This window comes from Carettochelys insculpta, chromosome 2 (assembly GCF_033958435.1).
Source record: "Carettochelys insculpta isolate YL-2023 chromosome 2, ASM3395843v1, whole genome shotgun sequence".
Classification (NCBI taxonomy): Eukaryota; Metazoa; Chordata; order Testudines; family Carettochelyidae; genus Carettochelys; species Carettochelys insculpta.
In genome coordinates this window covers 202,778,395-202,922,573 of record NC_134138.1, presented here as the reverse complement: position 1 = coordinate 202,922,573, position 144,179 = coordinate 202,778,395, and the positions used below count along the sequence as shown (strand labels likewise).

Sequence of the window (144,179 nt, the reverse complement as noted above, 5' to 3'; positions counted from 1 at the left end):
TTCTTCATCTGCAGGTTCTGCACCCAGCAGTTTTGTCCCACTCCCCCATGACGACCCTGTCCCACCAGTCCATCCTGGTGGTGTGGGTCCAGATGCTCTGGACGGTCCGGAAGAGGGGACCGGCAGGGGCGGTGGGGGTTCAGAACCCATGGTCCTGGGCCTCTGTCTACTGACTTGCAGCTGCTGGGGGTCCCTGCTTGCTGGTCAGCAGGCGCTGGACAGGGACCTGGATCTGGCTTGCTGTGCACAGACATGGCAGGTTTCAGCAGCATGTGCTGGGAGGGGCTGCTTGGGTGGCGACCTTTAAGGGGCCATGTGGCCAGCAGCCCCAGAAGGGCTCCCTGGTTGTGCGACCCCATCCTGCCATTTCCTGCCCTGTTCTTCTGGAAGAGCACCAGCGTGTGTGTGGACACGCTCTTCCAGAAGATGATCCTCTGGAAGACATCTTCCGGAGAATCATCTTCCGGAAAAACTGGCATGTGTAAAAAAGGCCATAGTGAGTAAGTGATCAGATTAAAATACACTTCCGACCTTAATTAATTTTATTATTGAATCACCTACATAAAAATGCAGAAAACAAGTTCTAGGCAGTGAACAACAGAACTCATAGTCTCTAAACAAGATTTCAGCCCATGAAATCAGGGATCTGAACTATACAGAATATCACAGCACTGCATGTGTATTCTGTGCAGTAAACTCCCTATTTTGAGAAGGCTTCTTAAAAAATCTCGTCAAAGCCACAATGCTTCTAAAACTATTTTTGTGCCACACAGTTATGTGATTGGTTTTGTGTTGTTGAAAAGGAGAAGGAAACTCACATGAAGCAGAAGCCAACCCTCCAGAAAACAGAGAGCAAATTTCTGTAGATGTGATGAGAAGAAAAAGAAAGCACAGAGCAGGACATTACTAAACTAGTGCAGGGCTTTCATAACAAACACAGGGAATCATGTATATAATTTGCAAACACAAGACCAATTAAATTTTCGATCACTTCCCACTCAAAAGCACACAGTTTTTTCAGGCATAAGGGACTGGCAACAGAGGGGGCTTAGCCAGCAGAAGCATGTCCACACCACCTCTGTACTGTCAGCACACCCCCTGCCAACAGTGCCGCTGTGCTAATTAGCCATGTGAGTTTGCAAATGGTCCTGCATTTGCAACTTTGTGACCTGCATTAGCATAGCACTGCCAGCAGCAGCACTGTGCTGTACAGCAGTCTAGATGCAGCCACAGAGGGTACACATGGAGGCTGAGCTGCTTTGGAAGCACCACCTCTCTAACCTACAGAGAGCACTCTGCCTTTGCACAATGAGAATGAGCGTAAGGTGCATAAATTTTTGCAGTATAGCATTCCAATTCCTTGCACAAACACTTTTCCCTGACCTCCCTCCTCAATACATGGTATTGGATATGCGGTAGTCAAGGGGAGCCTCTATAGGTGAAGGCCCCCCACCCGCTTCTCCCCCCAAAATGTACAATGGATGAAAGATTTATGTTATTTAATGGCCACAATTAAGCAAATGATAATAGACTGTCCTCGTGGCATCCACAGTACTCCACAGAATTCATACCATTGTCACATGCACACTGTGTGTGTATAATAGCAGGGCTGGTCTAACCTTTTGTTGGCCCCCAGTGCCTGGATCATGGTCCCAACCAGTGCTGTGCCCTGAGGTTGCACCCCAGTTTAGCGTCTCTCCCTCCCCCGACCCTGCCCACTCTTCACATTGCGGGAGGGTGTGGCAAGGAGCACGTGGTGGGTGTAGCCTCACGGGGGAAGAGGCCCAGCAGGGGTTGGACGTGCAATGGAACAAGGGCCAGGCAACCGTCTGGGCACCTGGGCATGTTCTGTGTGGGGCCCAGCACCACAGCACCATTGTAAAGCCAGTAGCATATAATGTATATAAGCACGTGTACATTTATGTCGGGTATTAAGCACATACCCTTTGGACAATCTTTTTACAAGCATCCCTAAATACTGTCTCTCACTATTTGAAAAGAGGAATAAAATATTAAAGAAACTACCCTGTTATTAGGTGTTTATAGCAGGAGAAGGTATGAGATGGATTGTGTAGAAATATTGTTATATTAGTGCTTAGAAATGAAATGGCTGGGACATTTTGCCTCATGATTAATGATTTGGGACTGTTCCAACTCCCACTGAATTCCATAAAAGTCTTTCCACCAACTTCAATAGAAGTTGGATGAAGACTTAAGAGCCCACACTTCCTCCCATCGCAGTTAATGGGCAAAACTCCACTGACTTTCTGTGGCCAGAAGAAGGCCGGTAGTGTTGTCAAAATTTCAAGATAAAATTATGTTCTTACGATAACCCACAGCATTTCTTTTTAGCTGCTCACAGAGCAGAGTTGAGCCTAATCCTGGGCTCTAGGTGATGGTAATGCATTTTTTTAAAGCTCATGAAATACCAAATTACAGGTGGTAGATGAATTCAGAACTGATGTAAAACAATGAGAAACTTTCTTTGGGTCTTTGCCAATGAAAATAATGCTCCAAAAATTCTGTTAGTCTATAAGGTGCGACAGAACTTCTCATTCATTGAAAAAGTAACACCCCTCGAATTGTGCCCTGTTGTGAGCTTGGTGGATGCTTCATGAAAACATGACATTGGGCATCAATATTTTGGCTCCATCATTGTGTTAGAAAAAAAAATCAGTCCAGCTTTTCCTGGTGCATTTACAGTCTTGAAGCTGGATATGTTGAGCTTCTGAGCATGATAGAAATATTAGCATTTCTTCTGGAGCTGATTTACTGAGCCAACTCCCTAAGCTTAAGTATGGCTTGTATTAAGCCTCCATTTTTTTTCTATTTTTTTTTAAACCTCGGGCTCATGGGAAAGAATCAAAAGACTCCAGAGGAGTTATGAATTTGCCATGAATATAGCGATGAGGATAGAGGACAATAACTCCCCCCCAAAATCAGTCTTGTCCAAAAATCAATCCCTGATGAGCCTTTGGAGTAAAGATCTGTCTCAAGCCAGTTGTGAAGCTAGTCCTGCATTTCTTGGTGAAACAATATCAGAGTGAGAACACTGACATCCACAAAACACAGTCCTCATCTGAGGAGCCCCGATTCTTATATTCTTTGTCCCCATGTCTTCTACGTTCACAGACTGCTTTCTACTCACTCCTGTTCCCTGCTTCTTACCACCTATATATCTTTGCCAAAAATGGTTTGTGCATGTTTATCCCCCAGGCTGACCTGCCCTGAAAACAGATGGGATGGGAACCCTTCAGTTAGGAACCCAAGCAATGATGGGTATATTTGCTAGTATGTATATATGCCTGTGTAATGTCCAACCACTTTGTACTACTACATACTGCAGTTTCTGTGTGTTACGCTGACATGGTTTGAGCAGCTTTGAAAATTAGGAACAGGAGTTAGAGCACATTCTGTGCCTCATCCCTATGGCCTGATTCCTGTCATCCATCAAGTATGTTTTAAAATAGTACATGCGTTTGGTACTGCAAAGTCAACAGTGGTGGAAAGTTGGCAGGTATGCTTGTTTAAAATAACGTTCCCAAGTAGTCTGTTGGCAGGTGTTTCCAGAGATCTTTGAGCACAATTCTTTGGATAGGATATGTGCCAATATACATAGCAACAGGAAAAAAGTGTTTTCCTTTACCACTGTTGGGACAGTGCAGTGTTTTAGATGCTAAACTATATATTCATTTCAGGGGCTCATTTCGACTTAGATCACGGTTTCCCAAACTGATCGATGTGAAGAAATTCCAGGGGGAGTGCGAGGTGACCCAGTGCGCCTATCATTCCTCCACCCCACGAAAGAGCTGGTCTTTGCTTCCGTCTCTCAGCCCCTGCCATTTTATGTGGGTGACCTGGTGCAGTCACTATAAAAAGCAGGCAGCTAGTGAAGACCCAAATGGAGCTGGCTGCCTCCTGCAAAGCTGAGTGTGTGAGAGTTGGGGGCTAGTGGGGAGAGGGAGTAGGATGAGGTTAGATGGGGGCTGGGGTGCCTGGCTCAGGGGAGAGGGGAGGGCTGGGGCTGAGGCAAGAGTGGAGGGCTGGTGGTGCCTGGCTTTGGGGGAGGGGAGGGGCTCAGGCGGGCAGCTTGCAGGGCTTGGGCAGCTGGCCCTGGCAGCACGGGGCTTGGGCGCTTGGTGGGTGGTCAGGAAGCTGGCCCCAGCGGCTGGTGGGCAGCCAGGTGGCTGCCCCTGGCAGCGCAGGGCTTGGGTAGATGGTGGGCTGGCCAGCAGCTGGCCCTGGTGGCTGGTGGGCAGGCAAGTGACTGGCCCTGTCAGCATGGGACTCGGGCAGCTCGGGCTGGTGGGCAGGTGGCTGGCCCCAGCAGGATGGGGCTTGGGAGGGTGGCTCTGGAAGCACAGGGCTCGGGCAGGTGGGCAGCTGGCACAGGCATCTCTGGAGGCTGGCACGAGGCTCGGGCAGCTTGCCAGCTGGAGCTGCACCCGGCACCCACAAGGGGCCAAGAAAAATTATTTGTGCTTATTTTAATTTTAAATAACGTTTTATATCAAGTTTTTGCGCTTATTTAAATTATGAATTGAATTTTTTGTTGACAGGGGGTTGGATGATGGTAAAGAAAATATGGGGGGGGGGTGAGGGTTTCTCAGAAATCTAAAGGGTGGGCGTGATGCTGAAAAGTTTGGGAAACACTGACTTAGAGTCTGTCACCCTACAGTGGTAAAAGACGGCATCTTTCTGTTACCGCTGGTGAGTTTCAGAATGTTATCTCCTTGACAAGGAGCCAGCAGCGTGTTCAAATTCATATGCTGTCATTTGTGAGTTTTAATTCTTTCAAGGTTCGTTCTCCCTTACCTGGGCTGTAAAGTTTTCTGAACTTCATTATTAAATACTGTTTTCATATCTGGCCAAAGCATAAAACAGACCGGGGGAGGTTGGCTGGGAGGCCCTGACTTCCTGGCTTTGATTTCTGTTATTGTTGAACCCAGCTTGCCTTAATTGAAACCTGTCCTGCAGATCTTTTTTCTTTTTTTTTTTTTAAATCACATGGCTGGTTTTATAACCCTCCTGGCATTTGGTCCGCTGCTTTTCGTTGCTGGATATGTGCTCTAGCTCCATGAGTCTTTCTGCGTTATGAGGAACTGGTAGATGCATTAAGGCTCACTCTCTGACCTCAAAATAGAAACAATACCTGGAACAATAAACAAAGATCAAAGGTGGAGGGCAGCCGTAAGGGAAGGATATGCTATTTTAGTATTCAAAAGTTAAATGTTTCACTCTGATGTAAGCTATTCTGAGACCAGAGCAGCAGCACATTGAGCTGGTAAAAAAGCAGGGAATGGTTTAATACCAGGGCCTCCAGAAACAGCAATTCTACAGGCATGGAATTTGCCACAGTCTATGCTCCTTGCCACAGAACTCTGCTCCAGAATCTAAGCTTTCACTTAAAAACAATGTTTCTAAGCCCTGGTTATGAAGAAAAGGAGCGGACCCAGGAGGCCACCGGCCATGTGCCCCTCCCCAGCCTGGGAAAGGGCCAGAACAACCTCCTGCTTCACCCCCCACCACTTCCTGACCCTGCTGTGCCCTCGTCCCAACTGAGGCAGCCTGGGGGACAAAACGGGGCCAGGGAGCTCTGCGCCTGCCTCCCAGACCAGCCTCCGACACACTCAGTGGCAGTAGTGGGGGAAGCACAGCTAAGTGGCCCCAGTTGGCTTTGCTCCCCCGGCTGTGTTGTTCCACTCCCCACTGGAAAGTGCGGGGGCAATTCTACCCCTCCCCCTGAAGCAGCATGGCCAGAGAGCAGCGTGCACGGGGGCCACCTGGCTGCACTTTCCTCACTGCTATTGGTGAGCAAGGGGATGGGGAGACCTGACCAGAACCCTGCTGCCAACACTGGCCTGCCAGCCCCGCTAGTTCCCACACTGGCTGCTGGCCAGCCCCATCTGCCCCTGGCATTTGGGGGGGCATGTGACCTCCCCTGCCCCCACCCCCAGGCATCCTCCCTGCTTAAATCTGGTATAAACCAATGCCGTTTTATTATCCGAGTTTGCGGGTGAGCTGAAGCAATAGAATCCTAGGGCTGGGAGGGACCTCAGGAGGTCATCGAGTCCAGCCCCCTGCCCAAAGCAGAACCAACCCTACCTAAATCATCTCAGCCAGGACTTTGTCAAGCCAGGACTTGAAAACCACTGCAGATGGAGATTCTACCAGCTCCCTAAGCAACCCATTCCAGGCTTCACCACCTTCCTAGTGCAACTTCAGACCATTGTTCCTAGTTCTGTCATCTCTCTCCATCCTCTTTGGAACCTCTCTTCAGGCAGTTAAAGGCTGCTATTAGATCCCCCTTCACTCTTCTCTTCTGAAGACTAAACAAGCCCAAATCCCTGATCTTCTCCTCGTAGGTCATGTGGTCCAGTGTTCTAATCATTTTCATTGCCTTCTTCTGGACCCTCTCCAATGTGTCCACTCTCAGCTGAAGGATCTCATTAAGTCACAGACTCCAATGCCAGACTCCTGTGACAGTAAAACTACATCTACATTTATCTGGAAAGTTGATGGCTGCTATGCCAATTGTGTACCTAAAACTGATTTTGTAGCCATCAACGTTGGTCCCTGTTTTCACTGCATAATGTTACTGGGTGCGCTCCTCCTGCTGATGTTCCTTAATCCTTGCAGCTCACAAGGAGTTCTGGTTTCAACATTGATCCCAGAATGCACTGCTTCACACCTGCGTGAAACAGCACCCTGGAAGGCTGGACCGAAGCGTTCAATCTTGCACGGCTAGTGTAGACCTATTTGATATGGCCCCTTTTCGTCTAAAGAGCTGTGGTTAGCAGCAGCAGTGAGGATCTATGGGCAGTGTTTTAGTCTGCAGCTTCTCTCATGACTTACCTGTCCAATATTGGATTTGCATGGTTGATTGCAATACCTACATGACAGTCTATTTCCGAATTCTTGAGTCTGAGAGATTTTCCTTCTAAGATGACGTTCTTTTGTGTAGTTTGCACATACACTGTCAAAGGATGATGTGCCCTGTCATAGCAATTGTCACCAGGTATTTCAATCTGAGGATGTAGATTCCCAGGATTTTGGATCAATGTTGAATTTTTTCATGGAGTTTTTGCATGTATCCTCGAATCTTAGCTTTGGTCTTCCTTTTGTTCTCAACCCACATGACAGTTCACCAAAGTGGATTTCTTTGTCACCCATTCTTCTCACATAAACTAGACATCATAGTCTTCTGCTGTTGAGGATCACTATGAGGCTGGGTATGCCAGCTCTTGACAGGACATCTGCATTTGAACCTTTATCTTGCCAGTTGATATTCATAATTCTGTGGGGGCAGTGAACATGGAAGCTGTTCCATTTTTTCTCCTGGCTTGAGTAGGTGATCCATGCCTCAGAAACATATAGCAGGATACTCAATACACATGCCTGGTAGAACAGTATCTTTGTATTCACTGTCATCTTAGGATTGTTCCATGTACGTTCTGTAAGTCTGCCAAAAATAGTAGCTGCTTTCCTGATTCTGATGTTCAGTTTTTCATTCATGGATAGGTTTGTGGTGACAGTAGATCCAAGGTAACAGAATTGTTGAACCACATCTAATGGGCTGTTAGCCAGAAAAACACTGGGCCACGGAGGTATATCTTGAGTGAATACAACGGTTTTCTTCATGCTTATGTCAAGGGAAAACAACTTGCAGGCTCTGGACAGAGAATCCATCAGTGACTGTAGTGTGTCTTCATTATGAGTGATAAAAGCTGCATTATCTGCAAACAGGAGTTCCCTAATGAGGATTTTCTTGACCTTAGTTTTGGCCTTAAGTCTTGCCAGGCTTTAAAAAGAGACATCTAATCTTGTGTGGAGAAATATATCTCTGTGTGAGTTTTGAAATGCGCAATTTAGTAGAACTGAGAAGAATATGCTGAAGAGGGTAGGGGCAAGAACACACCCTTGTTTGTCTCCACTGTTCATTGCAAATGGTTCCATTGTAGATCCATCACATTGCACTGTTGCTTTCATGTTATTGTGAAAGGATGTTACGAGCTTGAGTAGGGTCGGTGGGCAGCCAATCTTGGTCAATGCTCTGTATAGTCCTGATCTACTAAATGTGTCAAAAGCCTTTGTTAAGTCCACAAATGCTATGAATAAAGGCTTTCCTTGTTCTCTGCATTTTTCCTGTAGTTGTCAAACAGAGAAAATCATGTCCTTCGTTGACCTGCCAGCTCTGAAGCCACATTGTGTTTCTGGATAGACTCAATCTGCGAGTCTTTGGAGGCATTTGATAATGACATGGGCAAGTGCTTTGCCTGTGATGCTCCGTAACGAAATGCCTCTGTAGTTGCTGCAGTCACCCTTGTTGCCTTCGTTTTTATAGGCAGTGATGATGTTTGCATCCTACGTGGCATGTGGGACATCTCCTGCTCTCCAACATTTTGGGAGTAAATCATAGAGGAAAGGGAAGAACACAGCTTTGTTTGCCTTCAGGACCTCAGCTGGAATTCTGTCATTTCCTGGCACTTTTCCATTAGAGAGAACATCAAGAGCTTGAGAAAGTTCCTCCTCTGTAGGCTCTGCATCTAGCTCAGACATTTCTGGAAGGGTCGGGATGAGGTTGTTAAGTTCAGGTTGTGTTGTACACGCATGGGAATAAAGACCTGATTAGTGTTCCACGCATCTGGAGATCTGCAGCTTTTTGTCTGTGATCACCTGTCCATTTAAATGCTTCAGTGGGGTGACTTTGGTAATGTTTGATCCAAGTGCTTTCTTCAGTCCATCATACATAGTTTTCAGGTCACCCAAATCAGATGCCCTTTGAATATTAGAACATAGATCAGCCCATTGCTTGTTCGCACACTGCCTGGATTCCCTCTGAAGAACAGAGCTTGCATGTTGAAGTTGACCTCTTGTGCTTTGAGGTGGGTTCTGTATGTTATCAGATGTGCCTTGTGTTTTTCTTTGAGAAGAGGCTTAAGAATGTCGGCATTTTCATCTATCCAGTCTTCATTAGAGAATGTATGTGTTCCAAAGGCAGATTTGGCACAATGGTATATTGCATCTCTCAGCATGGACCTTGTTTCAGCAACCATTTGTTGGTCTGGTTTGTGTTCCATTTTGCAAGTGAGATCATCTACGAAGACAGAGCATTTCAGCACTTCTCTGGTGTTAAGGGTATTGATCTTTGGCTTACTGTATTCCTTTGTCATATAGAGTTTCTTTGGGACGATTTTCACTCTGCTGATGATCAAGGAGTGACCAGTGTTGCAATCTGCGCTGTGGTACGTGTGCATAAATTTGACAGTGTTGAGATGTTTCCTGCATACCAGTACAAGGTCAAGTTGATGCCACTGACTGGATCTGGAGTGATGCCATGAAACCTAGTGACGTTCTTTCAAGTTAAAGAAAGTATTAGTGATGCAGAGCTGATTCTGAGAGCTGAATTTGAGAAACCTTTGACCATTTTCATTCATTTTCCCAATACCATGATGACTGAGGCAGACAGGCCAGGACTTATGGTCACATCCACCTCTTGATTGAAGTCGCCGAGGATGTACAGTTGTTCGCCAGTTGGAAAGGAGTCAACAACTTTCTGAAGATTATAATAAAAGTGGTCCTTGTCTTAAGTACACGACACCAACTTGGGTGCATAAGCACTGATGATGTTGACTTATCCTGACTTGTAGCAGAGCTTCAGGGATATAATATGTTCCGATTCAGCTGTGGGCGTATTGATAGATTTCAGCAGATTGTTCTGAACAGCAAATCCAACTCCATAGAGGAGGTGTTCCTCTGAACTCAAGCCCTTCCAGCAGAATGTATAGTTGGTTTCTTTCACTGACCCAGCATCTGCCAGCCTGGTTTCCTGGAGAGCAGCGATGTCAAAATTCAGTTAGTGTAGCTGTTGATCTATGGCTGCTGGTTTGCATATTGAGTTCATGTCCATAAGGTCATGGACAGATTCAAGTCCCGGACACATGATCCACCCGTTCCAGCTACCAAGCTAGTGGCACGTTGATTTATCATTTTGTTTTATGGCAGGTACATCATTTACATCTACTTTTCAATTTTTGGTGTATCCCCATGCACCCAATGAAGAAGGCAGATGTGGCGGGTCGGCACCTTATTGACTAGGGGCTGCCTGGCTTGACGTGGGCAGTAGCTGACTAGGCTAAGATATATATGTGTCCCATCCAGAAGGAGTGGACTCTCCCTAGGGTTCCCCAGTCTGTCTTAACCTGTTCCTCCACACTGTTCAAAGAGAGAGCTAAATAGGCCCCATTAGGAGCTGTTCATTATTTTAAGTGCTCCAAAGAGCTGACAATCAGCTGTGGTGGGATAGCATCTCTGCCCAGCCTAAGAACTGAAAATCACTTCAGAGCTGAATGGAACCTCAAGAGACTGACCTGCAGAGGTCACAGCAGAGAGGCAGGTAGCAGAAGGCTGGTGAGGCGGAGGGTGGAGCAGAATGAGCAACTGGTGAGGTGGCAAGTGGCCAGTAGGGCAGCCAGCAGAGTGGAATGATGGCTGGTGAGGTGGTCATCAGAGAGAATTATGACAAGTGATATCAACAGCCGGAGCACATGCTGAGATAGCACAGCAAGCAGGGCACCATCTCCCCTGGGAAGGAGGTGAACTCACAGATGCACCGCTGAACCCTGGGGTCCTCACTGACCAAGGATAGCCACCGTGAGTGGGTTTGGTGAGGGAGCAAAGAGGAGTGCAGAAGACGTAAAGCAATGCTTATTCTGAAGACTCTAGCAGGTAAAATGGGAATGAATTGCCAAGCCCTCTGTCCTGTGTGAAGACATGCCCTCCGCACAAGTCCTGATGGGATTAACAAGGCGTGAAAACTCAGTCAGGTTATCAGGTGTCACCCAAGAGTTGAAGGGTCAAGGTTTATAGGGAAGATGAGCTGGGGAAGTGTTATAAAGCCAGGAGGCTAAAACCAGCAGGAGGCTGTAGGGGAAGGAGATGAGGGAGGTCAACAGGAATAAGCAGGAAACCCAAAGGGAAAATAATGCCTGAGATCTTGCCCTGAAATAAGGAGTCTAACGAGGCTTGAGGGGGGATGAAATAGTCACAGGGAGTAGAGTGGGCTCCTTGATAAACTGGAAACAGGCCTGGGAAGAGAAAGAGGCTGTGTGGAAGAAGCCCAGGAAAATAACTATGGAAATGGTGCCTGAGCAGATCTGGATTGCTGGTTATAGTGTCTCTGGGCTAGAACCCAGTATTGCCGGCTGGCCCAGGTTCTCCTATCAGCCAGTGGTATAATGACTCAGAATCTAGGCTGGAGCTGAACATTGTCTGTAGAAGGCATTTGGACTGTCAACGAAATGGGGTCTTCACCAGAGGGCTAGTTATCAGAAGAGAGACTATTGCAGAGAGCAAACAGGAAACCTGATACTCTGAGACCTACCGTGACAGGGCAGGACAGAGAGAGGCAGCTCTAAAAAGCAGAAATGGCCCTGGCTAATCAAGAATTATCACAAGCAGAGTGGGAGCAGTGCAGAAAGGGGCTGCTGTAAATTAGTTAGGGCCAGCTGATCCCACCTGAAGCTGCCATGGGCCTTTTATAAAGCCTCCCTCTGGTAGGGAGAGCATGAAAGAGTGGGTTGGAGAGAAGTGAGGACATCAGAACAGATAAGGAGGGTGTACAAAAGGGGAACACTAAAGTTGCCAAAGACAGCAGGGGAGGTGGGGAGCTCACACAAGGCCTGTTTGGGCTCCCTTCCCCTGGTGACTGCAGAGCTCACCTGGTGGTTGGGAAGGACTGTTCGCTCAGCCCAGGCTAGACCAATGCCCTTCTAGCTAAGGGACAGAAGCCTGAACCCAGCAAGGGCAAGTGGAACCCATACCTTGGGACTAAATCTTCTATGGGACTGTGGACTGAACAGAGAGCTGGGACTCAGAAGTGGAACTGACCTGACCACACTACTTTCCCAGACCTACCCACAGGCAGGCACAATAGCAGTGAGTGAGAACTATGTTACATGGCCCTTTTGGTCATCAGTATATAACCAGAGAAATTTGTGGGTATTTGTGAGCAGCAGCAGTATTGCTAAGTCACCAGTGGGAGTGCAGTGTTAACTATTCTTTCAACTGTAAAGGCATAATTATATCTTCTCATCTCTTAGGAGTGAAAAATGCACTACAATGCAATAGCATCTTTTCGGGGGGGGGAACGCTCTTGAGAGAGACGATTGTGTCAGTTCTCGTAGCACTCCAGTATGGATGGTCACCAGACTCCTGTGCTGGGCCCAGCCTTTGGCTCTCATGTGTCTTTGACTACTGGATCTAGCTAGCATCCAGGACTGTTTCCTGGTATGCTGCTGAGGTAGAAATTTTGCCATCCAGTACTCTGTTCCTTGGATATGGGACCATATGGTTCACTTCCCCAAGCTTCCAAAACCAATGCTGACCCTCCAAGTCTCTCAATAATTTAAGCACATCTTCCTCAGAGCTCCACCTCAGTGGGTATTCTGGATTATTGCTTCCCTCTTCAGAAGCCGCCTGAAGCAATGGACACTCAGAACTTGCACAATCCTTGTAAAAACAGGCACACTTTCACACAGCACCCAGGAGACAGGCAGATCTATGGAAACATCATTACTACTTGCATGCAGGACCCTCCTTCAGTATTCTCATCCCACCAGAGGACCCTCTGGATCTTAAAGTCCATGATCCTCTTATACTTCTCCTCCTGTTCCACTCCTCCCCAGTCTTGTCTTCAGGTTCTGATATCTACTTGCTAGTCTCCTTTTAGCAACAATTTCTAACACGTTCTCTCTTCCATTCTTCAATCTGCTCCGAGTTGTGGCTTCCAGCCCTCTGTTTTCCTTACAACAACTAAGCAGCATTAACAAATAAAATAACAAAAATCAAGCCACACATCAATTATGTTCAACTGATAGTCTCCATCACCCTACCTGGACAAGCTTATTGCAACTGCTAATGGCTGTTTCCCATCCTAGGACAAACACCTAGGCTCCAAACAGTTTCCCCTACCTGTAGCTCAAGAAGGATGATGTGATTCAACCTAACTGCTGCATTATAGCCAGGTAAAAGCACCACCAAGTGTATAATCACACACACAGTCATAAGATCACACTGGAATTCATAAACACAGAACAGAGAAATAAACTGTAACAGGCTCAGTGACTAATACAAGTGAAAACAGAAAATGATCCATACAGGTGAATCAGAAGATAAGAGGAGTGTAAGACTGCCACAGTCCAACACATTATTTTCTGGGACTATCTTGTTGTGAGGGAGTGAGAGGAGGGCCTGGCAGTGCAGGGACTAAACAAGGCCTTTTTGCCCAATTAACCCCACCCTGTTTCACCTGCAACCAATGCCAGGCCTGGAGGGAGGATAAAAGGAAGGAGGCAAACTCAGTTCAGGGCTGACTAGTGAGAAGGCAGGAGTTGGTTCTGCCATCTGGAGGACCTGAGCCAGAGCTGTCTCAGGGTCAGCCAAAGGAAGGTGCAAGCCTCTAACTCAGTGGTTCCCAAATGTGTTGGCATCACACCCCCTTTTGATTTTTGAGAGACCCTCACACCCCTCCACCTCTTTTTTACCATCATCCATCCCCCTTTTAACAAAAAAAATCAATTCTTAATGTAAAATTGAACACAAAAACTTGATATAAACATATCTACAATTAAAAATAAGCACAAATATTTTTTCTTGGCCCCTTGCAGGTGCCTGGTGCAGCCCCAGCTGGCCAGCTGCCTGAACCATGTGCCAGCCGCCAGAGCTGCCCGTGCCAGCTGCCCACCCAACCAAGCCCTGTGCTGCTAGAGCAGCCTGCCTGAGCCAGCTGAGCCCTGTGCTGCTGGGGCCAGCTGCCCGAGCCACCCACCTGAACCCTCCACTGCTGGGGCCAGCCACCCACCAGTCAGCCACCCGCCCAAGCTGTGGGCTAGGCACCTAAGCTGCCCGCCTGAGCCCCACACTGCCAGGACCAGCCAGCCGCCCGCCAGCCCAAGCTGCCAGAGCCCCACACTGCTGGCGTCAGCCACCCGCCTGCCAGCCAGCCACCCAAGCCCTGCACTGCCAGGGCCAGCTGCCCACCTGCTAGTGACCACAGCCAGCTGCCCACCTGCCAGCCAGCCGCCCAAGCCCCACGCCCGAGCCATCCACCTGAGTCCCACACTGCCAGGGCCAGCCAGCCACCCACCACCTGAATTGCCTGAGCCCCATGATGCCAACGACAGTTGCCCAAGCCCTGCAAGCCACCTGCCTGAGCTCCACAAGCTGCCCACCTGAGCCTCTCCTCTCTCCCAAAGCCAGGCACAACCAGCCCCCTGATCTTACCCCATCACCCTGCCCCGAGCCAGACACCCCCAGTCCATCATCTAACCCCATCCTACCTCTCTTCCCCCTCCCCACCCAACCCACACTCACACACCTTTGCAGGAGGCAGCTAGGTCCCCCGGAAGTTCTTCATTCCCTCTCAGGAAGGCACACCCCCAGTTTGGGAAACCATGCTCTAAACCCTCCCCTAGGCACCAAGGGAAGAACCAGAAAGGAAACCCAACCGGCAAAAGGGAACATCGACTCTTGGGGCCGTGTCCCAAACTGAAGGGAAAAACGTTGGTAAGCCACTGGAAGTCCTACACTCTGGGATCTTGGTTAACACTAGAACTTAAGTACTAGGCCACCCCACTGCCTGGGGGACTTGTCCCTACTTGTGTTACACATTCATTTGCATGTAGTGGTGGATCCCCATTTACAGACGAATATGAAATCATCCTCCCAAAATGTCCTTGGCAACGTCATTGTGAAGAATTTGCTCCTCCGTGTCCGAATCCTGGAGCTTTGTTCAGTTTTGTACATGTGAGAAAGAATCAGAGTTAAATGCCCCTTCCCATGTATGCTCTGAAATACCAGTGGGAGCCAAGTCATTTTCTCTATTGTTCCCAAAGGGAAACAGAACTCTTTAAAACAAGGGAGATGCAAATCTTGTGAATGACTTCGTAAAACTTGCTGTTAGAGCTGAGCAAATCTCTCCACCCCCTCTCCCAATTTTTGAATGTGTTTCCACAGTGTTTGTGTCCCAGTCAGGTTTCCATTTCAAAAACAATGTGGTAATTGCATTAAATAGTGGCGAGGTTCTGAGAACTTGTGATTTTTTTTTAGGGGGTGAATATCTGCAGAAAACAATTTTATACTCCTAAGCAGTCATTAGTAACACGTCTAAAAACTATACTTTTACAGTTAAAGAACAGGAAAAAAACCCCACATACTCAAAGCCGACCCACACTTCTTGAATTATGAATATTGAATGTTCTCACCAAACTCTCTGCAAATGATCTCTAGACTGAGAGTTATATGCCAAGTTTAATCGTGGGTTTGAATTCAAGACTGAGGCTAACCTGTGACATTCATTGTGCACACAGTGCTTAATAGTTTTTAAAAATGTTTACATTAGAGAGAAATCACAGTCTCTTCATAGAGAATTCATGAACGGAAAGAAAACAAGCACACCTATTTGAGTAAATGATTTGCTATAAAAGATTTATCCAGCTCTACTCTTTACAGGGAGGCAGGAAAAGGACACTTATCCTAAAAGCAAAATGGAAAAGTAACAGGTAACTAATGTCAGTCATGGGCTAAAATGCAAAGGAAATTATATACAAAGAGTAGGATTGAGATGATGTCGCCACGCACAAAATGTAATAGTTTTAGGCATAGAGAAAGTTCCAGCAAAGGCCTCATTATAAGGACAGTAAACATTTTAAATCCTTCCTGCTCCTCATTGCAAAACTTCCCCTGCTAGTGAAAGCAAGAATGTTGTACCATGGCAGTGTTTATCCTCTGTTCATCACAGCTGCCTTGCTCTCGGCAGATTTTGAATATAGCAACAAAATTAAAAATGGTCTTATTGCTGGATGGCATACACAGGAAGAAAAACCATTTATCAGCAACAATGCATGCAGGAGAGCCACTTCCTATTAATTAAAAAAATACAAAACTGTAACATGAAGTTCCCGGAGCTTGTTGATTTGCTAACGTGGCACTAAAGCTGGGAAAGGATGATACTGTGGAACAGGAGGGCATGGCTGCTGATCTAATAGAGAAAATGCAGAAAATACCATGCAAAACACTGACCAAATAACTTCATGCGAATGGCAGAAACCTTCTTCTGAAGCAGGCAGATTGTTCCCTAAAACATTGAGCACATCTGAGATTGTGCCTTTCTAATGGGTGAGGCATATACGTAGGGTATCTTAGACTAAAAATAGGTACAGGTTGAACTTCTCTCATTTGGCACTCTTGGGACCTGATTGGTGCTGAATGAACGAATTTGCAGGACCACAGGAGGACAGTATTTTCTAGCACATTACTAACACATCTACTGCTTGCTGGACTCTTAGAAGACATCTAGGGCTGACTTACAGCTAAATAAAGTGGCTGTAAACAAACATTATGGAACCCTGGGAAACTTGGCCACCCCCATGGTAAGTGGACACCCAGATAATTAAAATGATGCCAGATTACAGATGTTGCCAGATGTGAGTTCCTGATTAGAAGGGTTCAACCTGTAGAGTTGGTTTCTTACACTGTAGCGATCTCAGAGATACGTAAAGCATAAATGCATTCTGGATGCGGGGGGTGGTGGAACATAACTCAAGCCTTGAGCTTGCAGTTGGATCCCTGAAAGCAAACCTGTAATCTATGTGAAGCCCCAGTGAAGGATGCTTGTTGGTTCTGCACAGGCAGTGCTTCACTTGTGTGTTTGACTGCAAGATTGAGGCTTATCTGTGACATTCATTGGTCACAAAGGGCTTGTCTATACTATATGCTTGGTCAGGGTCAATATTCCGGAGTTCAATTTTGCACATCTGGTGAAGATGTGGCAAAATCGATTTCTCCATGGTCGGCAATCAACCCCTGTACTTCATGCTATTGCATGGCATAAGGGGGTTGATGCAAGAGTATAGAGGCGAGCTCATCACAAGGGAAATAAGTCAATTCTGTTACATCGATTCTAGCTAAGCAAATGCTGTAGCTAGAATTGTGCATCTGAAATCAACTTATTTCCCTAGTATAGACTTAGCCTCAGGACTTGCAGGAGCCACTGCTTTACTCTGAGTCCTGTTCCTTCCTGTGCATAACAATGAGCTCCAAAGCACCCCAGCCAGATTCTTGCCCTGCAAATCAAAGACTTTTAAAGGCCTAGGCCCCACAACTCCTCACTCCCCAATACTGAAAAGCCTTTATTTGCTTTATTTTGCCCTCCACCTATGCACCAAGGTCAGGGGCAGAATGCTTACTCTCTGCCTTGATGCTGATACAGAACTCTTTGCAATCTACCATCACTCACTTTCCTTTTCTTTTTTTTCAAGCTACCTATAATTACTTTGAGCCAGAATTGAAGGTGCTATAGAACTGTGAGCAGAAGCTGGCCCTAATTTCACTCTTAAAATGATGCCTGTGTCTTGATATTGAAGAAACTGCTGCCTGGCCACCCACACCCCACACCTTTGTCCCCTTCCAGAGCCCATTAGTCACCTACTTGTTGTGTGTGACTGTCAGAACAAAAGACTGTCAGTGCCATTGAAAAAAATGCCATAACATTTGCAGGAAACGTCCCCTTTTTTTCCCCCCACTGTGACAAAACTGTTTTTAACTGTTGCATCTCGGGTTAAGTGGTATATAACCAATTACTACTGAAATGGAAAGTAAGCATATGTAGGATGATCTTATAGAATGGTGGTATAATACAATATGCCAAATGTTTAATAGTTTGTGGACTATCTAAATGTTAATATGCTTTTCTGAGCTCTGTCTCGCCCCATTTCCACTAACACATTCTTCACCCTTCTGCTGTTATTGGCAGACCTATGCATCTGACACGTCTTTATTTGCCAGAGAAACCAAACAATTCTGTTTCTTGTTCTTTTGCTTCCTGTTGGCTTTCATTACTTGCTAGCACACACACACACACACAAAATCCAAAATGCAGTCAGTTATAACTCTCACATGCCTAGAAGTGAACATTTGAGTAGCTAAGACCCTAGGATTCAATTTATACACAAACATATCTGTATGCACAAATTTAGAGACCATATCAAGGTGATCTTAAATTGTAGCCATTGTCCTGGTCCTGTATAACACAAAGCAGACTTAACATGCTGCTAGGCTTCTGTTTCAGGAGTGTTCTGTGTTTCTGCACCCTTATGTTGCAACTGGTATTGTGGCATGTAAGCTCCTTGCGATCTCTTATGACCCAGAAGCAATAGCTGAGTTAGCCAAATAGATAAACCAATAATATGACTTTCTCACAACAGGCATAAGCCACCTTGCTTTTATGAAAAAGAACATAAAAATAACCATACTGGCTCAGAGCAGTGGTTCATCAAGCCTGGTATACTGTCTGTAGGCAGTGGCCAGTGAGAAACGCTTCTGAAGAAATTAATAGAACAGCATGGTTTTCCAAGTGATCCCTCTGCTGTCATTCAGTTCCAGTTTCTGGCAGCCAGAGCATGGGGTTTTAACCCTGGCTTTATGGGCTAATAGCTATTGATGTACCAATCCTTCATGAACTTGCTTCATTCTTTTTGAATCCAGTTAGTCTTCACAACAGCCTGTGGCAAGGAGTTCCACGGGTTGACTGTGTAATGGGAAAAAAATACTTCCTTGCGTTTGTTTTAAACCGGATACCGATTAATTTCATTGAGTGAACCTCCTTTTTTAAGTGAAGGGGGAAAGAACACTTTCTTTGCAGCATTCATGATTTTATAGATCTCTCATGTGCCCTTTCCTCACCTCTTTTCTAAACCGAGTATTTCCAGTGTTCTTAATCTCTCCACATGCAGAAGCTGTTCCATACCTGTGAAGGTTTTTGCTGCTCCTTTCTGTATTTTTTCCCAGTTGTAAATTGTAATATATCTTTTTTGAGATGGGATGACCAGAACTTCACTCAGTCTTCAAGGTGTGGCCATACCATGGATTTGTATAGTGCGATTATGAAGAAAATCCAGATTGAACCAATTTGGTCAGCTGAAGTATGACAAGCACATACACGCCTGCAGCCTGTGCTAGCTGTGGGCAGCAGTATTATTAAGTTAACCACTGGGCTGACTCAGAAATGTCTTGTGGTTTAAAAATTGTGAGATGTCTAGATGAGAGCAGGCACAATCCAAGTGAAGGGAGAGAGGGCGAGAGCACAGATAGGAAGTCCCACACACTAGTCTGGTGTTAAGAAACAAGACCTTTGTCATTTCTGTGAATTTCACTTCAATATCTGCTGGCATACATTTGATCAGGCATAATTTCTCAGTCAGACCTTTTTTATCCTGTATTTTTAACCAAGACAGCACTTCTGTATAATTTTCAGTCGGGAAGAGGGGTGCAGAAAGATTTGGCTTTAACCAAGATTTTAAATATCTGACCTGCACAGGCAGCTGGTCTTGCCCCTCCAGCTTTCATCTTCAGTGAGCTGCATGTAACCCCAGAGATACTGAGAACTCTGACAAGAGAGAGTGAAGTCTCTGCTCTACAGCCTTGGCTGAGAACCAGCTGGCTTCAGCACATGGTTTTAGCCCCTCAGGTTGCTGGTTCAGGCCCTCCTGCTGGTGACCAGCATCCATCACCACAACAGAAGAGCTAACGAGTAGATTGGATGTCTGGCTCTTTCTATCTTGCACATAAGAAGCACAGAGTACATATTAAAAATGTATTCTGAATAATAGCACCCCCCCAGGAATATTGGAGATACAATTCTACACAGTTCTTGGCAAAATGTCATGTTGGATCCACAGTCCAGATATAATTATCTTACAGTGTAAATTTAATTCTCCCATTAGACTCCTTTATTTTTTCACTCTTGTATGCTGGAAGTATGCCATATACCTTTATGCAGGTTTGAAAACTTAATCCTAGTTTTATTAGGCCCATGAAAACCCATATGTATTGTGCTATATGGGAATTAAACCCAGGTGATGGTTAGTGAACTGTTGTTTGTAGTTATCGAGCATGAGTCTCCTTGAAGTAAATATGCGATTTAGGTGGGGGGTTTATTTGTTAGTCTTTTTGTTTATACTGCACACAGTATTATGTTATAATGAGATACAGACAAATAGAACGTTTGGCATTGTTCAGTTCAAATGCTAGCACTTCCCAATGCACATCACCAAGACAGTCTCACAGCTGCTCAGGCTTGTTCCTGGAAACGTTACAAAAAATAATGGAAAGGTTTATAAATGACAGAGACAAGGTAGGTGAGGTAATAACCTACTGAATCAACTTCTCTTGGTGGCAAGTACAAGCTTTCAATCTTCAGAGTTCTTCTGGTCTGTCAGTGGTGTGAAGCTCTTGGTCCTATAGCAAGATGGTCTACCCACCTTGTCTCGTGATCTGGGATCAACAATGCTGCAAATATGGTTTATAAACAGTAGAAACCAACAAGAGATTAGAGGCGTCGGGCCCCAGCGTGTCCTAAATTAAACCCGTTGTAACTCTAGTTGTTGGGTTTCTCATGTCACAGTTTGGCTTATTGATCAGTTTTGGAGAAAATAATTCTGACATGTGGAGGTGGGAACCCACCTGTCCTTGTGTTTGCTTCTCTCTCTAAAAGGAAATGTCTATGCTGCCCCATGTCATTTTAATTTTGCTTTCCGGGAATGGGTGCGGTATGCAGGTTCACGGCTTCTCAAATCTCTGACAACTTTTAAAAAGGAGGACTATATTACCTGGGTACAGTTAACCCTTGAAATGCACAATTTCGAGTTGCAGTTAACTTCCATTAATGAGAGTTAAACACAACTCAGGCTGCGTCTACACGTGCACGCTACTTCGAAGTAGCGGCTCCAACTTTGAAATAGCGCCCGTCCCGGCTACACGCGTTGGGCGTTATTTCGAAGTTGAAATCGACATTAGGCGGTGAGACATCGAAGTCGCTAACCCCATGAAGGGATGGGAATAGCGCCCTACTTCGAAGTTGAACGTCGAAGTAGGGCACGTGTAGACGATCCGCATCCCGCAACATCGAAAGACCGGGGTCCGCCATGGCAGCCATCAGCTGAGGGGTTGAGAGACGCTCTCTCTCCAGCCCCTGCGGGGCTCTATGGTCACCGTGTGCAGCAGCCCTTAGCCCAGGGCTTCTGGCTGCTGCTGCGGCAGCTGGGGATCCATGCTGCATGCACAGGGTCTGCAACCAGTTGTCAGCTCTGTGTATCTTGTGTTGTTTAGTGCAACTGTGTCTGGGAGGGGCCCTTTAAGGGAGCGGCTTGCTGTTGAGTCCGCCCTGTGACCCTGTCTGCAGCTGTTCCTGGCACCCTTATTTCGATGTGTGCTACTTTGGTGTGTAGACGTTCCCTCGCAGCGCCTATTTCGATGTGGTGCTACCCAACGTCGAAGTTGAACGTCAACGTTGCCAGCCCTGGAGGACGTGTAGATGTTATTCATCGAAATAGACTATTTTGATGTAGCATGTACGTGTAGACGTAGCCTCAAAGTCCTGTTCCCCCTGGCCCTGGCTCAACCCTCCCGGTCCCATGTGGCCCCACTTCAAACCCCCCTGCAGCTCAGGCTCAACCCCCACCCCCACATGGCTCAGGGTCAAATTCCCCTGGCCCCCTCTGCACAGTTCAGGCTCGAAACTCCCATGGCCCTGGCTCAACTCCACACCCCCTACCCATCGCAGCCCTAACCAACCACAAGCTTTACCCCCCACCCCCCTCCCACAGCCCCAACCCACCACCAGGCTTAACCCTTCCCAGATGCCCCCCAACCTCAGGACTTACCTTTCAGAAGGAGCTTCAGGTGCTCCTGCTGCTTCCTCAGCTGCAGAATGTGCATTCTGCTGGGGAAAAAAGCCACCCTCCGACTTACATGAGGGTGCATGGGAGTACGACCCTCGCGTATATTGAGGGACTACTGTACTTTTTTCATTTGCACCAGCAGTGCCCACAAGAGGGAGTTACAGAACAGCAGGCCAATGTGCACTGCAAGTCACACCCTGCAGTCTGCAGCCACTCAATATAGACCTTTACTGTGCGCAAACTCAATTACAGTTAAAATCTGCCCATAGGGGCTGGAGCAAATCCTGCTGCCCTCCCGCTGTATATGCTGAGAAGTCTCCTTCCAGAATGGCATGGAGGCTCACTTCACAGGGATTCCCCACTTGGTTCTGCGAAGGGGAGTGAGGCGTGGAGGGCAAGAGAAGGTCCTTCTGCCTCGTAGGACTGCAGAGGCTGCTCCAAGACATTGCACTGAACTGGCCACCATAGAGTGCAGCAGCTGTTGCTTCATGACTTGTAGGGGAAGATTCCCCCAATGCCATGAGGTTCTCCAGTGCCTGCCTGAGCAGGCTGGCGAGGGCATTACCTCAGGGGAAAGAAGGCAGAGAATTCTATCAGTGGACTTCCATTCTTCCTCTTCAGTGATCTCTCCTGCCCCTTTCTCCCCACCAAGTATGCATCAATAACAAGGACAGAGTGGAGGAAGAGAAGAGACATTGCCTCTGTCCTGAGAGGGCAAGATCAAGGAGCAACTCCTGCATTGTGATTTTTGCTCTAGATGATTCTCACAGAAAAGAGAGAGGTGTCCAGCTAGTCCTTCTACTCCTGTTCACCTTGGAGGTGAAAGTAGGGGCCCCCAGAGGATGTGCTTGGAGCTGCCCACCCCTGAAGCGAGGGATAGAATTCCTTTATGACACAGGCCCTCTACTGTGACTGTGACACTCTGCTTATAGGATAAATTCAGCGCTGTGAAAAGTCCATCACAAGGCGTAGCGTAGGGCTCATTCTGGCTCTCTGCACAGCAGTGCATTTTACCTCCAGTGACCATTTTTGTGAGAGCAGGAGGCAAAAAGGCATAAGAAGATTCCATTGTACATCAGCACCCTTCACCATAATTATTACTCGCTCCTCCCTTTCGCCAGACAGTGGAGGGTTTCAAGTCTGAGAGAGTTCACAGTTCCCTGGGTGGGTTGCTACAATCCCTATTTCATTAGGTCTTGGTGACCGTGCTGTGCTGGGGAGCAGGTGGGCATCGGAAGCCTGCTTTACATCCAGATTCGAGCAGAATTACGCAATGAACAATCTGTAACAGTTTGTGCTAAAGCTGACGGAATGATCTGAAGAGAAGGTTCAGGAGCATTCATTGGGGTTCCTCCACTAGGCAACTCCTAGAATAGCAGCTTTAGCCCTGGCGGTGGGCCAGTGTGAATGGCTTTGTGACCACCATCACCCCCGACCTGGGCCAAGTCACTCAAGTTTGGCATTGCTGTCCATCCATCACAACAGAGGCAAGACTGGGCCAAATTGAAGTGGAGCTGGAGATGGCCTACTGAAGTGTTGCCTACACTAGCAGATTGCCTTGACTGGTCTCTGGCATTAATGAGAATCAATGGGACTTCCATTTGAAAGCTGCAGTCATGCCTGTGTTGGCAACAAAGTATGCCAAGGGGAGCTGTTTGTGAAGGATAATAAGGATCTAGTGTCCCAGTATTATCCTGTCATTTCTATCACAGGATTACTGTACTGTAACTATTCATTCACTGAACCCCACTGTAATTTGAAATATAGTGTAATGTACTGGAATGTGAATTAAATATGTCTAAGGGCCATGCCTTCCAGAAACAGAGTTTTAATGGAGTACTGATATTTTTTGAAATGGAAAGTGAGTCTAGAAATAATTGTTTTCCCTCGAAATAACATGCTCGGTGACCTATCCTTTCGGGAAATAAAAGTATGACCACCAAGAAGAATTTCTGTAAATGTAGTGAGCTATGCTGATTAAGGAAAGACAATTAATATAGAAAGGAATTTATTAAGCAATAGTTTCTCTTGCCAAGTTTTCTGCCCCTTGTCAACATCATTTTACAGGCTGCTGGGAAATTTGTGGGTGTTTACTAGCAGCAGCAGTATTGCCAAATTTCAAATGGGTATTTACTCATTTTAGTCTAGCCTTCTGCCTTGTCCAATATTTGATGTTCCCTCAAATGGAGATAAAATCCTTCAGAATGGATTTAGCCTAATGTGCTTGTGTTGTGTGCGAGAGAGAATTCCTCCCTGATCCCCGCAGTGATCAGCTTACACCCTGAAGCATGTGATTTGATATTTTAGCATGCATACTTAAAGTTATTTTAGGTAATTCAATTATCTCGCTCAATTCAAAATCTAGCCACAATATTTAAGGCAAAGACCTCCTGTAGAAATTAATGAATTTAACAGTCTGACAGCATGTCTCCAGAAAGCAGCATTTCCATGTTCTTTGGTACATTGTATGACCTCTTCTTGAGGTTTTATGAGACATTAAAAAACAAAAGCTCTCCAGTGGGGACATGAAGTCAAGCTTTCTTAGGTGATAGGAAAACAGATTGTCACTCTGCTTCAGACATCTTAAAGGCCAGTAATATTTTGTTCAATCTGGGTGTTATAGCTCTTATTTCTTGGTATATGTGGTCTTCTAGTTAAAGGCAAATATGAGGAGGTTTAAAAAATTTTCTTTGCACTTTCTATAACAAATCATCGTGAATCAGAAAAAGACTGTTGCGGTTTGAAAACAGCATGGCAATGAAATCCAAGAAACAGAGTACAGTGGAGAAAAAATCTCACTGTTTCTTTGATTTTTGTAGAAAGATTTTTAAACTCGCTTCTGAACTCTCAGAATTCCTTTATTGGATAAAATATAAAGCAACCTTCTCTCTTTTTTAGAGTAGGTATCCGACACACCTCATTTCCACTGATAATGGTTAAGAATCAACTCCGTCTCTTCATTTGCACCAGCTAAAGAGCAGGGTAACACCACCCAATCATTTCTGTGCCATTGTTGTTTGTTGACTGAAAATATTTTAAATGTCAGGTCACAGTGTGGTTTGTAGCATTTCACACAGCTGGAGAAAGAGTCGTAAAACAAAAAGGCCAACAGCTGTGCAATTTCAAAGAATTACTGATAGAGAAATTTTGGAAATGTTACACAAGTATTTGCATTTCTTTATCATCTCTATCTCCCGTGCCTGTGCAATTTGAAATATTAATTCAAAGGAACTATCTATCACTGGTGTCTAGTATAAGTATCCTAGCAAATAGACATTTGAGGTTTTTTTCATCTTTATATATTGGATTTCCCATCTCTGGTTCAGGTGCTACATTGATGGAAGTTGTTAAACCCAACTTGTAGGCTCCAGTGGCATTTGCAAATTCCTGCTCAGCTGCCATCTAACCCTGTAGGCACCTAAATTCCCTGGGTGGGCATGTGCAAAGTTTCAAAAGTCCTTTGTGGTGCCAAGTCTGTTGGATATGTTCTGAGCTCAAATACCCTTCATAGAAGGTTGCTGAGGAAAAGGTCCCCTCTTTAAACCTAACATCTCAGTGGTTCGAGCACTTATGTGAGTTCCAGATTAAAATCTCTACTTTACTGACTTGCAACAGGACCTGGAATCCAGGTCTCTCACCTCCCATGTGAGCATCCTAGCCGGTGGAATATAGGGTAATGTAATGGGGTCAACTCACTGCCATGGTGCCTCCTGCTGGTTGATCCCAGAGTTAGCTTGTTCTCAGTAGGGCACCCCCTTCTGGCTGGTGCATTATCCACCATCGCTCCCTTCACACTAGACTCTCTGGACCCACCTAGCCTTCTAGCTTGTGGCATCCTCTTCAGTTCACTGCCCTCTGGCAACGCCTGCTGTACTAGGTCCTTTCCCCTTCCAGGCGAGTCAGTAGTCCTGCTTCAATCCAGGGCACCTAGCACTATGGCCCACTGCAGCCTGGGTCTAGCCCCTCATGTCAGGGGCATACTACAGTTTATTAGGGCCGCCCTGGTGTGTGACTATGTGCAGTCCAAAGGGGGAAGGGGAGAGACTCAGGTCCACACGCTACTCTGAATCCTGGCCCAGGGACCCTCTGGCTCTGCCTCTCCTTTTCCCCTCACTACCTTGAACCCTTGCACTGTCTGGGCCTCTGTTTTGGGGCCAGCAGTCTGGCAGCCAGCAGTCTGGCAGAGCCCCTCTTTCTAACTCCCTTTAGCCTGCACAGCCCTGCTCTACTGTAGTGAAGCTCTAAGTGGGACCTCGTCCTACTCCTTCCCTGGATAAGATCTTACTGACCCAGCTCTGCTGGAGCAGCTCCTTATATGACCCAGCAAACTGTGCTCTGATTGGCTCCCCCCCAGTAGCCTTTTACTCATTGGCTAGAGGAGCTGCACATGCCTTAGGTTCCTTCTATACATACTCTCACTCTCCCATCAGAGGTGGCATGGTAATGAGGCAATTTGAAGCAGGCTAATGAGGTGCTAATGTGCATATTCAGTGCCTCATTAGAATAATGGTGGCCGCATGAATTTTGAAGTGCAGACTTCAAATTGCAGACTGACAGTGAAGATGGGGGCAGCTTTGAACTATGCCCCCCACCTCAACATTCCTTACTGTGACCTAGTTCTGTGGGAGTAAGGGAATGCCAAAGTGGGGCACTTATTTCAAAGCTGTCCCCATCTGCACTTCAAAATTTGCACGGCTGCCCTTATGCTAATGAGGCACTGAATATGCACGTTAGCACCTCATTAGCCTGCTTCAAATTGCCTTATTACCATGCCACCTCCAAGGAGAGGGGACAAATATAAAAGCAGCCTCCAGCTCCTGCCTTCCTTTGATTGGTGTTGGGGGAGAGGGGTGTGGGGAGGGGAATCTAACCCATGCATCTCATCTCAGCAATTCCAATTAGCTAGCCTAAGCAGCTCTCCACTCAGCAAGCCGACTTCTGTGAATCCCTGGTTTAGGTTCTTCCGTGCCTCATGCATTGCATAGGTCGCCTGGGTGCCTAATCAAGTTTGTGAATTTCATGAGCATCAGATGCCTAAATTCCTTTGTGAATCCAGCCCTAGATGCAAGGTGCTCATCCGATAGAACATGTAGTTCAGTCTGGGCTATGTAACCAAAGAGAGGCACAGTCCTGTAAGAATTCCACCTAAAGAAGACCAGTTTACTAGATCTTATTTCTTGACCATTTGCTTGTCTTAAGCATGTACTTCAGTTCATTGAAAGCACTGAGACACAAGCGTGTGCTTAAGTTCAGAGAAGACAAAGGGATTCATGTGTATGTTGAAAGTTATGCACATGCTTCTACGCTTTACTGAATGATGATCTTGAATGGGAGTTCAAGTGACAGATGCTGGTGTGATTGGAGCTACATAAATAAAAATAAGGGATAGTTAAACAGAGCTCAGATATAAAATGTACAAAACCAAATGGAATGACATGCATGTGATGAAGTGGGTCTTTGCCCACAAAAGCTTATGCTCCAAAATATCTGTTAGTCTATAAGGTGCCACAGGACTTCTTGTTGTTCTCAAAGCTACAGACTAACACAGCTATCTCTCTGATACTTGTTAAGGAGTGTGATAGCAACCAGAATAGTGATTTGCTGAAATATAGACCTGTTTGGCTACAATTAGGGGATGGGTCTGATTTTTTGCTCAATGAAATCCATGTACCCTGGCACATTTTTAATAGAAGTGGGCCCATTTTCAACTTCATAATAGAATGCAAAGACAAAAACCAAAAAAATCAAGTTTATTTAGTACATTTGAATTTTGTAACATATAAGCCGTGTCTACACGTGCACGCTACTTCGAAGTAGCAGCACTAACGTCGAAATAACACCCATCACGGCTACACATGTTGGGCGCTATTTCGAAGTTAACTTCGACGTTAGGCGGCGAGACGTCGAAGCCGCTAACCCCATGAGGGGATAGGAATAGCGCCCTACTTCGACGTTCAACGTCGAAGTAGGGACCGTGTAGTCGTTGCGCGTCCCGCAACGTCAAAATTGCGGGGTTCTCCATGGCGGCCATCAGCTGAGGGGTTGAGAGACGCTCTCTCCAGCCCCTCAGCTCAATGGTGGCCGCATGGAGCGGCCCCTTAAAGGTCCCCTCCCCCTCCCTTCCTGTGCAGGAAGCTGAGGGAACGTGCAGGCGGCAGCCCAGACACGCAGCCAGCCTGCACATCCCTCAGCCATCCAAAACAGCCACCCCACCTGCAATGGCTGCCCAGCAGCACCCCCAGCGCCCCCAGGGGACCCCCCCAAGGGGAGCCAGGGCAGCCAGCCCAGCCAGGCGGGCAGCCAGGCTGGCAAGCGGCAGCAGGGCCCCTCCTGGACGGAGGCCGAGCTGCAGGACCTGCTGGGGCTCTGGAGCGAGGAGGAGGTGCTCCAGGTAATGGGGAGCAAGAGGCGGAATGCAGATGCGTTCTCTTGGCTGGCTGACGGCCTGGCTGCCCAGGGTCACCCTGCCCGCACTCCTGACCATGTCCGGAGTAAGGTGAAGGAGCTGTGGCAGGGCTACTCCCGGGCCCGGGATGCGGCCGGCCGATCTGGGGCCGCCCCCGTCACTTGCCCCTTTTACAGGGAGCTCAGAGACATCCTGGGCCCCCGGCACACCTCCTCCCCTCCGGCCACCCTTGATACTTCGGCCGACGAGCCCCAGCAGGCCCTGCAGCCGGAGTCCGCCCTGGAGGTAAGCCCCGCACCCCGGGGGTCCCCCCCCGGAGCCCACCCCCAGGACATTGCGGCAGGAGGAGGAGGAGGAGGAGGAGGGGGGCTCATCCTCCGCAGAATCCGGGCTGCAGATCCTCCTCCTGCCATCCCGGAGCACCAGCCGGGCCTCCACCCCCCGGGGATCTCGGACCGTGGGAGTGGACCGACAGGTATGTACCCGCCTCTGGTGTACACCCCTGGGCTTCAGGGGCAGGGGGTAATAGATATGTGTCCAGGGCCCCCCACATGCTCACATGGCCATGGCCCCAAGGACAGCAGGGCCATGTCCCTCACAGCACTGCATCAGCCCCTGCCCCCCTCACCCCGCACGACAGTGTCATGCCCCATCCCCGGGGCAGGGGGGAGCGGAACCTCGAGGGGCCCCCGGGAGGAGGGGGTGGGACACCCCCCAGCAGCAGCAGCAGCAGCAGCAGCAGCAGCAGCATGTGATGGAGTGGGGGGAGTGCAAAAGGGAGACTCAGGCTAGATATGAGCAACAAGAGCCAAATAGCTCCCAGGGGCAAAGGATGATCCTGGGGCTACAGCTGGCAGGTAACACCTCTGCCCTGAACAAAGAGGAGGGAGGAGCCGAGCTGGCTTGGAATTTGGGATGGAGGGCAGGGGCCACAGGTAGAGGCTAGGGGAAGGGAGAGCTGGAAGGCAGCCAGCCTGAGGAGGGGGAAAGCTGCATCCCAGAGGGGCACCCCTTGGGGTCTTCTCCCCAGGACGGGTTGGAAGGACTGTCTCTTCCGACAGCTGGTGCTGTCACTCCTGGGAGAAACTGGGCATCTGTGGCCTAAGAAACCTCTCCTGTCAGACCCTGCGGAGTGAAGTGAGAGTCGCTCCCACCAGGGGATGGGGTGCAATGCAGGGGGACCCCTGAACCCCATCCATCACAGCAGCATCTCCCGGGGACGGGGATGGGGAACCTGCAGCACAGGGCTGGGGGGACAAAGGCCACGGCTCGGGGCCCACACTAACGCCTGTCTCCATTCTTCTTCCCCCCCTCCTCTCCTGTGTCCCACACCTGCACCATCAGAAGGACTGAAAGAGAGCGTCGGCGAGGCATCAGTGGTCCCAGAGAGCCCTCCGGGGCCATCGCTCCAAGCAAGCCCCTCGGCCGAGGACCAACGGGCCCCACGGCGGGCTAGACGGCGGATCCCACGCCACCACCAGCCGACGGCGACGGACCCCCAGCTGCTGGCCATCCACCGTCGGCAGCTGGAGGTCGCGGAGCAGCACCTGCACCTGCAGGAGTGGGCGCTGGCCTGGCGCCAAGAGGCATGGGGGGCCTACATGGAGACTTTCAACCGCCTGGTGGACTACCTGGCCCCCCATGCCGCCGCAGCGCCCGACGTGCCTGCTCCACCCGCCGCACCACCAGCTGCTCCGCCAGTCGCCGTCCCATCCGCCGTCTCCCCGCCACCCACCGCCGAGGGCCGGAGCACCGAGGGACCCCTGGAGCCAGCTGAGACTCGCCGGGCATATCTTCCGGTCCGGCCCGCCCCCAGCCAGCCCAGGACAGGGCTGTGGCCGCGGCGGGGCTCCCGGCCGCCCACGCCCAGTGCTGGACTATAGGGGCGAGGGGCCCGGGACGTGGCCCCCCACCTTGTATATAGTTGGGACTTTATCCTCCCTGGTTTTCTTTTTATTACTGAGCACACTTTTTTCTCACTATTGTTTTATTTGTACATATTACTTTGGTTCCACACGTTGTATATAGTTTGTTCTTGTTTTATATATTTATACTTAAAAAAAAAAGTTCTCAAAGAAAAAGCAGTTTAAGTTCAGCCACAAGTGCGTGCTGTCATTTGTCCAGGAAAAGTGGGAGGGGGGTGCGGTTGGGTGCTCCATGGTGTGGGCGTTGGGGCAGGAGTGTGGTGGAGGAAGGGGCGGGCAGTGGGGGGCCTGGCAGAGTTCACCCCGCGGCCTCATCATCGAAGTGGGCCCGCAGGGCCTCCCGGACCCAGGTCCCTTCGGGGTCCACCTGCCGACTGGGGGCAGTGGGTGGCTGCACGTCGGCCCTGCCGGCCTCCACAGCCCAGCCCTGGAAAAAGGCCTCCCCCTTGCTCTCCACCAAATTGTGCAGGGCGCAGCAGGCACCCACAATCAGGGGGATGTTGTTGGGGCCCGCATCCAGGCGGGTCAGGAGACATCTCCAGCGTCCTTTCAGGAGGCCAAATGAGCGCTGCACCACCTGGCGCGCGTGGTTCAGGCGCTGGTTGAAGCGCTCCTGGCTAGCGGCGAGATGGCCCGTGTATGGGTGCATGAACCAGGGCCGGAGGGGGTATGCCGCATCTGCGATGACGCAGAGGGGCATGGTGGTGTCCCCCAGAGGGATCTCCCACTGGGGGATGTAGGTCCCCACCTCCAGCCGGTGGCACAGGCCCGAGTTCCGGAAAACCCGGGCGTCGTGGGTGCTGCCAGGCCAGCCCACATAAATGTCCTGGAAACGGCCCCGGCTGTCCACCAAGGCCTGGAGGACCACAGAATGGTAGCCCTTGCGATTCAGGTATCGTCCTCCACTGTGATGCGGGGCGCGGATGGGGATGTGAGTCCCATCCAGAGCCCTGAAGCAGTTGGGGAAGCCCAGGGTGGCAAAGGCCACGATGGTGGCATCTGGGTCCCCCAGCCTCACGAGCCTCTGCAGGAGCATGGCATTGATGGCACGCACAACCTGCAGGGAAAGCACATGGGACAGCACCAATGAGGGGTGAGCAGGGTGTGCGTGGCCCTGCCCTGCCCTCCCCTGCCCTGCCCTCCCCTCCCCTCCTCTGCCCTGCCCTGCCCTCCCCTGCCCTGTCCTGCCCTCCCGCGCCCTCCTCTGCCCTGCCCTCCCCCGCCCTCCCCTGCCCTGTCCTGCCCTCCCCCCGTGGGTTCTCTTACCTCCATGAGGACAGCCCCGACGGTGGCCTTGCCGACACCAAACTGCTGTCCCACGGATCGGTAGCTGTCTGGAGTGGCCAGCTTCCAGACAGCGATGCCGACCCATTTCTCCACTGTGAGGGCACGCCGCATGGCCGTGTCCTGGTGCCTGAGTGCGGGGGTGAGCCACTGGCACAGCTCCATAAATGTCTGCCGGCTCATCCTGAAGTTCCTGAGCCAGCGGTCGTCGTCCCACTCCTCAAGCACCAGCCGCTCCCACCAGTCGGTGCTGGTGGGGTAGCTCCACAGCCGCCAGCGTGTGAGGCGGGGGTGGGGGCGGGGTGCTGCAGGGTTGGGGGTTGAGCCCTGCTGCCCTGGGGGCAGCTCCTCCTCCGGTGTAGCAAGGAGGTGCTCAGCTGCCTCCCGCATGGCATGGAGCAGGGCAAGCCCTGCTCCTGCCGGGAGGGCTGGGTGGACCTCTGGCTGCTGCTGCTGCTGGGGGTCCATGACTGCGTCGCCCGGGGTCTGTGTGCCTATGGCTCCTCAGACCGCGTGCTGTGCAGGCTGAGTGTGTCTGGGAGGGGCCCTTTAAGGGAGTGGCTAGCTGTTGCCCCGAAAGCGCTAGTCCGCCCTGTGACCCTGTGTGCAGCTGTGCCTGGCATCCCTATTTCGATGTGTGCTACTTTGGCGTGTAGACGGTCCCTCGCTGCGCCTATTTCGATGTTGGGCTGCGCAACGTCGAAGTTGAACATCGACGTTGCCGGCCCTGGAGGACGTGTAGACGTTATTCATTGAAATAGCCTATTTCGATGTCGCTACATAAGCTATTTCGATGTAGGCTTCACGTGTAGACGTAGCCATAGATTCCTAATATCTACCTATTAGAATAGAATATATGGAGATACACATCTCATAGAGCTGGAAGGGGCCTTGGGAGGTCATTGAGTTCAGTCCCCTGCCCTCTTGGAAGGACCAAGCACAATACTTCCCCCCACCCCCTTTCAGGCTGGGCTCACAACCCTGGGTTTAGCAGGTCAATGCTCAAACCACTCAACTCAGCCCCCTAAATGGCCTCCTCAAGGATTGAGCTCATAAGGCTGGATTAACAGGCTAATGTTCAAACCACTGAGCTACCCCTCCCCCATCACTCTGCCATCACTGCGCAGAGCAGAAACAGCAAATGTGTTATTTTTAAACTCTGCTTTTGTTCCTTATTCTGTTTGGCAGTTTAGCTAGCACTGCCAAGTGCTTAACTTCCGAGTGTATTCAGGTACGTCTTTTGAAGGCTGTAGCAAACCTCTGATTGATTTCTGTGGCAGCAGCAATGTATGCCAATTGGAATCAATCTAAAGAATATCAAACAACTATATAAACAGCTGTTTTAGGTTCACTATTAATTTAAATTAGTTAGGCCAGATTGCTGGGTAAGAATACACTGTAATCAATGCTATATATATTGTATAAAGTTTTGCTACTCCAGAAGTTCCAGGAATCTGGACTATGACTTAATCTACTTCTTAGTTTCCCCCTGGTTTGGGCTGGGGGAGTATCTTGCACTGGGTCTGTAGCTGGTACATACAGCACACTTCCCTTGGCCTGCTGACGCCCTTACACTGGCCCATTAGTTAAGGAAACTGAACCATGGTTTTGCCCTTTCCTGCTTCCTCCCTCCCACTGTGAATGAAAGGGATCTATATAACTGGTTCAAGTGATAACTGGATACCTTATGTTCTCTTTCTCCTTTGCATAAATACATTATAAAGAAAGATAGCATAAAGAAACTTAGGGTCAAATTTTCAGATTTTTTAAAGTGTTCTATATCCAGTGCCTCCTGTTGTTTTCAATGGCAGCCATTAGATGCTGAGGTTTTTTGTGATTTTTTTTTAAGTCCAGTCTAGATTCCTAAATTGGAACTAAGCTCAGCTGGAATATCTGGTCACCAACTGCAGGTGAAAATCTGGCACTTAGGGGTTGATCTTGCAAGGTCCTGAATACCTCCTGTAAAATGCTAAGTGCCTGGGGTGAACTGCCAAGCCCAGGGTCTGAGCATCCTTTCTATAGAGTCGTATTAGGTAGCTTGTAAAACATATAGGCTATGTCTACACGTGCACCCAACTTCGAAATAGCTTATTTCGATGTTGCGACATCGAAATAGGCTATTTCGATGAATAACGTCTACACGTCCTCCAGGGCTGGCAACGTCGATGTTCAACTTCGACGTTGCTCAGCCCAACATCGAAATAGGCACAGCGAGGGAACGTCTACACGGCAAAGTAGCACACATCGAAATAAGGGAGCCAGGCACAGCTGCAGACAGGGTCACGGGGCGGACTCAACAGCAAGTCGCTCCCTTAAAGGGCCCCTCCCAGACACACTTTCATTAAACAGTGCAAGATACACAGAGCCAACAACTAGTTGCAGACCCTGTATATGCAGCACGGACCCCCAGCTGCCGCAGAAGCAGCCAGAAGCCCTGGGCTAAGGGCTGCTGCCCACGGTGACCACAGAGCCCCGCAAGGGCTGGAGAGAGAGTATCTCTCAACCCCCCAGCTGATGGCCGCCATGGAGGACCCCGCTATTTCGATGTTGCGGGACGCGGATCGTCTACACGTCCCTACTTCGATGTTGAACGTCGAAGTAGAGCGCTATTCCCATCCGCTCATGGGGTTAGCGACTTCGATGTCTCGCCGCCTAACGTCGATTTCAACTTCGAAATAGCGCCCAACACGTGTAGACGTGACGGGCGCTATTTCGAAGTTACTGCCGCTACTTCGAAGTAGCGTGCACGTGTAGACGCAGCCATAAAGGGAAATCTCTGCTCTACTGAAGTCAATGGGAGTTTTGCCATTGTTTATCAAATTTGGTAGAGTTCTGGCTAGTGCCTAGAGAATCCAATCAATTTTCTACAATTTTCACCACTATTAAATTCTATAGTCCTTTTCTGGAAGGGCATAAAGGACCAAGATACATATAAATATATTTATTTATTTATTCCAAGAAAAATGAACGTATCAGACTTTCAGGTCTTTGATTTCTAAGCCTTGTCTTTTGTTGTCTCTCTTTACAAACACTTCCGTCAGAGAGAAACTTCTTTTAATCCCAAAACTAATTTGTATTGTGACTAAACAAATCTTGGCAACATGCCCAAGGCTTTCTTTCCACTAACTTGCAAACTTTACATGACCAACATTTACAAAAACACTCTGAAAAGGGAAGAAAAATAGTTATCCAAACAGCTGAAGCAAAACAGGGAAAATAATCAATGCCTCCTTCAGAGAAGTACCCCTAACAAGCTCTTTGAAAACTTCAGTAGTTCACCCTGTCTTCAATAAGCCCATACTTGACCCTGTAGATCTCTCATATGAATATGCAGTGCCTCATTAGCATAATGGCAGCCACAGCGTTTGAAAGTGAGGCTTTTTGAATCGCACGCCGCCTGCGGAGACGGGACCTTCCGAAAGGACCGCCCCAGTTTTCGAAAGCCCTTCTTCCAATCACCAGCTAGGAAAAAGGGCTTTTGAAAACTCGGGGGGGTCCTTTCAGAAGGTCCCGTCTCCACAGGCAGAGCACGATTCTGAAAGCCTCACTTTCGAATCGCCGCAGCAGCCATTATGCTAATGAGGTGCAGTATATTCATTGCAGCGCCTCATTAGCATCTTTCGAACCCACTCATTAACATGCTCCTTTTGAAAGGAAGGGGCACGTGTAGACCCAGCCATGGAGTGGATAAACTTCAGTAGGGCAGTGGAGAAACTTAACATGGGTGACCTAGACTCTGTTGCAGACACCCAAGATATAAAGAAAGCAACCAGATGAGACTCTTACTAGAGCAGGGGTCAGCAACCAAAACAGCAAGAAAAGCCATTTTTTTCAAAGTCAATGAAAAATTCAATACTTCAAGAGTCTCAATGCATGCAAATTCAAGAAGGTTTATAATAAATAACGTCAAATCATATTTTCTGTAATCCCTATTTTAAGAACAGCACATGCACCATGATTTCTACTGTGATAGATATTTACTGCAGGACAGTCACAAACTTTTTACATATTTTCTCTAGGTTGCATTTTTCATCGTTGGTGAATTTCTTATTGCAAATGAGCCATAAAGTGAGCCCAGGTGGACTCGACATAAAAGCAAAGGATTTGGTCCATTCAGTTTGAAATTCTCTGTTTCCATTTTTGATTTCCCTCTTTTTTGAAGCCATTCCAACCCCACTTTAATTACACCAATTTTATTTCACATTTAATATCAGTTTTCTTTCTTAAAATGTGTGTTGCCCTTTGCAACAGGAATGCCACAAGTTTCCTTTTCAAAATCAAGACTTCATGATCAAAACAAAGATGCAGTATAATATCCCACAAAGCATGTTAAAGGAGGATTTACCTAATGTTTTGAGATTATATATTGTTTGCTATTTAGAGATGAGTCGTTCATTTTTGGCCTTTTGGACATTCACTATTTATTGAAAATAATCAGAAGGGATTTTTTTGGTTTGTTTTTTTGTTTGTTCTATTTTGCAACTATAATTTTTGGGAGCCACAAAGAAGTCCTTCAAGAGCCACATGTGGCTCCAGAGCCGCAGGTTACAGACCGTTCTATTGGAGTCTCAGGTTCTTTGATGTCAGGAGTTAACTAGTCGATACCCAGTTTTTCCATGTCCTGTATGTCTGATCTAGATACAAGTAAACAAAAGAGGACAAAGAGGATTCATTTTCACCATGTGTAATATGCAATGAGAAATGAAGAGTCTGCATTCACTATTTGGTGTTTATTTGGTGTTCACTCAACCCAAACAATTCTTCAAAAGGAGGGATAAGTAAGACCGATGCATTGTTTTGAGCACAATGTCTTAGTGCTATCATCTGTTATGACAGAAGCTAGAGAACTATGCATTTCACCTCAAACTCTAGAAAAAAAAAGTTACATTAAATCCACACCAGACCTCACTTGAGCTGCTGAAGTTGTTTGAACTTTGCTGTACCAAGGGAGGTCAAATTTAGCCCTGTGAAAGTATGAATAACCACTGAAAGCAAAAGAACACATAAAATCATCATGGATAAAGTGTGCAGATGACACAAAAATCGGTGACGTGGTAAATATGCAAAAGGGTCATTGATACAAAGCAAACTGGATTGTTTGGTGAACTGGATACAAGTTAATATGCATTTTAATAGATCAACATGTAAATGTATATTTCTAGAAACAAAGTATGGAGACTGTGTTTACAGGATGGGGGATTCTATCCTGAGACTGTGTGATTATGAAAAAGATTTGAGGGTTGTGTTGGATTATCAGTTGAACATGAGCTCCCAGTCTGACACTGTGGCCAAAAGAGCTCATGAGGACCTTGGCTGCATAACCAGAGGAATCTTGAGAAGGAGGAGAGAGGTTATTTTTCCTCTATATTTTGCACTAGTGCTTCTTCTGCTAGAATACTGTGTCCCATTCTGGTGTCCATAACTCAAGAAACATGCTGAAAAAATGGAGAGAATTCAGATAAGAGCCTCAAGTGACTAGAAGATTAATAAACCTGCCTTAGAGTGGTAGACACAAAGAGCTCAATCTATTTAGCTTAACAAAGAGAAGGCTAAGGGTTGACTTGTTATGGGCTATAGGTATCTACGTAGGGAACAAATATTTAGTAATGAGCTCTTCAAACTAGCAGAGAAAGGCATAACATGATCCAGTGGCTGAGAGCTGAAGCTAGACAAGTTGGAATGACTTACCAGGAGTCAAGATGGACTTTCAATCAAGGGCCATTTTTTTACATGAAGATTGGATATTTTTTTCTACAAGATAAGCTCTAGGTATTTTGGAGAAGTTCTTTGACCTGTGTTATATAGTAGGTCATTCTACATGTTTTCAATCCACAAATTAATAAGAGTAACCAACCCTTATAAAGCACACCACACAATGTATCTCAGTGCCCATTAAGAAACATTATACCCATTTTGCAGGAGGGGAGCTGAAGTCCCTTGTGGAAGCTCACTCAGCATTAGAGACAGACAGGAATAGAATCCACACATCCTGAGCCCTAATCCAGTGCTCTGTTCCCTTGAGGCCACCAGGATATCATGCTGAAGTAGAAAAGATATCAGGGGATGGTGATTTATCCTGCTAAATTTCTACTATACCTAGAGGAAATATCAGCACAGCTAAGCAATATACGGGTGTGTCTTCACTATGCCAGGGATCGACCTGGTGGGGATGGATCCATCAGGCTTTGATTTATCCCATCATTGAAGATGCAATAAGTTGATCTCCAAATGTGCTCCCACTATGCCAGTACTCTCGCAAAACGAGAAGAGTAATTAGCATTGACTGGAGAGGAGCCCCCATCTACCTTGCCACATAGAAGACACTGCAGTAAATATGTTGACTTCAGCTACACAATTCAAGTAGCTGAAGTAAACTGACAGTAAAGGTAGGTGTGGACAAGGCCTAAGAACCAGTAAGATTCAGATTCCACCTATAATACGTGCTCAATTGCTGGTGCCCACACATTGGTACAGTAGGACATGCATAAAGAGGTAACAGCTGAGACGGATGCAGCCAAATGAGAATGTGGGGCTTTGTGACTGGAGAAAGGGAAGTTAGGTCTTCATGCCTTTGGGATTTGGACACCATGGAAATAATCTTTGTGGATCAAAAATAAACAGTGAGAGAGATGTATGCAGATGTGTTTGGCTGTGAGCACTTTCAGTATGTATGAAACAGACACAGCCCCTGCAGCAGCACTGCCAGCTTTACAAAGAATTAAATTGTGCCTGCAGAAATATAATGTGGCTAAACACAGATCAGGAAAAGATACCAGAGTTGCTGTTCCCCTGAAGAGATATTTTCTTGCTGGTATGACAATATGGGGAAGTCATTAGTCACACGTCTGACAAGAAAATTAGGAAACTAATGATTGCCGCTTAGCAAGATTGCCCATAACCCCTGGTACTTGCAAATATCATTGCTGGTTGGACAAAAGAAAAAGTCTGAAAATATTGTTTAAGCAACTGGTTCTAAACCATGGGTATAGGTGCTCCCGTGGGTGGTCTTCCAGGAGGTACCCAACCCATCCACATCAGTGTTTCTCAACCTGAGGGTTGCAACCCTGGGGAAGGGAGCCATGGGAGAGGCTTACGGGACTGCAAGTGCAAGGCTGGCATTAGGGGGTCATAAGCAAAGGAATTGCCACAGAAGGTCCTGTGAGGCTACATTACATGTTTCAGTCCTGTTCTGTGGGGCTCAGGCTCCAGACAAGACAAAAACAGGCCCAAGTATTTCTGAAATGTAAATATAATATTGATGTATTTTATAATTATACAAAAAAAATGAGAAAGTAGGCAATTTTTAGTACCAGTGTGCTATGACATTTTTGTATTTTTATGTCTGATTTTGAAAGCAAGTAGTTTTTGAGTGAGGTGAAACTTAGTATATGCAGAACAAGTCAGACTCCATAAAGAGGTATAGCCATCTGGAAAGGTTAAACATCACTGTTTTAAACTATGAGTGAGAGAATTTGTGATATTCTGTGAAGATCTAACAGTTGTGGATTTTTCATTTTTTAAAGGTGAAACACTTGTTATTCTAGCATGACTGAAATCAGAAATATAAGATTGCTTAGAACACCTGCGTGCAGAGCTATGCAAATAATGGATTTTCCAGTTTGCCAGAAATTCTGAAAAAAACTTAAGTCAAACCAAAAACCATTTTTTCTTTAAAAAAATGTCACCAAATCAAAATGAAGAAGTAAAATATTTTGGTTGAAACAAAAAGTTTCATGTTGGCCAAATAGAAATGTTTGATTGCATTTTTATTGTTTTAAGTTGTTGGGGTTTTTGTAAATAAAGTTAAAAGGAATTTTCAAATGAAATGTTACTTTGAACCAAAAAAATCAAAATGTTTTGGTTCAGATATGTCAAAATGAAATGTTCTCTGATTTTCTAGGATAATTTGAGGATTTTTTTCCAAACTGAAATAATTTCCTGAAGCTGACACAGTAACAGAGTGGCTCGATATTGCCAAATCTATATTTTTTGCCAAAGGAGATTTTGGCAGAAAAAAATTCACCCTGCTGTGCATAGAGTAGAAAAATGATGTGATGGGAGAACAGGCCCAGTGGTCCATATATTAGAAAAAAACACAAAAGCCTTTCTTCAGAATGTAATGATTGTGTATGCATAAAATCTTCATGGTAAACTGCAGCTCGGCACTGGCTAAAAGAGATTAAATTCAGAGGCCATGTCTACATGAAAAGCCCCTGTCAACAGAAGTCACTGTCAGAAGGGATTTCCTGGCAAAACTTCTGTTGACAGATTGCATCTATACATAAAAGCAGATTGAAAGAGCAATCTGCTGGGTTGACAGAGAGCAGCCAGACTGCCCAGCCCTCTCTCGACAGAATGGCTGACTGGAAGCTCTGCAAATAGGGCTACCAGTGAATTGGAAGTCCTGTCTGTCGACAAACGGGCCCTGGAGCATCTGCATGCTCTTCTGTCAACAGAACATTGTCAAGAAAGGTGTTATACCTGAACAGGGAGAGGTATGATGCTGCCGGTGAATGTGCCAGATTTTGTTTGCAAACTGTCAACAAAGCACATTTGCCATGTAGACTCTTCATGTTTGTTTGTTTGTTTTCTGACAAAAGCCTGGTTTTGCTGGGAAAAGCCACTCGTGTCCAAAGCATTCCTGTTTTCTACAGTCAGGCAGTGCAGGAAAATTTGGACATAGGCTAGAAGCATCTAAATCATACAATTAATCCACTGAGTCTTGATTGCAATTCAGAAAATTCCATTTCTGATCACACACGAGTTTTGTTCAACATGAGAACTAAAATACTTTTGAACACATCTATATATTTGTTGGCAGAGTCCACAGAGAAACTAAGGGACTCAGGCTCGTTCTACACTTGCCCCCAACTTCAAAGAGGGCATGTTAATCAGGGCAATGGGAGATTACTAATGAAGTGCTATGGTGAACACGGAGCACTTCATTAGCCTAATTTTCCCCACAACAACTTCAAAGTGTCAAACTTCGAAGTGCTGGCATGCGTGTAGCTGCAGGCACTTTGAAGTGCCTTTACTCCTCAAAATTTTGCATGCCAGCACTTCGAAGTTTGACACTTTGAAGTTGCCGCAAAGGAGAATAAGCCTAATGAAGTAGTGCGCATTCACCACAGCACTTCATTAGTAATCTCCCATCACCCTGATTAACGTGCCCCCTTCGAAGTTAGGGGCAAGTGTGGACAAGCCAATCATATTTTATCTCTGATGGTCATGTTGCAAAATCACTTGAGACTTGAAATACTAATTTCACTACAAATATTCATAATTTTAAACTATGCATGTCTGAAATTTTGCTTTGAGCACATCTTGAATTTATGGTTATAGTAATTTTGATACTTCTTCTCTGGTATGAAGAGCTGTGTCATAACATTGGGACTTCCCAGATGGTGCAATTATAGCCTTGCTTGCTGGTTCTATTGGTCAGAGCGTATACATGGTTCATGCACGAAGACAAGCTCTGAGGCATTTTTTTTCTGTTTATCACCAGTGAAGATTGCCCTCCTGACTTTAATCTCTCTAAGCAGCATATTTAGGTGTGGCTGCTGCCTATTGTTTAATTGCAAGGGTAAAACCTAATATTACACAGTTCCAAAACATTACACAATGAAATCTCATCACTTAACTCTTTAAAAATATCTTTGCATGATGAAAGATTATTTTTCCAGTTGTTTTGGTGGTGTCTTCAGCAATCCCCTCACTTATGAAAACAATTTCATTGTGTAATATTTTCTCTCAGTCTCATCTGCTCAAGTAAAAAAAATGTAGCAAGAATTTCAAAGCACATTTGGATAGTGGAAAAAATATAGGCTAAATGTGAAGCGCAATGAAATGTGATGGTGAGAGGAAAATGATCTCCAAATATTGGATGGATCCCAGGGGCTCTGAAGGCTCACAAAACTTTTAAATTGTAAAAGCATATTTAAAGTTCAAGTGGATGAAAGCATATTTTTCCATTTATTGCCATCATTAATTAAAACCCAATGGGGGGGTTGGTCTCTTATTTTTAGCTTCACAGTGAGAGACAGAGTCAGGGAAGGCTCTTCTGAGACTCAGTATTGGAGGTGGGGAGCGGGGTTTGGTAGTGTACCTGTATCCAGACTGAGTTGTCTTGAAACTTGAAAACTGAACTCAGGTTTCCTGAGTCAAAATCCAATGCCTTTGCCACAAAAGCTCCCTCCCTGCATGTACAACAACACATACACTGGACACTTAATTCCTGTCACATCCACTAATATCTCAATTTTTTCCTTTATGATTCTTTCATAACTTATAACAGCATCTGTCAGTGGATACAGTGTTTCAGGGCATAGCCATTAAATTATAGCTATACAAAGTTCAACTTCTCAGAGCAGTCTGTAGAACATCCTATACACTGAACAGAACCCCCTGGTACAACCTATCTCTTGCATTCACAATTCGAGAAGTCTCATTCCAGGCCTGCGGACTGGTTTGTACACATGCTTTATACAATTTAATCCTACCTCCCTGACGAGCTAAAGCTTGCTAGTACCAGAACCTCATTTGACAAGTGGTTTGTAAACTTTGTTGTTAGGACTTTACAGTACTAGCTCAACTGCGGACTTACTTCACACACAACATTAAAAGACACATTTTTGTGGCAGTCTTCTAACACATGGTAGTTTAGGAGAGTTGGTATATGTAAGACATTAGTAAATTTCCCCTCAGCAGACATTCAGAAAGTCATAAAAATCAGAGATCATTATTTGTGCCACACGGTTAGAATTTAATGTAAACACACTTCTGCAGATACAAATTGAGAAATAATGTACTTTTACATTGATTAAGTAACGCAGTGATTCTTAACCTGGGGTGCACGCACCCCCTGGGAGTGTGTGATGCCCTTTCTGGGGGTGCGAGACATGCCAGATTTTTTAGATGATAAATCATCAATATCAAAAATTAAGCACATGCACATAAGTACAACCACTTTGTTTCATCAAACCTATCTATTTATTAACATTATACACTTTTAACGATTACTGTAATATACAAAAAAAATTATTTTCAAGTTTTTAAGCTAATTGCAGTGAAATTATCACGCTACAAAATACAGTGTACCGCCACGTTGTGGGGTATTTCTTGACTCATGCGCAGATGATGATGTGGCAGCACAGCGGCTTTGTTTGAATTCAGTTAGCCCCTAACTGTTAGCGCATCAGTTACAGTCTACCTCCACAGTAAAACTGCGCAAAATCTTTGGGTAGTACCTGCCTATTTTTGTATGCCCGCTGTAGTTATTTCTGGTGAGTAATAACATAAAACTATTTTACATATATTTAATATGCATTTAAAAGTGTACAGGCCCCCCCATCTCCATTTTTGATTTTTGATAAGGGGCGAGAAAACATATTTTGATAGCCCAATGTTGCAGTAAAGGTTAAGAACCACTGAACTAATGTATAATTTTTGTGTGCAGAAATTACACTGCACAAAAATTGAATCCACATATGATGAGCACACAAACAAATGGAAGCCAAGTTGATACACAACATTTGGTGAGAGGTCTAGATTCCCTAATTATCTCTGTCTTCAGGGTATAGGTTCAGGGGAGGTTTGAGAGGAGTGGACAGAGGTATGAACACAGCTTCTTAGTGCTTCTGAACATGTTGAAAATATCTGTTTTCTTATCTTGTATCCTCCTCTTTACAAACACAGGCAGTTGCTCAAGGGTGCCTGGGACTGAACAAGTCCCCTTTGGGAGGCACAGATTGCTGCTTTCACACCACTAAGCAGGGGGCAACCTGTTCAATGATATTCAAGTCCAGAAAAGGTAACTTAAAACTTAAAAAAAAAAAAAAAAAAGAAAAAGAAAAACTCTTAAAACCCATTCCACGATAGAGCTGCATCCTAGAGCCACCCTAAAATCCATTCTATGAGAATGAGGAGTGCTCTGCAATAAACTCTGTGACTATATCTACCCAAGAAGACTCTGTCGACGTGAGTGACTGTCAGAAGACATTTCCCTGAAAAACTTCTGTCGACATATAAAAGCAGATTGAAAGGGCAATCCCTCCGTTGATAGAGAGCAGCCAGACTACCCTGCCCTATCTTGACAGAACAGCTGACCAGAAGCTCAGCAGACAGGGCTGCCCAGTGAACTGGAAGCCCTGTCTGTCAACAGAAGAGCCCTGGAGCATCTACACTGATGTTTTGTTACACTGTCAAGGGAGGAGTCTACCTGAATGAGGAGAGGTAGAACGCTGCCGGCAGATGTGCCAGGTTTGGTCAACAAACAGTAGACAAAGCGCATTTTCTGTGTAGAGGCTCCACAGTTTTTCCCGACAAATGCCCAGTTTTGCTGGGAAAAGCCTCTCATGTAGATGTAACCTGACTGTCTGCACCTACTTCCCAGCTCTTGAGTCTCAGGGATGAATGATCCTGTGAAGTGCTGAGTGCTTTCTACAAGGTTTAGAGCATCTCCAGACTTCACCTGGAAGAATCAGTCCCTGTCTTTGCAAAGAAACAGGAAGATAGGAATTGTCACACTGGAAAGGACCAATGATTTGCTCTAGCACCTCTTCTCTGGCTACATCTACACTGCAGCACTATTCTGAATTAAGATGTTCCAAAATTGCTACTCCAAAATATCTTATTTCAAAATAACACAACCATATATAAAATGTGTTTTGAAATAGCACCCACCTATTTCAAAATAGCATTTCTGGGTGCATATGCTATTTTGAAACAGTGCTATTGGAGCCAATTATGGCTTATTTCAAAATAGTACTATTCCACATCTTAATTGCACCTTTTTTGAAATAACAATTTTGAAACAGGCATTATTCCTGCTGGAATGAGGTGTACCAAAATTGAAATAACACCCCCACTATTGTGATTTATTTTGAAATAGCATGTGTGTCATCTACATGCTGCCAAAGTTATTTTGAAATAACTGGGCCGTGTCTACACTAGCCCCAAACTTCGAAATGGCCATTTACATGGCCATTTCGAAGTTTATTAATGAAGCGCTGAAATACATATTCAGTGCCTCATTAGCATGCGGGTGGCCACAGCACTTTGAAATTGACGTGGCTTGCCGCCACGCAGCTCGTCCCGCCGGGGCTCCTTTTTGAAAGGACCCCGCCTACTTCGAAGTCCCCTTACTCCCATCTGCTCATGGGAATAAGGGGACTTCGAAGTAGGCGGGGTCCTTTCGAAAAGGAGCCCCATCGGGACGAGCCACGCAGCGGCGAGCTGCATCAATTTCGAAGTGCCATGGCCACCCACATGCTAATGAGGCGCTGAATATGTATTTCAGCGCTTCATTAGTAAACTTCAAAATGGCCATTTACTTCGAAGTTTGGGGCTAGTGTAGACATAGCCCTGATGTTATTTTGAGATAACTTTGCCTTGTAGACAAAGCCTCTGACTGTGACCAGAGTTGAGTTTTTCAGAGAAAGATACAGAACATCTAGAGGGCACCATCTAATTATGCAATGCCATACTAAATGGTGACTTCTTTCTGAAGCAATTAAGTGAGTTAACGGTTAAGAAAAGTAAACCAAGAGCCAAATTTTGAAAGGTATGTAGGTGTCAAGTAGCATTTGCAGAAGTGTCTAACTTCCAAATGAGTTAGGTAAATCCCACTAGATGTCTATCTGTAGGCATCTAAGCCATTTATGGCTTGTCTATACTACAGGATCTTCCAGAGTTTGATTTTGGGCTATCACAAGGGCTAAGGGACGTCAATGGGAGAAATGCTCCTGTAGACCTTCCTTAGTGAAGACAGTCAGGTAAGTCAATTTCTGATACATCGATTCTAGCAACGCAATTGCCGTAGCTAGAATTGCATACCTGAAATTAACTTTCAGGTCTAGTGTAGACCTGCCCTTAGAAAATGTTCCTCTACAGATTTCATCCTGCTCTTCAGGAAGTCAATGACAAGAAAAAACAGACTCCCATTTACTTCAGTAAGAGAAAGCTGTAGCCTGGAATTTTAAGGGCACAATACTTTTCAAAAGTCTAGAGACAAGTCAGAACTAAAACCTGGGCTCCAAATATTAAAATTATGGACGATTTGGAGGAGTAGATTTACTGTTGGCATCAGATTCCGATAGACTGAGCCAGACCTTGGCTGCAAATTCCTCTGAATTTTGGGAAAATATTGCACTTGGATCCAGAGTCAAACTTTACAGTTTGGGGCCCCTCTCTAAAAGGCTGAGACAAAAGCCAGGAAATGCTGATTGTAACAGCAGATATGGTATTAGTGAGCTCCCCAGAGAGCTCTACGCACCATGCAACTCAGGCCCTCAGTGCAGTAGTCCTCCTACAGCGGCTGCTTCATCAGAATATCTATTTTAAAACCTGATATTTCTCCAACTTTATTTCTACCAAATCGCTGGAGCTCAAGTGCTGGTGTACACCAGACGTAGGTATTACAGTGGAGCCTGTGAGGAAGTGTCTGTGGTAAGCTGCCTTTTTTGCAAAAGCAGAAGATAACACACGCTCTTTATGAAGCCACAGCACGATGATCCTCTGCAGCTACTGCAAAACCACCTGTAACTCCTTTGTAGGGCTGGAACTGCAGTAGCATCTTCTGAGCAGCTTCTGCAAAGTTAGTTTTCAGAGCCGCACTTCAGTCTCAGACTGACTCCTGCTTATCTAATGTTTGAGACTCACCCAGTTGGCTCTTGCCAGTTCTTTCCTGTCATCAGTCCTTTTGCGCCTGGCAGGTTACATTGCCAGTCTATAATTGGCATCTTTGTTACTAGTCCCAAAAGCATTCTCCAAGTTCTCCAGTTTGTGATCAGACGTTGCAGCAGCCACACTGTCAGCCTTTGCTTTAGTAATATTTCCAGGCCTGTTTTTGATAAACTGTCCACGCCTGTGCTGGAAGGATTGATTATTTCTTGTATTTAATTGACCACCCAGCTGTGATTTACTGGTGAGCAGCCTGTGAGCGGCAGCTGTGCCCAGCCTGCTGTACCCTGTCCTCCCAACCCTCCCCAGTGTTAGGCAGCCCACAGGGGTATGTGCTGTGTGCACAGCCACCAAAAGTTGCTGCTCTGCTGACGCTAGTGACACTGTGGAAGGTTTCAAAGCTGGAGGCGGAGAAGAGCTGCCCCCACTAGAAGAATTCCCCTCTCTAGCCCTGCCCTGGGAATTGTAAACTCCCTGGAGCTGCCTCACAGCATGGAGCTCAGCCAAGGGGAGGGACGTCTCTGCTCCACTGAAAAGCTCTTTTTTTTTTAAATGATATGTAAAAGTTTTTATGTATTTTACAGACAAGTCCAATTTTAGCTCTTTTTTATGGACTGTCTGTGTATTTACTGATGGTTGGCAAACCTGGCTGAAGCTTCGGAGCAGCAGTAATGCACCCATCAGGAAAAATACAAGTCAGAGTCTGTGTCTTTTGGTACGAGCAGGTGACCAGCCATTAACTGATCCTGAGCTGGTTGCATTTAATATGATTTACATGTGTTCGTCAGCATTATTGGCACCACACTGAGAATAGCGTTGGCTGCTGCAGAGCTATCCCAAAGAATGCTCCCAATGTAATGACGAAGTGGTTTCCTTCGGCACAGTTCCTCCCACCTGAGGCTCTCAATGGGTTTTATAAACAGTAATGAATTTCCAGTCTGACCCACCTACTGCATTTTGTCTTGTTTTGTGACCCACCAGGACAGATATACACCTTCCACCCTGGCAACACAACCATGGTCCCAGCCTAGTATGCAGGGGAGACTCCAGGAAGTGGGAGGAAGAAGCTGGCAAGAGAGACTACTCAAGCACAATTTCCCTATCTGTAAAATGGGGTAATAATTCTTACCGTGAAGGAGTGGGTGTGATTTAATTCAGTGTTTCCTGTCTGCTCTTCAGCCCATTTTCCCCTTCTCCCAAAATGTGAGGGTTTTTTATATTTTAACAACATTGTCCTTTTTCCTTATTATACCCCTTTTCTTTTTCTTTGCTTAAAGCTCTGGCTTGAAAGGATCCCTCTCGCCGAGCCCGGGGACAGGTAAGCGGGGAAAAAGGTCTAATGCATTGATTTTGCTGTCATAACTTATCACTGTGTTAGCCTTTTTTGTTTGAACAAACGCCATCTCCCTCACAAACAGCCTGTATTGATAACAAAGGATGTGGACGGAAGTCAGCACAGAGCAGACTGGGCCACAGCAGGTCATGTGCAATAAGCCTGACTAATGTCTAAAGGTTCATCTCCAGGGCAATAAAGAGCCAATGGCACCAGCTCTCAGAGCCAAGGTGAGGGGGCTTGGGCTTGGGTTATGGGATAGAAAACTGCAGTGTAGGTGTTCCTTTTGACAGAGCCCACAGGTGTATACTGCAATTTTGAGCCCCACAGTCCAAGCCCTGTGACCCTGAGCTTGCTGATCCAGGTGAGCCACAGTCATACCACAGGTCTTTTGTTGCGGCATAGGCATAGCCTAAAAGACTGCTCTGACTCAGCATACAGGGAAGAAGCAGGGTGAGGCAGAGTAAGGGCAGAGGGCCTGGGGGATGGGGTGAAGTGAGGTCGAGGCAGGGGCAGGACAAGATGGGGCCCTCCCTTGGGCTAGGGATGGTGAGGGGAAAAGTCACATGGAGGGGCAGTCATGTGGCCACTGTCCCCCATATCCCTCCCCAGCAGTCACCACTGGAGAAAGACCTAGAACTAGAGACTGCTGGTGCCTTGGCTTTACCATAGTGACCGAAGGATAACAACTAATACTCTGAGATGACTCAACAGCCTGGCCTTCCTCCCCACTGGATCACGAGGGAGCACTAGAGGCTACTCCTACAGGCTCACTAACAGGCAAAAAGGTGACACAGTCTCACCTTACGTGCAGACATTTTACAGACAAAGGAATAAGAGAAGCAATGCAAGATCCTTAAACAACAAAAAATGTTAAAAATAAAGCCAGCTTCACTCTTTCTCTCTGATGCTTCACTCCAGTTTGTCCACCTTTCTCGTTCACATTATTTTATGCTCCTGTGGTATCATTCTGTCCTACTGTATGGAACAGAAAAATCTTTGTGAATTTAATTTCCTCACACACCCGTTTACTCCTGTATTTTTCTACCAGCAGAGGGGAGACATAAAATCAACACTATTCTGTAATCAACTGCTAGAATGTCACGTGCTGAAGAGGGAAATTTTGCCAACATGTTGTGTCTGCAGCAAGGTTGAGATGAAAGGGATTCTGGTAATGATTACCTGGTTGGCATCAAAAGTATTTTAATTGCAATGTTTGTGATAGGTCCATTGCAGCAAAGCTGAAGGACAAAAGTAAACAATGGCCTCTTCAGAGTTGGCTTTTTTCCTTATTCATTTGAAAACACTTTGTAAGCGGTAACATAATAATGGCTACGACAAAGACTTACTAGGAGTTTAACAGTAGGTGCAGAGTTAGGCTGGGAGATCACCACCTGTGTCTGAACACCTGGATCAACCCAGCCTGGATGCAAGTAGCTGCACTGTAAAATCGTATCTGAGTTAGGGGATGTCAATACTACATGGAATGTTGACCCAGTCAGGGTCGATCTTCCAGGGTTCAAATTTGTGCACCTGGTAGAGATACATGAAATCAAACTATCTGGAAAGAGTTTCTCCCATCAACCTCCTTCTGTGAAGATGGCCAGATAAGTCAATTGCAGATAGGTCAGTCCTAGTTAATCAATTGCTGTAGCTAGAATTGCATAACTCCAACCAATTTACTTGCCTAGTGCAGACTTTCCCTTAATGTGTGTTCACTCATACAGCACTCCCTGTGTGTGTCACTAGGGCTGTGGCCACACTTGGCCGAACCTTTGAAATGTCCATGCTAATGGCCAAATTGAAGAATGCTAATGAGGCACTGAACTGAATATTCAGCACCTCATTAGCATTCACACGCTTCCGGCTGTGGCACTTCAAAAGCGCCCCTTTTGAACACACATGGCTCGGCGCAGCTACATGGGTTCCTTTTCAAAAGGACCCCACACATTTCAAAATCCCTTATTCCCCTCAGCTGAGAGAAATAAGGGGATTTCTAAATGTGCAGGGTCCTTTCAGAAAGTACCCCTGTGTAGCCACGCCGAGCCGTGCGCGTTCGAAAGTGGCGATTCGAAGAGCTGCAACTGGAAACGTGTGAATGCTAATGAGGTGCTGAATATTCAGTTCAGTGCCTCATTAGTCATCTTCAATTTGGGCATGAGCATGGCCATTTTGAAGGTTTGGCCAAGTGTGGCCACTGCCTTAGACTTTTAGAGGTATCTAGTTGACTTTGAGAACTGAACCATTGTATAATTCTTTCCCAGTGAATTGTGGGAGAATGTAGTTGTCCTCCTGGGTACACAGAGGCAGTTGTGGATGAAAGATGAAGGACATTCAGTACTTTGTGATTAGCCTGCCTCCTCACTGCCAAATGGGCAGGTTACCAGTCTGAATGAAAGTGGAACTCATCTCTAAGCCAGACCCCTCACTGTGCCTGCTAGCCTGGGTTGGAAGACCCACTAAACTTGAGTCAGAGGATTTTGCTTGGGGAACTGAAAGGGTTTAAGGGCAACACTTAAATAAGAACTCAGGTTAATGACGCAGTGAAGGCATGTCCTATTGTAGTTACATCTGTAACTCCCTTCCTCATGCTGCCATCGTCCTGTACCTGTTAAATGGCATAAACAGTGATTTCCACATATATCACGTAGCCAGTTTGTGTGGCTTTTTAGCACTGCCATTTCCTCCCCCAAGTTTATAGAGCACCAAAAATATCTTATGCAGATTGTACTTTATCATGTCTACTCGACCTCCATGTCAGATCTCTCATCTGCTTTTCTGTTCAAGAGATTTTGCTCATTTTAGTCCCAAAGGCTATGGCTACCTGGCAGGTGCTATATGGGGATGCCGTGATATCCTGAAATAGCTTTCCACATATATGCAACATGCCTGTTGTCTTGAAACAGTTTTCAAGGTAATGGGCACATTTTTCTGACATCCCTGTAAACCTCACCACATGAGAAATACAGGGATGCCTCAAAATAGGGCTTTATTTTGGCATGTGGTGGCATTTAGACAGAGCCACATGCCGAAATAGCCTATTTTGAAATCTACTTGAAATAAGGCACACAATTTGCATACTGCAAACTACATAGCTTATTTCGAGTTTACAGCACCGTGTAAACAAAGCCAGTGTGACCCACACTTTTTGGTGTCTTTTCACTGTGATGTTTGAAAATTACTGACATCATAAACGTGGTAAGCTGAAACTTAGGTTACAAAAAAGAGTCACATTAAATGGGTCAATTTCGTGACAGTTTGCTTTATAAAAAGTACTTTTGCATTGCTGATTTTTGGTCTCTCCTCCTCATTGCGTCTCACACTGGGACCTCGTTATGCTCACTGTATCAGTACTCATGTATATACTTGTATAGTGCTGGATTATGACCGACTTGTCTGCAACAACTTAATAAAGGGTGGGGGAAGGTGAGGAGTTTTCCCCCTATGATCATAGGTGACTGTTGCCTGCAGGATTAGTGGGTGCAGGGAGACCATCCAGAAGAACAGGGAGGGGATGGGGGGCCCCAATTCGCAATTAAAATTTTGCTGGGGGCACAGGAGGATGGTGCACCTTCCAAGTGTTACCATGAGTCACTTATGTGACTAGCCATTATTCTAGTCCCTAGTTTTCTAGGTTTTTGTTTTGTCTGTTTTCAAGAAGCATAGAATCTACCTGCTTCCCAGGGAGCAGTTCTCTTAAAAGAGATGTGGAAGGGGCAAGACTTATATGGAGTCATGGCTCTATCAACCCTAGAGAGTGTCTAGCAAAGTTGGCCAGCCACATGAGTGGAACTGTATTAAAGCCCTAAAGGAGTTTCACCACATGTGCTCCCTACAGTACCAAAAGAGAGCTCCAGGAGCTATTTATGGTAACTACCATGCCCCTCCTGGGTCAACTGGCAGCACAATGCCACTTACTCTGGGTGTGACTAAATGGCAAAATCTAAACCAGAATGGATTTACAAAAAATAAACTAATTGTTGATGTTTTTGAGGTTTATTACCAGTTAATCTAAAATTTCTGAATGAATGATACATACACAACTGCCCAGTAGATACAGCCTGTTAATCTTTCTAGCAGTGTCAGACTTTAAGGCAGATTAGAAATCACGAAAAGCTAAAGGATTTTTTTTATTTTGTTTTTTGTTTACATGACAGACTGTACATATCCAAACTGGAGACCCTGCAGAGAAAGGATGAAAACATAAAGAGTAAATAAACCAAAGGACAATCAGAGTAGAATGAGAGAGAAAAAAGAAAAGATGTTCAAGAAAGAAGGACAAGAAACAGAAATATAAAAAAGAAAGCAATATGAAGTCAGAACAGTGACTCTCCATGAGACAGAAGGCAGAAACTAAGGCTGGTATAATGTCATAGAGACAGCTGTATTTTTTTTTGTTTTAATTTGTGATAGAGATTAACAACGAGAAAATTGGAGTTGATTTTGAAGTTTCTCTTATTTCTTTTCAAAGAATCCTAACCTCAAAGAAAGAAAAGGATAAAATAAGCCAAATGCTTGTGTTGGGAAAATATATGAAATCAAATCACAAATGCCAGCTACTATCACATGGGACTCTGTCTCACTGTGAAGGCTCAAGTTAAGGAATTATTGAAGTCCGTCTTTTGCTATGACTTCAACAGGCTCGCTGGACTTCCTTTTGAACAGTCCTCCCTGTTTCCTGGACAATGCCTCTCCCCTTCTCAAGTTTTCTCACCTTATTAAGACTTTCAGCTACCTCACTGATGGCAGTCACATTCCCCCACTACTATGCAGTTTGGAGGTTTTCCCTTCAGGTACGGTATAATGTCTCAGGACAACTAGGTCCTTGAATCCTGCATGTTGTGAAGAGATATTGTACAGAGATGTTGGCCTTGTCTACACTTCAAAGAGTTTGCTGATGTACTGGAAAAGCTATACCAGCAAACTACCCAGGGGAGACCTTCTGTGCCCGTATAACTATGCTTATGGTAGAGTTTTGCTGGTTTAAATATGTTGGCCAAGGCTGGGGGAAAATCACACTCCTGATCAGCATGGCCATGCCAGCAAAGCTTTGAAGTATGGCTTAAGACTGCTGCTACACTACCATGGTCCTGTCAGAGGGGCCATGATAATGAAGCAAATTGAAGCAAGCTAATGAGGTGCTGACATGCATATTCAGTGCCTCATTAGCATAATGGCAGCTGCGCGAACAAACATCAATTTTCAGAGTGACAGTGAAGATCAGGGTGGCTTCAAAATAAGCATCCCATTTCCACATTCCCTTACTCCTGCAGAACTAGAATGGAGTAAAGGAACGTCGAAGCGGGGCACTTATTTCGAAGCTGCCGCCATCTTCACTGTCAATCTGAAAATCGAGGTTTGTTCGCGTGGCTGCCTTTATGCTAATAAGGTGCTGAATATGCATATCAATGCCTCATTAGCTTGCTTCAAATTGCCTCATTACCATGGCCCCTCCAACAGGACAATGGTAGCGTAGCAGCAGCCTGTGTCATAGACCAGCAGGCTCCTGCAATGGGATTTCAAAGGAGCAGATCCTGAAGAGGAGAAACAAAAGCACAGGGCTGGGACATTGAAGTTGCAGGAGGTGCAACAAACAGCCCCTCAGCCCTTCATCCAAACCGATCTTCTGCAGCAACTGCCATCCCTAAGTGTACCAAACTGGATAATTCCCAGATCAGTTTAGCTGGCCAGAGTCAATGGGGCAAAACCAAGGGTGAGATTTGGTACCCCTGTATGCGGAGCATTTATTGAGTGAAAGGCAGTCAATGCTGAAAGAAGCACAGGCCATTTGTTTCCCAGTCACATTAAATACACAGACACAGAAAAAAAAAAGACAGGTCTAATGAAACTACAGCCCAGAAAAGTCTCTTAATAGAAGACTGATAGTGTTTCTATCTAATTAAGGTGATCATGCCTTCTTAATTATTTACAAAAGACCAGATTGTCAGTAACACTGATGTCTGTTATACCACTCTGGCATTGTAGAAAGACCATTAAAGGCACATAAATTACATCCATCCCTACTCCAATGGCTCTTTATTCTGTCAGTTGTGTAAAGAGGCCTAAAAGTCAGGCCCAGTGATGAAATGGATGAGACTCTCAATAACAATAGAAGACTATGGCAAAATATGACTCTCAGGACAATTATTTACAAGCTACACTTTTATTCCTGGTTCAGGCTCTCTTTCCATTCATAAATGCTTCCAACTCCTGTTTTTTTATTTTGTCCCACAGAATGCTTCAGATCGTGAACCCTCAGTCACCATGTGCCATCACCTCAGATCGTGAACTTTCTATAGTATTTAGGAAGAAGTATGCACTTCCTCGTAGAAATGAACAACCGAGCTATTGTAAACATGTCTTTAAAAGCCCTCTAGCATGCGATGACATCCTTTTCTCTAAAATCCTGGCCAGATGAGTCAGTATAACATCATGGCTGTGTGCTACATTCCTCAGTGAGTATTGAGCAAGACAGAACATGTCTCTTCATGCTAGTAATGGGAACAGAGAAGCTAGTTGCTAAAAAACTTCACAGTCAAAGTATTGAGACACTTTCAGATCAGATTTAGGGACACATATTTTCAGTCCCCACATCCTCACTGCTTCCATTATTTTCAGCAGTGTCAGAGCAGGAAAAGCACTGTATGTTGCGTTAGAATATGCTTAGATCCTTTGATTGCTGTAGAGGGCTGCAGAGATGGCAATCAACATTCAATCTATTTCTAATTGTAGAGGCCTAAAATAAAACTTGATGACATAATACAAATACAGTGTAGCCTGCCCTTGGAATCACTAGTCAACTCCAAAACATAACTACCTTAAAATACCCTGACATTTTCCAGAAAAAAATTAGTTCGATATTTTTAATTACTTCAGCTAGGCCGACTTTTTTGCTGGCCCATTGTACAACTGCAAAGCAGGAGACTGTAAAGAAGAACTATAAACATTTTTAGACAGTGCCGTTTGAAGGTTCCCAAAATATTCAGGATTTTACTCAAATTCAGATAGCATGGTGATGGGTGCAGTACAAGATCCCAAAGGAAATTCTCCAACCTTGCTTTTGCTGCAAATTTGGATTGGATGCTTCATCCAATAAGCCTTACTGTAAGATTTTTGGTATTTCCTGCTTCTGGTCCTGCCAGAAATATTGCAAAACTAATCTTCTGGTATTTCAACCCTCGTGTGTTCAATGCCAGGGGTCCTAATATGGCAATATTTAAGAAATGAAAAAGAAGCTCAATGAACCTCAATTAGGTTTGGCTTAAGTCTGGATGACAGTTACACAGGGATTATATAAGCATCAATGCTTGGAAGTGTAATGTTGATTTTAATAAGATGGCAAAACTTTATATAGCAAAGTGACATTTAGGAGTTTTGTCTGTGTGCAGAAAACATCAGTAAGATATATATTGCCAATTGTGAAAGTGGTGTTTCCAATGATTTATTCAGGAATTGATAATGCACTGATCACCTCCTCGTGATGGATGATTACACACAGCAGATGTTTTAATTTGATTATAGCTGTAGATAAGCATAATGCTATGAGAAGTCCAAATGCTTTGAATAGGTCCTTCATAAAACTCTGCAATTAGTGTAACCTTTCGTAAATGCCATTGCTTGAGGCTGCACTTGTTTTTACAGTGATATATTAATTATTAGTAACCAGTGGAAACTAGCAGAAGTGATTATGGAAGGGAAAAAAGCTTGCATTTTAACAGAGGTTAAAACTTCACACTACTTAATAACTGCAGAAAAAGTATATGATTGCAGGCCACCAGTGGGTGAGGGAAAGGGAAAATGAACCCAGGATCTGTTGATTTAAAGGTACTGGGGCTCCTGATCACCACCGTTGCTACAGTGCGAGTTGCAGCGCCTGAGACATGGGCCCTTCAAATCATTGCAAGACAGGTAGAATTGAAGGGCTGGCTGGGGGAGGACAGCCCCAACTCCATGCCTTCCATGGGAGGTCCTGCAGCTTCCAGGAGCCCAGAGTCATGTCCCCACTTTGCCCAGGGGCCCAGCAATTTTGTCCGCATCCCTGCATGACTGTGATGATGTAAGATACAAGCCAGACCCGTGAGGGGTTGTGTCACTGCCTGATCTGTCACCTTGGCCGTGTCTACACTAGCCCCAAACTTCAAAATGGCCACGCAAATGGCCATTTCGTAGTTTACTAATGAAGCGCTGAAATGCATATTCAGTGCTTCATTAGCATGCGGGTGGCCGCGGCCCTTTGAAATTGACGCGCCGCGCTGCTGCGCGGCTCGTCCCGACGGGGCTCCTTTTCGAAAGGACCCCACCTACTTCGAAGTCCCCTTATTCCCATCTGCTTGTGGGAATAAGGGGACTTCGAAGCAGGTGGGGTCCTTTCAAAAAGGAGCCCTGTTGGGACGAGCCGTGCGGCGGCAAGGCACGTCAATTTCGAAGTGCCACAGCCGCCCGCATGCTAATGAAGCGCTGAATATGCATTTCAGCGCTTCATTAGTAAACTTTGAAATGGCCATTTGCGTGGCCATTTCGAAGTTTGGGGCTAGTGTAGACGTAGCCCTTGAGTGCTTCAAAAAGCAGGACCTTTTGACATTGTCAGGATTTTTTTACGCATTTTTCTTCTGACATGAAGTTCTGGCAAAATCAACCAGTTTTGATTGAACCATACAATGAGATGGAATACAGTTCTGCTAAAGTTTCTCCAACCACTTCTTATAGAACACAGAGATTTTAGGAAGTTTCACATGCGATACTTATGCCATCGCTACCTCAGCATAAGCAATGGCCTGGGTAGGTGCAGTTGTACAGACCTCATTTGTGCCTCGGTGGTTCTGGTTAACATACTGTAACAGGATTCTTGATCTGAGCAGAATTATCACTACCAAAAAGCAAATAAAAACCAATGGCTGAATGGGGTGATTTGACAGTTCATCAGTAGGTGTGGGACAAGTTTGGGTTGAAAGTCTTGTAGCACTATTAATACAATTGTTAACAGTGATGTGGTGTCTTTTGGAATCTTGAGGAATGGGGATGCTGCAAAAACATTTCTTTCCATGGGATTTGTGTAATTGTTTGGTTGGGATGTGATAAAAATGAAATGGTATGATAGGATTTGGTTAGAAGTGAGAAACCCTGTATACTGCATGGATTTTTACTTGGACTCCTGAAGTTATATAAAGTTTCAGCCTCCATTGCTGTAAGAGATTTTCCTGTGGTACTAGTTATTATCTACGTTTTATTTTGCTTTAATCGACAGGCCTGAGTGATGTGTGGCATTAAATTAATTTATATTTTAGGTGTCTATTTGGATTAAGGTTAAGGAAGAAATTAGTCTCCTATGTGGGTTAAATGTTTGTTTATTATTGTTATGTACTCATTTGAGTTACCTTACTGTCTAGAAGATCCAGTCTTAAATTGGGAGTCCATTGTGCAGTCATTGTACAAACACAGAACAAAAAGACAATCTCCATCCTGGACAGGTTTATAATCTACCTATAAGACAAAACAACAAATGGAGAAAACAACAAAGTAACAGGGGAATACAAGGAAACAACGTGACAGCATTGGTCAGCATGATGGGCAGTGACTTCACACGGTCACCTCTGGCCTTGCGTGGTCCTGATGTCACTAGAGAGTGAAAGAGAAACTATAAAGTTTTATAGTAACAGAGAGGAAGCCGTGCTAGTCTATACACTATCAAAACGAAAAGCAGTCAAGTAGCACTTTAAAGACTAGCAAAATAGTTTATTAGGTGAGCTTTTGTGGGACAGACCCACTTCTTCAGACCATAGCCAGACCAGAACAGACTCAATATTTAAGGCACAGAGAACCAAAAACAGTAAGCAAGGAGGACAAATCAGAAAAAGATAATCAAGGTGAGCAAATCAGAGAGTGGAGGGGTGGAGGGGAAGGTCAAGAATTAGAATGAGCCAAGTATGCAGACGAGCCACTATAGTGACTCAGAAAGTTCTCATCACGATTTTTGTTTTTATAAAGTTTTAGCAACTCATCAGCCCACAGGCTGCATTTCCTCTTGCAGTGACAGATCCTGTCACCAAAAACAGTACAGATTTCATAGTACGTATGTACTTACTCTTAATTAGTACATATTGCTGTTGCTAAGGTATCAAAGAGTAACTGCAGTTTTCTTTTAAGAGGATCCCAGATTTAATTACACATTATAACCTACTTCTCCTAAAACAACATTACACTTTGTAATTCTCCTACAATTACATTAACAATTTATAATGTATAGCATTTTTAAAGTATTCACCCATGGCATTTTTTCCCTGTGCCATACAGCACTGTATATATACCACTGTTGCAGAAAACAACAGCTGAATGAAGAAAACAGAGAAAACTTCTTAAGCTTCTGTTCTAGTTTCATCTGAAGTTTTCATTATTTGGCTTCCCTCACTTCTATCCTGCTGGAGTTAATTATTCACCACTTTGATTTAGAAATAAATAGGCAACTTCAGGCTGTGCATAAGGAAATGGAAACAGTTAATAAGGAACTGGGGAAAAAAAGTAACCAGCTTTAGCATTGTTTTACATATTTTCAGTTGTCCAGGAAATCCTGACTGAAGTGAGCTTGGGCCCAAATATGGGCACTTCAGGTACTCAAAGGGATTCAGGAACAGTGCGTGGTGTGTGAGCATACCACAACTCAGGTGCAACTTTGTGAACGTGCAACTCTGAATTGCACTTGTTTTTTTGATTCATCTTCCATGAGAGCTATCTCAGTTTTTATCCAGTTAGTTAATTTTCCTTTAGAGAGATCCAAGCAAGAATTATTAACATTAGGACAGTGATCCATGTGCTTTCTTGCAGTGGCCCCTGTCTTTAAAAAGTAAATAATCCCTTTGACCACTTGACCTCCAACTTGTGATTGTACAACCACTCTTCCTCTCCCACTTCACAACCATGCAAGATTCATTTTGCTAGTACAGCAATTACTTACTTTTCCATGTAATATTAGGAATGTACTCCGTGAATTTACAGCTTCTTGTAATAATGCAAGTTAGCCTGCGGAAATAGATGAGCCTAGTCTACCCTATATTGTTAGCCAATTTTCCAGGCCCCCAGCAAGTGCTCTGTGGTTCAGTTAGAGAACTGCATTGCTGCAATGTAGCCAAGTTACAAAAAATAAGGCCAGTTTGTGGCACAGTGATGTTACGCTACAAATTTATAAAAACACCCCACATATCTATATTCGACTGAGGCAAATTTTCCACCAACTTCAAGGAGGCTGTTTTGTCTGAGAGAATCTTGAGTAAACAAAGCAAAAAGAAGAAATGAAAAACCTCTTAGTGACGTCTGAGAACACACAACATAAACTGTGCCCGTATTGAGCAAATGTTTTTAACACTAAATTTACATTAAACTGAATGGGGTTTCTGGAGTTTACATTATTGATAAATTAAATACAATCACGAAAGCCCTTCAGAATTAATAAATGTTTGATATGGTACAATCTGCATGCAAGCACACACACACGCACACTTCCTCTCCTTTCCCCGTACTGCCAAGGGCTCAGTCCCCATCCCAGACATACACAACTCTGCATCCATATCTAATGCTGTAATCAAGACTTAGCTGAATCACCAAAATCATAACAGAGACTCTCAACTTCTCTCTGTCTGCAGCAATTTATTTTCCAATGCATACACAGCTATACGTGTGTGAGGAGAATACAATAAAACCTCAGCGTTACAAACACCAGTTACAAATTGACCAGTCAATCATACACCCCATTTGGAGTCGGAAATAAGCAATCAGGCAGCAGCAGAGGCAATAAAATAAAATAAAATAAAATAAAAGCAAGTACAGTACAGTATTGTGTTCAACATGAACTAAAAAAATAAACAAGCATTTTTTCTGTACTGTACAGTTTCAAAGCTATATTAATTCAATGTTCAGTGGTACATATTTCAGAGAACAACCATACCAGTTTGTTCAGTGTTACGGCAATGTTAATGTTCGTAACTGTACACATGGGTGGTGGATGTAACAGACAGGGGAAGACTATGCCCTCCCACACTGCCAGCCCAGCCCTGCCCACATTCCACCCTCAGCTCCTGCTTTCCTTTAGTGCGTGTGCCCTGAGCTGTCTAGAATTCAACCCCACTGAGGCTGCAGCTGTGCTGCCAGTTCTCTAGGTACTAGGGAGGCTGAGGCTGGACACTGCCCCCCGTTTCTCTCCCCAGTGCTCCGTCTGGAGCCTGGGAAGGCTGGGTCCATACAGTGCCCACTCTTCCCTGCTCCCCTGCCAATCTCTGGCTAGGGCCAGGGAAGAAGGGGCCGTGTAGTGCCCACTCTCCTTTCCATGCTCCAGCTGGGGAAGGCTGGGACCAAGAGCTACCCACTTTGCCCTCCCCCCGCCCCCCCGCCCCATACTCTGGCAAGGGAAAGCTTGGGCCAAGCCAAACTCCCACTCTCTGCACTCTAGGATGCTGCAAGGAAGAGGGGAGGAAGCTGGAGCTGTGCACTGCTCACTGGGAGAGGGATGGCCTGTCTCCACAGCGGGGTAGCGCTTGGCTCCCCCTGGGCTTTGGGTGTCGGGGTGGTGCCTCAGGCAGAAGGGGTGGGTTTAGGTGTCTTGTCTGCCCCCTAGTCTTAGGTACACCTGCTACCCATGATGCTAAGGGTCTATTGTAATGTCAACAGCCCATGTACTGAATTACTTGCGAAAGTTACTTCATATCCAGTGGCAGTGTTTCTAGTGCCCTGGTGTGCCTGTTCAGTGCAACCTTCCAGTAGATCTCATGGTCTGCAGATGTGATATAGGTGGTGGAAAAAGGCTGCATTGCATTGATTCTATCCCTCAAATGTTATATTCCGCACATGATGGCTTCTGGAAAAATAAAGCCTAATTATTTGGGCTGAATTAGGAAAGGAAGCGGATGAGTTTTACTCACCTTGCATAACCACAATATTCGTAAAAGTCTCAAAGTCACTCTCCCTTACTGATGCAGTAGGTTCCTGAGACTGTTAAAGGAGAGGGGGAGGGAGAGAGAGTGCGTCTACACACATCAACACTTCCATACATGACAGCTAGTAGTCACAGCTTCATCAATTTTATTTTGGCAATTGTATGTTTTACAATAGTGCCTCCTTTCGAAAAAAATATTCATGAACATATTTGTGAAAACATTCACCATTTTCTTTCAGGTGAGTTCATGCCTAACAAGATAAGATAAAGTGAATTTCTCCAGTTACATCATAAAGCCCATCTTTGCTTTTCAAAAATCGCTTTCCTTCCCTAACAATTTGACCCCATTTGCAGGCGATTTTTCATTCATTTCCTTTATATAATTATTTACTTTCTGCAAAACATGCAGCCTGTTTTCACTTTTGGAACAAATTGCAAAAAGAAGCAGGTAGTGCAGGGTTATGGCTGATTGCTGCTAGGGCCTGGCTTACTTCTAAAAACAGAGCACCGCTAGTCTGCCTTAACGTTTCCTGTTATTACTGTCACTTCAACCTCCCTTCCCCCTGTTTGTCACCTGCCTATCTCTTATCTTGGGGCACTCACTGTCCCTGTGAAACACCGGGGTGGAATGCCACCAGAGGCGCCCTAGTGGCATCAATCAGTAGGCCTGCTTGCAGGGCCGCAGCCTGCCCACCTGGAACACGTGGAGCTGGCCTCTACTTTTAAACTCTTGGGCTCCGGCCCATGCGCTGTTTGTACAGCGCCGAACACCGGGGACCCCCACTCTTCGCTCCCGAAAGACTCATACCAGCGCAGATTCCTATCGCAAGCCTCGGGCATGTGGCTCAGGGAAAGTCCCGCTCTGCGTCCTAGGCAGGACAGCTACTCCTCCGCCAGCAGCCCGGCCGCCGACGAGGCGGTGGCTGGGCGGGGGGGAGCCGTGGCTGCGAGCCCTGCGAGGGGCTGGCCTCGGGCAGCTGAGTGACAGCGGCGAGGCAGGGCGGGGAGCCTGTGCCGGAGCGAGCAAGTCCTGCCCAGCTGTTTGCGAAGTTAAATATTTCCTGTTTCGCCCGCGGCGCAGAAGCGCAGCGGAGTGAGTCCGCCCCGCCGCGCGGGGTCCCGGAGCGGGCAACCCAGCCGCAGCTGCTTCGGCCTCGCAGCCCTCGCCCCGCACGGAGCCTGACTTCTCGCCGCGGCTGCCTATGCGGAGCGGGCGGGACCATGAGCCGGGATCGCCTGTGGAGCATGGGGCGGCTGCTGCTGGCGTGTTGGTGCTGGACGCTCGCCGGCAGCGCCGACCCCAGTCTGCCGCGGGGCTCAGGTAGGTCGCGGCCCCGGCCCCGGCCGGGCCCCTCTTTGTGCGAGGCCGGAGGCGAGCCCGGGCGGGTCGGGGCTCGCTCGGGAGCCCAGGGGAGGCGGGAGAGGGGTAGCTCCGGCGCGAGCCTGGCCGGGGCCTGTGCACGGGAGAGGGGCCGCCTCGGGCGGGGCGCAGCGGCTGCAGCAGCCGCCACACCTGGCCTCGCCAGGCTGGGGGCTGCACCCGCGGGCTCTGCCCGTGGGGAGCGACCCGGGCACCTGGACGCTGCCCTCAGCGGCTGGAGCGCTGCGCTGGGCGTCGGGCGGCGCTGAAAGCGTAACCCTGACACCTGGCGTGCGGGCGGTGCAGGCAGCGGCGCTCCAGCAGTGCATCCCGGGTCCTTCCGAGGCCCCAGAGGGTGGGTGGGTGTGTTGTCTGTGGGCCTTGCCGGGGCAGGTTGATCTCCGAGCCCGGGCGGCGGTGACTACACGTGATTTAATTTGGTTGTCCCTCCACTGACTGTAACTGAGAATGAAGTGTTGGTCAGAAGCAGTTGTGAGGATTCCCATTTAGTGAACTTCCTGCCATTGCAAGGTCTTGGGCATTAGTGGCACCTTGGGCTGCTCTCTTGTACTCAGCATGTGCCACTTCAGGTTTAATCTCCTGAGGGCTGAAGTGCTTTGGACTTTGGGCTTGCTGTAGGGGTATCTAGCTGAAATTTAATGGCCTGTGATATACCAGAGGTAACACCAGATGAACTGATAGATCTTTTGGGCCTTAAAATCTATGAAACGTCAGGTATTCCTTCAGTATTCAAAGCATTCCTGAAAGTTAACACCTTGTTTGTTTTCCTTACGTTTCACATACTTCTGTTGGGAGTTTTTAATTGCACTGTACATCCCTGGATATTTTTAATGCTCATATTACTGTCATTAATATATTTATTTATGTTGTGCAAAGTCCCTTGCAGACTTGAGTGAAAACAAGTTTCGCTGGCCTGAAAAACTTGCAAGTTGGGGATCTTATCCCAGCAATACTTCAGCAGGACTACTCACATCTGTAAAGATACATCTGCAAGTGTATAGAGTATTATGTAGAGTCCATTAATAAAAGGATAAAAGACTTCAGATGGCTGCTAACTAAATCAAGTTAGAAGCTAAACCTCTAGAATTTTCACTTCTAAGATGGATATTAGCACTAAACATTTGTTCTTAGGTCTTTAATATGTAATCGTGGCACAGACTGTTGATATTCTTCTGGAAGTTTTGCTCTGAGTCTTCAGTTTCATTCATTTGGCATATATGACACAAGCAAAGACTTGTGTACTTTACCAGTGTGGAACAGTTCTCTACAGAGAAGTATCACATGAAGTCTCAATCCCACACGAATCTTTGCACTTGAGTGACTTTGGGCATATAAGTAATTCTGTCAAAGTTCCACATACGTGCAAAATTATTTGTATGTGTTTAACAGTTTGTTGGGTTAAGGCCTAAATATATAAAAATGGCGTAAAAGTTTGTCCCAAAGATAGTATATTGTCTTAGGGCTGATGGTAATTTAAGAATTTTATATGTAATGTGTTTAGCTGTGTTTGAATTTTATTTACAGTTATATCATTTTTGACCAGTAAGTGGCAAAATGCAGTAAGTGATGGGTGTGGTAACTTTAGTTCAATAATGGGAATGAAAGTAGCTCTAGATTGGTTCTTGTCATGCAAAACATTAGTGAAAAAGCAGTCTTTTTTCCCCATCTTCTGCTTTTTTGATTTTTTTTTTTTACTTGCTTTTATAAAAACCAATTTAGATAGCGTTAGTTTGGAAAGCCAATTTAAAAATGGGGGATAGTTTAAGAACATTTTTCTGTACTTCTTTGCTCCTTCAAAAGAAATTTTTACTGAAAGTTCAGAACACCGTCAATATACTTTTTAAAATTTAGACTAGTATGCTATTTGAAATATTATTTCATGTTCAGTTACTCATTGGCATCACAGGTCTTGTTGAAAATAACCCTTTTTAATAATGATCTTGGGATTTCATAAAAATTTTAATATGTGTAGCAGGTGTACTGCCATTCTCATGTTGTATCTTCTTTAAAAAAGATTCTCTAGTATCTGAATGATCAGTTGACTTAAAATACCTTGGCTCAGCAAAATTTGTTGTAATATTTTTACCAAATGGAGGAATAAAGAAATATTTTTATGAATGCCACAGTACAAGTTTAACTGATGAGGGGCAGGTAAGTGTACTAAATGTGCACCTATGTACAAGAGTAACATGTGACTTTTACATTTTCGGTTCTGACTGAAGCACCAGAATATACAGTTTGACGTTTTGCCTGTAGACTGAAGGGTTCACCCCACAGTCCAGCTAAACTCTCTATTATTGCCTTAATTCTTTTTAAAAAACATTATCCATGTTTCCAGTCATTTTATGTCATTATTATAACACCATCTTGCAGTCTGATATTAGAATATTCCATATGATACATCCCTCAGTACAGTTTTTGTATTGTGTGGGGAACCTGTGTATGGTACATTCAGTATTAGAAAAACAATTCTGCTCCTATTAATGCTAATGGCAAAAGGATTAGGAGCAAGAACATAGTATGAGTCCAGATATTTTTAATTGTTTTGTTGTTGTTGTTGGGTTTTTTCCCCCTGGGCAATGAGACTAGGCTAGCAAATTTCACTTGACCCTCTAGTCAGATTCTATTTCAGGTTCTCTGGCAGTATTGCAGTTCTGTAATCTTTGGTTGCAAAACACTGTTTAGAAGCATTAGGTTAGTAATGAAGAAATAGATCTGGCCAATACAGTTATAAATGGAAGTTTTAAAAGGTCGGTGAAAATATCTGTTGATTTTAGGTTTAGTTTTACACTGACATTTTCTAAAACCTTCTAAATATACATTTAAATTAAATTTGACCATGGCCCTTTAAAACAACTGAGGATCTCTCTTTTTGGTGTGAAGAAAGTTATTAATGCTTATTTGCAAGATTGATTCTTTAGGGAGGATTTCCACCTATGTATTTGTAAACATTTTCTTATATAGCCAAACCTTTTTGGCCAGAAACTGGAAATGTCTATGCAGCAGCCTAAACTTGAAATAAGCTATGCAATTTGCACTACACAAATTGTTTAGCTTATTTCAAGAGTAAGTCAAAATAGGCTATTTCGGCACATCCCTTAGTTCTCCTGCAACGAGGAGTAAAGGGATGCCGAAATAGCACACCCATTATTTCAAATACTATTTTGAAATGATGGGTGCATGTCAAAGACATGGAATTGCTCTTTTGGGATACTGCCGATATCCCAAAATAGCTCGGCCATGTCGACGTAGCCAAAGAGCGAGAACTCAGCATCCTTGGTGACATTTCCCATGGCTTGATTTCCTCTGTGGCTATTTTTGCATTCATAATGTAGGGATTTTTTCCTAGAAGTGCTGCATCACAGATGTAATATGTGCTTTATTCTCTTTGTATTTATACCTGTTTCACACCACTGTGATTCCGTTGACTGCTGTGAAAGCTATGATTAACTGATGCTGGTGTAAATGAGCAGAACTAACCCTAATATCCGATTCTTTTTCACCTTTTCACCAAGGCTGTGTGTACACTAGCAAGTACGTTCGAAATCCAGATCGGAAGACTGAGTCCTTTCGAAAGAATCCGCAGAGTGTCTACACTTGCATGATGCTCTTTCGAAATTAGCTTCAAAAGAACTCTCGTGTTCTTTCGAAGTCAGTCCTCCGTTTCCGGGATGGGGAGAGCGCCCTCTTTTGAAAGATTATTTCAAAGGAGAGCAAGTGGTATATGCTCCGTAGCCCGCTCTTTCAAAAGAGTGAGTCCTCCATGGCAGTGATCAGCTGGCAGGCGGCAGTGCCGCTCGCAGCACAGATGGCTCCAGCGTCCAGCCACGCGTAAGGACGCAGGGACCCAGAAGCCCTCAGGCAGGAAGCTGAGAGCGGGCAGGCGGCAGGCAGCCCACACTGCTGCTCAGCCCGCTGCCAGCTGCGACACCCCAGGCAAAGCCTCAGCTCCACCAGCACCAGGCCCAACAGATGGGACTCCCGCCCACCCCAGGGGCCATCCAGGGACTGTGGGGAGTCCTCCCAGGAGGGGAGTGAGCCCCCCTCCTGACTGACGCCAAGCTGCAGGACCTCCTTGCCCTGTGGGAAGGTGAGGAGGTCCAGCACCAGAATGCCACAGCATTCGAGCTCCTGGCCAAGAGCCTCACCGGCTGGGGTCACACCCCCCCCCCCGGACCCCAGACCAGGTGAGGTCGAAGGTCAAGGAGCTCCGGCAGGGCTACTGCCAGGCTCGGGACACAGCCAGATGGTCGGGGCAGACCACCAGCCACCCACCGGCACCCCCGCCGCCTCCCCGGATCCCAGCCAGCAGTGATCATCCAGCCTGGCTGTGCTCTGGGGCCCGGATGGCCATGTGGGCGCCATCCAGGGCCCTGAAGCAGTTGGGGAAGCCCAGCTCCTGGAATCCCCAGATGGTGTCATCCAGGTCTCCGACACAAACCAGCTTCCTCAGGAGCACCTTTTTGATCGCCTGAACAACCTACAGGACATAGGGGGGCATGCCCGTGAGCTTGGGGTGGGGTGCAGCTTGCCCTCCCGTCCCCATCCCCACCCTTCTCCCTAGTGCAGTCTGTCTCACCATATCCCAATGGTGCCCCTTGCCAGGGTGCCCCCTGCATGCGGTCTAGGTGTGAGCTGGGCATGGCTTACCTCGATGAGGATGGCCCCAACGGTGGCCTTGCCCATCCTGAACTGGTGGCCGACAAATTGGTAACTGTCTGGGGTGACCAGCTTCCACAGGGAAATGGCCACCCTTTTCTGCAGGGGGCGCACCGGCTTCAGGTGCATGCCCAAGTGCTGGAGGACTGGGGCGAGCCAGTGGCACAGCTCCAGGAATGTCCCCTTGGTCGTCCTGAAGTTCTGGAGCCACCAGTCGTCGCCCCAGTCCTCCAGCACCAGCTGGTCCCACAAGTTGCTGCTTGTGGGGAAGCTCCACAGGCGGTGGATGACCTGGGGGACCAGCTGGGGATGATCTGTCCTAAGGACGCATCCAGGAGTGTGGCTGTTGGGGTGACCACCCGGAGCCGCTGCAGCACAGCAGCCGGGACTGTGGCCAGTGCACTGGCCATGGCTCCGATGAAGGGGGGAGGGTGTTGCTCAGGGTCCATGGGGGCCAAGGATGCCTCCTCCTCTGTCTGGCTCTGCTGATGCGTGGGGACAGGGTTGCTGGCCCTCGGCACGTGCAGGCTGAGGCATGTGGTGGGGAGCCCTTTAAAGGGACTGCGGGCAGCGGCCCTGGAAGAGCTCGTCTGCCATGCAACCCTGCCTGTGGCGCTTCCTGCCCCTGCTATTTCAAAAGGGAGCCCTGGTAAGTGTACTTTACCAACCTTGGACCCATGTGGATTTGTTCTTGGCATGGCATCTAACACGATTAAGGGTATTTTTGAGGCTACTTCTACATTATCCGTATCTTTGGCGCCATTCTGGTAGCTGTGAATTGCTGGGATGAATAGACGAGTTGACCGCATCTATATGAGCAGCTTCTGTGCTTTTTCTGGCTGATGTATTATCACCAGCGATAGAGATTCTGAAAAATAACTTCTTCCCTATGACACCTATACAATGGCAGTGAGGAATTGTGCTGTTATATCTCAGGGCATAATTTGGTTCTGGAATTGAACTGAACTAAAAATCGTTTTGTTGCAGGTGCCAAAATGAAACCCACCTCACTCTCCCATGACTGTATTGCCTCTTCCAAGGATTAAAAAGGAAGATAAAGTTATTTTTATTGGAAAAGCATGTGAATTTGAGAGAATACACACAGAGAGCCGGTCAGTTTAAGTAGCAGGGTCCCACAGTATCATTTTTCAGAGGAACTGGCCAAGTAAAGATACAGTATGGCTCTTATATGCACAGGACACATTAACAGTTACCTTGGAAAACTGCCTTCATTCAAGGGCTAGGTCCTCATCAGGCATAAATCAGCATGACTGTGGAAGGCAATGAAGCTAGACTGATTTATATCAATTGAGGATCTGTGCCACAGAATTAATAACTGGTATCTGAGAGTTATGAAGCTCTAATTCCCTCGAGCAATTCTTTGTGCTCTCATATCTTACAAGAGACAAAATGATATGGTTCTTTTTTCCAGAGCAAGAAAGTAATTTGGCTGCCCCCTTTGGGACTCCCAGGAGTCTAGAGAGTAGAGGTTTCAAGAGGCCACATGAAGAGGGACTTGACAAAAATCCAGAATGCTTGGACAGGATCAAAGGTATGATTAAGGCTTTTAACTTGGGTAGAACCAATGGGAGAATGAATTCTGGCAATGTAGCAGATAGGGGAGGAGGCAGGCTCCCAGAAAAGGGAGATGTGAGAAGCAAAACACTTGAATCCTATGTTATGTTAATATATTGTCTTTCATTCCCAAGCTAGTGTAACCCCAGAGGCATTGAGACCACATACTAAGAGAGTGAAGTCTCTGCTCTACAGCTTAGGCTGAGAGCCAGCTGGTCTTCAGCTCATGTGGTAGAGTGCAGGGTTGTAGCCTCTATGGTCACAGGTTCAATTCCTTCTGTCTGCAACCTGCATCTGTCAGCCTTACACTAGCATTTCACACACTGTATAGGCACAGGGAGCACCTCACTGTGGGGCAGGTTTTAGCAAGGGGGTGAAAGACAAAAAAGTAAATGTTTGCCTAGTCTGTGCCATGGGATTTTATTTTTATAAGTCTCATCCAAAAGAGCCAAATATCACAAAAAGCATGATGCTTATTTTGTTCATTTGGGAAGAAAGAAGGAGTGAGTCAGCTCTGCCAGGAGTTAACGTGTGATTCCAGTCGATCTAGGTATTTCGGGCCTGAAGTATAGATAAGCCACTGTTAATTTTCCTGCTGTCAGTATCCCAGTACTAATAGTGTATGAGACTGCATACCTGTTCTCAGAACCCCAGGGTAGTTTGGACTTGAGCTTTACTGACTGGTGAACTTGAGCCTCAGCTGATGCAGCAATGTCCAGTTTTTAGTTTTAGTGCACTGCTGCATTCCCTACTGCAAATATGTCTGCCAGGGCTGGGAGGCTTCCTCCCAAATGTGGTCATGCTCATAGACTTCAGTGGGAATGGAAATTACTCAATGCCATGCAGAAAGAAAAATCTGTATCCATCAACTTCTACAGAATTTGCAAGTTTGGGGTTTGGAGTGCAGTAGATCCCTGAGATATGTGCACTTGTGAGTATCTGGGGTTAACACAACTCTGAGTGGTGAGGAGCTGGCCTCTAGCCAGAGGAGCAGGGAACCTGACCAGCTGAGTGGCCACCACTGACAGGAGCAGCTGCCGCCCCGACAAGAGCAGCGAAAGTCAGGCTGTTGCCCTGATAAGCGGTTTCTCTGCTCCTGTCAGGGGTGGTTAGAGTCAGACTGCCTCCCTGACAGGAGCAGTTTCCCAGCTCCTGTCGGGGTGGCAGCCTGACTCTTGACTGCTGCCACTGATGGAAGCAGGGAAACTGACCAGCATTATTGTGCTGGCTCCCCTCTGCTTGCACAGCTGGGTAGCTGACCAGGGCAGCAGCCCTGGTCAGTTTCCCCTCTCCTACCAGTGGTGGCAGCCAAGAGTCAGGCTGCTGCCCCTGACAGGATCTGGGAAACAGGATCTGCCACCTGGTTCCTGGCTCCCCTCCACTCCCTGGAGCCAGGAAACTGACCAGGGTAGGGTCAGTTTCTCCAGTCCTGTCAGCAGAGGTACCTGAGAGGCTGACTCTTGGCTGCCTGCCCCCCCGTCAACAGGAGCCACTGCCACCCCCAACAGGAGAGGGGAGGCTGCCAAGAATCAGACTGCCACCCCTGAGAGGACTGGGGAAACTGACCAGTGCATGAGCGCTGGGTGGTTTCCCCTGTCCTGTGAGCAGCAGGCTGCCCAGAACCAGTCTCTAGGCTGCCTGCCACTCAAGGGAGACAGGAAGCTGACCAGCGTTACTGTGCTGGTCAGTTTCCTGGCTCCCCCAAGTTGTGCGAATTTTAACTTGGGCAGGGTTGCACAGGAACGCAACCCCTGTATAAGGTGGGAGTCTACTATAAATCTGAAGCCATCATAATATTTAGCACTTTATATCTCAGATCTTAAAATGGTTGTTGGTATGTCTAGGTATTTGGTTTTTGCTTTAAAAAAAGTAGACATATGGAGGAGGAAATATGATACGGTGTAATTAGCTTGTTTTCACTTTGTGTTTTCTCTCCAATTGCTTAGTGTCTTAAAATATTCCTTGGTTGGACAGAAATTGCTCTAAGTGTGCAATTTTAAGGCTGCTGTTGACAGGTGTGGCTGCAAAGTCCAGTAACTTTGCTTCCATTCATTCTGGAGCTAGTAATTAGTCTAAAGTAGCACTTCTCTGTTATTTTTAGTAAGGCGTTCTATGACTAGAGGGCTGCCCTTTTGCCGCTGTATCTGAAAATGTACAGCATTGTAAAAATATACAAAATGAAGAACATGTTTCTTCCTGGACAATGATCCTTCACTCTCTCAGATCTTGGGAGGCAGGCCTGTCCTCGCCTACAGGCAGCCTGCCAACCTTAAACAAATTCTCACCAGCAACTATGGACCACACCACAGTAACTCTAAACCTGGAACCAATCCCTGCAACAAACTTCGGGGCCAATTCTGCTCACATATCTACACCAGCGATATCACAGGACCTAACCACATCAACCCCACCATCAGGGGCTCTTTCACCTGCACGTCTACCAATATAATATATGGCATCATGTGCCAGCAATGCCCCACTGCAATTTACATTGGCTAAACTGGACAGTCTCTACGTAAAAGAGTAAGTGGCTGTAAATCTGACATGAGGAACGGTAACATACAAAAACCTGTAGGAGAGCACTTCAGTCTCCCTGGATGCTCAAGAACAGATTTATAAATAGCAGTCTTATGACAAAAAAAACTTCAGAAATGGACTCCAAAGAGAGACTTCAAAGCTGCAGTTCATTTGCAAATTTGTCTCCATCAACCAAGGATTGAACAGAGACTGGGAGTGGTTGGTCCATTACAAAAGCAGTTTTTCCGCTCTTGATGTTCACACCTCCATAGCAACTACTGCTAATGAGCTACATCCTCCCTGACTGAACTGACTTGATTTCTCCTCTCTTGATGTTCACAACTCCACATGAACTGCTGATAATGGGCCACATCCTCTGTGACTGAAAAGACCTTATCAACTCTGCCCCTTCCCACTCATTCATCTGCTGAAGTGGGTCTTTGACCACAAAAGCTTATGCTCCAAAATATCTGTTCATTTATAAGGTGCCACAGGACTTGTTTTTTGAAGATACAGACTAACTCAGTTACTTCTCTGATGTTTCTTCCTATTTATGTTTTCAGTGATTATAGGATCAAATGACAATAAAACATCATGTCCAAAAACAGTCAGTCTGAAATCTGTCTTGCAGCAGGGCTGTTGGTATCTTTATGCCAGAACCCCCCTCTCCTATCCCATTGCCCCAGGTGAAAACCTCATTGGATGGATCTCTGATCAGAGATGGAAATATTTGGGTGTTACCTTGTGGGTTTTTCTTGAACGACTCCCTCTAAAGGAGGGATATGGTGGGCTGTGGGTTTTGGATGCCACAGCTTCATCAGAACTGCTGATCATGGTGAGGAGTACATGAAGACAGAGAAGAGCGATCATGCCTTTGACTGGTGCTCCACTATCTGATCTACCTCCCATTGATTGGTTTGCAGCCCAGCCTAACACCATTTCCCTTCTCTTCATATTTCCATAAGTGGTTCCCAAGTTCTGCTGGGGTCTGTGCTACAGTACATGCAGCACCAGCGAAGCAGAAACCCCTTCAGCTCTTTGGAGTTCAGTCAGTGAGGATCTCTGATAGGAGGCATCTATATTGGCTAAGGGAGGTGGCGTGATATATAGACACAGACGGTCCCTCCAAGAATGTCAGTTTCTTCAAAGACAATCATGAATACAGTAATTCCTCAATAGAATTTCAATGGGAGCCTCAAGGCCACCATTTCTTCTATGCCAGGCCAAGTTAAATAAGACACAAGACTAATCTGTTTTTTCCCCCCATTTTTCGGGAGTCAAGAATTTGCATGTGTTTAAAAGCAATCAGGGAGCACCGATGGTACCAGGTGGTCCCATCCTGTGTTTCCTGATCATTTTGTGACCAAGCTGTTTTTTTTTGTCATGGCTGTTTTGATGGGTAGTGTTTCATTGTGCAGTAGAGATGTACTTCCTCTAAAGTGTGTGTGCGCGCTTAACAATGATGCCAAAGTGGAAACACACTGATCAGTGTCCTGGTTAGTGAAGGTTGGGGTGAATATTATAAGAAGACCGTTGTTATTTTGTAATCATTATAAAGTATATTAGCCTTCAAGGTTATTGTTAATGCTCCTCTACTACTGTCGGTTACCACATTCATCAAAGTAGAAGAAACTAGCCTCTACCTTTCTCTCTCCCCAAGCTCTTGCCTGGTCTGCACTCACCACGGTAACCATCTTCATTCCCCCAAGATATTAACTTTTATTTTTTTTAAAAATGTGCATTTTTGTACTTGTTAAATGGAGGAAAAAATAATTTGGACTAGTGCATACTTCTCTCCTATTCCATCCTTGAATAGAGACTGAAGCTCAATATGGATTGTATAGAGAGTCACTGAAGTGAACAAGCATTTGTTCCCATGATTAGAAGCTGCAGCTAGACAAATTCAAGCTAGAAATACATTTTAACAATGAAGGTAATTAACTATTAGAACAACCTATCTAGAGATAAGATAGCTTATCCATCAATGGAAGTCCGTAAATCAGGACTGGTTGCCTATTTAAAAGATAAACAGTGGCTCAAGCAAAAATTATAGGCTTGATGCAGAAACTGCTGGGTGGTTTCCTATCCTGTGTTATGGAGGTTAGACTAGATGATTCCTTTCTGGCCTTAAATCTTGTGAATCATCAAGTATTTGTTTAGCACCGCAAACTGTCTTCACTTGTGTCCTAAATCAGAATTTGGATTGCTGTTGCCAGAAGCAACAAAGTGTTAAGTCACTCTACAGACTAGCCCCTTGAAAGAGCATTTCAAATATGTATGGACTATAAAATTTTGCATCTACAGAATGTTGATATTTATCATGTCCTGTGGAGAGTCTTGTTTTGACTGCTATGTTGAATTTGGAAAGCTTAGAATTTTTTTTAAAGGCGCATTCTATTAAAAGGATGTTCAAAGTGAATGTAGTCTTTGTGAAAAGTATCAGTTTGTGAGCACCAGAGAGTCAGTGCCTCTTGTCACTCAAGCCATACAGTATAGGCAGAAGCAGCAAAATATGTTCCTCCCAACCCCCACAGTGATTTGCTTTGACACTGCACAGGTTTCTCTGCTTCCATGTCAATTCAATGCTTTGCATCCCTCCCCTGTGGGTATAAGCTGAGATGGTGTTTCTGTGATTGGCTCATTAGTCCACTCTGAACTTTATGGAGACCGTCGGGTCACATGAGCGACCAATCAGCTTAGAAAGAGTTACAAGTTTCTCATAGACTGATAAACTTTAAGGTCAGAAAGGATCATCATGATCATGTGGTCTAACTTTCTGCACGTTGCCGGCCATAGAAACTCACTCACCCTCTCTTGGTAATAGAACTATAAGCTCTGGCTGAGTTACTGAATTTTTCAGATCATAATTTGAAGATTTCCTGTTTCGGAGAATCCACCATTTACATTAGTTTAAACTAGCAAGTGGCACATGGCCTATGTTTCAGAGGAAGGTGAAATCACCGTAGGATCTCTGCCAATCTAGGGGAAAATTTCTTCCTCACTCCGCAGACACCTGTCAGTCAAACCCAGATCATGTTGGCAAGACCCACAACCCAGACTCCCAAACTTTCTCTAGTAACTGTCAGCATTCCCACCTATTGTCCCGTCTGTCCATTGAAGGTATTTACTGCTAACAGTTGCAGGTAGACTGCTTACAATGGCCTGCAGCCACTGATACCATCCCCTCATAAACTCACCAAGCTTGGTTTTGAGGCCAGTTAGATATTTTGGCTCTCGCTATGCCCCTTGGAAAGCTGTTTGTTTGAGAACTTCACTCCTCCAGTGGATAGAAATCTTCATGTACTTTTGGGCCTAATCTTAGTAATGGTCAGATTCTATCCATTTGTTCTTGTGTCCATGCTGGCAGTTGACTTAAGTATCAGGGAGAGAGAAGAGTTATTTATCCCTCTTATGTATTTATAGAGCAATCACATCTTCCATGAGCCTTCTTTCTTTGCTTAGGCTAAACAAGCTAAGCTCTGTGAGTCTCTCTCATAAGGTTTTCTATTCCTGGGATCATCCTAGTTGCCATTGTCTGCACTTTTCCACTTTGAATTAATCTTTCTTAAATATGAGAGGCTGGAATTACACAGTATGCCAGATGAGATCTCACTAGTTCCTTGTATAATGGTACTAACTCTAATGTGCCTCTACCAGAGGTGAAAGTGGGTCAATGCAGTTGGTTATCAACCAACACAGGGCCAGGTTTTTGCTTCTGTATCAGCAGACCTGTCTAGCTGTAAAAACCTTATAAAAACCTCATGAAATGTAGCCATGTTCTGCTTTTCAAAAGTCTCAATTTTTCCAAGGAAAAGAGGTTTGAACAAAAATTATGAATCGGAGGGAGAGGGTGGGTTTGATTTCTTCCAAGCAAGTTTTTCTTAATATGCCTGAGCAACTGGTGTGCATTTCTGAGTCACACACCCATACTCTTCTCTTTCCCCAAGACCTTCTTTTACAGAAGCAATCATTTTGCACCCACCTTCATTATTTAAGAATTTAGCTTAGTTTTCCCTTGGACTTCTAATTGGAACTTTTCTTAAAAAAAGAGATCTGAAGAATCACATGCTGACTTTAAGAACTATTGAAAAAGAATTGGTAGGCAGTCTTGGACAACCTTTTGTCTGACCATTGGGGCTTGCAGGGGCTAGTGGGTTATGGAAACAGTGACCGTCATGAAGGACTTCAGTTTCATTCAGTATTTCCATGCATGTAAATAAGCTTTTAAAAAGTCAACTCTGTCATGCAGTTCACATTATGAGCTTAATTAAAATGTTGTTCCACCTAAATATCCAATATTGTGCTTCATAACCAAGCTAGAACAGCCTGTTTTCTCTTACCTACCTTCAGACAGGTAGACTAAACATTTAGCCTGGCAAGTTCCTTCATACTGAGCTCTCTCCTTTTTGAGACTATCCGTGAAATTTAATGTGGGTAAGTGTAAGGTAATGCACATTGGGGAAAAATAACCCCAATTATACATGCAATGTGATGGGGGCAAATTTAGATACAACAGATCAGGAAAGCCATCTTGGAATTATAGTGGATAGTTCTCTGAAAACATCCACACAGGTGCAGTGGCAGTCACTAAAGCAAATAGGATGTTAGGAATTATTAAAAAAGGGATAGAGAATAAGACGAAGAATATCGTACTTCCCCTATATAAAACTATGGTACTCCCACATCTTGAGTACTACGTGCAGATGGGGTCTCCTCACCTCAAAAAAATATACTGGCATTAGAAGAAGTTCAGAAAAGGGCAACTAAAATGATTAAGGGTTTGGAAAGGGTCCCATATGAGGAGAGGCTAGAGAGACTGGGACGTTTCAGTCAGAAAAGAGGAGATTGAGGGGCGATATGATTGAGGTATATAAAATCATGAATGGTGTGGAGAAAGTGAATACAGAAGAGTTATTTACTTGTTCCCATAATATAAGAACTAGAGGACACCAAATGAAATTAATGGGTAGCAGGTTCAAAACTAATAAAGTTTTTCTTCACACAGCGCACAGTCAACCTGTGGAACTCCTTGCCAGAGGAGGCTGAGAAGGCCAGCACTCTAACAGAGTTTAAAAAAGAGCTTGATAAATTTTTGGAGGTTAGGTCCATAAATGGCTATTAGCCAAGGGTAAAATATGGTGCCCCTAGCCTTTAGTCAAAGGCTGGAGACAGATGGCAGGAGACAAATCGCTTGATCATTGTCTTCGTATCACCTCCTCTGGGGCACCAGGCATTGGCTACTGTCGGCAGACAGGATACTGGGCTAGATGGACCTTTGGTCTGACCCAGTATGGCCGTTCTTATGTTCTTATATGCTGCATGCTTTAGTACCAGGCCTTTTGGTGCAGACAACTGAAGCACATTGTGTAGTGGCTAAAAGAATCCCTGGCAGGGGGTAAGAAATGTCTTTTCTTGTATGCACACGTGTATGTTTCTTATTGTCAGAATGAGGCTAACCTTTGAACAAGAATGTCATATGCTGGAAAAACACATGCATCTAAATGAGAATGTACCCTTGAAGAAAGCAGTTTAACAGTGCATAAATGTGACTTCCTTGCATTTGACTTCTAGAAACGATGGAAGCGAGAGGATCCTTTGGTCCATTCAGACCTTTAAAGGGTTTGATTATGGAGTGAAATCCAGGTCCCACTGAACTTATGGTGAAATATCCATTTATTTCAATAAGGGTTGGATTTCATTCATGAATTTTATTTTACTTTAAACATGATACCACTCCCCATGGAGAAAATAAATTTGATCAGTATTACTTTATTCCACCACTTTGTTTCTCAAACAGAATTGACTACAGGAAGCTGATTCAGCAACAATTAGGTTACTCAAGGAATCTGTAACATATTAAAAGGAATAGCTAATCAGTGAGATATTCTAACCAAACAACCAGCCGTAGATAAGGGCCGTACTTGTACACCTGTTTCAAAATCTGGCATCACATGGCACTGGGGGCATAACGTGTAAAGAACTCCAAAGTAGAAGTCTGGCTATCAGTCATTTGTTTTTCTGAGCTATGTTCTCCTGTCAATGCATTATATGTAATTTCCATTAGTGTTGGGGGGAATTAGATGCATCTGTCAAGAGAACCAGCCCCCAAGGTATAGCATACTGCTAGTCTTTTTCTCACATTTAACCTGACAGAGACAAATATAGCCATCCATACTGCTGAATTTCAGAAGGCTGTTTTTTGCAAATCTATTCAAAGTGGTTTTGCTCCCAAAAGATTAAATTTCACTCTGACTTTATTTTGAGGAGATTTACTGTTTTAACTGAGCAGATGGATTATGAAAGTAATTTCTTTCTCATGCTTTGCCCATCAGATCTGTCATTCAAACATTGCTGTGCATCAACAAAACTGTTTGCAGAAGGGTCTTTTCACAGGGGAATGGCTCTTTTCAGTCAACAAGATCTGAACAGAACTGCCACAAAAGCTTGTTGGCCCATCAGTGATTGACAGAGAATTTTCTTTTTTGGTAAAAATAAGTCTTTATTCCAATACAATTCATTTTCCAAGTAGATTAACTAGGATGGACCAGGAAAGGAGGCACGTACAGCCTTTAGAAAAATAAACAGTGTTGAATTCTATGGCATTAGTACTATTTCTACTTTTTGTAAACTGGATTTTAGACAAATGCTGTGGTATCTTTGTAAGAAAATATTAGCAATGTGTCCAAAATAGAATTCTTGATGCCACTACCACACTACTGAAATTTGGACAAGTTCAAAATCTAAGCAAAGGACAACATTTTGCAAAGAGTAAGCTCAAACAAGCACTCCTGAGTGTTACTGTGCTTACACTCTAGATCATAGAATCACAGAGCTGGAAGGGACCTCAAGAGGTCATTGAGTCCAGCCCCCTGCCCCAAGCAGGATCAACCCCAACTACGTCATGCCAGCCACGACTATGTCAAGCCAGGACTTAAAAACCTCTAGGGATGGAGATTCCATCACCTCCCTAGGCGATGCATTACAGTGCTTCACCACGCTCCTGGTGAAGTATGTTTTTCCTAATATCCAACCTACTCCTGTCCTTCTGTAACTTCAGACCATTACTCCTTGTTCTGCTATCTGTCACCACTGAGAACAGTTTCTCTATCCCTTTTAGAACACCCCTCCAGGAAGTTGAAGGCTGCTATTAAATTACCCCTCAGTCTTCTCTTCTGTAAACTAAATAAGCCCAAATCCCTCAGCCTCTCCTCATAGGTCATGTGCTCCAGCCCCCTAACCATTTTCATTTACCTCCTCTGAATCTGCTCCAGCACATCCACATACTTTCTATACTGGATGTGGACTCACCAGTGCCGAACAGAGGGGAACAGCAACCTCTCTAGGTCTGCTCAAAATGCTCCCCCTAATGCACCCCAGTATACCATTGGCCTTCTTGTCTACATGGGCACACTGTTTACTCATATCCAGCCTTTCATCCACTATAATCCTTAGGTCCCTTTCCGCTGCACTGCTGCTTAGCCAGTTGGTCCCCGGCCTGTAACAATGCTGGGGATTCTTCTGTCCCAGGTGCAGGACTCTGCACTTCTTGTTGAACCGCATCAAATTTCCCTTGGCCCAATCCTCCATTTGTCCAGGTCACTCTGGATCCTATCTCTACCCTCCAGTGTATCTAGCTCTCTCCCTAGCTTGGTGTCACCTGCAAACTTGATGAGGGTGCAAGCCAGTCCCTCAACCAGGTCGTTGATAAAGATGTTGAACAACACCAGCCTCAGAACCGAGTCTTGGGACACTCCACTTGAAACTGATCACCATCCAGATATTGAGCCATTGATTTTTTTTCAGGCATTTTAACACTGCTCACACAAAAGTACAAATGCATTAATTGCGTCTGGAAAATTAAGTATTTGCACATGTGCATAACTACTGCCAGGTTTGAAGCACAATTGTCTGGTTAATGCATTAAAATACTAATTTTGCACAGGCACCTGTGGTCCTTTACAATAGAGTGATTTGTGTAGCTGATAAATAGGAGTCTCATGAATGTGCTGATATTCATGGAAAGTTTTATAGAAGTTTCAGCTTGATTAATCAACAATATGTATGTGCATATACATCTGTCTCATGGGAATAGTGGAGATTTTCAACATGTGAATCACACACCCCTGTTCCTTGTCGCTGCATTTTTACTGAAGTACATTTGCTCACTCACTTCCAGTCATAGCTGGCTAGATTGAATCAGTCAGACTGAAAGAATAAACTAGTCCTCAGATTCATGAAGCACCCTGTAAACCTGGGCACTCACTCCTGTACGTTCACTGAAGTGCTGCAGAAACAGGCACTGAGGATTCTGGGGTGCATTGATGAAGGAGCTCAGTGGGTAATTATGATTGACAAAAATTTAGACACGTTAGTATGTAGTCCTCTATCTGGTGAGAATAAGTTAAGCAGGAACTCTATAATTTTCTTACTCTAAACTGCATAAACTGAGCCAAAATATTTTGAGGCCTGTCTTATGCCATTTATGTCTCTTGTGCTTCAAAATTATGAAATATCACCAGTGCAGGAATGTGACACTTTTATGGATACAGATGCAGCCCACTCGGGATTATATTTTAGAAGTCCTTTTGATTTTTTTTTTTTAAATCTAACATCAAGTCTTTAGGCCTGATTCTGATCTCTAGTAAATACATTCCCCTTTAAATTAATTAACTTACTCCCAATGTAGTAAGGAGGAAGTTACATCAGAATCAGTCCCTTTAATTTCATCAGACAGGAACTAGAACTATGAAAAATATTCATACCAAAAACCGAAACTTGGGCAAGGTTTACCAAAGTTCACTGACTGACTGGTCAGGCATCTTTCAAGTAAAGCATCATCAGATGCTGGGTGAAAACTGCAGAGCCACCAAGTTTCACAAGGTTTTTCCCCTGTAGCAAGACAACTGGTGGTTTGATTGAAAATTACTTTGTGTCTTTGTGTTTCAGTGTTAGTGTGACTGTGTTAATCCCAGGATATTAGTGGGGTAACTCGCCCACCCCTTTTCTCATTGTGTTTTTATCACGTGCTCTCCAAATTCATGGGGTGCATCTCACCCAAACCAAACACTTGAAGAGAAATAAAGCCATAGCACAGTAATTTTCTCTTGGATTATATCTTCTCATCCAGAAAATCAGTACATTTTACTAACACTAATGCACTGCCCCTCTCCAAATCCATGTGAGGTAAGGACATGTATTATTCCCACTTATAATTAAGGAAACTGTGACACAGAGTTATTAAAGTCAGACTTTTCAAATGCATCCAGTAATTTTGGTTGACTGACTTGAGACACTTGGGCCTGATTTTTTTTTTTTTCCCCCGAGTGCTTAGTAATTGCAGTTGCCAGGGAAATAAATAAGACCTGCAGTTTTTTTACCACCTATGAAAGTCAAGCCCAAATACCTCAATCCTCAAAAGCATTTAGGGAGTTCTGAGGATCTTTGCCTAGGTTTCTCAAAATAAGTATGCAAATATTGTTGCACTCAAAACTGTTCCAACCACAAGTGGTGAAGTCCCTTAAAAATATGGCTTTGGTGATTTGTCCCAGGTCATACAGGAAGTCCATGATAGAGATAACAGAACCACAGACTCCAGACTCTGAGTCTTGCACCTTACCCACAAAACACCCTTCTTCTCATCTGCTCTAAATGAGCTCCTTTTGGAATAGCTAAGAAAATAGTCAATGAGCACTTAGGAAGAGGGGCCAAGGGTACCTACCCTCTACCTGAGGAAATGTTTAATTAGTCTAACAATGTTCAATTTCCTACAATCAAGACAGAGAATATTTTAAATTGGATATCAATAAATACCTGTAAGTGTATGTGAGAGTTGCTGTAGTCGGAGCCACAAAAGTGTGAGTGCTCACAGGGCATGGAAAATTCTACTGAGTACTTATCTTCAAAAGCTGTCCTGTACCTGCAGAATGAGCACAACTACAGGACAAGCATCAGACTAAAACCACTGTGTGTCAAGGTGGCTTGACTTGTAACACGCACCAGTGAGATGCGCCTGGGTATGCTTCTTTCAAAGGCTGCACAGAACTTTGAATTTCTTGGGTTTTTTTTTCCAAGTTATATACCCATAATGTTCCTCAAACAAAGATAAGACTGATGCTTTGCTTTTCCTCTCATTCATAAAGCAGACCAGCCTGACTGAGGATGGGGCGGCAACCATTGCTTTGAATTTCCTGCCTTTTATTTTACTTCGTCACAGCCCTAACGTTGAATATAGAAGTTTGTGCTTCATTTCCTGTGTTTAACTTTTAAAAATGTCATAAAATGTGTATTGTTTGTGAGACCACGGAGAGGGTTTCTTTTAATCCCTTAAGTAAGCAGTATTTAATCCTATGTAGACGGAACCTCAATTAGTTTAGCTAGTTGTAAAATAGTCTTATAAGCTTTTGTGAAAGGCATTTCCTCTTAGGGCAGTCCTTACTGCAATGAAAGATCAGCAAGGCAGCAGCAGTAGTTCCAGGTCAGCTGACTCAGGATTGCAGGCTTAAAAATAGTAGTGTAGATATTTGGGCTTGGGATAAAACCCTGAAAGGGAGTGAGTCTCAGAACCTGGACTCCAGACAGAGCCCACGTGTCTACATGGATACTTTTAGCACCCCTACAGCTTGAGCCCACTGAGTCTGATTGAGTTGACCCAGACTGGGAATCTTGGTTATATGGGTTCATTACAGCTGTACCCTTAGTTTGCACACTTGTCTTTGGGAGCCATTACAGTCTGGTTCTTCCCCTCCCACTCATTCCTGTCATGCTGGGTTCTGCTTCTTAATATCTGTGCTTATAGTAACGCCGAAGTAGTTTCACCACTTCTCCATACAATTAAAACAGAGACGTTCTTCCATTGTGCATAGTAGTTAACTGGGATTTCCAACTCCTAGTTCCACACTCTTGTCTGTTTTCCTTCTGCACATATTATCAGTGCTCCTTAGCAAACAGCAACTTGCCCCACGTGACAATGCTAAATGTTTAACATGCTTGTCACCGTTCATGGCACTTGTACCTTTATTTCCTCACTCAGAGGCACAACAAGGGCACCCACTGTGGGGTGGCAAACTCCCCTGGACATCAGCTCTCTTCGGGCTGCTATTCCAACCCTCCAGGATGAACAGTTCCTTGTGTTCACTGTGTTGTTCTCAGCAGAGACAGGCTGCCCAAGCACATTGGCTTCATTTTTCTTCCATGGCCATTATTGGTGCATACTTGATTTTCCTCATTTGCATACCTCTTTCGAAAGAGGAATGCAAGTATAGATGCACCCTCATGGCAATTACAAGATGGAGGCATGATTCTAGGCTTTAGGCAGAAGGGAGACAGCTGGGAGCCTGGAGATCAAAAGAATGCTGAACTGTTTAAAAAAAGCCTTCTGAAGTAAAGAAGGGTATGGAGTTGCCAGGGCTGACTAGAGAGTTATCAGCTCTGACAGGGAGACAAATTGACCGAGAGAGGAGCTTGGAGGATGAGCTCTAGAAGGAGTTGGTCACTCCAGGGTGCTCACTGGGCAGATGGTTAAACCCTTGGTAAGCTAGGAACATGGAGGAAGTTTTATGAAGTTTTTGCTTAAATATGTTCGTTCTAACCAAATGATACTTTGTTTTAATGAGACTATTTGGTCCCTGCATTATCCACACTCACTGCCCCTGGAGGGAGCACAGCTGTCAAGGTCAGACCTGCAGAAGTAAATTAAGGTTGATATGTGTATGACTGCAACCCAGGGCTTGCTCTGAAGATGGGAGAATTGTTTGATTCCAGCTTAAGAGACTGGAGAGGGCTAGAGGCCTCGACCTAGCAGCGGCATGCTTGGGGAGACTCAGGCCTCTGAAGTGCTGTTAGCCCTGTAACTGGGACACAAAGTGCAGTCTTCCTCATGAAGTGGAAGTTCATTGTGTGCTGTGCTCCCTCACTCTCAAAAGCAACCGGAGAAAAGGCCTTATGGTGACTGAGGAGGCATAGAGTTGAGCACTATGCTCGGGATAGAGGTGAAGCACTCAACTTCCTCCCTTGAGGTTTTTTTCACTGCTGGCAAGAATAGCTTGGCTGCACAGTGGTGCTCTAATTAAGGGCTGGCTCTCAAAGTCTTGAGCCTCCTGGCCATGAGCCTGCAAAACTAAAAGTATGTGGTTTTATGAGGCCTCTGGCAGCCCAAACATTTAAATACTGCAGAACATTTAAACACAGAATTTGATGCAGGTTCTCCTGCTCATCACTTAGAAGTCGTCCCATTAACTTCACTGGTACAAAATCAAGCAGCCTGTGCCTGTATGCACAACACTCGGCAACTGTACTTTGCTGGAATAAGCTCCTTGCATACATAAAACTGCAGATTCACAACTCCTGAGTGCATAAATATTTAAATATTACTGCAGAACACTTTTAAAAAGCCAGTGATACCTCATGGGAAATGGTGAAGACTGTTTTGTAACAGCTCTACTTGCATCATAAATTCTGAGGTGAAGGAGGTGTTACTTCCTTTTTTATTGCACAACTAGAAATAGCTAAAAGATAAACTTTGAATCTTATCTGCTCTGGCTGCCTATTTCCCACCCGAAGTCATCATGTGCTCTTTATGACATGAAAAGCAGCCAATTGTGAAGTCACATCTAGGGGACTAAGGCTGAGCATAGCTGCATTATTTTGCTCACTCCCATATTTTAAAATCTCATAGGCTAAGGAACACTTCTCATGGTGAACAAACTCTCAAATTATCTTCAGAAGGCTTTTTTAATCCCAATCGGCATTTCAGAGGCCAGTGCTGAATAAACCGTCTTGAAGTCTGGTGTCAAATGTGACACAAAAGTATCGCAGACAGTGTGGGAGCTAAAAAGAGAGGAATTTAAACAAATTTCTGATCAACAAGGACACAATTTAAATGTTTGCTATTTAAAATACAAATGTTTAAATAGCGTTTTGTTTTTTTTATTTATAAACTATTTTATGGTGAATTACAGACCATTGGACTCCCACTGTCTGGATCACAGTGATTCACATTTTGACTCCATGCTACCTCTTGTATTAAGCATTGATACAGTTGTAGTACCCAGAGGTACTGAAACCTCATCTGCAGTGAGTGAAGTCTCTGCTCTACAGCTTCAGCTGAGAGCCAGCTGGCCTTTAGCTCATGTGGTAGAGTGCAGGGCTTTAGACCCTGTGCTCGCAGCTCTATCCCTAGTGCTGGCAACCCCAGGTCTGTCAGCATTACACAGTGTTGACAGCTCTCAACTTTTTAATCAAAAGTCTTGCAGTATTTCGTGTTTTTCTTAAAGCCCCAACTCCTAGAGTACTGTGATTTCATGGGAATCTGTTTTCATGTATTAAAACAAAGTTTCTTACTCAGGATTGTGGAGAAAAGCTTGAAAAAGTGACTCAAGTGCACCCTAAAGGCTCAAAAACCAGACAGCAAATAAGGGCCCAATTTTTTTTGAAATAGCATATGATGTTTTCACTGGATAGCAAAAATGCTGGAATCATCCTTCTCCCACCCTGGGGATTCTCATGGCTTGGAGGTCCTGATTAGAAAGTAAAAGGTATTACACCCAGGGCATCATGCTCTTTTCCACGCACACAATGCAGACACTGTAGCACTCAGCCCAAGCGGAACTCTGCTGTGGTGAAGGAGAGGAGAGGGCAGAGCAGGGAAGATGCTCTGTGTGCCATTGTCTCCAGCAAAGCCTGAAGATTTCCATGCCCACATCCAGGCGTGAGGCAGTAGAGCTTGGAGGTGCCCTGTAATGTCTGGTGTACAGCTGTAAAGGGCCCAGACAGTGACAGCATTGACCCTACTGCAACTGTGCTTCCAGGAAGGAGCTAGGCGTACAGTTCTCTCTACCTAATATCTCCTGTCTCACTGCTAAAAGCGACTGACTTCCTGCAAATTCCCAACATCTGTGAAGCTGGCAGAGACAGGTACCCTAAATCCATGCTTCTGCCAGCAGACAGGACAGTCCTACAAGAATTAAACCTGAGTTTTGCTCCTTTGCCCTTCAATCTCCTGGGCTTTTCTACAGCAGGGCAGTCCAGTGCACAGCTACTGTCTTGTGCAGAAATCCTAAGCAATAAAGAACGAGAGAAGAGAAGTGCAGCAATTACATGTTACAAGTTCTGAGTGGGATGTGTTTGCCTTTGAAGTCTCCCCTGAGGCCCCAGGAAGGTTTCCATGTAGATATTCCAGAAGAGGAAAGCGCTGTTAGATTTAGTTTTGTTTACATTTTGTGGGCTTTTCACAGTCCTGCTGTTAGCTCACGGTGCTCAGCAAATACAAACATAAACTGCTCTTTGAGGTCTCAGTGACACTTAGATGTTCACCCACAAGAGAGACAAAGCAAACAATGTAAAGACAGTAGATTTCAGGCTAGGCGCACTGTGCGTATGTGTGTCTGGAAAGACCCAGGTAGGAAATGAATTATGGGGTAAAACTTATTCCATTATCTTTGTTCCCCAAAATACGTAGCACTGATATTCCTAAGACCTTATGCATCTTGAGCTGTGAAGGGATTGTTCCAGGTCAGACCTAATGGTAGATGAGCATGGTCCAAGTATTTCATCTGAATTCACGTTTCTACATATTGCTCTGTGCTTCTGGTGTGAGTGATTGGTGCTATACTGGGTCTGTTGAAAGACCCATGGACAAACAGAATACAGCAACCTTGTTTTTGGACCTAATTAGAGGGCAAACATGCAAAGAAAAGCTGAAATCCATTCTTGCAAATCTGGAGGTCTGAGTTCAAACAAGAGAAACATTACGGCTGGCTCCACACTTGCCCCCAGCTTCAAAAGGAGCGTGTTAATCAGGGCGATGGGAGAATATTAATGAAGTGCTGTGGTGAATATGCAGCACTTCATTAGGCTAATTTTTCCCCCGCGGCAACTTCAAAGCATCAAACTTTGAAATTGCCGCCAGAGAGAATTAGCCTAAGGAAGGGCTGCATATTCACCACAGCACTTAATTAGTATTCTCCTATTGCCCTGATTAACGTACCCCCTTTGAAGTTGGGGGCAAGTGTAGACAAACCCTACCGGATCATATGGGATTGTACTTGCCTTGAAAGCCAGTTTTAGAATGATTTCAAAATAGTCTCTGTTTGTGTATGTACAAATATGTATTTACATGTGCAAGTGTTATAATTCTATGGGCCATTTTATTCATGCAAAATGGAAGGCAGTTTCTGCTTTAAAAAGACCGAATGACATTGTTTGCTCAGCTGAATACAAGAAAGCCTGAGTGTTTACTGCATCATTCCAAGGTTGCTGGAACAGTCAAGTAAGAGTAATGGTGTACATTAAAATAATTCAACTTCCTACCAAAAGAGGTGCAAAGTTCCTGATACTGAACCCTGCCTCTGGACACAGCAGGGGGAGAGTGAGCAATGTATTCTCCTGAAGGAGATCCCTATCAACATTTCTTTCTATGGCCAGTGTGCAGCTTGTTGGAGCCAGCCCTGAGCTACATAGCATGGAAGCAGATGTGAAATCTTCTGGAGTATTGGATATGTTCACATCCAGGGATTTAGTATGGCCTGTTAACAGGATTGAGGGAGGAGTGCTAGAAGCCAAGTTCACATCTGGATGTAGATTTTTTTGGTTCACGGCCCATTGCATAGTTTAAAAGCCACAGATTTTGATTTCAGTGTGTCAAGCTGGATTGGGAAAGAGTCAAACTTCACTTTAACTTCAAATGGAACAGTCATCTGAGCTGTCAGATTAGCCAAAGCTAAAATAATGAATGACACACAGACAACTGTTAGAACAGCATAACAATATCAGAAAAAACATAGCCCATCTTTAAGGCAAAAATGCAAGATAAGACTGCTTGAATGAGGAAACGTCTGTGCCCTGTTTGTTCCTATTGCAGATGTCTGAGTGGAATGGTATGGGGAATAGCGATTAAGACACTTGTCTGCTTGTGCTATGGCTGTCCTTTCCCAAGGAAAATCAAATTGAATTCTTACTGTATGTCCTAAAGCCCTTTTTATTTTTGCTCCTGATTTGAATGCTCTTTAAAATTAAGCTGACTTTGATCATCCAGAATTTTTCTGTTGTCTCCTCACTAGTGATTGACTCATAATGTATGACTCTCTGCCCTTGCTATGGAGTGTTCTTTTGGGATACTTCCCAAACAAAATTTTCCTTTTAATCATGTGCCTTGGAATGCAGATTCGCTGCTTGGGGTGTGTCCAGAGACACTGGCTACATCTACACTATGAGAGAAATTCAGATTTATTAAAAATCAATTTTATAATGCCATTTTTTTAAAATTCGATTTTAAGTATCTTTATTTCTCACAGGCTCCCAGCAAATTTGACATATTGCTTCCACACTGAAATCCCAAAACATTGGCTTTTGCAGCAGTGCATTGTGGGAATCTATCCCACAGTTCCCTCAGCTCCACATTCTGAGCCAGGAGCCAGGTACAGCAGCGCTGTCAGTTTCTTGGTCCCCACATCTTGGGAGACCTGGGAAACTGACAGCACAGCAGCCCTAGTCAGTTTCCCAGCTGCTGCTAGTAGGGAGGAGCTGGGAGCCAGATACTGTGCATAGCTTTGTGGGATACATGCAGGCCTGGGGATGGGCAGGGGACAGTTTGGCAGGTGGTTTGGCTCTGGGGGGCATGGTTTGGGGCTATTTTGTGTTCAGCCCCCTCGAATATGTAAAAAATTGTTGTGTGGCTCCCAGTGAAAAAAGATTGGATGCTCCCTGGTCTTGCCTATTTAGGTCATAGGTTTTTAGTTATATTTTGGACTAGGAGCTGTTTACATACACCAGTAAATGGAGGCACTGATCTTGATTGGGACCTCTAGGAGCTGCTCTAATCCAGCTAATAAATAGTGCCAATAAAATACCTTTTGTGTTTAAGTGAAAGGCACTTTCACGCACAGAGATCAGCAAAACATTTGTAATGAGTAGTTTTTAATAGATTCAGTTGCATTATGGTACATTAGATTGAGCTCTTGAAGACTATTCCTTTGTGTTTGTAAAGCAGCCAGCTCAACAGGACTTTGATTGTGATTGCAGGCTTTAGGAGATATTGCAATGCAATTGAGTCATGGTAATTAATAAGATGAATGTTTACCTATGGCCTAAGTGCTCACCGGTTCTTAACACATTGCCAGAAAGCTTCCCTGAGTGAAAACTCCCAGACAACTTATGTTCTCTTTCCCCTGCCCATAGGGCTTTCCCCTGCAAAGCAGTGGGAGTTTTGCCCTTGGCCTTAATGGCAGTAGGAGCAGAACCACAGGGTGAAATCCACAGCATGCATAAGAAGGAAGCACTGCTTGGCCGAGGGGAGGAGAGTGAATTACCCCTTTCTCTGACCCTCTTATAATGGTGCAGAGAGACACTGAAAATTTTAGCACCAGTACTTTTTTCCCCTGGCATCCAGCCATGTGTATTTAAGTCTGATAGAAAAGCATTTCTAAACATGGTAAATATTTTCAAATTCTAGGGGGAAATATGACTTGCTCCGATCTCCTATTGTATGTTTAGGCCTTTTGTACACCTAGAACTGAATTTAATATAATTTTAATCAACAGGTGGGTACAACAAAAGCATTATAATCAATAACGTCTATCTCTTTCAGTTGGCTCTGTGTGGGCATGCTTTTGTGGGGGAATTTTTATTGAAACAATTATAGCCAGTTTTCTCCATCCTTAGCTGTATATATGTTAAGTAAATATGCCTTTATGTAGGCGTTTTCTGTTGGTTGCAGCAGTGCTGGGATCTCAAAATAGTAATTGAACTAGAAATACGCTTACTTAAAATCACACTTGAGGCCCTCAGTGGGATGAATCGTCTCATCTTCCTTCACTGCTACTCATCCCAGCAGTGACTGCATAAAGGAGCAGTAGCCAAAATGCAGCCCAGGCATCAACTGGAATTCAGAGTGTTACAGGGTATGTCTTCACTGCAGAGTTAGCTCAAGCTGGCTGTAGTCAAGTGAACTGCTCTCAAGTTAAGCCTTGCTCGAGCAAGAGCAGCTGTACTTACAAATGCTCGAATAGCAGAGTGATGGGATCAGCAGCACAAAGTACAGGGATCCACTCACTCTCCCCTGGTTCTTGTCATTCAGCCAGAAAGCAGAAGACCACAACTCCAAAGTGCAAGCAGTGCAATGATTGTTGGGGTTCATTTCCAGCAAGGATGCCCATAACTCTGATGCCTTAGAGCCTTGTTTCCCAGTGTCCTATTCTCCTTCTTTCTTATCAGGCACAGCTATACCCAAAAGGCATTTCCACAGCCCTACCCTTTACAATTTATGGTCAGGTTCTGTTTGAGCCTGGGGGGGAAGGTCTGGGGTCTGTATTCCACCTGTATTGTATCCCATGGGAGGGGTAGAGTGAGGTTGTGCTAGATTCAGGGACAGATATTACTTGGCCGTAAGTATTTTATACCTCCCCACGAATCTCTCCTTGCTCCTCCCGAATGGTGGTTTGACATTGCCTTGACAGTTAACACTGAAGCAGTCTTCAAGTATGGGCTCATATATGATCCTACCACCACGTCCAGGAACACTCTAATGCAGGCAAGTCCACCACCCTGTAATCATTTTTTTGCAGCCCCCAACTAGATGTATATGAAACATCTAAGTGCACCCTGCCCAGGCACTCACGGACAGCCCAAGGACCTCTGCTGCTCATATATGAAGAACAGGCTCCCTGGGGTTTTAATGTGCATGGGACAGACATGGGACAGAAAGGAGCTAGTGTAGATATAGCCAAACAGAAAAGAGAGAGCAGGGAAAAGAAGGAGAAAGGCGGGGTGGAGGTGTGAAAAGAGTTTTGAGTAGGAAAAACCATCCGGAAAGAAGCTGTAAAGAAGAAAACCCATTCAGCCAAGCCATGAGAAAAGCAGGGGCCTGCTCTGCCTGCTGCCGGTGCTGGAGGGGGTGGGGGCTGGAAGGAGTGCTCTTTCTCCTGGGCTTGTGAAGGCATGTGTTTTCTAAGAGCTCAGGGCCTCGCTGGGACTGGCCAGTGGCTTTCTCTGGCTGCTGCCTTTCAGGTCTTTGGATAATAGCCACAGAAGCTCTGAGAGTCTGACTTGGTGTCTCTCCCATCACCTCTTCCTCTATTGGAAGCCACCCAGTCCTACCCAGTGCACCTTTCCTCTCTCCCTGATTCCTCTATGCAGGAAAAAAAATGTTGGATTGTGATGTCTTCTCTGGCTCACTTAAAGCGGGTGGAGGAAAGGGGAATCTCTAACTTCCATATGGAGAGAGAGATGCTGTTCTTGGAACAGGGGAGGGGTTTCACTGTTTTGTGCTCACCCTGTACAAAGATTAAGGAGACACATAAAATCAGCCAAAGCATCATTCAAATCTGGTTGCAATGATTGACAAATCAAATGGAGGTGTTCCTACTTAAGTACACCCTTAGCAACATCAGGGTGTTCCACCAATGAGCTGGTGGTGATCAGTTTCTCTCAGCCCTAATCTTCATTCTCCGAGTCTGTATAACTCCATTCCCCTCAGATACCACTTCTTTAAATTTATTCTTGCTCTTTTTCCTCCCAGCCACAAATCTCAAAGCCCATTCATTCATTCACATTGGCAACTCATGATTTTCCAGTGTGGCAGGTTATCCTCATTTTTAGAGCTGATGAAACTGATGGCACAGAGAGTGCAGAGCTAGCCATAGAATGAAGGCGTCCTGACACCTGGCTTTGCGTGTTCACCACAAGGCCATCTGTCCCTTCTTTCTTGGAGATGTTTTGCCGTTTCTGATTTGGCTTTTCTCCCTCCTCTGCTTTTATCATCAGTGTTTTCGATCTCTTTCTTCCCTCACTGCAAGGTGTATCTTTTGTCAAATTTTCTGAACTGTTAATAAAATTATAAAATAATAAAGTTTATATTAAGTATTAAATTCTCAATTAAAATTCTATATTATATTCAAACAAGACCTAAAAAAAATTATAAAATATACCTAAAACCCAATCTATAGTAATAAATAATTACAACTTTCTGATAGAAGTACATTTTCTTTGGTGGCCCTGAAAGCAATCAGTTTTCGTTTGTGTGGCCCTCAATAGGCTTTGACATGCCTGCTTAGTCTAACTGTTCCAATCTGTTCCCATTATACTAGCAAACCCACCTGGCAAGGCAGAAGCAACATACACAGTGTCATTGTCCTTACACACATTCATAAGGAGCCCTTTGCTCTCACACATTTGGTTAAGAATATAAATACATGAAGAATCAAACAGACAACCAAGACCTAGAAATCTCTCTCAGGCAAAAAGACTGGTCTGACTTCTATATTGTTACTAGAGCTTCTAACAACTACCAGCAGTACTTGAGTTGAAAGCACCATTTTACTTAAGCTAGGGATTTTCCTGTGGGGACAGGCATCAGGTTAGGGGCAACACTCAAGTTATATTTCAAGCTAACAGTGCAATGAAGACAAACCTACAGTGTCCACTCTGGGTTACTGTTATCATGGTTCACTCAAGTAGATTTCAATACTGTCTGATATGCAGATGTTACTATGGTGTTTTATTTTTCTTTCTTCCAGCTGATGGTCTCTCGACTATGGAAAAAATAAATGGAAGTGGATACAAACTGCATGCACTGTGTAAATTCTGTGATGTTAAGGCGACAACATGCACAAACCAAGGTCGCTGCAATAGCAACTGCAGCATCACTTCCATCTGTGAGCATAAGAATGAAATCTGTGTAGCAGTGTGGTGAGTATGTTCTTTTTTTATGGGCTAGAAAGAAGGCAACTTTGAAGTTGCTCTTGTAGTCAAGATATTCAGAATTCCTTTCTGTAACATTCATTCTTAAGCGCTCATCACTGGGACAGACTGTGTTCTCTAGACTCTGAAACTTCTCTGTGCTCAGCACACTGAGAGTTGCTTGAGGTTAACAAAAATTCTAATATGAAATGTCTTGGGTTTTTTTTAAATAGTTCTGTTCCAACTTCTGCTGCTGTTGAGAAAGTCATGTTTTTCCTCAGCCCATTAAATGGCATCCACCCACAGCACTCAGAAAGTGAAAACAGATTTGAAACTCTTTTAAGAGCAGGTCATGTTTGTATTATCTGATGGGAGTGGAGGAAAACAGCATTTTAAATCAAATAATTAAACAGCAAACTGACACTACCATTTAAATTGCATCTGCCTATCACAAGAGCTTTATGTATGTTATATGGGTGGAAGTGTGCTTTACCTGTATACAAGTGTATAGATAAATTAATTCTTTTTGTCCTATCTCTTGTTTAAATATACATAATACATAAATATACATGATACATAAATCTTGGAGATTATTCAACTCTACCTGAGACAAAAGAAACCATGGGCATGTAAAATTCAATGACTCATGACACTTTCCTGAAGTGTTTGATGAATCTAAGCTTTCTGCTCATGGTTAGCTTTAAATGGTTGTTGCACTTCTAATGATGGTGCCAGTTTGGCAATGAAAATTAAAACATTCATAATTCTAAGGAAGGTTAGAAGAGAGAACAGCAAAATAGAGAATGGATTTCAGGAAGTCGGATTTTGGTAAACTTAGAGAGATGGTAGGTAAGGTCCCATGGGAAGCAAAACTGAGGGGGCAAAACAACTGACGAGAGTTAACAGTTTTTCAAAGGGACATTAAGGGTCCCAAAACAAGCTGTTCCTCTGCATAGGAAAGATAGAAAATATGGCAAAAGACCACCTTGGCTTAACCAGGAGATTTTGCATGATCTCACAATAAAAAAGGAATCATATAAAAGTGGAGACTAGGACAAATTACAAAGGATGAATATAGGCAAACAACACAGGAATGGAGGGGGAAGATTAGAAAGGCAAAGGTACAAAATGAGCTCAAATTAGCTACAGGCATAAAGGGAAACAAGAAGACTTTTTATAAATACACTAGAAGCAAGAGGAAGACCAAGGATAGGGTAGTCCCATTGCTCATTGTGGAGGGAGAAACAGTAACAGGAAACTTGGAAATGACAGAGATGCTTAATAACTTCTTTTTTTCCGTCTTCACTCAGAAGTCTGAAGAAGAAATGCCTAACATAGTGGATGCTAGTGGGAAAGGGGTAGGTTTAGAAGATAAAATTTAAAAAAAAAAAAAAAAAGAACAAGCTAAAAATCACTTAGAAAAGTTAGATGTCTGCACGTCACCAGGGCCTGATGAAATGCATCTTAGAATACTCAAGGAGCTGACAGAGGATGTATCTGAGCCTTTAGCTATCATCTTTGGAAAATCATGGGAGACAGGAGAGACTCCATAAGACTGGGAAAGGGCAAATATAGTGCCAGTCTATAAAAAGGAGAATAAAAACAATGCAGGAAACTACAGACCAGTCAGTTTAACTTCTGTGCAAGGAAAGATAATGGAGCAAGTAATTTAAGGAAGTCATCTGCAAACACTTGGAAGGTGGTAAGCTGAAAGAGAACAGCCAGCATGGATTTGTAAAGAACAAATCATGTCAGACCAATCTGATAGCTTTCTTTTGATAGGCTAATGATCCTTGTGGATAAGGGAGAAGTGGTGGATGTGGTATACCTAGACTTTAGTAAGGCTTTTGATATGGTCTCGCATGGTATTCTTATCAATAAACTAGGCAAATACAGCTCAGATGGAGCTACTATAAGGTGTGTGGAAAACTGGCTGGATAACCGTATTCAGAGATAAGTATCAGAGAGGCAGCCATGTTAGTCTGTATCTTCAAAAACAACAAGTCCTGTGGCACCTTATAGACTAACATATTTTGGAGCGTAAGCTTTTGTGGGCAAAGACCCCCTTCATCAGATACAGGATGCATATCTCACGCATCTGATGAAGCGGGTCTTTGCCCACAAAAGCTTATGCTCCGTACTCAGAGAGTAGTTATTAATGATTCTCAATCCTGCTGGAAAGTTATAACAAGTGTTGTTCTGCAGGGGTCTGTTTTGGGACCGGCTCTGTTCGATATCTTCATCAACAATTTAGATATTGGCATAGACAGTACGCTTATTAAGTACGTAGATGATGCCAAGCTGGGAGGGGTTGCAACTGCTTTGGAGGATAGGGTCATAATTCAAAATGACCTGGACAAATTGGAGGAATGGTCTGAGGTAAACGAGATGAAGTTTAAAAAAGACATATGCAAAGTGCTCCGCTTAGGAAGGAACAATCAGTTTCACACATACAGAATGGGAAGCGACTGTCTAGGAAGGAGTACTGTAGAAAGGGATCTAGGGATTGTAGTGGATCACAAGCTAAGTATGAGTCAACAGAGTGATGCTGTCACAAAAAAAGCAAACATGATTCTGGGGTGCATTAACAAGTGTGTTGTGAGTAAGACATGAGAAGTCATTCTTTTGCTCTACTCTGCACTGGTTAGGCCTCAGTTGGAGTATTGTGTCCAGTTCTGAGCACCGCATTTAAAGAAAGACATGGAGAAACTGGAAAAGGTCCAGAAAAGAGCAGCAAGAAAGATGAAGGGTCTAGAGAGCATGACCTATGAAGAAAGGCTGAAAGAATTGGGCTTGTTTAGTTTGGAAAAGAGAAGATTAAGGGGGGACATGATAGCGGTTTTCAGGCATCTAAAAGGGTGTCATAAGGAGGAGGGAGAAAACTTGTTCTTCTTTGCCTCTGAGAATAGAACAGGAAGCAATGGGCTTAAACTGCAGCAAGGGAAGTTTAGGTTGGACATTTATGGAAAAAGTTCCTAACTGTCGGGGTGGTCAAACGCTGGAATAAATTGCCTAGGGAGGTTGTGGAATCTCCATCTCTGGAGATATTTAAGAACAGGTTAGATAAATGTCTATCAGAGATGGTCTAGACAGTGCTTGGCCCTGCCATGAGGGCAGGGGTCTGGACTCAATGACCTCTTGAGGTCCCTTCCATCCTAGTATTCTATGATTCTTGTCTTTTTCAGTTCATAACCTGGCACAAGCAACAGCATAGAAAACTTGAAAATCTTTTCTATGTAATGCTAACGCCTAATTAGGAACATTTAGGTGAAAACATGATTAATCATCAGAAATATCTTGTGGAGCTCGCAGACTTGTTGCATCCATTTACTTGAAAATTTGTCCAGTATGAAGGAACATGTATATGTCAAGCATAGAAATAGTACAGTATTTTTTTTCTGTGTCTGACAAGCACAGTAAATTTTCTCTGGCTACGTCTACACGTGCACCCAACTTCGAAATAGTTCATTTCGATGTTGCGACATCGAAATAGGCTATTTCGATGAATAACGTCTACACGTCCTCCAGGGCTGGCAACGTCGATGTTCAACTTCGACGTTGCTCAGCCCAACATCGAAATAGGCACAGCGAGGGAACGTCTACACGCCAAAGTAGCACACATCGAAATAAGGGAGCCAGGCACAGCTGCAGACAGGGTCACGGGGCGGACTCAACAGCAAGTCGCTCCCTTAAAGGGCCCCTCCCAGACACACTTTCATTAAACAGTGCAAGATACACAGAGCCAACAACTAGTTGCAGACCCTGTATATGCAGCACGGACCCCCAGCTGCAGCAGCAGCAGCCAGAAGCCCTGGGCTAAGGGCTGCTGCCCACGGTGACCATAGAGTCCCGCAGGGGCTGGAGAGAGAGCATCTCTCAACGCCCCAGCTGATGGCCGCCATGGAGGACCCAGCAATTTCGACGTTGCGGGACGCGGATCGTCTACACGGTCCCTACTTCGACGTTGAACGTCGAAGTAGGGCGCTATTCCTATCTCCTCATGAGGTTAGCGACTTCGACGTCTCGCCGCCTAACGTCGAAGTTAACTTCGAAATAGCGCCTGACACGTGTAGACGCGACGGGCGCTATTTCGAAGTTGGTGCCGCTACTTCGAAGTAGCGTGCACGTGTAGACGCAGCTTCTGTGTGACAAACTGGGTGCAGTGCAGTGTAGTCTGAAATTCTCTGGATTGTTAATGCAACTGTGTCTAGAAACAGCAAAGACAATGAGTCAATAATAACACTTTGAGGTTGTCCTTCTGGTGTCATCTCTTACGTTATGCCATGAAATATTAAAGATGGACCAAAAAAAAAAAAATTGAAAGTATGGGCCAGATTTTCAGCTGGTGTGAATTGGTATCATCACTTCTGTTGTAGTTGGTGGAGCTATGCTGCTTTTTAGTAGCCCTGTATTTTTAAAATATGTGTTCACCTGTTGTGGGAGAAAAACATCCTGAAATTCAGATTATGAAGAGATCATTTTTAATTCATTTTTTTCCACAGATTTTTGCTGTATTTACTGATAATCACAAACAAAATGCTATTTGGGGTGACATTTTTTTAAAGGCCTCTCTCCATAAGGAAATTCTGCAGTGGGGATCCAGTGCTTAATACATTTGGCTTGATGATGATGTAAATTTAAGAAATGAGAGGGAGTCCAAAAAGAAAAAAAATACAGCACTGAAACAGTTCGGATGAAAAGATGACATGCCTTTGCCTCGCATGGGAACCAAGTGTGTTCCGAGTTTCAGAACAAGTCAGTTTAACTTTAGTTTGAATCGTTAGGCAGTTATTTTTCAAAAGCCTCAGCACTGCCCTAACTCTGCTCCCATTGAAGTCCCCTGGTTATATACCAACATAGTTGGGGAGTTTCTACATGGGCACAAATCTTCAAAATGGCCATGCTAATGAGTTGAATGCTCAGCGCCTCATTAGCATTAGGACGCTTCCGGCTGCGGCGACCTGAAAGCACACAGCTTTCGAAAGGACCACTGTGTAGCCATGCCGAGCCACGCGCTTTCGAAAGTGGCGCTTTTGAAGCACCGCGGCCGGAAGCATCCTAATGCTAATGAAGCGCTGAATATTCAATTCAGTGTCTCATTAGTAATCTCTGAAATATGACCATTTTGAAGATTTGTGCCGGTGTAGACATACCCTTGGTGCCCTGCACAAATTCTCAATGTAGACAACTTAATCCCTGTGAAATGAGGCTACAGTAAGACTTTTGGCATTATATAAATGCCATTTAAGCTTTTGCAACAGGATGAATTTTACCCAGAAAGAATCATAACTATTCCCTTGATAGGATTGTCTCCTTTTTGGTTTTGTTTTTTAGTTCTCCTTTTCATTTTTAGGAGACAGAATGATGCAAACACAACTTTAGAAACCATATGTCATGATCCTGCTCTGCCACTCGCTGGACAGAAATTGGAGGAGCCTAATTCAAAAGAATGTGTAATGAAAGAGAAGAAAGCAGCTGGAGGGCTGATGTTCATGTGCTCCTGCTATGAAGAAGAATGTAATGATGATATTATATTTACTGAAGGTCAGCTTAATTTCTCTTCTCCCATTCCTCCTGCTATGATGCGATACGGCTTGTTTTCTATGACCTTACTGTGGTCTAGAACCAATTCTTCAGGCAAATCTTGCCACCTCAGACACTGAGGAGAATCCAAAGAAGCAATGCAGTTCCATAAGTTTCATTACACTGAATTTGCAACTTCCTGAGGTTGCATCCAATGCCTGCGCCAGATTGCCCTTCCTTTCAGCCTTATGTCATCCAATGGGAAATGTTACATTGTGGCATATTCATAACTTCATTCATTAATTAATTGGTTGGTTTTCTTCTAGAAGTCATTCTCTGTTAAGACAGAATTCCATTTCATGCATAAAAATAATTGAACAATCCCTAACCAATAATATTTCAGCTCATTGTACCTTTTTGTGTGTATCAGTGGTTCCCAATCTTTTCACTAGGGTGGACCCCTACTCACACCCCCCAAACTGTTCATGGACCTCCATCAAAGCCAATTCTAGCTGTTTTGTGCTTCATTAAATGAGAACTCGCAACGTAGATTTTTCAGACAGGAATTAATAACATTATTGGAAGATATTTAATTTAAAAATAATAGATTCTCACTTTGGAATTTATTTAAAACTTATTTTCTATGACCATATGTATTTATCTTTTATACTTTTCATGGACCCCCTGCAATACCCCTGTGGACCCCCAGGGGCCTACAGGTGCCAGGTTGGGAACCACTGGTCTATATGTGTAATGTCTGAAGAGCTTGTAAGCTTCCTCTCATTTATTTGCTATTGCAAGTAGTTCCAGATTTAGTTGGGGTGGGTGGGGGGGTGAGAGTTTTGTGTAGTTGGTATTTAAAAATCCCAAAGTTCAGTTGTGTGCCATGCCACATGGTGGGAAACCTGGAGTGAGACTCTTGGACCTGAATGAACTCTGCTTAGATTTGGAGGTAGCCAAAGTTGGCTCTGTGCTGCCTGCTTCTTAGGCAAGGTCTGAAGGGAATGTTCACAAGGAATCAGTTTTGCATACATGCCCTGCCCTAGGGACAACCCCCAGAACGATGACCAATTGAAGTTCCTGCATTTGGGAATTATGAGGGATTCTCCCTTTTTACACCCTCCAGAGGAAGAATATTTCCAAAGGTGAAAGAGACCATGGCTCAATTGCATCAAACCTCTTTCAGTGCAGATCAGCGAAACCAGGATCTAGGCTTTGCCATCTCAAAGGCACCATCCATGCCAAAGTTCCCCAAGACACTGCAGCCCTTCTAGTATAAACACAGTTACATCACCATGCTATATGGCCACTCTCTGTCTTGAGAGATGGTGATTAGCAGCGGTGGTGAGGATCTGTGGGGATTGTTTGAGTCAATATCACTATAAATGTGATTTATGTCAGTATAGCTTTTTGTGTACAGGAAATAGAGCAACTTTACCTTACATAGTATAATGGTATAACCATGTGTACAATACAACTTTGTACTGGTGTAACTATTTTGGTTTAAAAAAAAAAATACCCCCCAACTGGTATAGTTATATCAATACAAAATCTGTATGCAGAGTAGACCCGAGTTAAACTGGTGCAAAGGGTGATTTAGGTACGATTATTTTGTTTTAAATCTGGCATATTTTCATAGACTACATTTACACTACAGAATGTGTTGGCCTAATCCCGGAGTGTTGACTCATCATATGCCAGTTGAAGAGTGGTTTTTAATACCATTGCCTTGCGTGCTGTTAGCTACATTGACAGAAGCACTGCTTTATGGCTGCATCTATGCTACGGTTCTGTTTCAAAGGACTGCCTTTCGAACGAGAACATTGAAAGATGGCCTTTCGAAACAGAGCAGCCACACACGCCAGCGGGGACCGAAGGTTCAGTCTGTTCTTTTGAAAGGCCTCCAGCGCAATTTCAAAAGAGAGTGTCCACACCTACCAGGGCTCTCTTTCGAAGGAGCAGGGGCAGGAAGCACCCCGGGCAGGGTCGCATGGTGAACAAGCCCTTCCAGGGCCGCTACCCGCCGTCCCTTTAAAGGGCCCCCCCACATGCCTGGGTCTGCATACACCGAGGGCCAGCACCCTGTCCCCAGGCATCAGCAGAGAGAGGGAGAGAGAGCAGAGGAGGCATCTCGGGCCCCCATGGACCCCGAGCAGCACTCCCCCCCACCTTCCATCACAGCCATGGTCAGCATACTGACTGCGGTCCTGGCCACTGTTCTCCAGCGGCTCCATGCGGCCACCCCAGTAGCTACCCTCCTGGCTGCCGTCCACAGCGTGCAACGTCCCCAGCTGGTCCCCTGGATCATCCGCCTCTTGTGGAGCTTGTCCACAAGCAGTGACTGGTGGGACCGGCTGGTGCTGGAGGACTGGGGCAACGACCGGTGGCTACAGAACTCCAGGATGACCAAGGGGACATTGCTGGAGCTGTGCCACTGGCTCGCCCCAGTCCTCCAGCACCAGGACACCCGTGTGAGGCTGGCACTCCCCCTGCACAAAAGGGTGGCCGTCACCCTATGGAAGCTGGCCACCCCATACAGTTACCGATCCACTGGCCACCAGTTCGGGGTGGGCCAAGCCACTGTCGGGGCCATCCTCATCAAGGTAAGCTGTGCCCAGGTCATACCTAGACCGCATGTGGGGGGTGGGGGGCACCTTGGCAAGGGGCACTGTCAGGAAATGGGAGGGCACCCCGGGGATAGGGGCATGGATGGGGTTGGGCAGCCACCCCGGGGACGGGGATGGGCGGGCACCCCAGGGACAGGGGCAGGGATGGGGACAGGGATGGGCAGGCAAGCTGCCCCTGTCCCCACGCTCACGAGCATGCTCCCCTATGCCCTGCCGGTCATCTGGGTGATCAACAAAGTGCTCCTGAGTCAGCTAGTTCGTGTCGGAGACCTGGACAACACCATCTGGGGATTCCAGGAGCTGGGCTTCCCCAACTGCTTCGGGGACCTGGATGGCACCCACATGGCTACCACTTGGTGGTCCTGCAGGCCCTGGTCGACGACAACGGCCGGTTCCAGGACATCTGTGTGGGGTGGTCCAGCCACGCACACAACGCAAAGATCTTCAGGAACTCAGGGCTGGGATGTCGTACAGCTGAGGGGACCCTCATCCTCCGGCAGGAGCTCCCCACTGGGGACACTACGATGCTGTCCTGCATTGTGGCAGATGCGGCCTATTCCCTGCAGGCCTGGCTGATGCTGCCGTACACCAGGCATACCCAGCTGAGCTGGGACCTTTCTGATGAGTGGCGGAACTGCGCCCGGAACACCGTGGGGTGGGCATTTGGCCGCCTAAAGGGACATTCCAGATGCCTCTGCGCCAGGCTGGAGGTGGGCCTCCCCAACGTCCCGGTGGCGGTTGGGGCCTGCTGCACCCTCCATAACCTGATGGAGATGAAACATGAGCCCTACATTTAGGCGTGGGCCACCAAGGCGGGACGTGGTTTCAAACAGCCCCCTGCTGCCTCATGCCACCAGCCCCAGCAGGACGGGGTGCCTGTATTGGAGGCCCTGTGCCAGGCTTTTGAGCAGAGGCCACAGACCTCCCCCACCCTGTACACTTCCCCCCCAACCCACACCTTGCACACACACACGCACTCCTACGGACACCCACTAGCACACATGCACAGGGGACACAGGGTAAACCATAAAATTAAACTATTTACTTAATGACAGACCTGTGCCCCTCTTTTCTTGGGGGAGCTATTTACATTTGGTGAGGAGGGTGACCGGGGACTTGAAGGGGGGGACCCCATCAGGGGGCATAGCGGCCCTGGCTGGACACCCGGGAGGCTTTGACTAGGCAGGAGTGGGGTGGGGGGCCTCACCCCTCGGCAGGGCTCGGTGGCCGGGAACCCTGTTGCCCATGCCCACCCCTTCCTCCCGGTGTCTGGGGGCCCCACGAGGGCCAGCAGCACAGGAAGGTAGGGGCGCCACTTGGACGCGGCCCGCGCATCCACGCCAGGTGCGGCATGGGGTTCGGGCAGGAGGCTCTGCCTCCAGCTGGCCAGCCCTGGCCAGCAGGGTGTGGGCCAGGCGCACAAGACTGGCGGGGTGGGGAGGAAGGAGGGGAGGTAAGGGGAGGGGACACGTGGGGGATGGGGAGGGTGACGGGGGTTGTGGGTGTGGGAGTGACCTGCGGTGGAGCAACAGCAGGGGCCAAGTGGCTGACCACAGCCTGGGTGACGGAGTCCAGGTTGGACGCCACCTGGTCCCATGCCTGCCGCTCCATGGCAAGCCGCTCCCGCACGATGCCCATCAGCTCTCTCAGGCCGGCCGTGTGGGCCATGTCCCCTGCCTCCTGCTCCCTGGCCTGGTGGCGTCGGTGGAGGGACTGGTGGCGACCCCACGCTGTCCCTGTCCGGAGCCTGGGCTGCTCCCCCTCGCCCTCGGTGGTGGGGCTCCCCAGGCTGGTCTCAGGGCTGGTCTGGCTGCTGCTGGAGCTTTGGAGACAAAAGGGGAGAGGAACGGGCTATTAGTCCCAGTGAGGGACCCCCTGAACCCCGAACCCCCCTACCCCCACAACCCCTGCAGGGACCGCACCCAGGGTTCCCCATCTGGGTTGCAGCACCACTGGCTCTCCTCTGCCTCCTGGCGGCCCGTGGTCCTGTCCAGGCCTCATGGTGCTGTGTGCCACACATCAGCCCTGTGAGGCTGGGGCAGTGGGGCTCTCTGGCCTGCCTGTGCCCTGGGGCTGATGTCCCTGTGGATGGGCAGTGGCCGCCCTGGGAGGGACCGTGCGCCCCCTTCCCCAGCTCTGCGGCCCCTGCTGTGCACAGTACATACCTGTGGGTCCCTCCAGGAACTCAAGGCAAGGCACAGTCTGAGGGAGCCAGGCTGGATGGGCCTGAGGCGACATCAATGACGAGGGCCCCCTCGCTCGAGCCCTCGTCATCTCTGCTGTCTGAGATCCGGGCGGGGGGGTTGCCTGCGGGTGGCCGGTGGTCCAGGCCGGTACTCCCATTCGGTCCCCGTTCCCTCCAGCTCTGCCTCTGCTGGGGGGGTCCATCATGTCCAGCAGCACAGCCGGGGGACCCACCTCCTTGGGCCCAAGGAGCTGGTTGAGTTCTTTAAAGTAGGGGCAGCTGGTGAGCACTGCCCCGATCTCCTAGCCATGTCCTGAACCTGGCAGTAGCCCTGACAGAGCTCCTTGACCTTCAACTTCACCTGGTCCAGGGTCTGTGTGGGGTGACTCCAGCAGGTGAGACCCTTGGCCAGGCGCTCGAACGCTGCTGCGTTCCAGCGCCAGACCCCCGTCTGGTGCAGGATCTCCTCGTCCGCCCCCAGGGTGAGGAGGTCCTGCAGCTCTGCGTCAGTCCAGGAGGGGCCTCGGCACCTGGGGGGCTGGCTTCCCTGCTGGGAGGGCTCCCTGGTTTCCTTGGAGGCCCCCTGGGGCATAGGGGGTTGGGGCACTAGCCGAGGTGCCAAGGAAGGCTATAGGCGGGCTGGCGCGTCGCACCAGATGGCTGGCTGGGCAGCAGTGGGGGCTCCCTGCTGCCTGCATGCTCTTAGCTTCCTGCCTGAGGGTTTCTGGGTGCCTGCGTCCTTATGTGCGGCCGGACGCTGGAGCCATAGAGCTCTGCTTGTGCTGTGATCACAGCCGCCTCCTACCAGCTGATCACAGCCACGAAGGACTCCCTCTTTCGAAAGAGTGGACTGCGGAGCATCTACGCTTGCTCTCTTTCGAAATAATCTATGGAAGGAGGGCGCTTTTCCCATCCCGGGAACGGCGGAGCTCTTTCGAAGTTAATTTTGAAAGAGCGCCGTGTCAGCATAGACGCTCCGCAGGTTCTTTCAAAAGAACTTGGTCTTCCGATCTGAATTTCGAACGTACTTGCTGGTGTAGATGCACTCTGTAGGTATAATTGTGTCGAGGTGTGTGTGTTGCAGCGGGTGGGAGGCTGGGAGGAGTTCCAACAACAGTGCCTCTAAGAAGAGTGGTTTTTCCCCATTACTGACTGACCATGTAAATTTTAAGAATAGACCAAGCTCTAGATTCTAAGGCTAGAAGGGACCACTGTGGTGAACTAACCCGATTTCCTGTGAAACACAGGCCCCAGAACTGCCCCCAAATAATTTCTGTTTGCGTTAGAACATCTTTCTTAGAAACACATCCCACCTTGAGTCTTAAATATCCAATAGTGGAGAATCTACCACAACTCTTAATAAATTGTTTCAATGGTTAATTACTTTCACTGTCAAAAACGTACATCTTATTTCCAGTCTAAATGTGTCTTGGTTCATAGATCCATCTATTTAGGTACTTTGAGGCATTTTCAAAAGCAAATTGACACCTTAAATTCAGTTATTTCAATGGGCATTGACAGCTAGATGCTTTTGAAAATCCAATACAACATTTAATACCTTTTAACCATCATACCCTTTATAGACTGTGATCAAGTTGCCCCCTTAACCTTCTCTAAGCTAAGTGGACTGAGTTCCTTCCATCTCTCAATACAACACATTTTCTGATCTTTTAATCATTCTTATGGCTCTTGTCTGAACCCTGTACCAATTTATCACCATTATTCTTGAACTGCGGACACTTGAGCTGGACGTAATAATTCAGCAGTGACTGCACCACAGCTAAATACAGAGGTAGTATAACCTTTCTGCTCTTTCTCCTTGTGCCCCTCTTTATTGATATTTTGGTTAGGCTGAAGTCAAGTAAGGAGAAGTTTAAACTGAAACACAGGAACGCACTTTTAAACCAAAACAAGTGTGTCCACATAGAGTTTTGTACCATGTGAACCAAACTAATTGAAATGAATCGGCACAAGATTGGGGATGGACTCAATGCACCAAAACATTGGGTGTTTACTCTTCATGAGGGGTGGCAGTGGTTGGTATTACAGGTCTGTGACCGGTTCCTGAAAACATGTATGCACTCCCCTTGTTTAGTTTCTCCCACAGCAAATGATCAGGCCCCATGATTATGTCACTTACTGTTGAGCCTCAAACGCAATCTGGAGTCTTACAGATGCACATGAAGCTTGCTTTGGGCATACATTTTTCCATGTGATCACTGCATGTGCATGTATTGCTTAGATACGTGCCTTAAAGAAGGTACTTGAATTTCTGAAATGTCCGCTGTTACCAATAAGGACCCACTCCTTTTATACTTCATTATCTGAGTTATCCTTACTCGCGCAAGTAATATAGTAACTGGAGTAAACAGTACCACTCCTGTAAACAAAGTGCACATTCACAACCCAACATTAATTGATGTATTGAATTTATTTTGCTTAGAGGTGAGCATGTTCCCGGTGGAAAAGTAACAATAGTCTTACATCTATCACTTGTTTAGGATTTCTGCACACTGCTAACCACACTCATATGGGTTTTGGCCAACTTGTTATACATTAGTCATATTATGAACCCCCTCCCCCCCACAATTTTTTACAATTAAATGCAATTTGGGTATCAAACATGTCTTCTCTGTTAATAAGTTATAATTATAACCATTCCATAAATCCAACGGTAAATGCTTTATTCTCATGTACATATATAGCCCTTACACATTGCCAGATGGTGTAAAAAGGTTTAAAAGCAAAGGAGACTCTGATCCTATTATTTTCAAATCTTTCACTCTTAGAAGTAAAGGAGATCCAGAACTTTCCCTGTGGGTAAGATCCCATTAAAAGTATATAAATGAGAAAGCTATAGGCCTAAATTGCCCTTAGTCTGTGAGTAGTTTTCAGATGAAAAATAAAATAGAACACTTAAGTGTGTAACATTTCCAGTCCTTTCACGAATGCAAACAACTCTAAGGGGGAAAATATTTAGGCTTTGTCATTCTTTTCTATTCCAGTGGGTTAGTGTTTCTTGTAAATGAAAACAGCCCAGCTGGATTGCTTGCCTGGTTAGCCATGGAAGGAAGTGAAATGATTTTTACAGTACCAGACATGTGGTTTCCTGTCTGTGTTTAACTTTGAGCAGAACATCACAGCCAGCTGGTCCACTGCTCCTCCAGACAACTAGATAGTAGCCTATAATAATTTTGCCTTTGGAATGACTGTCATCCAGCTCCATTCTGTACATTGTTCTTGTCTTTCAAATACTACTTTTTCTTATATGTAAAGTGTGTGATTTGCTATTCCTTTGCATATTTTTTTTCTGGTGAAAGAATGAGAGACAGGGTCACTTTCTATGGGCTGATCCAAAGAAGATTGAATTGACTTCAGTGGGCATTGGCTCAACCCCACAGAACACACAGTCTATTAATAACATGAAATTTAGAAAATAAAATTGTAATCTTACAGTTAACGATCAATTTTTGTGCTGTGTTACCTCTTGCTATAAGTGATCAGCTCCCAACCTCCTCTTCCTTTGTATTACATATGCAAGATTTTTAAAATACAACTCCACTTTAGCACCTTCTTTATGAATAAGATAGGAGACAGAAAACTATAGATGGAGCAGCAGGTTTTAATGTCCATAAAGAGGCTACTTACTCGGTCCCAATGAATTGCAGGTAAACGACTCTGTCTTAATCAAGTCAGTTTATGAAATTGTTGTCCTTTCTCAGTCTCTTACAGTGAAGGCCTAGCCTCCCAGCCCCAACCTCTCTTTAATGCTCCACAGTTAGACACACACAAAAAAAAATTGGACAGCAGTAAGGATTGTGACTCACTGAGTAATGGCTTCACAAATATTTAAGATGAGTAAAACCAAATCCAATGCCTGTTTCTTTTGCAGATTTTAATTTTGAATTGCCAAATTGTAGAATAAACAAACACACTGAAAGCAGATAACTACACCAACGTAGTTTTACTGCTTTGTGGTGCGTTTGGCCGTTACCCTTTCTGATCATTAGCATCTAATTATATTTGAGGAATCACTCTGAAGAATAACATTTTTGCATGCATGATCATATAAAACAATATCCCATAGCTCATTGGAGAACAAAGATCAAAGGAATGAGTTAACCCTTATGAAACTTTTGATTTGTTCTGCTTGCATTCCTTTTTGCTAAACAAAATTGTGGCTGACTGGCAAACAACCCACACTGACTGGAATTATGAACCAGGGTTTGTGGTGGAAAACTGCTCCTGAAAGCAAAACTCATTGCCAGGCTGTTTTTAATTATTATTTATTTAAATATCTAATTTCAGTGTTACCAGATGCCATCCTCAAGAGCAAAAACATTGGAAAAGACTTATTCCAAAACACTTGGCTAGGAAAAAGTTTTACCAGATGTTCAGGGCTGTTGTCATGGAAGGGGATGGGAGTTTCACGATTGATTTCAATGGGAGCAAGATTACATGCTGAGGTTTTGCCGTGGCAAGCTCTAGCTCTGTATATTGGCCCCACACATCACAATAATTCGTTCCACAATTACTCATGAAAATGCCTGTGCATCCCTTCCCGCAACTTAAATCATTCCAAAATAACAGAATTACTGCTAACATTTTGGACAAATCCAGGTTCCTTTCATTATTTTGCCAATTTCTTATCTGTGTTTTCCCTACTCTCCCTTCACCGCGTCCTGTGTCAATTTCTATAGCTTGTCGAGCAGTTTACTGAGTTAGACTAGTTACGCCAAAGTTCAATGTTAAAAGGTCTTTGAATCTCACCTTTGCCACAGATTCCACTGTGGTTGCCTAGGTTGGGAGCATAATGTACATTGTGTGCTCCTCCCTCCAGCCTCAGGTCTAACCTCTCCTCCCCGTGCAGGTGTTGCAGCAGTAGCTGATGTGTCTCACTTCTGCTGAAGAGGTGGGAGACTGGCATGCAGTCTGTATCCCTGTCCCAACTTGTAGCCTCATTAGTCTAGATGCCTGTAGTGGTACTCAGAATCTTAGAGATTGCACCTGAAAAATTAGACCCTTAAATGACATCTTGTGGGATGTTACTATGTTAATAAATTCAGATATTACCAAGGGCCTCAAATTTGAACTCGAGTTAAAATAGAGGTTTGGTGACACATCACTAGTTTGTACCACATGGCAAGCTCCGTGTCATCTGTGTATTTACGTTGTGGTCATTTCTTTTAACTCAGCAGCCTGAATATCACCTGCCATGTCTTAACATTCATGAGGTTCACCATCTTAACAGGGTTCAGGTTTCACTGGGAATATTGAATTTTGTACCTTTACCGTGAACAGCTGGAGTTTTATCCGTTTTACGCCAAAAGATTAATTCATTGTTTTGGGCATTCCATACTTGTGTTGTCATAATGTGGAAGAAACCTTCCATGCCAGCCGTAAGTGTACTTAGCTTTTGTACAATTTAGACTGATTCATCAGAACAGTTGCTCAAAACTTCAGTATCAGAGCTGGATGAGCTATTTGTAAAGAACAATTTTTAGATTCATATAGCATTTTTTTCTCTATTGCAAACTAGATGCAAATTGATAATTTCCCTATGTCTGTTCATTAATCATAGCAGTTTTTATCATTTGAGCAAATTACAACCAATGGATTATCAGTGTATTAAGTTCTATGATTACCCACTGTGTACAGCTGATCCCCTAGGTAATGTGGTATGTTTGTTTCCTGATTGGATGACCTAAGCTATATAAACTGAAGGCTGTTCTGTCTTCTGCAGAGAGCACATGATAGGAATGAAAATGTTATAAAATTTTCTAAGGTTTGGTCTACACTTGCTGTGGAAGATTGAACGCTTACGTTCAACCATCCAGGGTGCCATTTCATGCATGCATGAAAGGACATGTTCCAGGATCAATGTAGACCCCGAACATCTTTTGAGTGCCATGGTATTAGGGAACGTCAAAGGGAGGAGCATTCCCGTCGACCTTCTGCTATGAAGACAGGCATGGAAGTCGATGGCTGCAAAGTCGATTTTTGGAATGCAGTTGGTGTACCAAAAATTGAGTGCAGCTGTCGACCTTCCAGGTAAGTGTAGACACAGGCTAAGTCTGGTATCTCTCTCTGATCTCCAAAGTGCTGCCCTTTCCCCTTCCCAATTCCTCTACTCCTTAGTACTCCTTTAGCCCCAGTGATTATACCTGGCTTTGCATACAGATTCCAGATTTAGAATTAGTTGCACTAGCATATTTTTCATGTACTAAGTGAGTGCAATGCATGAATACCTGTATTTGAACAAATAGCAGACAGTGCACAAACAATTATATGACCAGTTACGTATAAAGAACAAGAAAAAGGCCATCATTACAAGTTGAATTGCACCCCCCAAGAGGAACTTAGCAAATATCAATCTATTTTCCCATTCGGTGAGCTCATTAGGAAAGTAACTGTAAGCTCTCTTGCAGGGGTCAGCAACCCCCAGCATTGGTGCCAAGATCGGCACATGAGCTCATTTTCATTGGCACATGAGGTGAAAGCTCAGCCCCTCCCACCCCTTCCCCCCCCTCACACAGCCAGGAGCTTACTCAAAACCATGCTGCCTGCCAACTAACAAAAGACCAGCTAATGCTACCAACCACCACCTAAACAGTAAAGCCTCTGCATCTTTATTTATTAATTAAGTTGTTGTAAGTAGGATTTTTAGTGACTTTAAAAAGTATCACTGGCACTCGGATTGCATATAGAGGTCAAAAAGTCAAATTTCGGCACTCTGCCTCAGAAAGGTTGGTGATCACTGTTCTATCGCAACCTTGCATAGACCTTCTCGCTAGTCATGGGTTGGCATTGTTCTCAATGTTTTCTCTTAGGGTATGTCTATACTTACCATGTGTTCAGTGCATCATGATCGATCCTCCAGAGTTTGATTCACAGATGTGGCAAAATCAATCTCTGGGCTTGGCCGTTGACCCTGGTACTCCATGCTATTGTGTGGAGTAAGGAAAATTGAGGTTTTTGGGGCCAATGCCAATCTACACAAGGTCAGAAAGTCAATTTAGATACACAATTTTAGCGATGCCATTAGTGTAGCTAGAATCGATGTATCTAGAATTGACTTTCTGCCCTTGTGTAGACCAGGCCTCAGACACTTGCAGCAAGTGATCTAACCAAGGCCTGCAGCTATATGTAATCAAAGAAAAGGTTCCATAAGGCTGAATGTCTGAATCACTTAAAAGAATAGGAAGGAAACTGGAATTGGAAAAAGCAACAGAAATAAAGAGGAGTTCTGTTTTATTAAAACCATCATTTGTGCTCTAGAAGAATAATCATGCAGAGCTCAGTTATTGACTTCTGTGGAATCCGACTAGGCAAGTAGAACAGTCCTAGCTGGCATCTTTGTTATGATTTAGATCACTTAAAAGCTCAATAGTGTAGGAATGTGGCCAACCTTTTATCAGGTTGTCATGGAAGAGATGTTAATAATAACAGACAGAAACAAAACTGTAACCCTGGCAATACCAATATTTTGATAAAAGTTTGGCAGTGTGAAAATGGTGCTTGGAATAAAAAGGGTTTTGTGTGTAGCATCTGCTGGAACATATTGAAGCAACAGATTAATATGTTCAATAAAATCACCAGCGAACAGCAGCAGACACTGTGTAACCAAAGCATTCATAACAGAATCCAGGATAAACCATGTAAGTAGGAAAGTATTATTTTTCATAACAGTGTAAGAAAGCTCTGCTGTGAGCATTGATGCCAAGGGAGATGCAACTGCTTGTAGGAATATTGAGAGTAAGAGTTGGAAATGGAGGAGATAAATGGGAAGCACGATTGGGCTAAGATTTTTTTTAAAAAGATTGTTTGCTCTGTTATAAGATATAGGAATGAAACTTTACTGCCAGAAAATAGAATTTAAAAAAAAAAGTGTTCTTATCCATTGAGTTTCTTAAGCCTGCTGACCGCTAAATGGAATTGGATTTAAAAATGGAACTAAACTGAATTTAAAAATGGAAATTTGCTTACAATAGAGAATACTTCAGTACCTGGAAGATTCTGGAACAAATAATTAGGCAATCCATTGGCAATCACCCAGGAGATATTAAGGTGATAAGTAACAGCTTGGCTTTGTCAGGATCAGATTGTGACAAAGTAACCTAGTGGCTTTCACTGACAAGGTAACAAGCCTTACAGATGAGGGGGAAGCAGCAGGTGTGGTATAGCTTTACTTTAGTAAGGCTTTTGATGCTGTCTGCATGACCTCATAAACAAACTGGGAAAATGTAAGCTAGATAGAAAACTGTTGCCAGAGAGTAGTGGTCAGTGATTAGCACTTCTGATGCACTTAAGGTATACTGAGTGATGTCCCATTGGAATCAGTTATGGGTCTGGTCCTGTTAAGTGTCTTTTACCAATGATTTTGACAATGGCATAGAGAAAACACTCATAAAGATTGTGGACAGTACCAAGCTGGGAAGGTTTGCAAGTGCTTTGGGGGATAGGGTTAAATTTCAAAATTATCTGGATAAACTGGAAAAATGGTTTGAAAAAAATAGGATGAAATCCAGTAATGCAAAGCACTACATTTAGAAAGGAACAATCAGCTGCACACCTACAAAATAGGAAGTTACTGTCCAGAAAGGAGTACTGTGGAAAAGCATCTGGGGGTGGTGGTGTATCACAAGCTAAATGTGCCAACAATATAACACTTGCAAAAAAAAAAAAAAAAACAACTAAGCAAACATCTTTCTGGGATGTATTAGCAGGCGTGTTGTAAGGAAGGCAGAAGAAGTAATTTTCTTGCTCTACTCCATGCTGATTAGGCCTGAACTGGAGCAGTGTGTTCAGTTCTGGGTGCCTCATTTCAGCAAGGATGTGGACAAGTTTGGAGAAAGTCAAGAAGAGCAAAAAAAAAAAAAAAAAAAAAAATTAAAGGTCTTAAAAACATGACCTATGAGGGAAGATTGTTTAATTGGGAGAAAAGAACAGTGAGGGGTCTATAAGTTTTCTAGTTCAGGAAGAGTTGTTAAAAGGATGAGGGGGAAAATTTTTGTTCTTATCGTCTGAGGGTGGGATAAGAAGCAATGTGCTTAAATTTCATCAAGGGCGGTTTAGGCTGGACCTTAAGAAAAACTTCCTAATTGTTGTGGTGGTTAAGCACTGGAATAAATTACTTGGGAAGGTCGTATAATGTTCAGCATTGGAAATTTTGAGTGCAGGTTAGACAAGCATCTGCCAGGGGTGGTCTACTCTAGGTAACACTTGGCCCTGCCCTGAGCACAGGGGACTGAGCTAGATGACTTCTCAAGATCACTTCCAGTCCTACATTTCTCTGGTTCTATAATTTATCAGATCTATAATGAAATTTTGGACAAAACTTCAGTTGCCCATTTAGACTGGCAATGAAAGGTTAAGACAGTGAGTTCCCACATACACACTTAGACAAGCCTCATAAGGCCCCAGATTCAAAGGGGCAGTGCTTGGCATGTGAATGATCATTTTTGTTGCTTTTTTTGGGGGGTGTGGGGGTGTCCAGGGAGGGGTAGCACCTCTGGTGTGAGGACTTGTCGTGTCTCTTCGGGGCAGTTCATGCACCTTTGGTCCCCACCTGGCACCCAGCTCTCACCTGTGGCTCCAAGAAGCTGTAGCATGCAGTGGCCGCACCCCGATAAACCACTTTGACAGGCGGACTAAACCAGGTAAGGGTGGCTGGCAGGTCTGAAACCTTCAGTGAGATAGGGAATTGCCTATCCCAGCATGCAAAGTCGGCCCCGGCGGACTGGGCAGATGAGATCAACAGCAAGATCTAACAACCAGGAAGGCGGTTCTGCAATGCTCTCTGGAGAGCAAAAGGCATGACAAGGCACCAAAGATGGCATGGCCGTCCACTGCAGCCTAGGAAGTCCCAGCCGTGGCGACTTTTCATACCACTGGAACCAGGCTTCTGAGGTCGAGAGAGTGGAACTGCCCCCTGTGCAATGGCTTTTCCACTTTAAACATTCTCTCGCACAGGTTCTTTGCACATTCTCATCACTTCTGTCTACCTCAAAGTCCTACGGTGACGGTGGAGGGGCAAAGTGACAAATGGAGGTGACCACTGGATGTAGTAGCTCCAAACCTGAATGTAGGCGGCCTGTGGACTTTGATCGCTCAACTGTGACCCTGGGATGGCAGAGGAGTTTGGCAGCATCCCAGGCGACTGAGCAGGCCTTTTTAGGAACAGCACTGCTCATCCTCAAAATGAGGGAGGGGACTAGAAAAGGTGTCCCATAAATTGCTTGTCCCAACCAAAATGGCCAGCATGCTGCAGCTGGCAGTTTTACCCTTACAGCAGTTGAAAAACAGTGAAAAGAAAAATTATATTTGCAGCATGGAACGTTTGCACACTGTTGGACAGGGAGAATGCGATGAGGCCCGAGAGAAGGACGGCCCTCATAGCAAGAGAACTGGCACATTATAACATTGACATAGCCGCCCTGAGCGAGACCAGACTGGCAGAGGAAGGATCCATATGTGAACCAAAAGGAGGTTACACCTTCTTCTGGAAAGGCAGGCCAGAAAATGAAGAAAGAATCCATGGAGTGGGACTTGCCATCAAGACATCACTTCTGCACCAGCTTCCTGACCTACGAAATTGCATCAGTGAGCGTCTGATCAAGCTCCGCTTCCCCCTCAACACCTCCCGCCACGTTACAGTCATCAGTGCTTACACCCCCACGCTAACTAGCAGCGACGAAGGAAAAGATCATTTCTATGAGGACCTTGACCATCTTGTGAAAGCAACTCCACCTAGTGACAAGCTTCTCCTGTTGGGTGACTTCAACGCCAGGGTCAGCAAGGACTGTAAGACCTGGAAAGGAGTGCTGGGGTATCGTGGTGTTGGTAACATGAATGCCAATGGCTGCCTTCTGCTGAGCTTGTGTGCAGAAAATGACCTGACAATTACTAACACTCTCTTCAGGCAAGCCGATAAATACAAGACCACATGGATGCACCCGTGATCAAAACAGTGGCACCTGATTGACTATGTCATCAGTGACAGGTGGGTCATTCGAGACGTTAAGATCACCAAGGCCATGCGGGGAGCTGAGTGCTGGACTGATCATAGACTTGTCAGATCACTCCTTATGATGCACATCACACCACTGCAGTGCAAGAAGCTCAAGGTTGTCAGACCCTCCTTCAACATCGGGAAGCTGCAACATACTGGTCATTGCGAGAAATTCGCAGCCTGCCTTGACAAAGTGCTGATGTCCCATGGTCCTCTGACTGGAGACCCAACACAAAAGTGGGACCAGTTCGAAACCCTGGTGACAGAGTCAGCCAAGTCAACACTAGGACTGAAAAAGAGAGGTCACCAAGACTGGTTTGATGAAAATGACAAGGCCATCATGAAGGTCTTAGAGGAAAAATGGAACACATTTCTGCTATGGCAAAACAATCAGTCCTCAATATCCAAATGTGATTGTTTCAAACACCTTCAGAGCCAAGCACAAACGGCACTTCACAAAATGCAAGATGAGTGGTGGGAGAGTAAAGCTGATGAAGTCCAACACTATGCTGACACAAAGAACTCCAAGATGTTCTTCAGTGCTATCAAAGCTATATATGGACCTTCAAAGCCAAGTACTACACCTCTCCTGTCTGCTGATGGCATGACCCTTTTGAGGGAGAAGAACAGCATCAACAATAGGTGAAGAGAGCACTTCAGCAACCTTCTCAACAGACCCTCCATTGTTGACCCTGTGGCCCTAGACCAGATCCCTCTCAAACCCACAATAGACAGTCTTGACCTGCCCCCTACAATGGATGAGGTCAAAAAAGCAATCAGCCAGACCAGCTCTGGCAAAGTCCCTGGGATGGACAGTATCCCTGCTGAAATTTTCAAAGTGGCAGGACTAGTGTCACTTGAAGCCTTTCACAACATCTTGATCAGCATCTGGGAAGAAGAAGACATGCCCAAAAACTTTACGGATGCCACAATCATCTCTCTCTTCAAGAACAAGTGGAGCAAAGCTGACTGTGGAAATTACTGGGGCATCTCCCTTCTCTGTACTGCTGGGAAGATCTTGGCTCAAGTCATCCTCAACTGTCTGATCACCAGCATCTCAGAGGAGAACCTGCCAGAGGCACAGTGTGGTTTTCACCCAGGCCGCAGCACCATTGACATGATATTTGCTGTTCATCAGGTCCAGGAAAAGTGCACAGAGCAGAACTTGGATCTGTTCGCTGTCTTTATAGACCTGACCAAGGCATTTGACACCATCAACAGAGAAGCCCTGTGGATTATCCTGTCAAAACTTGGTTGCCCGAGAAGATTCGTTAACCTCATACGCCTGTTCCATGATGACATGGCTGGCTTTGTTCTTTCAAATGGCGAGTTCTCAGATCCATTTGAGATATCCAATGGTGTGAAGCAAGGGTACGTGCTGGCCCTAGTGTTATTCAACCTCTTTTTCACGTGTATCCTCAGCCACACAGTTCGGGACCTGGACCATGGAGTCTACATAAAATACAGACTTGATGGGTCACTTTTCGACTTTTGTCATCTGAATGCTAAAACCAAGATGCTTGAGAGGCTCATCCTTGAAGCCCTATTTGCTAACGACTGTGCAGTTATGGCACGCAAGGAATCTGATCTCCAGCTCATCGTCAACAGGTTTGCTGATGCCACTCGCCTCTTTGGTTTGACCATCAGCCTAGCAAAGACCGAGGTACTGTTTCAACCTGCTCCAGGATCTGCTGTTCTCCCCGCTTCAATCTTTATTAAAGGAACAGAGTTAAAAACAATAGAGGAGTTCAAGTACCTTGGCAGTGTGAGAGCCAATGATGGCTCCCTTGACAAAGAAATCTATGCCAGACCAGCCAGGCACTAGGACGTCTGAGACCGCGAGTGTTGAATCAGCACTATATCCGACAGTCCACTCAACTGAAAGTGTACAAGGCTGTAGTCCTGACCAGTCTCCTGTATGGCTGTGAAACCTGGACCTTGTATAGAAAACTGCTGGAGCGCATCCACACACGCAGCCTGAGGTCAAAACTGCACATTCGATGGCAAGACAGAGTTACAAACTTGGAAGTCCTGGACAGAGCAGGAACCACGAGCATTGAAGCCATGATTCTGAAAGCGACAGGGCACGTCATACAAATGGAGGAGTCAAGAATCCTGAAGCGACTCCTCTATGGTGAACTCTCCCAGGGCAAAAGGAATCAGGGTGGGCCTCGCAAGAGGTATAAAGACTGTGTGAAGGCCAACATTGCTCATGCTGGTTTAAAACCAGATCAGCTAGAGCAGCATGCAGAAGACCGAACAGGCTGGTGTACTCTCGTACGACACATGTATGACAATTTTGAAGAGCAGCGACGTGTACGCCTCATTGATGCTCAAGAGAGGAAGAAGACAGCAGCAGCAGCTGCACCAACTGAGCCAGAACAATTCCCTTGCCCCCACTGTAAATGCCCATGTCATTCAAAGCTTGGGGTCCTGAGCCATATGTGAGTCCACAACCGATGAGCTTGTGCAAGCTCAAGATGTCATTGTCGGACATGACGGGCTATATAAATAAATATAATATTTGTCCCTTCTTCCAGTCCTGGGGTCATCTGGCTGTTAATTAGCCATGATAACTTATGCTGTCTGGCAGAGTTCCCAAAAGAACTATTTCAATATCTGGGGTTACCGGAAATAGGGATGTCCCTGCAACTCTTCCTGCCCCGACCGAATGTGCTCTACTTTAGCTGTGAATTATGGATCTCAACAGGTTACACTTAAGTAACAGGAAATAATAATTCACTCAAGTGCAGGAATTAGTGTGTGAAGTTCTCTGGTCTTTGTCATAGTGGAGGTCCAAAGACATGGCTGTAAAGGTTCTTCTGGCCTTAAATATCTTGGAATTGATGCCCCCTATCAACAGATGTCCAGGAACACCAGAGTTGGGAGTGTTTATAGGAGCCTCTACAATAGCTTTGGATCCCCTAAGGGTTCCCTGGTATGGATGGCATTTTGAAGGGACTGGTTAGAATAGATGAATGCTGTTTTGTGTTGCTGGAGCAATGCAAGACAGCTAGAGCAGGGCCAAGGACTCTGTGATGCATATGGCCTCTTTTTGGAGGACACACCTTTGAGAGCCATTTGTAGTGTGGCGGGTTGCATTTTTCACCAGTAGTCAATGAGCTGATTGATTGATTTTTCTTGAGTATTCCCTTGTCCCAGTTGCATTGCATCAATTGGCATCACCATCAGAAAATAGGTGAGCAGCTTTTATAAATATCAGCAGTAGCTATCAGCATTGAACCAGTGCTGTCCCCATTACTTGTGTGTTTCTTCTCTCGTGTATACTGAAGCAGAGAGCCTAGTGTTGTGGTATTACTTTGTGACTCCGGAGTTAAGTGCTGATGGTCAGGCCCAGCGATGGCGGGGGCAGTTGTTCCAGCTCCTGGTATTTCAGAGGGACCCAGAGCTCCAGCTACCACCACTGCTACTTCGTTGGTGGTATCCAGAGCTCCGGGCCCCTTTGAAAGGCCACGGTAGTGCTACTGCACTGCTCCACGTGGTTCTGAAGGGACCAGCACTGTGATCTGCGTGGCACTAAGAGCTAACTGCCCTAGGCTCCACTCCTTCCACACTTGGTCCCACCCCCTCAGGGAGTGAAGCCAGCCCCGCTCCCACCTTGCTCTGAGGCCCACAGTGATTGCTGATGGTGCGCTGTAAACAAACATAAAAATTGCCTTAATCAAACACATTGGTGTTTAAGATTCCAAATTACAAACACAAGCTGCTGCAGTTTTTCCATTTTTCTCTGGAACAAGAATGACATTTACAACAGCCTGGAGGTAAAGGTGGTGTTAAAAGCTGTGGTGATGGTTTATGCTTAGCTTAAACCACACACAGGAAGCTTCTTTTCAGCCAGCATTTTCTATGGTTGTGTGAATAGGCTCTTTTGATGCTTGGAGAATGTGGATCTTGCTGAGTCATAAGGCTACATGAAATTGTTCAGCTGAGGGAAATTGAGAACGTTTGTGAAATCTGAATGGCTACTTTATCAGACCAGCTTTGCACAAATGCATATGGGTGACTGGGTTTTGTTCATACTCATGGTTTAGAAGACAGAGGGGCACTTTTCATTTACAGGGTTTATGCATGGATTTTGGTTCACGGACAGTTATTCACAAGCTAATGGGCTTTTCAAATATTTGTATGCATGCTAGAAATGGCTGGTCACCATATAGGTATGCGCCCATAAAATTACTGCAAATAAGGCACTGGAAATCTATAGATCCACTTTCTGTCTAGCAAGAAATGAAAAGTCTTGTGGCACCTTATAGACTAACAGATTTATTGGAGCATAAGCTTTCGTGGGCAAAGACACACTTCGTCAGATGCATATATTTCCATCCATGGGTGTCCATGGCTCATTTTTATGGATACAGATGTGGATACAAATTTTACATCTAGAACCCTGCAAATTTGCAGATACCCTTCAATATAAAACAGATATCTGTATGCATAGATGTGGATGCAGATAGCCTCAAATCATTTTTGCAGATGCGGCTGTGGAATTCGATTTGTATCTGCACAGGGCCCTACAAATAGGGCTTTCTGCATCCCCCAAATGGAGAAGAGCCAAATTTGATGTCTATTAGAGACTTCTCCATTGCCAGTCTCACTTACATTAAGTCAATACTGAGATGGGTGGTAACATAAGTCCTTTAGACAGGTATCCTTTGATACTTAGAAGGTTAGATGAGCCAGGGAAGAAATAAAGTCACAGCCTTCACAACTAGGAGTAGGTGGAAATACAGTTAATTTCATGGAGATGGTGAGAAATTCGGCACTACAGAAAGCAAATAAATCTGACGACTCCTTCAGCCAGAGTGGAACCCATATTTTAACATCAAGATTCTACAACTATGACCTGGCGTAATCTTTTTTTCATGCTCAAAAGAAGACAGGAAAGGTTTAAACTCTGCTTACAATGTCCTTGGCCTCCATATCTCCTGTTCTGTAGAAACTATAGCATATTTCTTAGGTGACTCATCTCACAGCTCAAATAGAAGAGTACAAATAGTGAATATTCACTGTCATCAAACTATTTGATAATGACAAATAACAAAGTATTTGTAGAGCAACGAAGGGTCCTGTGGCACCTTATAGACTAACAGAAAAGTTTAGAGCATGAGCTTTCGTGAGTTAACTCACTTCTTCAGATGCTGGTATTTGTAAAATCATGGCCCATCTGTGGTCAAAGCCACAGACTAAATTATTCCCATGAACAGTTATCCCTACTGGAGCAGGTAGAGGACTGGCTCAGTGCTTAGCACGTTGGCCTTCTAAACCCAGGGTTGTGAGCTCAATCCTTGAGGGGGCAATTTAGGGGTCTGGGGCAAATAGATTTGAAAAAACAAAATCTGCCAGGGATGGTGGTTGGTGCTGCTGTGAGGGTGGGGACTAGGTTTAATGACCTCATGAGGGCCTTTCTAGCTCTGTGTGAAACATATGTATATTACAGACGAGAATAGGTAAAGTGGAACCTCTGTGTACTAACAGTGGGAATGGTAGCGTCTAAATATATTTCTTCAGTAAGCGCCATAACATATTCCAGTTTCGCTGCACGACTTTGAAAAACAGAAGAACACAACATACAAGAACTGATCTGTAATGAACTTCTTTGTATAGACACTGACTGTTGTTGAATGACTGATTCCTTACAAATTGATTTTATTGTCCCTACTTTAGGTTATTTTTTAATTTTTCTTGGATCTGCTCATGAGATAGAAGAACCATTGCAAATGTAAAAGGAGATTCTTGGTCTTTTAAAAAATGCATGCCATAATAAAGTACTAGTGATTTTTGTAGATGAGAGTGTCAACATTGTACAGAATTAAGCAGCCTCTTACTTGAAAACCCTTCAGACAATACAGGATTGAGCTAGTAGCTGATTGATAAACTTTTGTAATAGAACCAAGTCTAATATTTAGGGCTTCTCAGTACAAGATAATTTACTTTTCTTCTTAACAGTCTTCTCTTACTTTTGCCACTTGCTGCCTTGTGCAAGTTGAACACTAAATGTTGTGTCCATGGTATTGGAGGAAATTTTGCTCAAAGTTTGAGGTTGCATGTGTTGCTCCTTCTAGCCAGCTAAACAGCTCCTTTTTTGACCTTGCTGGATGTAATTTTGAGAGGCTTTTCTTTCACGTAGTGTGAAGTGAGTGGAGAAGCAGCATAGTTGGTGGCATTTTTCCTATTTCATAGCGATTTATTTACTGCTGTGTGCAAAACATGAGGAAATTGCACTACCAACGCAAGCCACTCGTGCAACTGTGGTTACTAGTTAGGCTGTTGTCACTCATATTGAATTCCCAGTGCTGCTTCTCCTCGGAGAGTAAGATGACATCATTCATAAGAGAGCAACTACAGAAAGAAATAGGGTAAGAAAAGACATGTCTCTGCACCAAACCAGGCATAGAAATCCAATAAAATAAAGGCTCCCTTAGTCCTAAAGTCTTTTCAAAACTGCTTTGCGTGCATGTGAAAGGTGTGAGACTGATGTGGTTCTCTGGATATCCCTAACAAGCAACTTGATTTTGCAAACTTCCCTTCCTACTAGCGTATTTATTCCTAGGAGGCAGAGGACAAGGTGGATTGATTTAAATCAAGACTATTTAAATAACCAAGTGGAGAGCCGTGATTTAAATCAGCAATTTTAATCAGGTTTTCCATTTGCACTTTATTTTCTAAATAAAAATTCAGTCTCACTGCTTGATACAACCGTTACACCATGTTGATTTACAGCTAAATGGAACCTTTACACTAGATTTGATATATTTTGCTAAGTGGGAGTGTGCTCTAACTATGTACATTTATTTAAACAATTATATAGCTTAATATTTTCAGATTCATATTAATTATACATTTAGTATGTTGGAAAATAGTGAATAATAAATTGCATATTGACTAGATAATATTTCCTCTTCATTTGAGTCAAACTGCTTAAGGATGGTGACTGCAATTTAAACAAACACACAAAGGCAGATAAAATTTGTTACTAAATCAAACTTTAAAAATTTTTGAGACATAAACTTCTCTAATCAAAACGTTTCACATTTACAAACTAAATTATAATAAATGTAGGCGTTAGCATATGCTGTATTAAATACAGATTGCATTGTAACAGATTTATGTTTTTAAAAGAAAAAACAAGCTATACTTTAAAACAAATCAGTTATTTGGGCAGCTTATTCTTGTCGCATCTGCTGAAACTACTAAAAAACTAACCAATTAGCACCAGTTGGTGGTTACTGTGACATGGACTAGATCAGCTGAGGAGTTTGGACTGATTACCCCCTCACACACAACCAATATAGGCTGCTGTACAGCCAGAAGATAGAAATGACATTTAGAAATACATTTTCAAGCACAGGCTCCATAGATGTACCCAGAAAGTCATACATTGCCACTTTGCAGGAACAAATACCAGAATGTGTATTTACAGTAGAATCGTAGAATCACATAATACTAGGACTGGAAGGGACCTTGAGAGGTCATCAAGTCCAGCCCCCTGCCCCAATGGCAGGACCAAGTACTGTCTAGACCATCCCTGATAGACACTTATCTAACCTGTTCTTAAATATCTCCAGCGATGGGGATTTCAGAGATGGAGACCAGTAAGGACTCAGAGTGCGCTACCCTGCTCTTACGTGTCTGACCCAGTTTAAACCACTTGCAAGCGGCTCTGGTTCAAGCCGCCCCTGCTGCCCTGCACGGCTCTGGCACAACACCCCTGCTGGCTCACAAGCTGCCCGCCCGTCCACCCCACGGGGTTCTGGCATGACCACCCCCTGCCAGCTCACAAGCTGCCTGCCCGCCCACCCCCCTCCGCACATGACTCCAGTGCAACCCCCCCTGCCAGCTCACCACCCATGCATGGTTCTGGTTCTGGTTCTGGTTCTGGCTCAACTCCCCACCCCCCACATCCTAGATCACCACCTGCACTCAATACTACCCCTCACCCCCTTGCAGCCCTAACCCACCCCAGGCTTAGCCCACCCCCCCTGCCTGCCTCCCACAGCCCCAGCCCACCCACCAGGCTTAACCCTCCCCAACTGCTCCCCCAGCCCAGGACTTACCTTTCTTCTGCTTCCCCGGCTGCAGAACATGTGTTCTGCCAGGGAAAAAGCCAGACCCCAACTTGCGCGATATCCGGGTTACACAAGGGTGCGTGGAACAGAACCCTCACATACTCTGAGACCTTACTGTATTCAAATAAAGGAAAGAACATTGACATATGTGTAAGCTTTAGAATTCATTCTTGTGACGCACACTCATTTTAATCAGATACCTATGCAAAAGGGTTTGTGGGTGCATTTTCTTTAACATTTGTGTATGCATGAGACATTTTCAAGTGTGTGCACATTTGCCTGTGCAAGTGAGTTTGTGCAGGTGTGGTTTTTGTGCAAGCAGAAGGCAGGGTGTGGAATCTATTCCGTGTAATTAGTACCAACAGCCATTGGATTTGAACTGGCAATCCACCGGTGACCTGTGCTGAAATCAGTCACTGATCAACCCTGTCCATGTTTAAAAAAAGAAAAGAAATATTTTAAAATCATTACTTGCTAAATGGATTGATTTATTAAGAATAAGCTTTCAGTGAGCCAGATGGTGCCAAAAGATAAAAGGTGAGATTTTACCTCGTTGACCTAAGTGGGAGTTTTCATTTATTTCAACAGGGCCAGAATCGATCCAAAACACATAGGACAAATGACCTCTTAAACAACCAGATCTGTTAATGACTACTTCTTCTTTGTACCAATTCAAAATATGATAGTTCATAAAAGAAAAGAACACTCATAAATGAACTCTGTGCAGAGACATATTGTGGAGTAGCAACATAATAAATGAATGCCATTTGCTATTTATTTGCACAATGAAGGAGGTTACGCATTGTGTTCTCGACAAATAAAATGGAAGGTCCCAGAGAAGCTCGTGCCAGAAACCATCACAATTATTTGTTTTAACTGGTTAGGCTAATTAATTTTTATTTTCTTAAATTTATTTGTTTGTTTATTTATTTGATTTATGTAGCTGATTCTGTATCAAACAGTTACATATATTTTAAACTCTGCTACCACCTCCAAAGGCACAGCTAGGATTGTAACAGCCAGCGTGCCTGAACTTAATATACTTCACATTCATCTGAAACTCACAGAAAGACACTGAATGTGTGGAAAAATATTGAGTGCTAGGCGTGCTGAGACTTACCTAATGTAAACACCCAAAGAGCAGAATGGAATAGTCATGGGTGAAATCTCACACTGAAAAGACACAGTGGGAGTTTTTCAGCAACTTAGATCCCTAAATCACAGGGATGCAAAGCAATTGGTGGTCTATACTGTGCCAAAGTGTCTGAGTTTGGTCTGTGTTCCTTAGTGGAAATCAAATAACATGGCTGTGATTAAAAACAAAGCAACAAAAAATGTTAAAAATTTCAACTGACCCTTGAATTTGGAAATGTTAAATTTAAAATGCAGAGGGTTGGCAGGGAGACAGGAGGGTGAATTTGATGAACATTTTTATGAAATCTCTTTCATCCCCCCCCTTCTTGTTTTTTAAACCCATTTCTAATTTTGGTATATTTAAGTTGCACTTTAACATGTGCCATGCTGATTATCTCCTAGCTGGTAAATCTGAACCGGGATTTTCTTTTTCCTTCCAGCAATTCCCCCAGAGACAGGTGAGACTGCTCAAGTGATGCTAATAAGTCTCCTCCCATTACTTGCGATCACCATTGTTGTCATCATTATCTTTTACGGCTACCGTATTCATAGGAGAAGGAAGCTCAACAAGGCATGGGAGAATGTAAAGCCCAGGAAGCATAAGGACTGCAGTGATGTTTGTGCTATTATGATAGACGATGACCGCTCAGACATCAGCTCCACTTGTGCCAACAACATCAACCACAACACCGAACTGCTGCCCATTGAGCTAGACACTCTCGTGGGCAAGGGCCGATTTGCTGAAGTGTACAAGGCCAAGCTGAAGCAAAACACATCTGAGCAGTTTGAAACCGTGGCTGTCAAGATCTTTCCCTATGAAGACTATGCCTCCTGGAAGACTGAGAAAGACATTTTTTCAGATATAAACCTCAAGCACGAGAACATCCTCCAGTTCCTGACAGCAGAGGAGCGTAAGACAGAGCTAGGGAAACAATACTGGTTGATCACTGCTTTCCACGCGAGAGGGAACTTGCAAGAATACCTCACCCGGCACATCATCAGCTGGGAGGACCTCTGGAAGCTAGGCGGGTCTTTGGCCCGAGGGATTGCCCACCTGCATAGTGACCACACACCTTGTGGTCGGCCCAAAACACCCATTGTGCACAGAGACCTAAAGAGCTCCAATATCCTAGTGAAAAATGATCTAACCTGCTGCCTCTGTGACTTTGGGTTATCCCTGAGGCTTGATCCTACTCTGTCTGTGGATGACCTGGCTAACAGTGGGCAGGTGAGTTAAAATGTTAGAGTAGCTTATATTGTGTGTGTTGGTGTGTTAGTCTGAGTCACTTCCTGTGACTGGAGGAAAAACCACTGCTGTGATAACTATTACAATTATTAGAAATAAAGGACAGACTCCTAAATAGAGAGGCTGAAATTTAGACATAAAGTGTGAGTAATGCCATATGAAAGTTTTGTTATGATCAAGTACCTTATGTGTGTATAGTACAATCATGTGAATCTACACTGAAGTATATATTGGTTACTTAGCCACTGTCTGGGGTACTGCAAAAAATAATAGGAAGGTATGTTTTAAATTCTTGAAATTTCATGCCACAATTCCTGGTTCTGCTCTTACAGTAATTTAATGTGCTGAAATTCAGTGAACTTCAATTTAGCTACTTGTAATTTACACCAGTGTAAATAAGAACAGAACCTGTCCCAGAGATCAGTTGATAACTGTAATGTTCAAACATCCTCAAGAAGCCCTTTTTAAAGACTGTGGTACTTTCTCCAAAGGCAGGCAAATACAAAATTGCCTAAGTACTATAATTCCACCATCCTCTTATGACTGTGTAACATGGATAATAGTACATATTACTTCACATGGATTGATGGAGATTCTTAATGGCTGAAGAAGTGTGCAAAGATGAAGTTATAGACGTGCTTCTGTAAATATCCATTATTGTGAATTTTCTTTCATTGTAAATGGACTTTGTGTCTCAAGACCAAACGTCTTTTGCAAAGTCATTACCAGCATGGTGCATCTATGGCAGATTTAATTTTTATCTAACCAGCTGCCCTCTCTATAACATGTGTTCAACCATTACCTCTGCTTTTTATTTCTTTCTTTAAAAAAAAGAGGTGCCGGCACTCACCCACAACTGGGGGCAGGGGAAACCCTGCAGTCCCATGTCTGGTAGCTGGCTGGGGCATGGAGCCCTGCCAGCAGCTTCAGCTAGTGGGAAACATTAATTTATTTTTGCCACAAAAAAGCACTGGCCATTACTGAATATGTGTAATACAGATGGCCTTAGTAACAAATTAGAAACCATCTCTTTCTTCTTTATAGTCTTTATATTCAATTATCAGTCCACTAATTATCTGCAGGCAATATTTGGAGACGAAAGTTGTTTACTGAGGCCATGTGATTCTGAGCCTTCCTTTGGTGTTAACATCAGTACCACCATAGAAGTCCTATGTTAGGAAAAAATTGAAAAGCAAAGCTGTTTTTGTTGAGGAAAGGTGTATTCATTATATGTCAAAGGATGGACAGCTTTAGTTAGCAGATAGCCTTCACTCCTTTCTCTTCTTGTATTTTTTCACAAACATTAGTGATGGGTAGGATTACATAACAAGATTGGAAATAGATTGTGTTATTATTTATATTCCAGTAGCTCTTACCACGCACTCCACAGACATAGAAAGAGAGGCCCTGACTCAGAGGGCTTAGAACTGAAATTCAGGCCAAGGACCGCAAATGATGAGCTAGGGGAGTGGATGATAAATGTTAGCAATAAGGAAATGTGGTTGGTTTTAAGTGAGTTAAGGGTTTTGGGTTTTTTTTTAAATTCTCTCCAAAAGTTAATTGGTACAGTTGAGTTATAGGCCCTGATTCTCCCTTTCCATGCAATCTTGTGTGGTCATTTGCACCAGTGCCAAGTGGGTGTGAAATGCTGCCAGAATATCAAAGAGCTGTGGTATAAATGGCTACACACAGGAAAGGGCAGCAGAGAATTAAGTGTGCACTACACAGGATCATGCTGTCCAGTGTTAGTCTTGTGGTTTGTTCACGCTAATTTTATATTTAAATCAGTGTTTCTTTGAAATAATGGTGAGCAGCCCCACTGCACAGTTATCAAGGTTGGTTGTATCACGTGAAAGTGCCACCATATTTGAGCTGTTCAGTTTTGGCTATATGTTCATCTGCAAGTAGTTAATTTAGATCCCTGGGCTGCATACTTAGCCACACATGTAAGCATGTGAATTATCACCCTGGAGACTCTCTTTACAAGGTCAAGGCCTTAAAGGTAGAGTGTTTCAGGGTAGATTTTAGATATCTAGTCCAGATGAATTTGTAATTTGCAAGTTATTCTTGAGACAATTCTTAGTTGTCTCCTGTTGCACACCATCACAATCCAGCTGTAGAAATAATTTCTGAACGTTATTAGATGTGTAAATTTTGATACGTGTTTTTCATACAAAGTTTCGTGTTCTGTTTTGTATCAGATACCTGATTCTGCATCAAACAATTACATATATTTTAAACTGTGCTACCATCTGCAAAGGGAACAGCTAGCCTTGTAACAGCCAGTGTGCCTGAACTTTAATATATTTCACATTCATCTGAAACTCACAGAAAGACACTGAATGTATGCAAAAATACTGAGTGCTAGGAGTGCTGAGGCTTACCTAATGTAAACACCCAAAGAGCAGAATGGCACAGTCATTGGTGAAATCCCACACTGAAAAAAGACAGAACAAAAAAGCAGTCTAGTGGCACTTTAAAGACTAACAGAATATTTTATTAGGTGATGAGCTTTCGTGGGACAGAGACACTTCTTCAGATCATAGCCAAGAAATGGCTCTGTCCCACGAAAGCTCATCACCTAATAAATTATTCTGTTAGTCTTTAAAGTGCTACTGGACTGCTTTTTTTGTTTTGATAGTGTAGACTAGCACGGCTCTCTCTCTGTTACTATTCAACATGAAAAGACACAGTGGTAGTTTTTTAGCAACTTATGTCACTAATTCACAGGGATGCAAGACAATTGGTGGTCTTTATTGTGCCACATTCTCTGAGTCTGGTCCGTGTTCCTTACTGGAAATCAAGTAACGTAGCTGTGATTTGAAAACCAAAGCAAAGCTACAATACAATGGAAGAAAGTCCACTACAATTTCTGTGCTTGAGATATTCATTGTATATCTGGCTGTAGGTTGGCACTGCAAGATATATGGCTCCTGAAGTCCTGGAATCCAGGATGAACTTGGAGAACATTGAGTCCTTTAAGCAAACGGATGTATATTCTATGGCTCTGGTCCTGTGGGAAATGACCTCTCGTTGTAATGGCGTTGGAGGTATGTGCAAAAGTCTTTTTTATTATTGAATGGATGTTTTGGCTAGATACTCTTGAATGACTGTTACATTTTCTCTCTCTTTAATTATTGTGGGAATGACTAACAGTTCCAGGGCAAGGTATGCCTCTTTAGGAATATTTCTTCTAAGATGATCCTTTACGCAGTGGAGTCTCAGATCTGTTGCTCTGTTACGTGTGAAGTGCCCCCTTTCCCCCACCCCAATATCCAATCAGTGTTAACTTTATTTAGAACAGGTTGTTTTAGAAGAAAAATCCCTGGGTAAATTTCTAGATTCCAATTTTTCTCCCATACTTCAGATGGGTGCCAGAACGGCACCTCGGACTACTGCTATAACCTAGTAACACATTTTCAGTATAAAAACCAGTGGGATATTGAAGCTGTAGAGACGGAGTAAACTAAATTGAATGTGACTTCAAACTAATGCCTGTATCACAAGGAATGCTTGTGCTATTCATTTTCAGAGGAAGTTAATTAAAACCAAATCTTCATTTCTGACATTTCTAAAGCTGCCCCAGATTTTCCAGTGTGTCTGTGTGTGGTACAGAAAGTAGGAGGCTGGCCACAGACTTTATATGTGTACACCTGGCCTTGGCTTTGTCTCCTCTCTAAATTTAAGTCCTGCTCTAGGTTCAGTAAAATTTACCAGTCTCCTTGTAGTACATAGCGTTGTGGGACATTTATGTCCATCCATAGCGAGACGCCCATGCTAGGCTTCGTGTATAACAGTGTGATGCCAATTTTCTAGTTTCCTATGATAACAGACGTTTGTACAGACAGGACTGAATAAGAGGTGTTGCAGATAACTTTGCAGGTATCATGGCAGATAAGCATTGGGAAGTATACTTGTCACTTCTTCCAAAACTCTGGATGCTCCTTGCCCAGCAGAGCCAGAGCAGTTCAAGGGACTGCCCACAGAGGGGACCACCTAGGCATGTGCAGAGTTGCAGTGTGGGGATTCTTGCGTGGTAAATGGGGGTGGGGAAACAAGAGCAGGCTGGCAATCTGCTGTTTCATGGGCTGTCTTGTCTGCGAAGACTTCTCTGCCATTGGGCTGGAATAGGCTCTGTTGAGTCGCTGCACGGCAGCCTCATGGTAGGATGCGGAGGAGCATTCCTTCATTCCAGCCTCTGTTTGTATCTTGCTGAACACTCTGTTCTGCAGCGTGGGCCAGGCTGTAGGTAATGGATTTGGCCCTGGAAGGACTGTGTGAGGTGTGCTGCAAAGCAAATATGCTATAACTGTTTACACCCATTTAAAAACAAATCCAAGTGCTGTTGAGCTATTTCAAGGAAGTATAGCTTGACAAACATTTTGTGGTTCCATAGTTCAGTCTCAAGTTTGCATCTTTTAGGACAAGCCCATCCTCAATTAATTCTTACGGTGCTGTGCATTTGTAAATACAGACCATTTATTATGCCACTCACCCTTTTATATTTCTCTTTTGTAAACGATGATGACATTTTAAAGGCGGACGTATGAGATCTTTGCTCTGTCTCTCGAACGCTGTGTGTTTCTGGCATGCAGAAGCTCACTGTTATTTATATTAATGGGAGCTGTTTGCTTAGGAGTCTTTCATCCTTCTGCTAATGCCTGAGGTCCTTTCCTGTTAATATTTGCTGAGTTCAGTGGAATGGTGCTTGTGGTGAACTTCTCCTCTGCTTAAAAGAGGATGTAAGTGTAGTTTCATAAGGAAGAAAAATTGTCAGTTTGTCAGCCGGAAGAATGACCTGTTGTAACCTTTAGCTGATGTGTCAGTTTTCATTTCATTTTTTTTCCTATCTCTGTTAAGTTTTACTTTCATTAGAATTTCCAGACCTGAAGAAGTGGATCTGTCCCACAAAAGCTCACCGCCTAATAAATTATTTTGTTAGTCTTTAAAGTGCTACTGGACTGCTTTTTTGTTTTGTGAAGGTACAAATATGGCTCCCTCTCTGTGACTATTCACACAAGAACTGTTAGGAAATGGAAAAGCTTATCTGGTCCAACATCCCTGCTCTTTCTTGCTGCATCTTAACCCCACTTCCTACTTTTCTTTTTACATCCTTTACCCCTCAGTCACTTCTTGTTTCCAGAAATAAACTTCTTCGATTTGTTTATTTCCTGATTTCAGTCCTTTTTTCCAGGAAGTGTAATTCCACAATATGATGCTGTGGTACTGCTATTTCGGGTGGCAGTCACAAGGGATAGAACCAAGCCTTAAGCTTTTGCCCTAATCATTGATCTCCAGTTCCCAGAGTTTGGGCCTAGAGCCACAAAGGGACTTAGACATGGGGGCATCAAGTCTTGCAAGCTCGGACTTTCAAACAGCTAGAAAACTGGCATCATGCTGTGCTCCACAAAGCCTAAGTTAGGTGCCTGAGCTTCCTATGCAGCACAGACAGGGGAATAGAAATGCCTAAGAATGGGACCCACAACAACCGGTGCATGCTAGGCAAGCAGCCGCCAAAGATAGCCAATAGAAGATGCTGAAGGGATGCAGAACCCTGCTCATGGAGTCGCATGGCTTTGGGGCTTAAATTATTTATTGTGAGAAGTCATTCAGAACCTGCTTCTAGCCACACATAATGGCAAAGGTGGTGGCAGCAGCTGCTGGGGGCACCCAAATTATTGCTCCTACTCAAGTGTAGCGAGAACATTTTGTTGGGACGTGGGACACCCAGGTTCAATTCCTTTCTCTGGCTGATGGGAAGGAAGCATTTCATCAGGGCTCACCTGCCTCTCAGGAGACTGTTGTAACTAACCTCCCTTCTATCTCTGCTGTTGAAGCTGTTTTGCTGTGGACAAATAATGAGTCAGTGGAGCAGGGGGAAGGGACCCAGGCATATGCCCTAACCACTGCTGCCCATAGGAGGAGCCAGAAGCTCATATGCCAGCCACTGAGATAGGGTGAAGGGATGAACGGGCACGCCACTTGGACCTACGCAGGAGGCTGTCAGCACACATTGCCCAGGGGACTAGGGCATGGGGCACTGGACATCAGCTACTGTTTCTACTGCCCTAGGAGTGGCAGTAGAAACACCTGGGACACACCATCTCGACCTGGAGGTAGCTTTTCTCCCTCCTCTGCACACTCCCCTGGGTTTCAGTGGAACAGTACCACAGTCACTGGGTTTTCTCAGGTGTCCAAGATTATCTTTTGCCTTATGAGCTCTGATGCCTTGGCACCTGTTTGACAGATTACTTGAGGATGTGAATGGTTATCACTCAGCCATCTCTCTGGCTGGTATTTTCTGGCACCAGCTCTAGTCCCTTTCCTACGAGCATGACCTCTTTGGTGTCAAAGAAGTACACTCTTGCTCTGTTGTGGGATTGAATTTGTCGTATGTGAGAGAGTACCCCTCGTTTGGGCGTTGGTAGGTTGATGCGACAGAAGCTGGTGAATATAGTTGGACTGTCCAGAGGAGCCTATGGAATTTAGAGGTCCAAAATACTTGTCTCTCCCTCTCTCCAGCAAAGAAATTATGTCGTCGGTAATCCCATTCCCATTGAACAGGTGTGGGAGTTTCTAGAGGAGAGGGAGAAATCAGTGTAAGGGCCAAGTCGTTATGTTCATGATTTTGTGATAATGGGGAACCAGGTGAACCTAATAGTCATTGTATTTTGACACTATCAAGTGTCATTTTCTGTAACAAAGGGATCTCCATATTTCTCCAGAGAATGTGTTTGCAGGTCTGGAGGATTGTGTAGCGTGCGAGATGTTGGGTGGTTGGACCTTTCACTGCAGATATTTTTTCAAGCTGTTTGTGCAGTCTATGATTTTTTTTTCCTAGTCAGCCTTTGCATAAAAAAAGCAAAACAGCAGTTTCAGCTGTACTGGGAACCTGTCACAGCATTTCTCTGTAAACAGCAGTGCAGATGCAGGTAGGACTCAGTCTTATGCAAAAAACATGCTGTTCGGTGGTGGTATTTCGTTGTGCTAAAACGTGGAGTATCAGAAGAGGGCAAGGGGGATGGCAGGGGTGTAGAAAAGTTTGTCTGATGTTTCACTGAAATACACTGTAGAGGACATATTTCAGAACCCAAAAACTCTGCTTTTGGAAGATCCAGGTATGCCACTCCACTGTTAACTTGGTATTTCACTTAAGCCCAACGGCTGGGCACCAGATGCTGCACATTACAAGAAATATAAATTTCCTCCCAAAGACTCGCCTTTGATGCGAGAACAGCAAGTGCAGTTTCTTTTCCTGCCTTCTAGGAAGAAATTGAAAGCATCTGTGTTTAGGGCTGGAGCTGCTGTCAGTTGTGGGAGGGGCTCAGGTTCGACTCTTCTCAAACATGATAAAGGGTGTGGGGTGCAGAGGGAAACCCCAGTGCATGACTGACATTGCTTGGGGTACTCAGGAAATATTGCATTGCCTGGGGAGGAGGTTGGCTCTGGTGCAGCATCACAGCTTTGGTTGAAACAGAAACCTGGCTTTTCTCTAGCTCTGTAGGAACATATGTTACATTTACAAGGCACTGATTTGCCCTGTGCTGCTGCTGGAAAAAGTCCAACAGCCCTAGATTTTGGTTAGAGGACACACTCGTGTCACTAACATAATGAAATGCAACCTCCATTGTATTGAGGGTGTACCTCAGTTTGGGAAGGGGGCACAAAAGGGAAACAGGTGCTTTGGGGCTAACCCAGCCCCCAGGGCTCTAAGGCAACAAGCCAGGTAGGCTCTGTTGCTCATTGCTCAGGATACAGATATACTACAGGTTGATCTTCTGGAGTTTGATTTAGCATGCCTAGTGGGATGCGCTAAATCGAATTTACAGGCGCCTCCTACCCCCCCATCCCCCGACCTTATGAGTAAGGAGTCAGTGGGAGCACAGGCTCCCCTTGACCTACCTTAGTGGAGATGGAGCGGAAGCCTGAGTCAGGGTACCTCAACTTTAGCTATGTAATTAATGTATCTGGAATTTCAGGCCTTATTACAACCTTCCTGTAGTGTAGACCTGCCCTGGGGAGCTGGAGCTCAGTAAGATCCCTCTCCCTTCCCCTCCCCTCCTCAAGAGCTGTCGTATTGCGGCTCCTTAGCACGGAGCCCAAGCCATGTGGCAGAATGAATGTGTCTCCTTCTCCTGATTTAGTAGAGGATCTCCCCCCACCCACCCAGCAAGTCTGTGGAAGTGAGGGAAAATCTCTGGTTGACCGACGTGGAGGGTCTTAAGGATAATACACATTACAAACAGTACAGTCACCTGACAGCTCCAACACTGAGCGGTCAGCTGTGCTGAAGATCTCCCAGGAGCCATCAGAGGTGGAGATCGAGAGCTTAGTTCCCACCACCTCAGACCGCTCCCATCCAGAAAACACTTTGTTTCCTCTTGGGCCAAGGCATCCCTCCCTTGGCCATCTCCTGTAATATTGGTCTATTGCAATTGCTCTGCAGGGCCTCTGGATGGGAGACAACGGGGGTGGATTTTGCAAAGACGCTGTGGGGTGGAGGGATAAGCCTCTCAGCAGCTCCTTAAGTCTAATCATAACGTTACTTTGGAGCTGCTGTGTCATCTGACAGGCACCTACCTGATGCTTCTCAGGCTCACTCTCCCCATCTCTAAAATAGGGAAAATGATCATAGGGCGATTTTAAAAAGAATGAGTGATTGAGGAGCCAAGATCAATAATGTGACTTGTGCTTCTAAGTCTCTTGGATATTTCTGAAATCTTCTTCCCTGTTGTGGGAGGGGCTCAGGTGTCTTTATTAAGTCTTTATTAAGTGATTTGAGACCTAAGAGAAATTAAAGGTAAAGATTAAGTATTTATGTCAAGTTTTCAGTTTACGCATGAGTGTTTGTAGTGTGTCTTAGGAGGCTCTGCTGAGCCATGCTCTCAGAGAGAGATTATATTGTAGTAGACTGGATGATCATCAGACGTGTTCAGTCGTTAGTTTGGTAAATCTGAAAATTCATCACCCTCCAGTTTTTTGTCCCTCCCCTCCAGGTAAGCTGGACACTTTTTCACATTTCTGCGAGGCACAATAGATAATGTTCCAGTAAAGGGAAACTCCCTCAAATAATATTAATTATCAGCAGTGCCTTTTTTTGTGCCAGTGCTTGCTGGTACTGAGTATAAGGACTTTGGCAGCCCAAGCCATGGAATTGGCTGGGCTGAAGGGATGGGGCTGGGGGAGCTGGTTGAGTGCTAGCACCTTTTTTTTTCCCCCAGAAAAGGGACTGATTATCATAATTAGTGCAATTACAGTAACCACACTATTTAACATTTTCATAAATAACCTGGCAAAAATAAAAACATCATTGAAAAAATTTGCAGATAATGTAAAAACTGGAAATGTTGGGGAGGCCAAGGTAGATAATTGTGAGCTCAGAGTGTGTTGCTGTGACCAAAACAGCTAATGCAGTCCTTCATATCTGGCATTGGTGTAAGAATATTGTGTCCAGTTCTGGTCCTTACAATTCAAGAAGGATGTTGTTAAATTGGAGAGGACTAAGAGAAGAGTCACAAGAATTTTAGAAATCTTGTCTTCGCATAAGTTCAAGCAGCTAAAGCTGTTTAGCTTAACAAAGACACATGTGCTCTTATAATGTTTATGAGAAGAGGCTTCTGACCTAAATTCCCACCCCGCTCTTAGCGCAACCCTGGTGTAGTCGATAAATTGTTCCAATAGCTCATTACTCTCACTACTACAGATTTACATCTCACTTCCAGTCTAAATTTGTCTAGCTTCAGTTTCCAGGCATTTTGATTACATTATATCTTTCTCTGCTAAACTGAAGACCATTATTAAGTTTTTGTATCCAACGTAAGTAGTTACAGACTGAAGTCAAGTCACCTCATAACCTCTTTGTTTAGCTAAATAGATTGAGTCTATCACTGCAAGGCAGGTTTTCTAATTCCTTCATCATTCTTGTGGCTTTTTTCTGAACCTTTTGCAATTTATCAACATCCTTTTAAAACTGCGCTCCAGAATGGGGCACTGTGTTTCAGCAACAGTCACACCCACGTCAAACGCAAAGGTAAAACAGCCTCTCTGCTCCCACATGAGGATACTCTCCTTTAATTCTTTATTAAAGTTCCTTTGCTTACTAAAAAAATAATTTTAAATGCAAAACATGTTTTGCATTTATCTTTGAGAAACTTTTTCTTCTTATGTATCCCTCACATTTAAGGTAGTTTGTATTTGACAAAGTTAAGTGCTTTTGCACCTTTCATTGAATTTGAACTGCCATTCACTTGAATCATAAATAAAAAAAAATTTGCTCACTCACTGAAAAATTCCATTATTTGCTGGTTCCTAACGTAATACAAAAGTGTATCCAGCATTGAATCCATGAGCTGCTACCTCTCTGAATCTTGTTCCTTCTGCCAACAACAGTTGGTCCAATGAAAGGTTTCCTCACTCACCTTGTTTCTCTCCTGGCTTGGGATCACCAAGGCTACAATGACACTGCAAGCACCTCTGTCATTGTAGCCTGTCTTAGTGAGGCTACCATCTTATTAAGACTTTCCAGCAGGAAATGATTTCCTCTTCCTCCCTTTGTGTCCCCCACTTTTGTCTCTTCTGTCCTCACTGGCTAGGACTGTCAGCTTCTTGGGAATAGGACTGTCGTCTTAGTTGAGATATATATATATATTTTGCAGGAGGGCCATGATCCTTTGAGTACATAGGCACTGCCATTATACTCATGCTCATCTTCTCAAGCTGGAAGGGACCTTGGGAGATCATCTAGTCCAGTCCCTTGCCCTCTTGGCAGGACCAAACACTAACCCAGTCATCTATTTGCCCCAATCCCTAAATGGCCTCTTCAGGAATTGAGCTCACAACCCTAGGTTTAGCAGGCTAGTGCTCAAACCACTGAGCTATCCTCCCCCTATCGAATGGTAAATAGCAATAGCAAATAGAGTAGGACTTGGGGAATGTTGGTTGCATTAGAATTCATGACAAAACAGAGCACTGTCCACAGTATGGCATGGTTCTTGTACCCATTTTAATGAGATTTGCTTTGTAATGGTTAATGTTTGCTACAACTTTGAAGTGGAACGTAGCTGCTTTTTCAGTGTGTGTGCTCGTGGGTGTCAGACTGCCAAGATAAAAGCTTCCATTTGATTTTAAAAGATTTTGATTTTAGCTTCCAGTAGATTCTGCTAGCCATAGCAGGGAAACTATCTGGGGAACAGGGCACTAATCAGCTGGCACACAACTAGAAGAGTCTGGCCCTAACGTGAGAGCTTGTTTCATTGTAGTTTAGAATGTGCTCCAGTTTAGGAATGCTCCTACCTGCCATACTGGCTCAGACTTATGGTCCAATTGCTGTAGTATTCAGTTCAGCTGGTTGGCAGTACCAGACGCTTCAGAGGAAGGTGTAAGCACCCCGTCCCGCCACAGGCAGATGTAAGCTAACCTGCCCCCACAGTAGACCTCATTCTGATCTCCAGTTTTTGGAAACTGCCAGAAGCTCTGAAGCAGGAGCTTTGCTATCCCACCCATACTCTGTCATGAAGTGTTGTAAATCTGGATCCATAAAATTCCTCTTTGAATCTTGCTAAATTCCTGGCCTCGGGAACAGCCTGTGACAATGAGTTTCAAAGGCTAATTATGCATTGTACAAAGCATGTTATCAGTTTTGCTTTTGCCACCTTTCAGTTTCATTCAACATCCCCTTATTCTTCTGTTCTCCCTGCTCCACCTTCCCTATTGTACCATTCATTGTATGAAGCCCTTTTGTCATGACCCCCCCACCTTATTTCTCTCCTTTCCAAAATAAATGTTCCCAATGCATTCAGTCTCTCTTCCTATGAGAATTTTCTGTGGCCATGGATCATTCTCATGATCCTTCTCTGAACAAATTTTATCTATGAAATAGCCTGCAAGTTGTGCTGTGCAATATTTCAGCTGGGACTGTACCATTGGTTTACATAACAATATTATCATGCTGTCCTATTCTTTCTTATGCATTATCTGTGTCTGTAAATACAGCAGGAGAATATCTGGTAGATTACACTGCAGGGTTTTCTTCTATATGTCACATTTTCAAATGTCCCTCCATTAGTTAACATAAGAACATAAGAACATAAGAATGGCCATACTGGGTCAGACCAAAGGTCCATCCAGCCCAGCATCCCATCTGCCGATGGTGGCCAATGCCAGGTGCCCCAGAGAAGGAGAACAGAAGACAATGATCAAGTGATTTATCTCCTGCCATCCATCTCTTGCCCTTGTTCTGAAGGCTAGGGGCACCATACTTTATCCCTGGCTAATAGCCATTTATGGACCTAACCTGCAAAAATTTATCAAGCTCTTTTTTAAACCCTAATAGAGTCCTGGCCTTCACAGCCTCCTCGGGCAAGGAGTTCCACAGGTTGACTGTGCGCTGTGTGAAGAAAAATTTCCTTTTATTAGTTTTGAACCTACTACCCATCAATTTCATTTGGTGTCCCCTAGTTCTTGTATTATGGGAAAAGGTAAATAATTTTTCTATATTCACTTTCTCCACACCATTCATGATTTTATATACCTCTATCATATTGCCCCTCAATCGCCTCTTTTCCAAACTGAAAAGTCCCAGTCTCTCTAGCCTCTCCCCATATGGGACCCGTTCCAAGCCCCTAATCATCTTAGTTGCCCTTTTCTGAACCTTTTCTAATGCCAGTATATCTTTTTTGAGGTGAGGAGACCACATCTGCACGCAGTACTCAAGATGTGGGCGTACCATAGTTTTATATAGGGGAAGTATGATATCTTTTGTCTTATTATCGATCCCTTTTTTAATAATTCCTAACATCCTATTTGCCTTACTAACTGCCGCTGCACACTGCATGGATGTCTTCAGAGAACTATCCACTATAACTCCAAGATCCCTTTCCTGATCTGTCGTAGCTAAATTTGACCCCATCATGTAGTACGTGTAATTTGGGTTATTTTTTCCAACATGCATTACCTTACACTTACCCACATTAAATTTCATTTGCCATTTTGCTGCCCAATCACTCAGTTTGCTGAGATCTTTTTGTAGTTCTTCACAATCCCTTTTGGTTTTGACTGTCCTGAACAACTTGGTGTCATCTGCAAACTTGGCCACCTCACTGCTTACCTCATTTTCTAGATCATTGATGAACAAGTTGAACAGGATCGGTCCCAGGACTGACCCCTGGGGAACACCACTAGTTACCCTCCTCCATTGTGAAAATTTACCATTTATTCCCACCCTTTGTTTTCTGTCTTTTAACCAATTCCTGATCCATGAAAGGATCTTTCCTCCTATCCCATGACCACCTAATTTACATAAAAGCCTTTGGTGTGGGACCGTGTCAAAGGCTTTCTGGAAATCTAGGTATATTATGTCCACTGGGTGCCCCTTGTCCGCATGTTTATTAACCCCTTCAAAGAATTCTAATAGATTAGTTAGACACGACTTCCCTCTGCAGAAACCATGCTGACTTTTGCCCAACAATTCGTGCTCTTCTACGTGCCTTGCAATTTTATTCTTTACTAGTGTTTCTATTAATTTGCCTGGTACTGATGTTAAACTTATCGGTCTATAATTGCCAGGGTCTCCTCTAGAGCCTTTTTTAAATATTGGTGTTATGTTGGCCGTCTTCCAGTCATTTGGTACCAAAGTGGATTTAAAGGATAGGTTACAAACCACTGTTAATAACTCCGCAATTTCACATTTGAGTTCTTTCAGAACCCTTGGGTGAATGCCATCTGGTCCTGGAGACTTGTTACTATTCAGCTTATCAATTAACTCCAAAACCTCCTCTAATGTCACTTCAATCTGAGTGAGTTCCTCAGATTTGTCACCTAAAAAGGCTGGCTCAAATTTAGGAACCTCTGTAACATCCTCAGCCGTGAAGACTGAAGCAAAGAAATAATTTAATCGCTCCGCAATGGCACTGTCTTCCTTGATCGCTCCTTTTATATCTTTATCGTCCAAGGGCCCCACTGCTTTTTTAGCGGGCTTCCTGCTTCTAATGTATTTAAAAAACATTTTACTATCGTTTTTTGAATTTTTGGCTAGCTGTTCCTCAAAATCTTTTTTGGCTTTTCTTACTACATTATGACACTTAATTTGGGAGTGTTTATGTTCCTTTCTATTTTCCTCACTAGGATTTGACTTCCACTTTTTAAAAGCTGCCCTTTTCTCTCTCACTGCCTTTTTAACATGGCTGTTTAGCCATGGTGGTTCTTTGTTAGGTCTCTTACTGTGTGTTTTTATTTGGGGTATACATTTAAGTTGGGCCTCTAGTATGGTGTCTTTAAACAGTGTCCATGCAGCTTCCAGGGATTTTAGTTTAATTACTCTACCTTTTAGTTTCTGTTTAACTAGCTTCCTCATTTTAGTGTAATTCCCCTTTTTGAAATTAAATGCCAGAGTGTTGGACCGCTGCGGTGTTCTTCCCAACACAGGAATATTAAAAGTTATTATATTGTGGTCACTACGGCAATGAAACAATGGACAGTAGAACAATGTAACAGTCAAAGCCGTCTGAGTGTTTTTGTGTTTACTTGTTGTCTTTGCAGAAGTGAAAGACTATGAACCCCCCTTTGGCTCTAAAGTACGAGAGCACCCTTGCGTGGAAAGCATGAAGGACAATGTCTTGCGAGACAGAGGGCGTCCTGAGATCCCTAGCTCCTGGCTCAACCATCAGGTAAGAACGTGCAATGCTTGAGACTGTCACACTTGGACACAGTCCATTCACCCAGTGCCCTGGCCTGCAGGGCGCTGAGCAGTCTGCACCCACTGGCTGTTAGGAAAGGGTTGAGACAAGTTTCTTAATTGGCGGGCAGTGCTAGTGCTCCTGCCCATCCACCTGTGTAGCAAATCATACACTGCCTCATTCTGCACTGGGTTTCCTCTTCCAACCCCAACCCATTAGTGCAGGGCAGTGAAGTTCTGCTGCACCTTTGGCCTCAGAAGACACAGTCTCTTACCATAAATGAGCTGCATTAACTAGAAACCCAGCCCAAACCAATAAGCAATCAGCCAGATCTTTGTGGAACATGTTGCCCTCTAAAGTGCTCCCTGTTCAGGCTTTGAAGGGTCAAAGAGGAGCAAATTCCATGTGAGGTTTCCTTCAGCTGAGAAATAACTGCTGTTAGAGGAGGACTGTTTCTCCAGGGACTGTCAGCAAGAGCATGCCGGCTGATCTGATGGTTTAAGGTAACAGAGGAGGGCCAGTCTCTCAGCTCAGTCAGGGCTTTGCAAAGGGAGCGTTAACAGTCTCTTCAGTTGCAGGTGCTGGGCCTTGTTGTTGGCCTTAACCAGTGCTGAAGAATATGGGTTCATCTCATATCTGCTTAATTGCAGCCCTGTAATCTAAGCCCAAATCTCACAAGGGGCTGGCCACAGTCTGGAATACAGGAGTATGAATTGTGGCATGCACTCACTGCCTCATACAGACCCTGCTAATTCAGACGGCGGAACCTAGTGTGTGGAAACGTGCCCCTGCTTGCAAAAGGACTATGGCAATGCAAACTAGATACCGAGGGCGGTGAGAGTGCAACCTGCTAGAGTGCTGTGAGGTTCACACCACTGGAGCCAGGACTGACACTGTGCAGGCAAGTCCTGAGTACAGCTCTCTGAAAACCAGGCAAGTCTGTGTGGTCCTCCATGCCTGCTCTGGCTGGTACCCCAAAAGCCGACAACCTAGTCCTAGCCTCTTGATCACAGCAGTGAAATAAATTGACAGCTACTCACAGAAGAAGACACTCGCCAGCAGGGCCAGAGAAACAGAAGCAGGAGACACTCCGAGTTCTGCTGCCAGTGCTACTAGACAGACCTCAGGGCTACAAGTCCCCACAAATCTTAGAGCAACTGCTAAAGAACATCACAGACACTCTGCCTCTTGTCTGGCAACCAGCAAGTGCTTTCTCACTCGCCTCTGCCCTGTGGAGTCATGCGTTGGGAGGTGCTTACTCAAAAGTCCCCCAGAACTGGGGAAGAACACAGGCTCTATACTTGTAAGGGCTGTGCACAATCTAGCCCCTATGTGAGGTTTAGTCAAAAAGATAAATTAGGGAAACTGATGGTCTGGATACCTCCCTGTAAATCCTCTCAGCATTTCAGCAGGCTGTTGACTTCAGTGGAGCGATCACAATTTAGCCCAAGTGCAGAGCTAACCCTTGATTATTTAGTACTAATATTTGAAGTCTGTAGAAGTTGCTGGCATGTCTTCTCCCTCTTCATTTTCTTCCTCTGCAGTTGTGTTTTGGTAATGAACCCATTATTCATAGCGATAACATTCTAGAATAGATTTACATATTGCAATGTTTTCTTTTTTTAATGAGACTTGTTGCACTACTGATTTCAAGTTACTGTTTAATATTTAATTTAATTTACTGCTTGTAATTTCAATGCCAGCAGAAAATGAATGTTATTTGTATACAGACAATAATAGTGTGCTATTAACATTGACACCAGTCAACATCACCAGTTAGGGAAATTATACAACTAATGTGGTACTGTAAAGTGTTACTTTTTTAATAAAAGTTGATTATAAATACTGCTTAATGGCATTTAGTGTCAGAAAGCAAAACACACAATTTCCTGACAAATGACTCATTTGTAAAGGTATAGTAAGACACAGCTGATTTTTATTTCCGATAAATGTATGCGGCAGCATTGCCACTCCAGCCAAATATGTATACCTGTGAGTAATGTGTGCCTGCAAGATCAGCGCTTAATATGGGTCCAGTCTCCAAGAAACCACAGAGCTGATCAGCATGTGATACTCATCACTTACACTTGAGATTTCACCTAGATTTCCCACTTCCCTCTTCACAATTTGCTGATCAGTGAAGTTATTCTATATCACATCTCTAAACCATGCAGTTGGATTATGCAGTACTGAGCCACTGTTTTGTATACTACAGTACTGTAAGGTGAAGGTCCCAAAACTGTAATAACTTGGCTGTAATCTACTGTAAATAGTGTAATATACAGAGTATTTGTACACAGAGTTCTCCTTCCACCTCACATCAGATGATTGAGACCAATTCTGTAAATGCTCAAATCCACCAGTCACTTTGCTGACCCATAGAGTCGCCCAGAGTGAGGGTATGCTCCACCACGCCTAATGGGAACATGTGAAATCAAACTATCTGGGGTCGACAATTGAGCCCTGTATTCCTCTAACTCGCAAGGAATAAGGGAGGTTAACGGGAGAAACTCCTCTCAGTGAGGACAGCCAGGTAAGTCAATTGTGGATATGTTGATTCCAGCTATGCAGTTGCTGTAGCTGGAATTGCGTATCTACAAGCGACTTTAAGGTCTTGTGTAGACCTGGCCTCACTCACACAACATTTTCATTGCCTAAGCCCAAACTATCCTGGAAAGGAAGTAATTGCCGTATTTCTGTGCCCACTGCAGGGTATCCAGATGGTGTGTGAGACTTTGATTGAATGCTGGGATCATGACCCGGAAGCCCGGCTCACCGCGCAATGTGTGGCTGAGCGTTTCAGTGAGCTGGAGTACCTGGACAGACTCTCAGGAAGAAGCTGTTCAGAGGAAAAAATCCCAGAAGACTGCTCCATGACCACCACCAAGTAGCACCCAGCTCAGGCGTGCACAAAGGAAGGAGGCTGCTCCTGAGCTCCTACAGCTTGGAAAAGCAAGTGGTTCTGATCAGTGCCTGAACTTGCTCCCTGCAGTACTGAGAATCTCTGAAGTGGTATCTCCAGAGAGGGACAAGAATTTGTGGGAACCAAAAATAGGGAGTTGGTGTAAAAGCATGGCTGCCTTTCGTCTTGTCAAAGGCCTAAGCTGTGTTAGCACTTCCTCAGGAAACAAGATTGACAACAGCCAATAATATTTGCACTTTATTAATGCCTGTATATAACTACAGAATAGCTATTTTTTATATATACAGCCAAATACTCTGCAAAGAGTAAAATGTGCTTTTAGGAAACTACCGGTACCTAAGAGACCCCTGCCCCTTAAGGAAACAAACGCAGAGGTGTCTCATAATACCAACATCAAGGTGCTACGCATCACACCAAATGCATAGGAACATTATGCAATAGAAAGCTGGCTTTCAAATAATGCACTTGTACCCATCCTGCTGTTGCCTTGCTGCTCTGTATTTCAAAGCTGTGAGAGCTTGTCCACAGCAGCCAGACAGATTTGTCCTCAGAATCTGTGTGTTATGCAGTAACTAAGCAATAATTTCTTTAGCTGGTTTCAAAAGGTTTAGTATGTGTCTGTCATAGGTCACCAGCATACTTAGAGGTTTAACTACAATCCTCAACATATTCCAGAAAAGAGGGGTGGTTTCTCAACTCCAAGTTGTCTCTCCATACAAAGGTTTTTCTCCCTTATACATTTATCCATTCGAATAAATGCTAGCAGGCTGCAAAATGTCAGAGGAACAAATTTGTTTCCCTCCTTCCCCTATTCGGCAAGTCCAGCAGCAATCCAGATGGTTTCTATTTGCTGTGCATGCTGATGGAAGGAAGTACTTTTTTTTAACGTATTCCTGTAAAAAAGTAACATTTTATGCACAGTACGTCTAGTTTCTTGACACACTTAGGTTCACCTCTGTTTTATGCCTTATTTGCAAAAGCAAGGAAAGAACAATAGCATCATCTGTTTCTGCACTCCCATGCAGATATGGAAGTAGGGAGAGGATTACCGGGTCATAGCCCCTACTGCACATATAAGCTACGTCTACACTAGAGAGTTGTGTCAACAAAAACCTGGCATTTTGTTCATAAAACCCACAGAGTGCCCAAAGTGTCCTGTCGACAGTAAATTGACAGACTGTGGCACTTCTGTCGACAGTGTTTTGCCACGCCCCCATGAGGCAGAACGCCACCGTTGACAGAAAGGCAGTCTGGATGTTCTGGGCCGGGGGCGGGGGCCTGTGCTGACGGACAGAGCTTTGGCGACACCAGGCTACCCGGCCTGTGTGCTTCTGGTTGGCCATCTTGCTGATAGAGCAGCCAGGCAGTCCAGCCACACTCTGTTTACAGCGCAGACCACTCTTTCTGTCTACTTGGTGATCTGGCTGTGATCTGTTGACGGGTTGTTGGCGGAGATCTTCTGACAGAAATGGCTGTCGCCAGATTGCTGTAGTGTAGCCATAGTCATCCAGAAGCTAGTTTCCCCCAGCCATTCATCAGGATTAGCAAAAAACGTGGATTTCAAAATTCTCCCCTCAGACAGTGCTTTCATTCTTTCATCCCTCCAATAGGTTTAGATTTAAATTTGGCCTCATATTGAACTTTTAAGTAGAGCTATACATGGTCAGTATTGCCTCACAAGTGTCTGTGGGTGTTTTTCTGTGCTGTTCTCACAGAGGCCTAAAAGGTGTCATTGGAATTAACAAAATTAAGACATATATCGTGATATGTCCAGTGCAATTATAAAAGCCTTTGTCATTATTTTTCTAGGAGACTGCTTTATAAATCAATAGGAAACATGTTTATTCATATAGAAGTTGATTTTTATGGTGAAAATATTTTATTTATCTGCTTTTATAATAAACTACTTAGAATATTTAAAGAGTGGTGCAGAGAGTCAACAAGTAAAACTGGATTCAGAAAATGCTGTGCCAGATTTTATAGGATGAGCTTAGCTTGAACAGTGGCGATATGAGCAAAAGGACTATAACTTAGCGACCTTGGGTTGCAAATACCAGTACTGCTGGTATGTTACAATAAACACTGTATGTGTTGTCTATGCAGAGCTATTGCGCTCTAGTGGTGGGTTTGGAGAATGCATTCCAGTAACAGAGGAAAAACAGGAAAAGTGAGCCGCTTTCTCAAACTGGAAAGTAGCAGGAGATTGTATCATGACCTGTTTTACCTCACAGCAGCATCAAGGCCAAGGAATAACAGCCAGTAAGGCCCTGACAATACTGACATTTTTACTACTACTACATGTAAAGGGAAATTGTTATTCTTATAAGGAGTATTTCACCTGTCCGCCTATAAGAATGTAGCGATATACTCTTGGTTATCTAATGTGTCACACACTTATTTTCAACAGTGTTTTGTATAAATCAAAGTTTGTTAGAGCAAATAAAAACTAGAAACTGTTTTCAGTAAGATTTTCTCACCCGTACCTATATTCCAGAAGCGGGGAGTGAGGAATGCTGGATCAATGTATTTCCTCAGGCAGAGCAAGTCTCACACTGATGCTGTCTTTCCCCTTCATCCCGTCTCTCCAAGGTGCCTGAGGGTGCAGCTCAGCGCACAACTACACTGCTGGCCCCAGGCATGGCCTCTGAGGGAGGAAAAGCCTATGGCAATTTAAAGCTGCTCTCTTCCCCAGTGCCCCAGTTTCAGCCTGAGTGCTGAATCCCATGTGCAGACAGGGCCTTGCTTAGAACAGCCACAGTTTGGGCTGGTAGAGCAGTAAGGAGTCAGCCTGAGCACCATGTGGAACAGAGTAAGCTCTACCAGTCTAGCAAGTGCTCAAGCCGCTGACCGTGCCTGTCCTCTTTGGGAATGACAGCCCTTCTGCGAGAGACACACTGTCAGCAGCTTAGAACAAACAGCACAGCGTTCCGCAGATTTTCTTTACTGAGTGGAATTGCCGTAGCACAGTCCCTGAAGGGGGGGCACACAGCAGCTACAGGTGGGAATCCTGTCCTCCCCAGTGCCACCAGCATGGGTGACCCTTCCACTGCACCGAGTTTGGCATGGGATGGGGAGAGTGAAGAGACTGATGGATTGTGCTCAGTGTGTTGTTTCTGGGCCTCTAGAGGTACAGAGTCTGCTGGGGGGGAAAACTGTAACACTACACTTACTACTTCCTACCCCAAAAACATAGGGCTGGAAACGCATGCCCCCATTGGCATTATCAGCTTTGTGGTGTCAAAGCTGTCCAGCCAGTAACAATCTGTCGTCTTCTCTGAGTGTCCCCGTGGGTGCTCCACAATAGGTGCGTGATCCAATAGAAACCTAGAAGAATTCCGATCTGCGGCGCCGGGCGAGCCCGACACCTATTGTGGAGCACCCACGGGGACACATCTCGAAGAACCATTGTTACTACAGGTGAGTAGCTTCCCTTTCCTTGACAAAGTAAAACAGTCAAAAGCCTGCAGCAGAATATGGCAAAAGATGCTGCTAAACAAACAAAAAAAAAAAAATCAAACCAAACCAAACCAAAAACACACACACACACACACAAAAAAAAATCCAGTCCTTTTGCAGGGGAAAACCTCAGGGTAGTAACCCCCCCACCCCCCAGTCAAGGCCATAATGACTAATATTTGCCAATGAAACCGCCTCCTTTCTCCCACGGAACACACCCACCTTTGTTA

At 44.8% G+C, this 144,179-nt stretch overlaps 1 protein-coding gene across 2 annotated transcripts; it reads left to right on the top strand.

The window, feature by feature from the left end:
• The first annotated feature begins 61,290 nt into the window (after positions 1-61,290).
• On the top strand, positions 61,291-142,959 carry TGFBR2 (transforming growth factor beta receptor 2). Of its 2 annotated transcripts, XM_074984398.1 has the most exons (8): positions 61,292-61,604; positions 67,756-67,875; positions 90,923-91,094; positions 96,439-96,629; positions 122,093-122,880; positions 125,807-125,948; positions 137,434-137,561; positions 140,282-142,959. In XM_074984398.1, the coding sequence occupies exons 1-8, from the start codon at positions 61,505-61,507 to the stop codon at positions 140,459-140,461; spliced, it is 1,821 nt and encodes a 606-aa protein (XP_074840499.1). In that variant the 5' UTR covers positions 61,292-61,504; the 3' UTR covers positions 140,462-142,959. The 2 variants fall into 2 exon arrangements, with proteins under 2 accessions (XP_074840501.1, XP_074840499.1); XM_074984400.1 differs by lacking the exon at positions 67,756-67,875 and having other exon boundaries at positions 61,291-61,604.
• The last annotated feature ends 1,220 nt before the right edge of the window (positions 142,960-144,179 follow it).

Coding starts and splice junctions, on each gene's coding strand:
- TGFBR2 (XM_074984398.1), top strand. CDS start 61,505: ATGAGCCGGGATCGCCTGTGGAGCATGGGGCGGCTGCTGCTGGCGTGT. Junction 67,876..90,922: donor ATGCTTGGACAGGATCAAAG/GTATGATTAAGG, acceptor TCTTTCTTCCAG/CTGATGGTCTCTCGACTATG. Junction 96,630..122,092: donor TGATATTATATTTACTGAAG/GTCAGCTTAATT, acceptor TTTTCCTTCCAG/CAATTCCCCCAGAGACAGGT.